Source organism: Erythrolamprus reginae, chromosome 11 (genome assembly GCF_031021105.1).
Source record: "Erythrolamprus reginae isolate rEryReg1 chromosome 11, rEryReg1.hap1, whole genome shotgun sequence".
In the NCBI taxonomy this organism is placed as follows: Eukaryota; Metazoa; Chordata; class Lepidosauria; order Squamata; family Dipsadidae; genus Erythrolamprus; species Erythrolamprus reginae.
In genome coordinates, this window is record NC_091960.1 from 8,222,757 (window position 1) to 8,366,935 (window position 144,179).

A 144,179-nucleotide genomic window follows, 5' to 3' on the forward strand; every position below is an offset into this window, starting at 1 on the left:
GTAGGGGTAATAGATGGCTCTATAGGTTTTCTGAGCTCCCAGGTTTGGTTGAGGTTTTCTGGGGATGGTGCAATGAAGGAGTTGTGTTCTGATCCTACCTTGCTACAGGGAGTAATGGATTACTAAATCTGCATTTCTAAAAGGTGGTCTCAACTTAGTATCTGCTTGGGGGCAGGGAACTGGGGCTCTGAGTTTCAGTCTCTCTTAAGATTTTTATTTCTCTTTTAGGGGAAATATTTTAAAATATTTCTCAAAAAATTTCATTCTTTTAGAAGAGGGGCAGGTGCTACCTCCCTACACTGAGAATTTCCACTGACTGTGTCACCTTAAGATTGTCGTACTACATAGTTTTGGTACCCAGATTTTTCTCTGCTTTTACCCAGATTGAGCCCTGTTCCTTCCGCTTTAATTACACTACTGTGGAAGAAATTCATATAAAGGTGCTCCAGATTGCTCTTCAGAAGCAAATAAGTGCTCTCGTTAATGCTGGCGCCAGGGAACTATAGTATTGCTAAGAAAATTAAAATTGTGTTATATATTAACACAGTTTTAATTTTCTTCCAACTGCAGCTTCCTTTGTGCCTGCTATAAGGGGATTTTGAGTCAGTTTTACAAAACAGCAACCCAACACGTTCCAGGAGAGGTTTTTTTTTTTGGATATGTCATATTGTATTTTTCTTCTTCGTCGTCAAAGAACTATCAAGGTTCTTCTTTGGGTGCATTTTTGGATATGTTTTGGGCATGTTTTTCCTATCGTAGTAAATGAGGTTATGTATAATTTTAGAAGAGCTGTGAGTGCATGTGTGTGTATGTTTGTACATACACATACAGTTGATATAACAGATAGTGTATATTTTTGTGTGCCTGTGTGTAATATGTATGTACACATATGACGCATATACATAGAATTAAAAAGTATATTTTGGATGTTCAGTAATAGTAAATAGATAGGGAAATTGTATCTCTTTGAGGCGAGGAGAAACCTAACCCTAACGCAAACTCTTGACCTGAGTGACATCAAGTTGGCCATCTTTAAGCCAGTCACATGACCTATAAGCCACCTCCCAGTCACATGATCATCAAGCCACTCCCACTTGGTCACATGGCTGGCAAGGCACACCCACAAAATAAGTCACATCCAGTTTGGTAATAATTTTTTTTTGCAGCCCTTCATTGATGGAAACCCTTCCTCTCAGACCAGAGGTAGGCAAACTTGGCTCTTCTATGACTTGTGGACTTCAACTCCCACAATTCCTAGCCAATCATGCTAGCTCAGGAATTCTGGGAGTTGAAGTCCACATGTCATAGAAGAGCCAACTTTGCCTATCCCTGTCTCCGACCAGCAGTATTTCTCAACCTTGGTCCTTTTTAGCAGAGTGGACTTCAATTCCCAGAATTCCCTACCCAGATGTGCTGTGCTGTGCTGGCGGGGGAATTCTGGGAGTTGAAGTCCACACCGCTTAAAGTGACCAAGGTTGAGAAATACTGATCTTAGAATTGAAGGACGGACTCCCATCTTCAATTTAAATTTTTTTTTTTTTAAAAAACCAGGAAGATAGATCTTTCCTTGTTCTAAAAACACTGTCGTTTCCCCCTGGTATCCAAGAAGGAGATTGTTGAGTATGTATAAAGCAATGTAAATAGTTGAATTTTGTTAGACGCCTCTGATTGGCTAAGACGCTGACAGTTGGGTTTCGGCGGGAAGTTAAAAAGTATAAAAGGAGCATCTGGTGCTGTGTAAAAGCCAGACGCGTTCCTGGCTGAAGTCACTTTCCGAATAGAGCTGAGCTAATAAAGGAACCGTTTAAAGAACGAGCTGTCTCAGACTTTTCACTGGCGACGTCGGACGGTCGAACCTACGATCTCCACCATGGACAACCTGCCTGTCGGAAATGCTCCTGACTTCTTCGACCCAGAGAAGACCACTTGGGACAACTACATATCAAAATTCGACATCTTCCTAGAAGCTGCGGGCATGAAGGACGCCGACAGCGACAGGAAGAGAGCCATTTTCCTGAATTATTGCAGCTCAGAAATATACGATCTTGCCCAGACTCTGACAGACCCGTTGCCGTCAAACTCCGTGACTTGGGACGCCTTGAAGACCAAGCTCGCCGCCCACTTCAAACCTACCAAGCCGGGTAGGGATCTTGAGTGGGTTCCAAGAGAGAAACTGGGCCAGACATCAATGCTGTGCTTTTGATAACAGAACGGAGAGCTTTGGCAGGTCTTTGCAGCCTCAGAATATAAGCAGCTTCGTGGGATCAAAATGGCTTTGGAAAAGCGAGCAACATCTCAATCCAACTGCAGCCAGATCCTTCCCTACCTGCCCACTGTATCCGAGCACTTCCTCTGTAAGATCTACGGTCTCGTTTACATTGTCCGTTGTCCTTGGCTGCAAAGCCAGCTTTAGGGATTTGAACATACCATCCATTCAAGCAGCTCTCTAAAAGAGGCCAGCAAACCAGGTTGCATTACACTGTGCTCTGTTCCAAAAAAACTGCACCGGAAATCTCCAAAACATAATTGTCTAAATTTTGAGGATGCAAAATAGAACATCTTAGAGGACTAAAGGTTGCTGGCTGTTACCTAGACGGCTGAGATTTCCAGCCAAGAATGTTGAAGTTCACATCTCACATTGACGAGATCCATCTGTCGGTTTCTAAGAGAAGAAGGCACAAAATCCATTTCAGGATCCCAGCATCCCATCTCAATGATTATGACCGCCTGGGTGTCATCTTCACAAGTTCCATTTTAGTGGCCATAACCGCCTGGGTGTGTTCTTCACAAGTCCTATTTTGGTGACCAAAACCAGTTGGGTGTCATCTTCTCCAACTCCATTTTAGTGACTGTAAACTTGCGATCTTCACAAGTTTCCATTTCAGCCAACCAACTGGATGTTATCTTCACAAATCTCATTTCAGTGGCCGTACCCAGCTGGGTGTCCTCTTCACAAGTCCCATTTTAGCCATCCGGTCTGGTTGGGTGTGATCTTCTAGACCAGTTCAAACCTGGGTAGCATTTCGCACCATCTTCTTGCCAGGTTGAACAGTCGGCGAAGAGAAAGTACCTTCCTTGATACCGATAGGCTGGGTGGAACCGGGAAAAAGAGAAACAACAGCATCATTAGCAAACTGCTTGGGCTGGAGAGAGAAACCAAACCAAGGGAAAAAAAGGTTCGCCATCACTGGCCTAGGGGAAGAGACTTCTCTGTGGTGGCCCCAGCCCTATTGCATTTTAATCTCGATTTCTAACATGTTTCTGTATTATTATTTTTTCTGTAAGCCGCCCTGAGTCTCAGGAAAAGGGCGGCATGGAAATCAAATGAATGAATGAATGGATGACTGAGTGAATGAGTGAGTGGGTGAACGAATGAAGGAAGGAATTAATTGATGAATGAATGAATGAATGAATAAACAAACAAACAAACAAACAACATTTAAACATTTAAATATGTTAAAGAGTTAAATAAGGTTCAGGAGAGAAGTGTTTTTAATAGGAAAGTGAACACAAGAACAAGGGGGCACCATCTGAGGTTAGTTGGGGGAAAGATCAGAAGCAACGTGAGAAAATATTATTTGACTGAAAGAGTAGTAGATGCCTGGAACAAACTTCCAGCAGACGTGGCTGGTAAATCCACAGTCATTGAAAGGGTTAAATAAGGTTCAGGAGGGAAGTGTTTTTAATAGAAAAGTGAACACAAGAACAAGGGGGCACCATCTGAGGTTAGTTAGGGGAAAGATCAGAAGCAATGTGAGAAAATATTATTTGACTGAAAGAGTAGTAGATGCCTGGAACAAACTTCCAGCAGACGTGGCTGGTAAATCCACAGGAACTGAATTTAAACATGCCTGGGATAAACGTAGACGCATCCTAAGATAAAATACAGGGAATAGCATCAGGGCAGACTAGATGGACCAGGAGGTCTTTTTCTGCCGTCAATCTTCTCTGCTTCTATAAATAAATAAGATGACCTACCAAAGTTGGTGGGCTGAGATTTTTGCGCAGATGCTCCTCGTAGGTGATGGCGTAGATGTCTGATTCTCCTGATGACCATCGTGGATTATCCCAAGAGTCACCGGGCTCAATTTTCTTCCCGTTTGGAAACTAAAACATTGAAAGGAAGCATAGGGACAATGCCTAGAGAGGCTTTGAATATCCAAGTCTCTTTGCACCTAGGAGATTGGATTGACTTCAGTAGGGGGCTGCTGCATGGAAGGTCCTGTACTCAATCCCGGTTGAAAAAACGGAGATGTGCAAACATCTCTGCGTCCTTGTCACGTGCACGCATGTGCCGGCGTGAGATTTGGCTTCGGTGCATGTACAGGAAGCGAAATCTCGCATGTTAAACTTCACCAATTTTTGGTGGGTTTTTTTGCTTCTGTAATGCAGTGTTTGCCAAGCTTGGCAACTTGAAGATATCTGGACTTCAACTCCCAGAATTCCCCAGCCAGCAAATGCTGGCTGGGGAATTCTGGGAGTTGAAGTCCAGATATCTTCAAGTTGCCAAGCTTGGCAAACACTGCCGTAATGTAACAGCCGACTTAACAACTCTTGACAAGAAAAGGTGCAAAAAGGGTCAAAATTCACTGAACGAATGTCTCGCTTAGAAACAAATTTTGGAGTCCATTCTGGTCATAAATCAAGGCCTACTTGTACTGCCACAACCAGCACTAAGGAAACTTTTTAAAATTAGCATATTGGGGGGGTATAAGAAGCCCCCCCTCAAAAGAAACTGAAAATTTGGGTGCATCTTATACTCTGAATGTAGCTTTTTTCTAAACTTTTTTTCCCAGCAACCCAACAAGAGGCTAACAATTTCCTCGCTCTTCCCAGCTTGCAGGCTTGTTTTTATTGCTACTCCCTCTGAAGAAGTATTTTTTTCAGCCCTAACCAGGTGCTAACGGTGCTTGCAGCATTTTTTCATTGTTACTCCAAATAAGTTTTTTTCCAGCCCTAAGACTTTGCAGGCTTGTTTTCATTGCTACTCCCTCTGACAAAATATTTTTTCCAGCCCTAACGAGGTGCTAACGATCTTCCCGGCTTGCAGGATTTTTTCATTGCTACTCCAAATAAGTTTTTTTCCAGCCCTAAGTCTTTGCAGGCTTGTTCTCATTGCTATTTGCTCTGAATAATTTTTTTCCCCAGCCCTAACCAGGGAATAAAATGAGGGAATAAAATAAGGATGCTAGTCAGATGAATACCTGGCAGGTAGTGATAGGCAAACCCAACGGTGCTCGGGTTCGGCAAGTTCGGACGAACTTTACGCAAAATTTGGCCTAACCCAAACCGAACCCAAATCCAAACGGGGCATCCTTCCCATGAAGAGATTCCGGGGGCGAAGCTTTGACGTCACCGGCAGGTTGCTAAGGACGCCAAGGTGATCACTTCCTGGATTCCATGGAATCCAGGAAGTGATCACCTTGGCGTCCTTAGCAACCTGCCGGTGACGTCAAAGCTCTGAACGCCGAACATGACCCTGAACTTTGCCCAAAGTTTGAAAAAATTTCAGGTTCGTGTTCGGCATACCGAACACTGCAAAATTCGGTACGGACTCGAATTGTGTGGGTTCGGTTAGCCCATCACTACTGGTAGGAAGCTTTCCCCCCCCTATTTTCCTGCCCCAAAACTAAGGTGCGTTTTATACTCTGAAAAATATGGTAGGGACTAACTACAGTAATACCTCATCTTACGAACCTAATTGGTTCCCGGGGGAGGTTCGTAAGATGAAAAGTTTGTAAGACTAAACATTGTTTCCCATAGGAAACAATGTAAGATCAATTAATCCGTGCAATGAAAAAAGAACCCGCAAAAAAACGCCCCCGCCTGGCTGTCACCTTTTGAAACAGCCGGGGGACTTCTCAGCATCCTCCTGAACCCGAACGCCAAACCCGAACTTCCGGGTTCGGCATTCAGGAGGATGCCGAGAAGCCCCCTGGCTGTTTTAAAAGGTGACAGCCGGGCGGCGGGGCTTCTCAGCGGCCTCCCGAACCCGAACTTTTGCCAAACTTCCGAACAACCCAAGATACGAACCCGGGGTTCAGAAATTTTTTGCCTCTTCTTATGAACTTTTTCCTTCTTACGAACCCACTGCCGCTGCCGCCGAGAAGCCCCGCCGCCCGGCTGTCATCTTTTGAAACAGCCAGGGGGCTTCTCGGCGGCCTCCCGAATGCCAAACCCGGAAGTTCGGGTTTGGCGTTCGGGTTCAGGAGGACGCTGGGAAGCCCCCCGGCTGTTTCAAAAAGCGACAGCCGGGCGGTGGGGCTTCTCGGCGGCGGCAGCAGCAGGTTCGTAAGAAGGAAAAAGTTCGTAAGAAGAGGCAAAAAATTTCTGAACCCCGGGTTCGTATCTCGGGTTGTTCGTAAGACGAAGGGTTCGTATCATGAGGTACCACTGTAATGACATTGTGGGAATGGGGGTTTTATGTAGGGGTAGTCCTTTTCCTTTTCTTTCCTGGGCAAATATTCACTGCAAACTCTGTACTCGGAGACCCAATTCCCCCTGACTGCTATGATCAACAGTCTCTTTCTGCCGAGCAGTTATAAATGGGAATTTCCCAGTGAGTTTCACCGAGCAACAATCTGCCATATTTTTTTTTCCAGATTGCCCCCAGTCTCTCATTATGCTCCCTTCGCTTTTGATCTCACCTGGCGTGACAGATAGTGGTGTTGATTCTCGGGTGGTGTTGGTGGCGCTTTCTTCTTTGCTACAAGGAGTAAGGCAGACAAAAGGTCACTTGGACTTTGCAGGGAGAACGAGCCGTTTCCTCTTTCAATTTTGGGCACTGGGAATTAAAACCCTCGACTTACAACCAGTTTGTTTAGTGACACTTCGGAACGTTACTTATGGCTGTTTTTACACTTACAACCATTTGCAGCATCTCCGTGATCACCTGATTGAAAGAAATGGAATGGAATGGAATGGAAAGGAAAGGAGGAAGGAAGGAAGGAAGGAAGGAAGGAAGGGAGAGAGGGAGGGAGGGAGGCAAGGGAAGGGAAGGAAAGGAAAGGAGAAAGGAAGGGAAGGGAAGGAGAAAGGAAGGAAGGGAGGGAGGGAGGGGAGGGAGGGAGGGAGGGAGGGAAGGGAGGGAAGGGAAGGAAGGAGGAAGGAAAGGAAAAGGAAATGAAAGGAGAAAGGAATGGAGGGAGGGAGGAAAGGAAAAGGAAAGGAAAGGAGAAAGGATGGGAGGGAGGGAAAGGAAGGAAAGGAGCAAGGAAAGGAAAGAGGGAGGGAGGAAGGAAGGAAAAGGAAAGGAAGGAAAGGGAAGGAAGGAAAAGGAAAGGAAAGGAGAGGAAGAATGAATGAATGAATGAATGAATGAAGGAAGGAAGGAAGGAAGGAAGGAAGGAAGGAGATTCTAATGAGAGTGAGGGAGGGTCTGAATGAAGATTTGCTTTAGCACTTGGCCACCACAAATGCTCCCGGACATGAGTGACATCGAGCTGCCTCCCTGCCACCCATCCAACCCTCAAGTTCCAACCGCAACCATGATGTAGCCCCCTGATATAGAAGGATGATAATGGCCAATGGTTTCCTAACTGATTGAACTCCGATTATCAGTGAATTCAACTTTATTCCTGACTGGCCTGGGGCCCAGCTCACCTTTCCGACGGCAAACCAGACAGACCACCAAGCACAGGAGCACAATGATCAGAAGCAACCCAAAAATGCAGCCAATCACAATCCCAGCAATGGCCCCGCCACTCAGATACGATTCTGAAAGAGAGAGAATCCAGATTTAAACTCACGTGGAGTTTTAAGCGTTGTTATTTTGTAATAGCTTCTAAATTTCATGTTCATGGTGCAAGATTTGAATCCACCTCCGTTCCTGCTGCCTTTCTTAATTTTGGACCTTAATGTTGAACCACTTAGAGCAGTGGCTCTTGACCTTTTCAATGCCGCGACCCCTTAATACAGTTCCTCTTGTTGTGGTGACCCCCAACCATAAGTCTAGCACCAATTCTCCCAACAGAGCTTTAAGCTGATTGGCAGGAGGGTCAGAGGGACACCCCCACTGTCAACGCCTGATTGGTCGGATTGTAAAAATATGTTCCCAGGCGCCAGAATAAAAGCTTTAGTTGTTGTTGTTGTTGTTGTTATTATTATTATTATTATTATTATTATTATTATTATTTATTAGATTTGTATGCCGCCCCTCTCCGAAGACTCAGGGCGGCTAACAACAATAAAAAAGACAATGTAAACAAATCTAATATTAAAAATAATCTTAAAAACCCCAATTTAAAGAACCACTCATACATACAAGCATACCATGTATAAATTCTATAAGCCTAGGGGGAAGGGAAAATTTCAATTCCCCCATGCCTGATGACAGAGGTGGGTTTTAAGGAGTTTGCGAAAGGCAAGGAGGGTGGGGGCAACTCTGATATCTGGGGGGAGCTGGTTCCAGAGGGTTGGGGCCGCCACAGAGAAGGCTCTTCTCCTGGGTCCCGCCAAACGACATTGTTTAGTCGACGGGACCCGGAGAAGTTCCTAACACTATGGGAAATTTGTCTTTTCCCAGGGTCTAGGCAACCCCTGTGAAATGGTCGTTCGACCCCCAAAGGGGTCCCGACCCCTAGGTTGAGAACCACTGACTTAGAGCCACCATTCCAAGAATTGATTCACTCAGAAATATTTCAGATCCAGTAGTCTTGTCCATGTCACGCTTCCTCGAAATCCTAAATCAGTGTTTCTCCATCTGAGCAATTTTAAGGTATCTGGTCTTAAACACCCAAAATCCCCCCCTCCCATTAAGTTGAAGTCCACATATCTTAAAGTTATTAATATTGAGAAACGCTGTGCTAGATTTTCAAAACATTCTAGAAACTGTTAAAAGTAGAAATATTCAGATTTGTTTATCCATTCACGCATTCCACATATTCTTATTTCATTCGTCATTTTTACAAACACCTTTTATTTACATATTATGATACTTTTTTAATCTATCACCTTTTTTTCTAAGTTCAATCCATTGATACCATTGTTCCCATATATTAAAATAATTGGAATCTTTTTGGCCCCATAGTTCTATTGTAAATCTGTCCATTTTGGGACATTCGTAAATTTTATTAATTATTTTACTTTCTACAGTTATTTCTGGGTTTTTCCAAAAGTGTGCAAATACTATCCTGGATAAACAAAAATGGAAATATGTAGAATTGCTCAAAGAATTATTGCATTAATTAATTTAAAGGAAAGATTTGAAAACTAATAAATTTTTATTTATTTTTTTAAATGGAAAGCTGAAATATTCAAATTTGAGCCAGTAGTTTAAGCCAAAGGTCATGCTAAAAGTGAAGTTAGATTCTGAGTTTTTAAATCCATGGTTAGTTTTATAATAGGCCAGAATCCCAGTAAGTTATTTTTTTTCCTAAAGATTTTGTTTTTTGGCGGCACAGAGAAACACAGACCTCCTTCAATCATACTTTGATGATTACTGTAAAAGAGTTTAAAGTACACAGCAAGCATTGTCCTTATACTGAATTGGCTTTATTGGATTTTAGCAACATCATAATGAATCAAAGCTGCGGATTTGTTCAATACTTATCAAAGTTTGCTGAGTTTACTAATGTAACCGCAGTACTGCAATTGTCGTTACTCTCGGTGATGTCATCACATTAAGAAATATATCCTTTCTATTATATATGAATGGGATCATCGTGAAACATAGAAACATAGAAACATAGAAGATTGTCGGCAGATAAAGACCTCATGGTCCATCTAGTCTGCCCTTATACTATTTCCTGTATTTTATCTTAGGATGGATATATGTTTATCCCAGGCATGTTTAAATTCAGTTACTGTGGATTTATCTACCACGTCTGCTGGAAGTTTGTTCCAAGGATCTACTACTCTTTCAGTAAAATAATATTTTCTCACGTTGCTTTTGATCTTTCCCCCAACTAACTTCAGATTGTGTCCCCTTGTTCTTGTGTTTACTTTCCTATTAAAAACACTTCCCTCCTGGACCTTATTTAACCCTTTAACATGTTTAAATGTTTCGATCATGTCCCCCCTTTCCCTTCTGTCCTCCAGACTCTACAGATTGAGTTCATGAAGTCTTTCCTGATACGTTTTATGCTTAAGACCTTCCACCATTCTTGTAGCCCGTCTTTGGACCCATTCAATTTTGTCAATATCTTTTTGTAGCTGAGGTCTCCAGAACTGGACACAGTATTCCAAATGTGGTCTCACCAGCATTCTATATAGCGGGATCATAATCTCCCTCTTCCTGCTTGTTATACCTCTAGCTATGCAGCCAAGCATCCTACTTGCTTTCCCTACCGCCTGACTGCACTGTTCACCCATTTTGAGACTGTCAGAAATCACTACCCCTAAATCCTTTTCTTCTGAAGTTAGCACTTGGCCACCACATAATAAATACAATAACAGCAACAACATCAACAACAACAACAGAGTGGGAAGGGACCTCGGAGGTCTTCTAGTCCAACCCCCTGCTTAGGCAGGAAACCCTACACTACTTCAGAATGATGGTTATCCAACATCTGCTTAAAAACTTCCAGTGTTGGAGCATTCATAACTTCTGGAGGCAAGCTGTTCCACTGATCAACCGTTCTGACTGTCAGGAAATTTTTCCTTAGTTCTAAGTTGCTTCTCTCCTTGTTTAGTTTCCACCCATTGCTTCTTGTCCTACTCTCAAGTGCTTTGGAGAATAGGTGGACTCCTTCTTCTTTGTGGCAACCCCTGAGATACTGGAACACTGCTATCATGTCTCCCCTGTTCCTGCTTTTCATTAAACTAGGTATTGCAATTCCTGCAACTGTTCTTCCTATGTTTTAGCCTCCAATCCCCTAATCATCTTTGTTGCTCTTCTCTGCATTTTTTCTAGAGTTTCAACATCCTCTTTGCATTGTGGCGACCCAAATATAGTACATCCTATTGTGGTTTGGTAATATATTTCCAAAACCACCCACAAAACCTGCGGCTACTAAATCTGAGTTACCTACCTGGGTGGAGGGTGTAAATTTCAGTGGCGTTCCCAGCTTGGGATCCCAGATAAGGCACTATCCGGAACGCATAAGCCGTTTGGGGCTGCAAACCTACGACAGTCGTGGATCGGTTGGTTGCGCCTAGTTTTTCCACCGTACTCCATTCCTCCGCAGAACGCTGTGGCTTTGGACCTTGCATCCATATGACAAAACTGGTCACCGCTGACCCACTCGGGACGGTCCAAGTCAGCAAGGCAGTGCCTGGATGGGGTCCACTTGACAAAGTCCAGTCAGAGATCGAGGGACCTGTGAAAAGAAGCAAACTCCTTGGGTTTTTTTTTTACATAGATATGAAACGTAAGCAATTAGACCTTCCCCAAATTAAAACCTATTGTGTATTGGTTTACAAAATGCATGATGTATTGGGAATGACCTTGGGAGAAGGATGAAGGAATGTTGCCAAGGGAACAGTCGGATAAGAGGCAGCACAGCCCATAACTGTACAGTGTGGTACCTCTACTTACGAACTTAATTCGTTCCGTGACCAGGTCCTTGTGGAAAAGTTTGTAAGAAGAAGCATTTTTTCCAATAGGAATCAATGTAAAAGCAAATAATGCATGCGATTGGGGAAACCACAGGGAGGTTGGAGGTCCTATTTCTTCCCAGGAGATTCCTAGAACAGCCCCACAGAGGTTTCTTCTCACCTTCTCCAGCCCTGTTTCCTCCCAGGAGATTCCTAGAGAGGCCCCATGGAGGCTTTTTCCTGGCTTTTCCGGCCCTGTTTCCTCCCAAGAGATTCCTAGAGAGGCCCCACGGAGGTTTCTCCATACCTTTTCCGGCTTTGTTTCCTCCCAGGAGATTCCTAGAGAGGCTTCTCCTCACCTTTTCCGGCCCTGTTTCCTCCCAGGAGATTCCTAGAGAGGCCCCACGGAGGCTTCTTCCTGCCTTTTCCAGCCCTGTTTCCTCCCAGGAGATACCTAGAGAAGCCCCACGGAGGCTTCTCCCTGCTTTTTCCAGCCCTGTTTCCTCCCAGGAGATTCCTAGAGAGGCTTCTCCCCACCTTTTCTGGCCCTGTTTCCTCCCAGGAGATTCCTAGAGAGGCCCCACAGAGGCTTCTCCCTGCCTTTTCTGGTTACAGTTTCGGAAGCTCAGGTTTGTAAGTGGAAAACGGTTTTTGAGAAGAGGCAAAAAAAATATCTTGAACACCCGGTTCTTATCTAGAAAAGTCCGTAAGTAGAGGCATTTGTAGGTAGAGGTACCGCTCTATCTAGCATTATCTCTCCTTGCATAGGCATAGCTCACCGACAATAGTGAGGTTAGATCGCTGAGATCCCAGTGGATTGGAGCAGATGGCGCTGTAATCTCCCAGATCCTGGGGAGCAGTGAAATTCCAGATGGTGAGATGCATTTTATCAGGACTGAGCTGATAATGGCTTCCGGCAGGAATCAGCGAGCGCTTATCTCTAAACCATTCAATTTCCACAGGATTGAAGGTGCCTTGGCAATGCAGCTGCATAGTCACCAGCCCTCTGGGGTCACTAGATGCCTGGAATGACAATGTCACTCCTGAGGGGGCTTCTGGAGAAAGAGAAGAGAAAGAGACGGGTGGAAAAAGACACAGTCTTCGCAAACTTTGAATTGTGATAGGTGTGGCTGATTTATTGCATCAGCAGCACCTAGCAGGCCAGCTCAAATGTGAAAATGTGAGGAATGGGACGTTGGGTTTGTTTTATGGAAATGTTTGTTTCATGGAATTTTGTATTTTATCATTGCCCTTGCTTCTTTTGCCTTTATTTTCTTCCAAGGTTTTTCAGGCCAACAAATGTGAGGATCTGTCCTTCTGATCTTCATAACTGCAAATTTTTGAATTAGGTCAGGATGAAGGACTAATTATTTCAGATGCATGGGGCATTAAACCTCTAATTTCCTCAAATCAGGGGCTCACTTTTTTTAAAATCTCTGTCTGTCTGTCTGTCTGTCTATCTATCTATATACCTACCTACCTACCTACCTATCTATCCATTATCATCTATCTATCTATCTATCTATCTATCTATCTATCTATCTATCTATCTATCTATCTACCTATCCATTATCATCTATCTATCTATCTATCTATCTATCTATCCATCCATCCATCCATCCATCCATCCATCTATTATCTATCTATCTATCTATCTATCTATCTATCCATCCATCCATCCATCCATTATCATCTATCTATCTATCTATCTATCTATCTATCTATCTATCTATCTATCTATCTATCTATCTATCTATCTATCCTTAAGATTTTCATTAATATTAATTGTTTCTTCGTTGCTTATTTGAACCCTATGACAATCATTAAGTGTTGTACCACTGTGCATGTACCACCATCTTATTTTTGGGTTTTTTGCTGGAACTGGGCATGGATAGTTTAGCGAAAAGGAGGGTCCGAGGGGACATGATAGCAGTATACAGATATTTGAGGGGTTGCCACAGAGAGAAGGGGGTCACACTATTTTCCAGGGCAACAGAGGGCCAGACCAGGAGCAACAGATGGAAACTGACCAAGGAGAGATTCCACCTGGAAATAAGGAAGAACTTTCTGATGGTGACACATCCCTTGACACATTCAAAAGACAATTGCCCTGCCATCTGGTTGGGGTGGTGTAGGGTTTCCTGCTTGAGCAGGGGGTTGGACTTGATGACCTGCAAGGTCCCTTTCAACTCTAATAATAAATAAAATAAAATAAATTCAGTGAGTAGATGTTATGTTCATGGCCCCCAGGCCTGCTGGCAGAGTCAGGTCTTCCGGGCCTTTCAGAAGGCCAGTAGGGTGGGAATATTACGGAAAACAGGAGGCAGTTGGTTCCAAAGGGCCAGGGCAGCCACAGAGAAGGCCCTCCCTTGCAGGCCCGCCAACCTGCTCAGAGGAGGCCAACTCTGTGTGATCTAATTGGTCTCTGAGAAGTACGCAGCAGATACAACCAAGAACCATTTTAGACAGTTCACGACAACTCGGCTGTTTTCTTCATCTCACCTGGAATCATGGTGCAGTTGGCTTGCCCAGTTAAATGATGACCCAGACAAGTGACTTTGGTGCCATTGATCCCAGCAAGCAAGGGGGGCACCAGCAGGCTCTGCAATTCAGAGGCACCAACTTCCGTCGTGGTCACGGGGAGTCCCTGGAGAGTGAGAGTAGGAGGGGGCGAAGCTCCACCCCAGGAGCAGGTGAAAAGTAAGGCAGAATTATTTCGCGCCGAAGTCACGGAACAACGAGGGGCTCCCCAAGGAGCTTCTGGAGAGGAGAAACCAAAAAGAAAGAGAAAAAAGAAAGAAAGAAAGAAAGAATAGGATGAGTAATCATTCATGCACTTTTCTCGACTCAGAATACTGTATAATAATAATAATAATAATAATAATAATAATAATTATTATTATTATTATTATTATTATTATTATTTATTGGATTTGTATGCCACCCCTCTCCGCAAACTCGGGGCGGCTAACAACAATAATAAACACAACATGTACAATCCAATAATAAAAAACAACTAAAAACCCCTATTATAAAACCAAACATACACACAAACATACCATGCATAACTTGTAATGTCCTAGGGGGAAGAGCTATCTCAACTCCCCCATGCCTGGCGGTATAAATGAGTCTTGAGTAGTTTACGAAAGACAGGGAGGGTGGGGGCAGTTCTAATCTCCGGGGGGAGTTGCTTCCAGAGGGCCGGGGCCGCCACAGAGAAGGCTCTTCCCCTGGGGCCCGCCGACCGACATTGTTTAGTCGACGGGACCCGGAGAAGGCCAACTCTGTGGGACCTTATCGGTCGCTGGGATTCGTGCGGTAGCAGGCGGTTCCGGAGGTACTCTGGTCCATTGCCATGTAGGGCTTGGACCTTAAGAACTTAATTCGTTCCGTGATCAGGTTCTTAAGTGGAAAAGTTTGTAGGTAGAAGCAATTTTTTCCCATAGGAATCAATGTAAAAGCAAATAATGCGTGCAAACCTATTAAGAAAGAAATAAAAGCTCGGAATTTGGGTGGGAGGAGGAGGAGGAAGAAGAGGAGGAGGACAGTCACTGCCAAAGGAAGAATCCAAAACTATAAGGCTTTAAAAAAAAATAAGAGGGACTCTGAGGAAGTGGCCGGAGAAAGGAAAATGCTCCCTTCACTCTGGGCTGCCCAGAGTGAAGGGAGTGTTTCTTTTCTCTGGGTGCTGGCAGAGGTTTATTCCCTTTCCAAAGAAAGGAAAATGCTTTGTTCGCTCTGGACTGCCAAAACCTCCTTAAGCACCACTGAAAGGCTCCTCTGGCAGCCCAGAAAAGCCCGAGATGGCTGGGATTAAAAGGGGAATGGCAGGAAACTGGCCAGGCCTTCGTGCCGCTCTCAAATTTCCTGGGAAATTTTTCCGGGCTTGGGTTCTTAAGTAGAAAATGGTTCTTGAGAAGAGGCAAAAAAATTGAACACCCGGCTCTTATCTAGAAAAGTTCTCAAGTAGAGGTACCACTGTATTTTCGTTTCGTTTCTCCGAAGACTCGGGGCAGCTCACAGAATAGATACAAACATAGGCATGTAGCACAAATCTAATAATTTAAAATACAACTAACAACCCTAATGCAATACGCAATCAGAAGGGCGGCATTAAAAAATGGAATAAATAAAAATAAATAAATAAAATATCGCTGGGGCACATGCCGGCGACGTGTGCACGCAAGAGAACGGAAGCTGCATGCACAGTGCATTGTGTGCTACCGGTGCACTGCCCTCTATTGTACTGGTAGCAGCCTTATACTGGTTTTAAAGTTAGAATTTTTAAAAGATTTTTAATTATACTAATCGGATCAATTGTATTATTATGTCTTTTATATATGCTGTGAGCCGCCCCGAGTCCTTGGAGAGGAAACGGATTGTAGTGTTTATTATTATTATTATTATTATTATTATTATTATTATTATTATTAATTAGATTTGTATGCCGCCCCTCTCCGTAGACTCGGGGCGGCTCACAACAACAGTAACACAATATATAACAAATCTAGTGTTCCAAGATGAAAGACAGAGCGAGTTGCAAATGCTAAGTCAGTGTTCTTCAACCAGGGTGCCGCGGCACACTAGTGTGCCGTGGAACATGGTAAGGTGTGCCACAAGAGGGTAGAGAGAAAGAGAAAGAAAGCAAGAGCGAGAGAGAGAGAAAGAAAGAAAGCAAGAGAGAGAGAGATAAAGAAAGAAAGAGAGAGAGAAAAAGAAAGAGAGAGAAAGAGAAAGCCAGAGAGAGAAGGGGGAGAGAGAGAAAGAAAGAAAGCAAGAGAGAGAAAGAAAGCGAGAGTGTGTGAGAGAAAGAAAGCAAGAGAGAAAGAGAGAAATAAGGAGAGAAAGAGAGAAAGAAGGAAAGAGAGAGAAGGAGAGTGAGAGAGAAATGAGAGAAAAAAGGGGAGAAAAAAAGAGAAATGAGAAAATGATTGAGGCAGAGAAGGAGAGGAAAGAGAGAGAAACAAAAGAGAGAGAGAAGTGACTCTTGATTTAAAGCATATGATAAAAAGCACCCAAAGAATAAGAGAGAAAAGAACCCCAGCCCTCACCTGTTTTTGGAAATGGTTCAAGAGTGTGTATACAAACACACAAGGGGGGGGGATAATATGTATAATATATACTGCCTTAGAGTGTCATTTTGCTTGGTGGTGTGCCCCAGGATTTTGTAAATGTAAAAACTGTGCCGCAGCTCAAAAAAGGTTGAAAATCACTGCGCTAAGTTAACCAGGAAGGACCGCGGAGGGCACTTTGGCTGGAATTCTTCACACTCTCCAGCGCAGATTAAAAAGAACAGCTGAGCAGGTTCATTTCTTGAAACTCGCACTTTCTTTCCTGTAACTCAATCGCCACTTAACTTTTCTCTTCCCCAAACCTCGCTCTTACTCACAGTCAGCATTTCCAATCTTTCCTACCGGTCCAACCAACTCAACGTCTTACAGAAAAGTGCAAGGACATTGTTCTTAACAACGGACCGCGTTTAAGTTCCAAAGCACATCCGCAATCACCCCAATTCAAAATCCATTTCAGGATGGTAATTCATAGCAGTGTCATTTTGAGTTCTGGGCAGTGATGGGCTACTACAGGTACGGACAGGTACGTAGTACCAGTAGAAAAATTTTGATTTTTTAATTTTATTCTTTTCCCTTCTGGGCTCTGGGTATGTTTTCCTTATTGCAGTAAATGAGGTTGAATGTGTATAATTTTAGCTGTGCGTGCATGTGTACATACGCATACGGTTTATATAGTAGATAGTGTATATTTTTGTGTGCCTGTGTGTAATATGTATGTACACATATGGCATATAGACATAGAATTAAGTAGTATATTTTGGATGTTCAGTAATAGTAAACAGATAGGGAAATTGTATCTCATTGAGGCGAGGAGAGGCCAGGCACCCTAACCCTAACCCTTGACGTGAATGACATCAAGTTGGCCACCTTTAAGCCAGCCACATGACCTTTAAGCCACCGCCCGGTCACATGGCTGGCAAGCCACACCTACAAAATAAGCCACACCCACAGTGTGATAGTAAAAAAAAATTTGGAGCCCTTCATTGGTTCTGGGCCACTTTTCTGTTCCAATGACAGTAGTATAGTGCAGCTCAGCTGGATCAGAAGTTGGGGGAAAATCTATGAAAATGGTCACTTTGAACAGGGATCCACCTAGTTTGCAATGCTGGACTTAATGTCCATAGGTCTTTGCCACGGTGGCGCAGTGGTTAGAATGCGGTACTGCAGGCTACTTCTGCTGACTCCGGGATGACTGCAAATCTCACCAGGCTCAAGGTTGACTCAGCCTTCCATCCTTTCGAGATGGGTAAAATGGGGACCCAGATTGTTGGGGGGTAATAGGCTGACTCTGTAAACTACTTAGAGAGGGCTGGGCAAAGCACTGGGGCTCAATTGTGGTCGTACCCTGCTTCCCCAAAATAAGACGTACCCCGAAAGTAAGGCATGTCAGAGGTTTTGCAGAATTTGCTAATATAAGGCACCCCCCGAAAATAAGGCGTAGTCAAGTTTACATACAGTATGGTGGAAAAACATACGGTACCATTCAAAGCTGTTCATAGCGGTACCGTAATAACGTGGTGTCCCCTGCTGGCCCCTTCCATCGCTTTGTACCGTCCAGTACAGCAGACACAGTCTGCTGCTGTCTCACCGCCATTACAGTCTCCACTACAGTGTGTAGACTGTAGTTCCTCTGGTGGCCGGAAGCTGCAATAGCGGGAGTATACTGTTGTACCATATAAGTGCCGTCGTTTGTGTGTGTGAGTGCCATACTGACAGGTACCGTACCGTAATCAGTGTACCGTACGGTACACTTTCTTTGGGGGTGTCAGCTTTTCTGCCTGTGAATTTGTCTTATTTGAGAAATATAAGGCACCTCCCGAAAATAAGACGTAGCACAACTTTTGGAGCAAATATTAATATAAGACAGTGTCTTATTTTTGGGGAAACACGGTACATCTGAGGACTATTTGCAAAAGCTTTCCAGAAATATATTTCAGGCTCCCATGCAGGGGTGGGCTACTGCCCGGACCGGGGGGGGGGGGGGGACACACGCAGTGGAGCAGCAAAAATGGAGCTCCACCCCAGAGCATCCAATTTGCACTGAAAGATGTTGGAAGAAAAATGCATAAGCCACGCCAACAGTGTGGTAGTAAAAAATTTGGTAGCCCTTAAAAAGAAGTTCAGACTAACAGACAAACAAAATACGCATTTTTACATATGACCTTGGAACTAGATTAGAAAAAGCAAGAAATATATCGAGATGAAAAACCGCATGAGATGTAAAATTGTATATAAAGCAAAGTAAGCAAAGAAAGAGAGACTAAGATAGCTCAATCTGAGTATTGTATTGGCAGTTCTGTGTTAGCAAAAACGTCAGAAGAGAAGGATTTAGGGGTAGTGATTTCTGACAGTCTCAAAATGGGTGAAGAGTGCAGTCAGGCGGTAGGGAAAGCGAGTAGAATGCTTGGCTGCATAGCTAGAGGTATAACAAGCAGGAAGAGGGAGATTATGATTCCCTTATATAGAGCGCTGGTGAGACCATATTTGGAATACTGTGTTCAGTTCTGGAGACCTCACCTACAAAAAGATATTGAGAAAATTGAACGGGTCCAAAGAATGGTGGAAGGTCTTAAGCATAAAACCTATCAGGAAAGACTTCATGAACTCAATCTGTATAGTCTGGAGGACAGAAGGAAAAGGGGGGGGGGGGAAACATGATAGAAACATTTAAATATGTTAAAGGGTTTAATAAGGTCCATGAGGGAAGTGTTTTTAATAGGAAAGTGAACCCAAGAACAAGAGGACACAATCTGAAGTTAGTTGGGGGAAAGATCAAAAGCAACGTGAGAAAATATTATTTGACTGAAAGAGTAGTAGAGGCTTGGAACAAACTTCCAGCAGATGTGGTTGATAAATCCACAGTCACTGAATTTAAACATGCCGGGGATAAATATAGATCCATTCTAAGATAAAATACAGAAAATAGTACAAGGGCAGACTAGATGGACCATGAGGTCTTTTTCTGCCATCAGTCTTCTATGTTTCTATGTTTCTATGTTTCTAAGTTGCTATGTTTCTATGTTTCTATGTTTCTCTCTACTTTCTGTAAGTACTACTGTTTGTTTTTATGAATTTTCAATCAAAGTTTAAAAAAAAAATTGGTAGCCCTTCACTGCTCCCATGTGCTCTGGGGACACCCACACAACACAACACACGCACAGCAAGGAAGAAAGATGAAGGCAAAGTCAACTAACGGACAACGTTGATATAGCGACTATTACGGATTTGGAGCATTGTCTCTTGATTGACAGCCAGGCAGGTATACAGCCCTCCCTGATTCAGCTGCACTCTGTGGAACTGCAGAACAGGTTTGGAAGGGACCTCGAGGTCCGAATTGTTGGGCCCAATCCAGTAGATCTTGGCTGGCGGGTCGGAGGGTGCCGAACATGTGAGATTGAGAGTGGTGTTCACCAACACAAAACTCCCTGCACTTGATTCTTGCTCAGCGGGCGAGACAGTAATCGTTGGGGTCTCGGGGCCATCTGGGTGAAAATCAAAAGAACATTATTATCATTATCATTATCATTATCATTATCATTATCATTATCATTATCATTATCATTATCATTATCATTATCATTATCATTATCATTATCATCATTATCATCATTATCATCATTATCATCATCATTATCATTATTATCATTATCATTATTATTATCATCATTATTATCATTATTATTATCATTATTATTATCATTATCATTATTATTATCGTTATCGTCATCGTCATTATTATCATTATTATCATTATTATCATTATTATCATTATTATCATTATTATCATTATTATCATTATTATCATTATTATCATTATTATCATTATTATCATTATTATCATTATTATCATTATTATCATTATTATTAATATTATCATTATCATTATTATTATTATTATCATTATTATTATTATCATCATCATTATTATTATTATTATTTATTAAATTTGTATGCCGCCCCTCTCCGCAGACTCGGGGTGGCTTACAGCAGCAATAGAAAACAATATACAATACAAATCTAATATTACAAAGTTAAAAACCCATAATTTACAAAACATGCACACAACATACCATACATAAACTGTATAGGCCTGGGGAAGATGTCTCAGTTCCCCCATGCTTGATGGCAGAGATGGGTTTGAAGAAGTTTACGAAAGGCAAGGAGGGTGGGGGCAATCCTAATCTCTGGGGGGAGCTGGTTCCAGAGGGTCGGGGCCACCACAGAGAAGGCTCTTCCCCTGGGTCCCGCCAGACAACATTGTTTAGTCGACAGGACCCGGAGAAGGCTAACTCTGTGGGACCTGACTGGTCGCTGGGATTCGTGTGGCAGAAGGGGGTCCCGGAGATATTCTGGTCCGATGCCATGAAGGGCTTTATAGGTCGTAACCAACACTTTGAATTGTGACCGGAAACTGATCGGCAACCAATGCAGACTGCGGAGTGTTGGTGTAACATGGGCATACCTAGAGAAGCCTATGATTGCTCTCGCAGCTGCGTTCTGCACGATCTGAAGTTTCCGAACACTCTTCAAAGGTAGCCCCATGTAGAAAGCATTACAGTAGTCGAACCTCGAGGAGATGAGGGCATGAGTGACTGTGAGCAATGAGTCCCGGTCCAGATAGGGCCGCGTTATTGTTATTGTTATCGTTACTGTTATTGTTAATTAGATTTGTATGCCGCCCCTCTCCGAGGACTCGGAGCGGCTCACAACAAAAAGACCCAGTACAAATCCAATATTTAAAAAACAGTTTAAAACCCTTAACATAAAAACAATCATACATCTCATGCAGACCATACATAAAATCGAAACGGCTCAGGGGAATCAATTTCCCCATGCCTGACGGCAGAGGTGAGTTTTGAGAAGTTTGCGAAAGGCAAGGAGGGTGGGGGCAGTCCTAATCTCCGGGGGGAGTTGATTCCAGAGGATCGGGGCCACCACAGAGAAGGCTCTTCCCCTGGGTCCCGCCAGACGACATTGTTTCGTTGACGGGACCCGGAGAAGGCCAACTCTGCAGGACTTAACCGGTCACTGGCAATATCTGTTTGTTTAGATACAACCTATAGGGCTCATCTAGTAGGGCCCTGGTTTAACTTCCTGGCATTGGTCATCGCAGTGTAGATCAGACAGGAAAAAACATTTAAATTCTATTTATGAATCTAAGTCTCCCAAAAGATTAGTTCCATCTGTGACTCAGGAGCTTCTCCATAGATAAATAGTTCTCCGTCAAGTTAAGTAGCTCCACCCATCAATAAGGTCCATGACCTGGGTGTAATGCTATGTGAGAATGACCTTTGGCAGAGTGGGGGAGAAGATATTGCTGTCTAGGGAAGGGGTCAGATAAGAGCTAGCACAATCCAAAGCTATGTAGTAGGTGTGGCGTTTGGCTCGGAAGGGATCCTAATTTCTCTGGGGCAAAGGAGATGGGAGGAAAACTCTGCTTTCAGACTTGAAAAGTTCCATTAGCAGTACAGTGGTACCTCTACCTAAGAACGCCTCTACTTCAGGACTTTTCTAGATAAGAACCGAGTGTTCAAGATTTTTTTGCCTCTACTTAAGAACCATTTAAGAATCCGAGTCTGGAAAAATTTCCCAGGAAATATATACCTTCTCCAGGTCCCATCGACAAAACAACGTCGTCTGGCGGGACCCAGGGGAAGAGCCTTCTCTGTGGCAGCCCCGACCCTCTGGAATCAACTCCCCCGGAGATTAGGACTGCCCCCACCCTCCTTGCCTTTCGCAAACTTCTCAAACTTCTTCAAACTTCTCAAAGGTATAGAAATATCTATACCTTTCTTCTACTCCTATATCTCTTCTTCTATTCTTTCATTGATATGTTCTATTACTATACCTGTCCTATTGTCTCATATATCGTATCTACTATTCTTCTATTCTATTCTTATATTACTCTCATAACATCCTTCTGTTCTCTAATTGATATATTCTCTTCCTAAATTTTCACTTCTATTTGTTCTCTAATATATTTTACTCGAGTATGACCTCGATAGCCTTCATTGTGCATTATTGTGCATTGGACTAACTAACTAACTAACTAACTAACTAACTAACTAACTAACTAACTAACTAACTAACTAACTAACTAACTAACTAACTAAATAACTAAATAAATAAATAAATAAACAAACAAACAAACAAACAAACAAACAAACAAACAAAGAAACAAATAAATAAATTTGAGAGCAGCATGAAGGCCTGGCCAGTTTCCTGCCATTCCCCCTTTAATCCCAGCCATCTGGGCTGCCAGAGGAGCCTTTTGGTGGCACTTAAGGATGCTTTGGCAGTCCAGAGCAAACGAAGCATTTTCCGGCGTCGGCTACAAAGCGAGTGAGAGGAGAGGGGAGCCCTTCAGCATGGGGAGGAAGAGGAAGCAGGTACCAGAAGCAGCAGCCAGTGTATGGGTGGATGTGTGTGGGAGGCAGCCTCACGCCGGTTGTATGGGAGGCGCATGCTCCTCCTCGCCGCCTCAGAGTCCTTCTTTTCTTTTTTTTTAAGCCTTAAAGTTTTGGATTTTTTAAAAATTCACCTCACCTCACCTTCTTCCTTCGGCAGCGACAGTCCTCCTCTTCCTCCTCCTCCCACCCAAATTCCAAGCTTTTACAGTGATCCCCCGGGTATTGCGATCCCGATCATTGCGAAACGGCTATATGGCGATTTTTGAACCCGGAAGTAAAAACACCATCTGCGCATGCGCGCCCTTTTTTCTATGGGCACGCATGCGTAGATGGCGCCCGGCAGATCAGCTGCTGGGCGGCTTCCCTGGGTCTTCCCCCTCTTGCTGGCGGGAGGGCGAGCGGCGGGCATCAGCGAGGAGTTTCCCCACTGCCCACGCAAACTCCTCGCTGCCGCTCGCCCGCCCTTCGCCCGCCCACGCCGTTCGCTCGCCCCGCTTCCCAGCTGAGTCCTGAAGCGAATTGGCTTCAGGACTCAGCTGGGAAGCGGCGTGAGCGAGCGGCGCAAGCAAACGGCTTGTCCGCCGCCTGCCTGCCCGCGCGCCCACGGCTCGCCCACCCTTCGCCCGCCCACGCCGTTCGCTCGCGCCGCTTCCCAGCTGAGTCCTGAAGCGAATTGGCTTCAGGACTCAGCTGGGAAGCGGCGCGAGCGAGCGGCGTGGGCGGGCGAAGGCGCTTCCCAGCTGAGTCCCCTTCCCAGGAACCCCAATCTTCGGCTCCTCGCTAGCGCTGCAGAAGTAAAAACACCATCTGCGCATGCGCAGATGGTGTTTTTACTTCCGCAGCACTACTTCGCGAAAACCCGATCATTGCTAGGGGTCCTGGAACGGAACCCTCGCAATGATCGGGGGATCACTGTATTTCTTTCTTAATAGTTTTGCACGCATTATTTGCTTTTACATTGATTCCTATGGGAAAAATTGCTTCTTCTTACAAACTTTTCTACTTAACAACCTGGTCATGGAACAAATTAATTTTGTAAGTAGAGGTACCACTGTATGTGTGTTGTGGTTGGCTCTGGCCCATCTCCTGCCCCAAGGAATGTGCAGGTGGATGTTGGGGGGGCATCCACATGCCGCAGGCCTGTTTTGCTCCCGATGGAATCTGCCGACGAAGCCTCCTCTGACCAAGGCAGCATGAGTGACAGAGAAGAGGGGAGTTTGGCAGACAGCCCAGGAGGAGATCAATCATCTGTATCATCCTTGGATTCTGAACAAGAATTAATGACACATCCACGCATGCGTAGAGTGATGCATAGGAGACAACAACTGAAGGATTATTACAAGAGAAAATGAGGCCACCTGTGGTTGGGTGGGGCTCCAGTAATTAGGGCTGCTGCTATAAATAGCAGCGTGTGGGTTTGGCCGTTGTGAAAGAGTATCTGATCGCAGTTCTTCAGGAATCGTGTGTTGCTGTTTTCAGGACTTTGTTGAGTTTTTCACGCCTTTGAAACCAAAGCAGAGCAACGTGTGTGTGTGTGTGTGTGTGTGTGTGTCACTTCGTTGGAAGAAGAAGGGGTGTGAAGTTTCTTCATAGCTGCTAGCTAAGTACTTAATGACTGCTTAAGGGAAATTGTACAGACTACCCGGTTGTTTTGGTACGAGTACTCTTTGCAATAGAAAAAGAGTGCTTAGTTTATTTTGAATTTTGTGATAAAGAACATTGTTTTGAATTTTCAAACGTGTGTGTGTCTGAAATTTGTACCCTTGAATTTTCAGGAGGCTCCTACCAGAGAGCCCGGCAGAACAATGTGAATCCACTTCTGAGTGGAACATTAGGAAAAGCCTTTTAATTTTAAATTTGTGCAACTTTGGCTCCCATTCATCAGATTTCTCCAAGCAGAGCTATCGGCCAAGGATTTGCATTCACTATACATTTAACTATACAATTCTGCAGCGCAATCCAACAAACATGTAAAGCTGGTTATGGCAAGGGTGTACTCACAGTAGACTGTAAGGTTGGCCGAAGCAGTGGCGCTACCAAAAGGGTTGGAGACGGTGCAAGTGTAAACGCCAGCATCAGTCCGCACAGGGTTCTTAATTTGCAGGAAGCCAGAGGAACCATCGAGTTGGTGACCATCCTTGGTCCAGGAGACAGAGCCACGGACGGGAGCACAGGTGAAGTCCGCTGGTCCTTTTCCTTCTACCACTTTTTGAGATGATGGGCTCACAGAGATGGTAACCACCTTCTCTAAAAAAACCATAGAAACATAGAAGACTGACGGCAGAAAAAGACCTCCTGGTACATCTAGTCTGCCCTTATACTATTTCCTGCATTTTATCTTAGGGTGGATCTATGTTTATCCCAGGCATGTATAAATTCAGTGGATTTACCCACCACGTCTGCTGGAAGTTGGTTCCAAGCATCTACTACTCTTTCAGTCAAATCATATTTTCTCACGTTGCTTCTGATCTTTCCCCCAACTAACCTCAGATGGTGCCCCCTTGTTCTCGTGTTCATTTTCCTTTTAAAAACACTTCCCCGTGTATGTGCATAGCGCTCACAGCCCTCTCCAGACTTCTGGTAGGCCCATTGGGCTGTTTTCCATCCTTCCCATGCTTCAGGAAAGCCTCCAGAGCCTGTGCATGGTGAAAAATGGACTTCTGGTAGGACCGTTGGGCCATTTTTCTCCAACCTGTCCTCCAGAAGGCTGAAAATCAGCTGGCCAGAGCACACATGCTTGCTGGAGATGACATAGGGCAGTGATTGCGAACCTATGGCACCGGTGCCACAGGGGGCACATGTAGCCATATCTGTGGCACGCGAGCCCTTGCCCTAGCTCAGCTCCAACGTGGATGTGTGTGCCGGCCAGCTGATTTTTGGCTTGCATGGAGGCTCTGGGAGGGTGTTTTGGCTTCCAGTGAGCCTCCAGAGAAAGAAAAAGAATGGGAGTAAGGAAGAGAGAAAGAAAATCAAAATCTAGTTTGAAACTAGCTCAACTATTTAAGTGGCATTTTGATATTGATAGAGTTGCCCTGTTATGAGCTCACTGTTATAGACACACAGTACTGTACAGTATTTTATTTTGAAATTCTCTGAGGCAAAACAGGGTGGGCTTTTTATTTATTTGTTTGTTTGTTTGTTTGTTTGTTTATTTATTTATTATTTCTGTGCCGCCCAGTCCCGAAGGGACTGCCGCTCAGACACTATACTTTTCCGCCCACCCCCAAAAAAATTAGAGGGAACACTGGTGCCAGCTGTTGGGGACTGAAGTTCAACAACTAACAATTATTGGCTCCAAATTTTTGACAGAGCAAACATGAAAAGGAAAGGATAAATAAACCAGAAGAGTTGGCTAGCAAGATCAGGAACTTCCTTTTTTAATAGGGCTGTTGAGATATTAGCAGCACCCAAGAAAGCATCTTCAAAGCAATGGCATAGACCTAGAATAAGGAAAAAATGGCTGATTGCTAATGAAAAAGATGGAGGATGAGGAAGCCCTAGCTTGGAGCTGTATAGAGACGCGTTTCAAATTCAAAGCAATGGCATTAAAACTTGGCGTAACTCACCATAAACTCTAAGCGCGATGTTTCCATTCTGGGCAACACCCCCCAGGGGTAAGATCTCCACTGAATAGATGCCGGAATCCATGAGCTTCAGGTCAGAAATATTGAGGTTGCCATGCAGGGGGTCCACACTGAACTGCGACTGGAAGCCGGGATATACCGTCACTGTGAAATTAGGACGCAGGATTCCTATTGCCAAAATAGTTGCATTCCTTTTCCAGTTGAGAGAAATCGTGACCTCAGCAGAGGGTAAAGAGAATGGAATGGGGAGAGAAACGGAATTCCCAACAAGCGCATCCAAAGGGAATGAAGGGGCTGAAAACAGAGAGAAAAAGTAAGCAGTCAATATATTTTTTCTCTGCAATCGATGGAAACACATGAATCAATACAATGGGCTGGGGTGAATTTATCTGGGCTGCACAAATCTCCGTGGCCACTTGAGGGCAGCAAAGGGTTTTCTGCTACCCTCGTTTGACTCTACCGTTTTAAAGCTGTGGCGGCTCAGTGGTTAGAATGTGACATTGCAGGCTAACTCTACCCGCTGCCTGAAGTTCGATCCTGACCACCTCAGCCTTCATCATTTCGAGGTTGGTAAATTGAGGATCCAGATTGTTGGGGACAAAGAAATTTGTAGAGGGCTGTAAAAGCACAGGTATATACAAGTGAAACTCAAACAATTAGAATATCGTGCAAATGTTCATTTATTTCAATAATGTAACTTAAAAAGTGAAACTTAATATAGGGGAAATATTCATAACATGCAAGGCAAGATAGTTCATGCCGTGATTTGTCATAATTGTGATGATTATGAAAACCCCAAATCCCCCATCTCAGAAAATTAGAATATTACATACGATCAATAAAAAAAGCTCATGAAAACCCCAAATCCCCCATCTCAGAAAATTAGAATATTACATGCGATCAATAAAAAAGTATAAGCATGCATATGTACTCAGTACAGTGTTTCCTCGATTTTCACGGAGCATGCGTTCCGAGACCACGCGCAAAAGTCAAATTTCCGCGAAGTAGAGATGCGGAAGTAAATACAGTACACTATTTTTGGCTATGAACATAGCCTTCCCTTAACACTTTAAGCCCCTAAATTGCAATTTCCCATTCCATTAGCAACCATTTAGATTATTTACCGACCATGTTTATTTATTAAAGATTATTTAAAAAAATATTTAGAATAGAATAGAATAGAATTTTTATTGGCCAAGTGTGATTGGACACACAAGGAATTTGTCTTGGTGCATACGCTCTCAACGTACATAAAATAAAATATACATTTGTCAAGAATCATGTGGTACAACACTTAATGATTGTCATAGGGGTCAAATAAGCAATGAAGAAGCAATATTAATTAATTTATTAAAGGCGGATGAAAGTTTGGCGATGACATATGACATCATCGGGCAGGAAAAACTGTGGTATAGGGGGGGAAAAGCCCGTGAAATATTTTTTAATTCATATTTTTGAAAAACCGTGGTATAGACTTTTCACGAAGTTCGAACCCGCGAAAATCGAGGGAACACTGTACTTAATTTGGGCCCCTTTTGCAGTAATTACTACCTCAATGCATTGTGGAAGGGATGCTATTAGTCTGTGGCACTGCTGAGATGTTATGGAAGACCAGAATACTTCAATAGCTGCCTTCATTGCTCTATGTCATGTCTCTCATCTTTCTCAAAGCACCTCAGCAATGCCACAGACTAATAGCATCCATGCCACACCGCATTGCTGCAAAACAGGCCCAAATGAAGTACAGTGTTCCCTCGATTTTCGCGGGTTCAAACTTTGCAAAAAGTCTATACCACGGTTTTTCAAAAATATTAATTAAAAAATACTTAGTGGGTTTTTTCCCTATACCACAGTTTTCCCCACCTGATGACATCATATGTCATCGCCAAACTTTCGTCTGCCTTTAATAAATATTTTTTAAATAAACTTTAATAAATAAACATGGTGAGTAATAATCTGAATGGTTGCTAAGGGAATGGGAAATTGCAATTTAGGGGTTTAAAGTGTTAAGGGAAGGCTTGTGATACTGTTCGTAGCCAAAAATAGTGTATTTACTTCCGCATCTCTACTTTGCGGAAATTAGACTATCGCGGGCGGTCTTGGAAGGCATCCCCCACGAAAATCGAGGGAACACTGTACAGTGATACCTCGTCTTACAAACGCCTTGTCATACAAACTTGTCAAGATACAAACCCAGGGTGTAAGATTTTTTTGTCTCTTCTTACAAACTATTTTCACCTTACAAACCCATCGCCGCCGCTGGGATGCCCCGCCTCCGGATTTCCATTGCCAGCAAAGCACCCGTTTTTGCTCTGCTGGGATTCCCCTGAGGCTCCCCTCCATGGGAAACCCCACCTCCGGACTTCCCCTGCAGCATCGCAAAAATACAGAAGTCCGGAGGTGGGGTTTTCCATGGAGGGGAGCCTCAGGGAAATCCCAGCAGCGCAAAAACGGGCACTTCGGCTGGCAAAAAGGGTGAATTTTGGGCTTGCACGCATTAATCGCTTTTCCATTGATTCCTATGGGAAACATTGTTTCGTCTTACAAACTTTTCACCTTAAGGACCTCGTCCCGGAACCAATTAAGTTTGTAAGACAAGGTATCACTGTACTGAGTAAATATGCATGCTTATACTTTTCAGAAGTCCAATATTGTTCTATGTATAATGCTTTTTTTATTGATCGCATGTAATATTCTAATTTTCTGAGATGGGGGATTTGGGGTTTTCATGAGCTGTACCCCATAATCATCACAATTATGACAAATAACGGCTTGAGCTATCTTGCCCTGCATGTTATGAATATATCTCATATATTAAGTTTCATCTTTTAAGTTACGTTACTGAAATAAATGAATGTTTGCACGATGTTATTGTGATTTTTTGAGTTTCCCCTGTAAGTCTCAGTGCTATTGATATTCAGACTTTTGCTGCCCAGATATGGAAATAATAATAAAATAATAATAATAATAATAATAATAATAATAATAACAACAACAACAACAACAACCACCAGACATTGTGATTGTGGAGAAAAAGAAAGTATGGATCATCGACATCGCAATCCCAGGAGACAGCAGAATTGAGGAGAAGCAGTTAGAGAAATTAGTGAAATACGAAGATCTAAAAATCGAGCTGCAACGACTCTGGCATAAGCCCGTGAAAGTGGTCCCAGTGGTCCTTGGCACGCTGGGCGCTGTGCCAAAGGATCTCAGCGGACATTTGAAAACCATCGGAATTGACAAAATCTCCATCTGTCAATTGCAAAAGGCCGCTTTACTGGGATAGGCAAACATAATTCGCAGCTACATCACGCAGTCCTAGGTGCTTGGGAAGCGCCCGACTGGTGATGAAATACGAAATCCAGCATAGTGATCTCGTTTGCTGTGTTGTACTGACATAATAATAATAATTTATTAGATTTGTATGCCGCCCCTCTCCGAAGACTCGGGGCGGCGGTAGCCCTTGCAGAGGGGGAAATGACTTGTATGGTATAAAAGGTAACGTCACAATTAAATGGAAATAAAGAGGAGAATTTTGGGTGGATAGGAAGCTAGTCAAAGTGCTTTAGCCCAGCCACATGGCTGTACAGCTCAGTTCTTCCTTGTATTAATCATCTCACCATTATAATATAAAGCCACTCGGGCTTTTCCACCCCTCCTTCAAGCAAACGGCCAGTTATTTACTTTTTAAATAACTTCCTAACAACCATGGAGTTTTTGCAGCGGACATCAAAACATCTTTCCCCCATCTGCCCGTCCCAGCCGTAAATCCAAGCAACGGGCCAATTTAAATAAGCGGCTACCCTCCAGCAATAGCTTCTGTCCGTGGGAATATAAAATAAGTAAATAAACACATCGGTACATAAATTTTCCTAGGTTCCTTCCATTTTCTCCATCGGCTCCCTACACTGACACTCATCCAATTATCTTTGTCCTTCCAACGGGCCATCAAAGAACCATAAAGATTGGTTAAAGACCATGGAAGAGAGATAACTCCCCTGTTCTAAGTTCACACAAATAACACCTTTTTTTTAAAAAAATGGATAATCGACCACACAACTTGACTCTTGTCAAAGGTCTCATTTTTTAAAAAAAACACGGAGAAACATTCAGGCAACATTATCTCAAAATAACAAAGCTTGTGAAGATAGCTTCAAATATTTAAAATTCAAATTTTAAATTCAAACATTTAAAACTCGCTGGATTTGGCATTGTGATTTATTTATTTATTAATCCAAAACATGAAGAAATCTCATATTAAATACTTTAAAAATCTCAACAAAGTAAGTTAAATAAGGTTCAGGAGGGAAGTGTTTTTAATAGGAAAGTGAACACAAGAACAAGGGGGCACCATCTGAGGTTAGTTGGGGGAAAGATCAGAAGCCACGTGAGAAAATATTATTTGACTGAAAGAGGAGTAGATGCTTGGAACAAACTTCCAGCAAACGTGGTTGGTAAATATACAGTAACTGAATTTAAACATGCCTGGGATAAACATAGATCCATCCTAAGATAAAATACAGGAAATAGTATAAGGGCAGACTAGATGGATCATGAGGTCTTTTTCTACCTTCAATCTTCTATGTTTCTGTGTTTCAATACTATTGTGTTCTAAACCCCATATATATTAAATAAACCAATCACCTACATTCATATCATACTTCACTTGTAGGCCGGGGTAGATGTTAAAATTTCAGTGGCCCCAAGCCTGTTGGCAGAAATGTGTTTTTTCAGGGCCTTACAGAAGACTGGGAGGGTGGAGGCAGTACAAATCTCTGGGGGGAGCTGATTCCAGAGGGCCGGGGCCACCACAGAGAAGGACATGGAGAAGGGCAACTGTGGGACCTGACCAGCCGCTGGGATACATCCTTTCCGTTTCCGTTTCTGTTTCTGTTTCCCTATCCTATCCCATCCCATCCCATCCTATCCTGATATAATAATTATGTTAAAAATCCTTACTGCCACCTTCTACCAGAGAAGGAAGACAATGTCGTCTGGCGGGACCTATGGGAAGAGCCTTCTCTGTAGCAGCCCCGGCCCTCTGGAATCAACTCCCTCCAAAGATTTGCATTGCCCCACCCTTCCCACCTTCCGCAAGAATTTAAAGATCTATCTCTTCCGGCAGGCTTAGGGAAATTAAGTCCATCACCTTGCCCCAGCTGCTAAATGAATGCATAGGTTGATTGATTGAATGAATGTGAGTGATTGTTTTTAAAGAAATGGGTTTTTTAGTATGTTTTAATTTTAGATTTGTATGTGAGATGTATTCACTTTTGTTGTGAGCCACCTTGAGTCTGACAAATAGGGCAGCACAGAAATCAATCAATCAATCAATCAATCAATCATTCATTCATTCATTCTTTCATTCTTTCATTCTTTCATTCTTTCATTCTTTCATTCATTCATTCATTCATTCAATCAATCAATCAATCAAACAAACAAACAAACAAACAAACAAACAAACAAACAAACAAACAATACATTTTTGTAAGATCCTAGGCTGAATGTGGCTGGTTTGAGGCTGAGCATAATATGGGAACCCAACTAAAGTGGTCAGACAAAATTATATATTTTTTAAAATAAAAAACAACCCCACACCAAAGGTTTCTTTTTTCCCCACCACTTTTCATCCTCATTTCTGTAGCCTCAGCTTTCTCTTCTAATTAGTTGTAATGAACATTATATAGTCATGAGCACTGATATTAAAACTCAATCCCCAAGCTTGCCAACAGCTGTTTTAAATTTGTATACATTTAAATAAATTAAACTTCCGTTAAATAATTTACTTTTACAAGGCAGGCCCATCACCATGGTGTTTTAGTAGAAAAAGAAAGCTGGAGTCTCTTAGTAGGAAATATCAAGAATTGCCATTTGGATTCTATTCCTCGACAATTTTTTCCCCCTAAGAGATAAGCTCACAAAGAACCCCTCCCCCCCGTCCAAAATCTCTTCATGCATCGAGATAACGTTTGATTGGTTTCCTTTTATGCAGAAGAACAGATAAGCATATACTTACAGTACATTGCAAATGTATGCGGGTGTTAGAATAATGAATTCCTACCCTGGGCCCTACATCTATGTTTTTCAAACTTAGCAACTTTTAAGACATATGCAGTTCAATTCCCAAAATTCCCCAGCTATCATACTGACAAGGGAATTCCGGAAATTGACGTTTACATGTTTAAAGTTACTAAGTTTGGGAAAAACATTGCATTAGATGATGCTTTAGGTATCTTCCGAACCTCACATTTGATGACATGACCTTCGGAGAGGGGTGGCATACAAATCTAATAAATTATTATTATTATTATTATTATTATTATTATTATTATTATTATTACTACTGCTACTATTATTATCATCATCATCATCATCATCATCATCATCATCATCATCATCATTACAGACTTCTGCCTGGTAACTAATTTTAAGGCCAGAGGACTAAGCATTGGAGAGCTTGCTGTAGACTGTTCTCTTGAAAACAGCTTACCTCCATCTTAATTCTTAATTAATTCTTAATTTATTTGTCAGCAAATGCAAGGAAACAGGACACATGGTATGCCCATATTTCATCATCACTCCGCAGTCTGCATTGGTTGCCGATCAGTTTCCGGTCACAATTCAAAGTGTTGGTCATGACCTTTAAAGCCCTTCATGGCATTGGACCAGAATATCTCTGAGACCGCCTCCTGCCGCACGAATCCCAGCGACCGATTAGGTCCCACAGAGTGGGCCTTCTCCGGGTCCCGTCAACTAAACAATGTCGGTTGGCGGGCCCCAGGGGAAGAGCCTTCTCTGTGGCGGCACCGGCCCTCTGGAACCAACTCCCCCCGGAGATTAGGACTGCCCCTACTCTTCCTGCCTTCCGTAAACTCCTTAAAACCCACCTTTGCCATCAGGCATGGGGGAACTGAAACATCTCCCCCTGGGCATGTTTAATTTATGCATGGTATGTCTGTGTGTGTGTCTGTTAGCATATGGGGCTTTTTTAAATATTTAAATATTTTTTAAATTGTCTGTTTACTTATGATTTGTTTTTACATGTTGTGAGCCGCCCCGAGTCTTCGGAGAGGGGCGGCATACAAATCTAAGTAATAAATAAATAAATAAATGAAAAAATGACAGAAATAGCCATGAACACATAGATTAGAGTGAATTACATTTAGTTTGTATCTATTGATAGCCCTAGTGTTATTGCAGTTGAAATTACAAGTACAGTGATACCTTGTCTTACAAACGCCTCGTCATACAAACTTTTTGAGATACAAACCCGGGGTTTAAGATTTTTTTGCCTCTTCTTGCAAACTATTTTCATCTTACAAACCCACCGCCGCCACTGGGATGCCCCGCTTCTGGACTTACGTTGCCAGCAAAGCGCCCATTTTTGCACTGCTGAGATTTCCCTGAGGCTCCCCTCCATGGGAAACCCCACCTCCGGACTTCCGTGTTTTTGTGATGCTGCAGGGGAATCCCAGCAGAGGAATCCCAGTAGTGCAAAAAACGGGTGCTTCGCTGGCAATGGAAGTCCAGAGGTAGGGTTTCCCAGCAAGGGGAGCCTCAGTGAAATCGCAGCATCGCAAAAACACAGAGGTCCGGAGGTGGGGTTTTGCGATGCTGCGATTTCACTGATGCTCCCTTCGCTGGGAAACCCCACCTTCGGACTTCCATTGCCAGCAAAGTGCTCATTTTTGCGATGCTGGGATTCCCCTGCTGGGATTCCCCTGCAGCATCCCCAAAACACAGAATTCCGGAGGTGGGGTTTCCCATGGAGGGGAGCCTCAGGGGAATCCCAGCAGCGCAAAAATGGGCGCTTCAGCTGGCAAAAGGGGTGAATTTTGGGCTTGCACGCATTAATCGCTTTTCCATTGATTCCTATGGGAAACATTGTTTCGTCTTACAAACTTTTCACCTTAAGAATCTTGTCCCGGAACCAATTAAGTTTGTAAGACAAGGTATCACTGTAGTTGTTAACACGTTGGATGTTAAGGTAGATGATCTTGTGCACTAAGCTTAGGTGGGAACGTAGATGGCATAGTACAAGGTTATCCAGGCCTAACATTTCAAGTCTAGTGGAATAAATAATTTTATTAGGAGCGGAGGAGTTGAGTACTGTTCTTGTAAAATACCTCTGGAGTCTGGACCCTCTCTAATGTATTAATGCTCAAAATACAGTGTGGGTTCCAGGCAAAAGAGCAGTATTCAATAATAGGTCTGGCCAAGGTTTTGTATGCCCTAGTTCAGGGGTAGGCAAAGTTGGTTCTTCTATGACTTGTGGACTTCAACGCCCAGAATTCCTGAGCCAATCATGCAAGCTCAGGAATTCTGGGAGTTGAAGTCCACATGTCATAGAAGAGCCAACTTTGCCTACCCCTGCCCTAGTTAGAGGTACAGTGATCCCTCGAGTATCGCGAGGGTTACGTTCCAAGACCCCTCGCGATACTCGATTTTTCGCAATATAGTGGTGCGGAAGTAAAAACACCATCTGCGCATGCGCGCCCTTTTTTCCATGGCCGCGCATGCGCAGATGGTGTTTTTACTTCCGCACCTGGGAAGACCCAGGGAAGGTTCCTTCCGCCGCCCAGCAGCTGATCTGCTCGGCAGCGCCGCAGCAGCGAAGAGCCGAAGATCGGGGTTTCCCCGCCGCCCACGCAAAGGGGAAACCCCGATCTTCGGCTCCTCGCTGCTGCCGCGCCCGCCGCTTGTCCGCCTGCCGCTTGTCCGCCGCCTGCCTGCCCGCCTGCCCGCCGCTTGTCCGCCCGCCGCTTGTCCACCGCTTGTCCGCCCGCCGCTTGTCCACCGCCTGCCTGCCCGCCTGCCCGCCGCTTGTCCGCCCGCCGCTTGTCCGCCGCCTGCCTGCCCGCCTGCCCGACGCTCAGTGCACAAGAGAGGGAAAGTGAGAAAAAGAGGGAGAGCAAGAGGGGGAGAGATAGAGAAAGAGAGAGAAGGAAAGAAAGAAAGAGATGAGAAAGGAAGGAAGAGAGAGAGAGAGGAAGAAAGAGAGAGAGAGAAGAGTGGAGTATTTTTTAATTAATATTTTCTGAAAAATCGCGATATAGCGTTTCGCGAAGATCGAGATCGCGAAACTCGAGGGATCACTGTATAATGTTACTAGAGAGAAATAAGGTTGAAAACATTTAATGCCTTTTTAGCAATGTTGTTACAGTGAGCTCTGGGGCTTAGATTTTTTCAAATGAGAACACCAGGGTCTTTCACGGAGTGTGGTTCATCTTTTAGACTGTTTCCATCTTGACCGAGAACATCTTACAGATCTGTAGCCCTTCATCTAGCACATCATCGCCATCACAGACCATCTTAAACGTGGAATAACAACTCTTGCTAAGCACAATCCCTTCATCTTGCAAACAGCCCAGAATGCAATTAAAAACCAGTGCTTAAACATGGGTTTTGTTAGGTCCAAAGGCCACATAAGAGCATGGCCCTCGCGTGAAAATTCTGGAGGGTCCAGAAGCCATGTGTGGGCAACACTCCATTCTCACACAATCTCTGCATCCTCTGAAAAAAAGTCACATGAGAATGCGACATGCTTTTGAGAAGAGTTGGTGTCAGGTGCTGGTGAACTTTGGTGTGTCACCCAAAATGTGATGGTGTGTCACCTTTGGCATGTGTGTCATAGGTTCACCATTACTGGGCTAGAAAGAACCTTATGTGAAGTTTATTTATTTATTTATTCAATTTTTTTTATGCCGCCTTTTTCCTTAGATTCAGGGCGGCTTACAACATGTTAGGGACTCACTGCTCACAGTCACTCATGCCCTCATCACCTCGAGGCTCGACTACTGTAACGCTCTCTACATGGGGCTACCTTTGAAAAGTGTTCGGAAACTTCAGATCGTGCAGAATGCAGCTGCGAAAGCAGTCATGGGCTTCCCTAGGTATGCCCATGTTACACCAACACTTCGCAGTCTGCATTGGTTGCCGATCAATTTCCGGTCACAATTCAAAGTGTTGGTTATGACCTTTAAAGCCCTTCATGGCATCGGACCAGAATATCTCCGAGACTGCCTCCTGCCGCACGAATCCCAGCGACCGATTAGGTCTCACAGAGTGGGCCTTCTCCGGGTCCCGTCAACTAAACAATGTCAGTTGGCGGGCCCCAGGGGAAGAGCCTTCTCTGTGGCGGCCCCGACTCTCTGGAACCAGCTCCCCCCAGAGATTAGAACTGCCCCTACCCTCCTTGCCTTTCGTAAACTCCTTAAAACCCACCTTTGTCGTCAGGCATGGGGGAACTGAAATATCTCCCCTGGGCCTATACAATTTATGTATGGTATACTTGTATGTATGTCTGCTTAATAATGGGGTTTTTTAAATATCTTAAATTGTAAATTATTAGATTTGTTATAAACTGTTTTTATTGTGTTGTGAGCCGTCCCGAGTCTACGGAGAGGGGCGGCATACAAATCTAATAAACATAAACATAAGCATGTTAGCAATAGCACTTTCTTTAAAAAGAGCCAGCTCTTGCCCCCACAATCTGGGTCCTCATTTTACCCACCTCGGAAGGAGGGAAGGCTGAGTCAACCTGGAGCCGGTGATGAGATTTGAACCGTTGACCTGCAGATCTAGCAGGCAGCTTTAACGGCCTGCAGTACTGCACTCTACCCACTGCGCCACCTCGGCTGAAGTTACATGGCAGGTGCAAAAGTAAAGCCATCCCATCCCATACCTAAGCGCAATGGCGCTTAGATTTATATACCGCTTTGTACTGCTGTATAATCCTCTGTAGATGGTTTACATAATCAACCTATTGCCCCAAATAACCTGGGTCCCTATTTTACCAACCTCGGAAAGATGGAAGGCTGAGTCAACCTTGAACCAGTCAGGATCGAACTCCTGGCAATGGGCAGAGTTCGCCTGCAATACTGCATTCTAACCATGGCGCCACCCCAGCTCTTTTATAGTTGATCATTTGTACTTTTTAGAGTCTTTTATTTTTATTGTCTGCATATTTTGTACTTTTAAAACTATTTTTAACTTTGTAAGTTGCCCAGAATTTGTTTGGGTGGCAAACAAATGTAATTAGTAATTAATTAAATAAACAAAAAATAACTAAACAAAGCTGTCTGCCAAATTAAGTCTCGAGGCAACAAGGTGGAGTGATGCAATTTACAGCTAGGAAGGACCACTTAGAATTAATGGATGGAACCATCTGGATCAAAGGATTGCCGGAAGGCACACCGGAGATCTTTTTACACACCTTGAAGGTGATTGACATACTCCCAAAGCAAACTTTTAGTTTCATTGTCCTAGTTCAATTATTCCCAAATCCTGTATTTTGCTGAAAACACTCCTTCCCAAGTTGGGAAACAGGAATGTTAAGAATGAAACAGGTTTGTTGGCCATTGTAGAATTGTTTTCAGTTTAAGATTGACATTTTGACCTTAAAAACCCCTTCCAAAATGATTTTCTAAAAACAAAATCTTCATTTTGAGCTCAAGTTACTAACCACGCTCAAGAGATCTTGAAATGTTTTGCACAATTCAAATGCTTGGTTTGGTTTTGACTTAATGCGCTGTGGGAACTCAACAAGTTTGTAGCCTATTCAACTAACCATGGCTTAGCGCAATGAGAATGCTAGGAAGACAAAGGATTAAAACTGACACCTGAAGTTGCCTCACAGTGAACTGAATCGCTTTATTTATTGAATGATTTCCCTGCTAAGCCTCTGTGCCAGGAATTCCTCCGCCAACAGGCAATTGAAATGGATCGTTCTATTATTGTGATAGCTATAACATTATAGATATTAGACTAGCTATGACATCTTGTCATTTCGATGCTCCAACCTTTGCATTAGTCTGGCCAAATTCACACCTGTTCTATTAAAACATAACCCATGAAATCAAATCCCTTTAATCTTTTGCCCCAGCATCTCATCTACCTCACTATAATCTGGTGGTTTTAGTAGTCTCGATCTGTTTCCACCTTCTGTGTAACTCCTGTCTGAACTTCTATCTATCTATCTATCTATCTATCTATCTATCTATCTATCTATCTATCTATCTATCTATCTATCCATTATCATCTATCTATCTATCTATCTATCTATCTATCTATCTATCTATCTATCTATCTATCTATCATCTATCTACAGTATCTACCTACCTACCTACTTGTTTGTCTGTCTGTCTGTCTATCTGTCTGTCTGTCTGTCTATCTATCTATCTATCTATCTATCTATCTATCTATCTATCTATCTATCTATCTATCTATCTCATCTATCTATCTCATCTATCTATCTATCTATCTATCTATCTATCTATCTATCTATCTATCTATCTATCTATCTACCTACCTACCTACCTACCTACCTACCTACCTACCTACCTACCTACCTACCTACCTACCTACCTACCTTCCTATCTCATCTATCTATCTATCTATCTATCTATCTATCTATCTATCTATCTATCTATCTATCTATCTATCATCATCTATGTACAGTATCTACCTGTCTGTCTGTCTATCTATCTATCTATCTATCTATCTATCTATCTATCTATCTATCTATCTATCTATCTATCTATCTATCTATCTTTCTATCTATCTATCTATCTATCTATCTATCTATCTATCTATCTATCTACCTACCTACCTACCTACCTACCTACCTACCTACCTATCCTTTTATGCTGCCCGATCGCGAAGGACTCAGGGTAGCTTACAGTGACATAAAAATATAAATACAATATAATAAAAGAAGTAAAAAACTACAACTATAAAACTATAAAACCTCAATTAAAACCCACGGTTTAACAATCCAATCAACATACACACATACCATTCACACAATTTGGCCATGGTAGATGTCAATTCATACAAAGGATATAGGCTGGCTCCATCCGCAGTCTACGGAGAGGGGCGGCATACAAGGCTAATAAATAAATATATGGGTCAGAAGGCCTGCTTGTTTTGAGTCAAGTGTACCAGTGCTTATTGAAACGGATGTCCAAGTGTTGCCTCTATATTGGTTGAGGCAGGCAGGATTCCCTTGGGTACCACTTGTTGGGGGTCAAGGCAAAGGGAGGGTCTTGCCTTCTCTTTCTGCTCAAGATCCCCATGGACAATTGGTGGGCCACTGTGTGACACAGAATGCTGGACTCGGTGGGCTTTGGCCTGATTCAGCATGGCTCTTCTTATGCTCTTATGAGTCCATTGATATGGGTATTGTTTTGAGATTCTTGGAAAATCCTTGGTCAAGTCACATGATTGTCAAGCCACTCCCACCTGGTCACATGGCTGGCAAGCCACTCCCACCTGGTCACATGGCCATCTAGCCACACCCACAAAATAAGCCACAGCCACAGTGTGGTAGTAAAAATTTGGGTAGCCCTTCACTGCCACAGCCCAAGATCTACCTCGAACACGATTATTTATTAGATTTTTATTATTTATTAGATTTGTATGCCGCCCCTCTCCGTAGACTCAAGGCAGCTCACAACAGTGATAAAAACAATACATGGTAACAAATCTAATAATTAAAATCTAAAATAACAGTTTTACATTACAAAAAAAACCCCAATAGATAAAATACATACACACAGTCATATCATGCACAAAGTTACATAGGCAAGGGGGGATGTCTCAGTTCCCCCAAGCCTGACAACAGAGGTGGGTTTTAAGGAGTTTAAGAAAGACAAGGAGGGTGGGGGCAATCCTAATCTCTGGGGGGAGTTGATTCCAGAGGGTCGGAGCCGCCACAGAGAAGGCTCTTCCCCTGGGTCCCGCCAGATGACATTGTTTAGTCGACGGGACCCGGAGAAGACCAACTCTGTGGGACCTAACCGGTCGCTGGGATTCGTGCGGCAGAAGGCGGTCTCGCAGATATCCTGGTCCGGTGCCATGAAGGGCTTTATAGGTGATGACCAACACTTTGAATTGTGACCGGAAATTGATCGGCAACCAATGCAGACTGCGGAGTGTTGGTGTCACATGGGCATATTTAGGAAAGCCCATGATTGCTCTCGCAGCCTCATTCTGCACGATCTGAAGTTTCCGAAAACTTTTCAAAGGTAGTCCCATGTAGAGAGCGTTACAGAAGGCACATGATTGTCAAGCCACTCCCACCTGGTCACATGGCCGGCAAGCCACTCCTACCTGGTCACATGACCATCCAAGCCACACCCGCAAAATAAGCCCAGTAGCTATCAAGATCTTCCTCGAACACGAAGGATGAACATCACGAAGATACTCAACAGGCCTAACATTATTATTTATTTTATTATTTATTCTTTGTCCAATATACAATACATATGGAAGAGAATAGACATTAAGTAATATATATGAAGATAGAAAGTAAAAAAGAAGAGAAGTGGATGGGAGGGAGAGGATATATATGATATAAGAGATAAGGAGAGAATATATATTATATAGATAGATAGATAGATAGATAGATGATAGATAGATAGATAGATAGATAGATAGATAGATAGATAGATAGATAGATAAGGAGAGAATATGCATGATATTTAAGATAAGGGAAGACAATTGGACAGGGGATGATAGGCACATCAGTGCACTTATATACGCCCCTTACTGGCCTCTTAGGAACCTGGAGAGGTCAATGCAGGTTCATAGGGTGGCTTGGTCTTTTTTTCCCTCTTTTCCTGGCGTTTAGCCTACTGAGAATTCAAAACAGCAATCAAACGTAGCAGCAACCTTTTATGCTTCTATCCACATCCGCGTGATGCCATTGTTCCAAGCTTCTTTTTTTTATGGCTTCCTTAACTTAGGGAGCCATAAAGTGAGAAAATTGACACTCTCCCTCCTCCCCGTTTGGCTGAAATTGTGGCCTGCTATGCCACGGAGCCCATCTCCAAAGCGTCCTTCCTCCATCCTCCTCCTGTTTTCTCCTGCAAGTCCATTTATTGCCTGCCTTGCACCGCCAAGGAGAAGCAATGTCTTCCGATTGATTGGCCCACCAGCCTAATCCTGACCCTTCCTCCTTTTTCCATCTCCAGCCTCCTTCGAGCCGCCCGTATAACAAACCCCCGAAGCCAGCAGGGCTTCCAAGCCTGAGCCCCTGTAAATTAAAAGCTGCACAACAGCCTCGGCCCCACGCCAGGGGCTGCATTAGCAGGAGCTGAGTGAGAAAAGCTCGGAGCCAGCAGGGGTGGGAGGGTGGGGTGGAGGGGAGAGACGACAGGAGAAGATGGATGAAAATTGGCTCAGTGGGAGCCCAGCAGCCACCACATGCTGTAATGGATGGGCTGGACCCCTAAGGGGAAAGAGAGAGAGGTAGGGGTGGGAGAAGGCCATAAATCTACCAGGAAAGGGTCGGTGGGGGTCGCGGAGATCCAGGTTCCTCTGTGCTGGGCTCCGGTTGAAGAAGGCATTGATCGAAAGGTGGCTATCTTTTAATTGCAAAGGTTTCTCCCTCCACTCCTTCGTTTCGGGTGACCCAGGGAGAAATCAGCATGGGAACACTTTGGCTAGGATGAAGGAATGGAAGAAGGGGTTTTTTTCTTTTTTTTGGTCCGTCCTGCTGCTGTTAAGCAGCCACCAATTCACTTCTATCCATCATAGAACTCACTTCTATCTACAAGGTGACAGCTGAAGATGGAGACGTTGTGATAAGATTCAGGAGGGAATTGTGTTTTTAATAGGAAAGTGAACCCAAGAACAAGGGGGCACAATCTGAGGTTAGTTGAGGGAAAGATAATAATAATAATAATAATAATAATAATAATAATAATAATAATAATAATAATAATAATAGTAATAATAATAATAATAATAATTATTATTATTATTATTAATTAGATTTGTATGCCGCCCCTTTCCGAAGACTCGGGGCGGCTCACAACAACGATAAAAACAATATTATACTGGCACAAATCTAATATTTAAAAAAAAAACCCTAAAAACCTAAGATCAGAAGCAACGTAAGAAAAAAACCTAAAAACCTAAAAACTTAAGATCAGAAGCAACGTAAGAAAATATTATTTTACTGAAAGAGTCGTAGATGCTTGGAACAAACTTCCAGCAGACGTGCTTGGTAAATCCACCGTCACTGAATTTAAACATGCCTGGGATAAACATAGATCCATCCTAAGCTAAAATACTTAAATAGTATAAGGGCAGACTAGATTATTATTATTTATTATTATTTATTGGATTTGTATGCTGCCCCTCTCCGTAGACTCGGGGCGGCTAACAACAGTAGTACAAAACAGCATGTAAATCCAGCATGTAAATTTGTATGCCGCCCCGAGTCTTCGGAGAGGGGCGGCATACAAATCTAATAAATTATTATTATTATTATTAAATCCAATACTAAAACAGTTAAAAAACCCTTATTTGTAAAACCAAACATACATACAAACAAACATACCATGCATAAATTGTAAAGGCCTAGGGGGAAAGAATATCTCAGTTCCCCCATAGATGGACCATGAGGCCTTTTTCTGGAAAATGGGGGAGTGGGGAGGATCTTATATGCATGCACAGGGGGTGGGGCAGCATGGGGAATCATACACATATGCGCAGGGGGAAGGTGGGCATTGAATTAGGGGTGTGGACACTCGCACGCATGCAAAAACCTGTGCACACAATAACATGTTTTTGGCACCCAAGGAAAATAAAAGGTTTGCCATCACTGATATATAAGTTGACAGCAGCAAGACTATTGTGTATGCAAAAACTGGAAGGATACTTTGATACCTACCGTTGAAAAATGGTGGCAGAAGTTGAGGAAGTTGGCTGAAACTGACTGCATTGTTTAAAGCAGTGTTTCCCAACCTTGACAAGTTGAAGATATTTGGACTTCAACTCCCAGAATTCCCCAACCAGCGAATGCTGGCTGGGGAATTCTGGGAGTTGAAGTCCAGATATCTTCAAGTTGCCAAGGTTTGGGAAACACTGGTTTAAAGAAAAGGACACAATCACTTTTGTTTCCCTGTGGAACCCACTTCTGAACTTCGTGCTTGATGTGGCAAAGAATGAAACTCTGACTTTGGGTCTTACAGATTAGGATCTTTATTGAAATGACTCATTCATACTATTACGGAAAAGCAAAAAGTTGTGATTTCATGCTAATGTCTTATTCTACTGCAACAGATGGAGTTGGAAGTCAATGCTTCTTTTTCTTTTATTTTCCCTACCTTTCCTCACTTTTCTTTCCCCCTTTCCCTCCCTCTCACTGCTCTTCTATATACTTTTGTATTTTATAATATTTTATAACTTTATAAAAATTAAGTTAAATATGGAGCAGGTCATATTCTAAGCTTTGTTAGTGTTAACTTTGGTCAATTCATTTTGTGGATTTCACTCGTTGGATGAGTCAATCTCAAGCTTGCATTTAGCTTAATTCAGTGACCAAGTTAAGGAAGTTGGGTGAAAATAATAATAATAATAATAATAATAATAATAATAATAATAATAATGTCAATACAACACAGCAAATGAGATCACTATACAGCATAGTGATCTCGCTTGCTGTGTTGTATTGACATAATAATAATAATAATAATAATAATAATAATAATGATGATGATGATGATAATAATAATAATAATAATAATAATAATAATAATAATAATAATAATAATAATAATAATAATACTGTGGGACTTCCAACTTCAGACTGACCAAATTCTGAAGCATAACACACCAGACATTGTGATTGTGGAGAAAAAGAAAGTATGGATCATCGACATCGCAATCCCAGGAGACAGCAGAATTGAGGAGAAGCAGCTAGAGAAATTAGTGAAATACGAAGATCTAAAAATCGAGCTGCAACGACTCTGGCATAAGCCAGTGAAAGTGGTCCCAGTGGTACTTGGCACGCTGGGCGCAGTGCCAAAGGATCTCAGCGGACATTTGAAAACCATCGGAATTGAGAAAATCTCCATCTGCCAATTGCAAAAGGCCGCTTTACTGGGATCGGCAAACATAATTCGCCGCTACACCACGCAGTCCTAGGTACTTGGGAAGCGCCCGACTGGTGATGAAATACGAAATCCAGCATAGTGATCTCGTTTGCTGTGTTGTATTGACATAATAATAATAATAATAATAATAATAATAATAATAATAATAATAATAATAATAATAATAATACATGTGATATTGTGATACGAAATCCAACATATAAATCTCATTTGCTGTGTAATGCTGTTTCTCTTTACTTTAGTCAAAATAATAATAATAATAATAATAATAATAATAATAATAATGCCACTGGAGTTTATGAAAAAACTATAATATCCATACTGCTACAAATTGGTGGGACCACAAGCCTGAAAAAGTCACTGAAAATCAGTTGGTCAAGATCTTGTGGGATTATTGCATACCAATGGATAAGGTACCAGTGCATAATACACCAGACGTTATGGTGGTGGAGATAAACAAAGTGACTATCATAGACATCACTATACCAGGGAGTATCAAGGTCGATGAAAAGGAACATGAAAAAATTGCAAAATACCAGGATTTAACAAATGAAATTCAACTATTATGGCACAGACCAGCAGTGGTAGTTCCAATGGTGACTGGAACACTAGGTACTGTCCCAAAAGCACTGGAATTACATTTAAAACAGCTCAAAATCGACGAATTCACCGCCAATCAAATGCAGAAAGCCACACATATACTTTGAAAATATATTATAGAAACATAGAAACATAGAAGTCTGACGGCAGAAAAAGACCTCATGGTCCATCTAGTCTGCCCTTATACTATTTTCTGTGTTTTATCTTAGGATGGATCTATGTTTATCCCAGGCATGTTTAAATTCAGTTACTGTGGATTTATCTACCACGTCTGCTGGAAGTTTGTTCCAAGGATCTACTACTCTTTCAGTAAAATAATATTTTCTCACGTTGCTTTTGATCTTTCCCCCAACTAACCTCAGATTGGGCCTCCTTGTTCTTGTGTTCACTTTCCTATTAAAAACACTTCCCTCCTGGACCTTATTTAACCCTTTAACATATTTAAATGTTTCGATCATGTCCCCCTTTTTCCTTATGACATCCATATATATATACACTGCTCAAAAAAATAAAAAACCCAGAATATAACTTCAAGTAAATCAAACCTCTGTGAAATCCAACTCTCCACTTAGGAAACAACACTGATTGATAATCAATTTCACCTGCTGTTGTGCAAATGGAGTAGTTTTGCAAATGAAATATTCAAGGAGAATATTACATTCATTCAGATCTAGGATGTGTTCTTTGAGTGTTCCCTTTATTTTTCTGAGCAGTATGTGCATATGTATATATGTATACACACACACACACACAAACTATATAATTGTTGGCCTTCTCTGGGTCCCGTCAACTAAACAATATCGTTTGGCGGGACCCAGGGGAAGAGCCTTCTCTGTGGCGGCCCCGACCCTTTGGAACCAACTCCCCCCAGATATCAGAGTTGCCCCCACCCTCCTTGCCTTTCGTAAGCTCCTTAAAACCCACCTCTGTCGTCAGGCATGGGGGAATTGAGACTTTCTTTCCCCCTAGGCTTATAAAATTTATGCATGATATGTCAGTATGGATGATTGGTTTCTAAATTGGGGTTTTAAATTAACTTAAATATTAGATTTGTTTACATTGTGCTATTATTGCTGTGAGCCGCCCCTAGTCTGCGGAGAGTGGCGGCATAGAAATCTGATAGATAGATAGATAGAAAGATAGATAGATAGATAGATAGATAGATAGATAGATAGATAGATAGATAGATAGATAAATAAATAAATAATCACCATGTACAAATAGGTGGCAATATAAATTCCCAAATAAATAAATAAATAAATATGGAGCATGTGAGACTGCACATTCTAAGCTTTGTTGGTGTTAATTTTGGCCAATTCACTTTGTGGCTTTCACTCGTTGGATGAGTCAATCTCAAGCTTGCATTTAGCTTAATCCAGTGACCAAGTTAAGGAAGTTGGGTGAAACTTTGCTCTTCCACACTGACCGCCTGAACAGAGAAAGGCAGAATGCCAGCAACCTCTGGCCAACGCCCAGCAGAGCTCAGAACAGCCCACAGAAACCCAGAGGGCTTATTCCCTAAAATTGTACACTTACAGAGATACACAACACTTATTGACTCAGTTCAAATAATAACAATAATAATGGATCAAAGAGGACAGAGTTAAAACACAGCATTTCAGGCAGCAGCTAAAACCTTTCAAAGCACCACTTTAAACAAGAAGCATTCGGGTCTTTTTCGGAGACAGAACGTCCTAATTTAAAGGGGAAAATAGCAGAACAGTTCATATGTTCTCACTGTTAATATGTTAATGTTAATATGTTAATATGTTCACGACAGTTCATATTCTCACTGTTAACCCACATTCTGTAAAAGACCTTGGAATACTAATATCGAATGACCTAAGTGCTAAAGCCCACTGCAACAATATCGGCAAAAAAGCTTCAAGAGTTGTTAACCTGATCCTACGCAGCTTCTGCTCAGGCAATCTCACTCTACTCACAAGAGCCTACAAAACCTTTGCCAGACCCATCCTAGACTACTGCTCATCTGTCTGGAACCCATGCCACATCTCAGACATCAACACCCTTGAAAATGTCCAAAGATATTTCACCGGAAGAGCCCTTCACCCCTCCACTCAAAACAGAATATCCTACGAAAATAGACTAACAATCCTGGGCCTTGAAAGCCTAGAACTACGGCGCCTAAAACACGATTTGAGTATTGCCCACAAGATCATATGCTGCAAAGTCCTACCGATCAATGACTACTTCAGCTTCAACCGAAACAACACAAGAGCATGCAACAGATTCAAACTTAATACGAACTGCTCCAAACTTGACTGTAAAAAATATGATTTCAACAATGGAGTTATCGAAGCGTGGAACTCATTACCGGACTCAATTGTGTCAACCCCTAACCCCCAACACTTCTCCCTTAGACTCTCCACGATTGACCTCTCCAGGTTCCTAAGAGGCCAGTAAGGGGCGTACATAAGTGCACTGGTGTGCCTTTCGTCCCCTGTCCAATTGTCTTTCCTTTCTTTCTCCTATCTTATATATTCTCTTCCTTTCATATATCCTCTCCTCTAAGTTCACTTTCACTCTCATTTATATTATCGCATGTCTATTTTTCTTCCTATGCATTTGTGCATTGGACAAATGAATAAATAAAATAAAATAAATAAAATATGGGTGAAGCTGAAAAGTCAACAAAAAGTATTTGTTTCCTTCCCCCTCTCCTCCTCCTCCTGTCAAGTTGGACCATTTTTAGATGGGGTGGCTTCCGCAGCAGAGTTCTGATTGCAAAAGCCCACTCTGCTACACAAATACCCCTTATAAGAACAATATTGCAACCTGGATGGTCTTGTGTTGCTGGAGGGGCGTCACATGCCAACTTCTGTTTTTCCAGGCAGGGGTGCGGCAAATCAAAAGGATTTGGTGGTTCCCAACAACCCCATCTTTCTTGGGGCTCTTTGAAATGGGAGGGGTAGGTGTGTGTGTGTGTGTGATGCTTTGCACAGGTGAGTCTTAACCGCAGAAACATAGAAGACTGACGGCAGAAAAAGACCTCATGGTCCATCTAGTCTGCCTTTATACTATTTCCTGTATTTTATCTTACGATGGATCTATGTTTATCCCAGGCATGTTTAAATTCAGTTACTGTGGATTTACCAACCACGTCTGCTGGAAGTTTATTCCAAGCATCTACTACTGTTTCAGTAAAATAATATTTGCAGTAAAAAACAATTGCTTCCAACCTGCCTTCTATTGAGGATCTGTATACTGCATGAGTCAAAAAGAGGGCTGCGAAAATATTTGCTGACCCCTCACATTATTATTATTATTATTATTATTATTATTATTATTATTATTATTATTATTATTATTATTTATTAGACTCCGTAGACTTGGGGCGGCTCACAGCAATGATAAAAACAATATGCAATGACAAATCTAATAGTTAGAATCGAAAATAACAATAATACATTTTAAAAAGTCTAAAAAACAAGGAAACCCAATATATAAAAAAACATACATACAGTCATATTATACACAAAAACCCCTACATAGGCAGGGGGAGATGTTTCAATTCCCCCACGTTTGACGACAGAGGTGGATTTTAAGGAGTTTACGAAAGGCAAGGAGGGTGGGGGCAGTTCTAATCTCTGGAGGGAGCTGACTCCAGAGGGTCGGAGCCGCCACAGAGAAGGCTCTTCCTCTGGGTCCCGCCAAACGACATTGTTTAGTTGACGAGACCCGGAGGAGGTCAACTCTGTGGGACCTAACTGGTCGCTGGGATTCGTGCGGCAGAAGGCGGTCTCGGAGATAACCTGGCCCGGTGCCATGAAGGGCTTTATAGGTGATGATCAATAAATCCTGGACATAAACTGTTTCAACTCCTACCCTCTAAACGTCGCTACAGAGCACTGCACACCAAGACAACTAGACACAAGGACAGTTTTCCCCCCGAATGCCATCACTCTACTAAACAAATAATTCCCTCAACACTGTCAAACTTTTTACTAAATCTGCACTTCTATTTCTACTAGTTCTTTCTCATCCTCCCTATCACCCTTTTCCTCCCACTTAGGACTGTATGACTGTCACTTGTTGCCTGTATCCTAAGATTTTTATTAATATTGATTGTTTCTTCATTGCTTATTTGACCCCTATGACAATCATCAAGTGTTGTACCACATGACAAATCTATATTTTCTTTTATGTACACTGAGAGCCTATGCACCAAAGACAAATTCCTCGTGTGTCCAATCACACTTGGTCATTAAAGAATTCTATTCTATTCCAATAGAAACATAGAAGACTGGCGGCAGAAAAAGACCTCATGATCCATCTAGTCTGCCCTTATACTATTTTCTGTATTTTATCTTAGGATGGATATATGTTTATCCCAGGCATGTTTAAATTCAGTTACTGTGGATTTACCAACCACGTCTGCTGGAAGTTTGTTCCAAGCATCTACTACTCTTTCAGTAAAATAATATTTTCTCACGTTGCTTTTGATCTTTCCCCCAACTAACTTCAGATTGTGTCCCCTTGTTCTTGTGTTCACTTTCCTATTAAAAACACTTCCCTCCTGGACCTTATTTAATCCTTTAACATATTTAAATGTTTTGATCATGTCCCCCCTTTCCCTTCTGTCCTCCAGACTATACATAATGAGTTCATGAAGTCTTTCCTGATACGTTTTATGCTTAAGACCTTCCACCGTTTTTGTAGCCTGTCTTTGGACCCGTTCAATTTTGTCAATATCTTTTTGTAGGTGAGGTCTCCAGAACTGAACACAGTACAGTATTCCAAATGTGGTCTCACCAGCACTCTATATAGCCCCCTTAGGAATTTGACAAGCTCTTCGCTTCTTTCTCAAACGCGGCTCAAGAGTCTGGCAGAAGCCAGCAGGATCACACCAGCTGGTGGAGGAGGTAGGGTAGAGAAGAGAAAAAGAAACCCAGGATCCCCGTTTCCTAAAACTCACCCAGCAGAGAAAGCAGACAGATGGTCAAGCTGGAAGAGAAACGGACGCCCCGATGCCAGCAAGCCATGCCAGCTTGGCTCAAAGGTGTGTGCTTAAGGGGAGGAGGTCGAGGCACGGAAGGGCTCGCAAACCTGAGTGCCAAGGGAAAGGCAGGGCCTCTGTTGGAGATGCCGGAAGGCAGGTGTATATGTGTGTGCGGGGGTGTGTGTCACCCAGGTAGCGGAAGGAAGGAAGGGAGAAAGAGCAACAGCGAACCAAAGGCCCGGGAGGAGATCTAATCCTCCCCTTGGGGCAACTGGCCAGCGGGATAAAAGCAGTTCAGCTATTCAAGTTATGCACCCAGCCAAACCTGTTGAAAAGTCACAACAAGGGCAGGGGAGGTGCCCGTTCAAATGTCAAAAGACGAAGAGGTCTTTAGGAAGATCATGGAATGTGCAGAATTAGATATGATGACGAGACGGTTAAATAACCAAACTGAAACAGAATTTTACAAAACTTGGGAGAAAGTTTACAATTGGTGGAACGTTAAAAAGGATTTTTAAAGAGATTAAAACAAAGTATTAAATAGTTAAATTCACTAGGTTGAATATATTAGTGTTCCCTCGATTTTCGCGGGGGATGCGTTCCGAGACCGCCCGCGAAAGTCGAATTTCCGCGAAGTAGAGATGCGGAAATAAATACACTATTTTTGGCTATGAACAGTGTCACAAGCCTTCCCTTAACACTTTAAACCCCTAAATTACAATTTCCCATTCCCTTAGCAACCATTCAGATTATTACTCACCATGTTTATTTATTAAAGTTTATTAAAAAAAAATATTTATTGAAGGCGGAGGAAAATTTGGCGATGACATATGACGTCATCGGTCAAGCAGTAGTTGTATTAGGGTGGAAAGATAGCAATAAATGGACAATCCAGAATTGGTACTGGTACATGGTGGACCACATTCATTTGGAAATGATGGAAATAAGATTAAATAACTTTGATGAAAATAAATTGGAGAAGCTGATGGCACGATGGAATAAGGTGAAAAATTATAACTTAAGTAGAATTTATGACGACAATGTGAAAAATAAATTCCAATCACTTTTTGTATGTAAAGAAATGTAAACCGGAGCTAAGGAAGAAATTGAAACTTATTGTAAATAATATAACCCCCTAAATGGTGGTGGGGTTTTATTGGTGATGGGCACGTTTTCTTTTATGTATTTTTTGTTTGTTGTTAATTTAGTAAATAAACCAATACAATTTTTTTAAAAAAAGACATATGACGTTATCGGGCAGGAAAAACCGTGGTATGGAGGGAAAACCGCAAAGTATTTTTAAATTAATATTTATGAAAACCCATGGTATAGACGTTTCGCGAAGTTCGAACCCGCGAAAATCGAGGGAACACTGTATATAGTAATATTCTATAGATAAGTTGACTTTTATGATTTTATTAATTTTAATTACAATTATATGATTGTTAAAGTATTTATAAGTTAGGATTTAAATGTTTACTATTATATTTGTGTTATTATTGATTAGATAGAGATATTTCATCAATAAGCTGACCTTTCTGTATTGATCTAAACTGGAATTAGTTTTTTTTTCTCTGTATTAAGATTTCTATACATAGTGGAGCAATTGTAGCTCCTTTACGTGTTAAATGTTGTATGTCTTGTCTTGTCCATTTTAAAAAATCTATTTAAAATATTTAAAAAAACAAAAGTCAGCTGTGGAGCAGTCAATTATTTTTGCAAGCCAAGGGAGGGGAAAGTTTGTTAAGTACATATTGGTGGTTGTACAAAGCTATAACAATGTTTATATACATGATACTAGTAAAAGAGAAACATTAGGGCAGGGGACGGTAGGCGCACTTATGCACGCCCCTTATTGACCGCTTAGGAATCGGGAGAGGTCAACAGTGGAGAATCTAAGGCAGTGTTTCCCAACCTTGGCCACTTAAAGATACAGTATTTGGCATTCGCTGGCTGGGGAATTCTGGGAGTTGAAGTCCAGATATCTTCAAGTGGCCAAGGTTGGGAAACACTGATCTAAGGCAGTTTTTTTCAATTATTTCCTGTTGCACTCCCTCCCCCCCAGGAAGAAGTAAACTTTTTGCATGCTCCTAACTCTCCATCTGGACAACTGTTTGCAAAATTCAGCACATTTTAGCTGAAAGCTCAGTTTATCAGCATGATTGGGGTGCCATCAATGAAGGGCTACCCAAAATTTTACTACCACACTGTGGGCATGGCTTATATAGGACGCCATTCCTTTTTTTTCAACATCTTTCAGTGCAAATTGGGTGCTCTGGGGTGAAGCTCCATTTTTGCTACCCCACTGCGTCCCCACCCCCTATCCGGGCAGCAGCCCACCCCTGGGTGCAATGTGTTTAAGTGACACCTTAATTGGCTTCATGCTGTCCACTGCCAACATTTTTAGACATAGTCAACATACCGGTCTTTCCTAGTCTCCCACCGTAGTCATAGTGAAGCCAAGCGCCAAATATGCTTCATCGTATTTCCTCATCTTAGCTTTTGGGAGACTTACGCTTGTCTCATTATCTCTGTCTCTCTCCTCCTTTCTTTTCATCCCTCTTAAATATTTTTCCACGGTGTCTTTTAAGGGTTTGTTATCTGCACTTCATATCTCTTGCTCTGTCCTGTGTGATATTGTTTGGTGCAAAAAAACCCTACTCCCTGTGGCAAAAAAAAGAATGTCCCCCAGGGTAATGTGCCCCCTCTGGCATTGCTCCACACCTCCCCCCCAGGGGGGCCCACCCCATTATTTGAGAAACACTGGTCTAAGAATAAAGTTTTTGGGGTTAGGTGATTGTTCTGCCGGCATGTCCCAACCGCCCGTAATTACAGGGTAATTAGTCCAAAAAGACACACACCACACGATAGAAGGAAAACCAAAAGTCTTTATCAACAGGAAAGCAGAAAAAACTCCCTTTTTAAATGTCAAAGGGATTTTCTGGTACACACAAGGCACAGGTTAAATGCAGTCCCATTTCTCACCCAGTAACTGGGAAATTGAGTCCAATTCCAAAGTCCAGAAAGTCCACACAGAGTCTTGAACAGGTAAACAGCAAAACCACGATCTTGACGAAACTATGAATCAGATAAACTTCCACGAGGCTAAACTAGCACGCTGCTCTTTTTATCTGTAGCACTAATTACAGCAGCCCCACCCAACCACAGGTGGCCTCACTTATCTCCTGTAGTAATCCTTCAGTTGTTCTCTCCTATGCATCACTCTACGCATGCATGGGTTCATCATAAGTTCTTGTCCAGAATCCAGGGATGATAAGGATGATTGAGCTCCTCCTGGGCTGTCTGCCAAACTCCCCTCTTCCCTGCCACTCATACTTCTTTGTCAGAGGAGCCTTCGTTGGGAGATTCTATCGGGAACAAAACAGGCCTGTGGCATGTGGATGTTTCCCCCACATCCACCTCCCTTGGAGCTGGGCCAGAGCCAACCACAACAGATGATGATACTACAGAGTCCAGTAGTGAGTTCCATGCATCAACTACTCGGTTACTAAAGTCTTTTATTTCCCGCAGTCGAGTTTAGAGCGGTTTACTTTAAGTTTGTATCTATTGTATCTTGTGTGTTGTTGTGGTTGAAGCTGAAGTGGTCATTGACAGGAAGGACATTGCAGCAGATGATTTTATGGCCTATGCTTAGATCAGTGGACCTCATGGCTTTGGAACAGGGTTTCACAAAGGGCACTTGGTTATCCGAACCACACAGCCCTTTGGCCAGTGAAAATGGGATGCATACTCCAGCAGCACCCCTCCCTCAAATAAATATGCAAATGATTGGGGTGGGGTGGGGGCGCAAGGTGGGGCAAACCCTTGCCTTTGTTTCAAGACACCCTTTGTGCTGTCTATAAACCAGGATGACCTTCTGGCCTCCGTAACCGCCAAACGGTCCAACCGTATCTTAATGCCGAACAACAATAGAGTTATCTGCCTGTAGCAGATGCTGATTGACAAGCACAAGAAGGGATTTAACCAGAGCCAGGGCAGTTAAATTCTGGCCAAATTTATGTGGATGATGTGCAAGTATTTGGGGATCACCCAAGCCTTTAAAGATATTCAACCGCTCATGGCACGCTCATCCCTTTCCTAGCGCTTGGCCAGTAACCTCGTGTTCGCACTAGGCAAACCGCAGGAAAATATAAAATCCCAATGGCGAAGGAAGCTTAAGGTATTTTATCACTTGTTCAAAGGCACAAGACTGAAGCTTCTGCTCCCAAGTTACGGATGTCAATCCAAGACAAGATTTAGGGATAGTGATTTCTGACAGGTTCAAAATGGGTGAACAGTGCAGTCAGGCGGTAGGGAAAGCAAGTAGGATGCTTGGCTGCATAGCTAGAGGTATAACAAGCAGGAAGAGGGAGATTGTGATCCTGCTGTATAGAGCAGTGATTTTCAACCTTTTTTGAGCCGCGGCACATTTTTTACATTTACAAAATCCTGGGGCACACCACCAACCGAAATGCCACAAAATGACACTCTAACACAATACATATTATACATATAGAAGAAACATAGAAGACTGACGGCAGAAAAAGACCTCCTGGTCCATCTAGTCTGCCCTTATACTATTTCCTGTATTTTATCTTACAATGGATATATGTTTATCCCAGGCATGTTTAAATTCAGTTACTGTGGATTTACCAACCACATCTGCTGGAAGTTTGTTCCAAGCATCTACTACTCTTTCAGTAAAATAATATTTTCTCATGTTGCCTTTGATCTTTCCCCCAACTAACTTCAGATTGTGTCCCCTTGTTCTTGTGTTCACTTTCCTATTAAAGTTAATATAGTTAATAATATAGTTTCTAAATGTATTTATACTCACTTAGTGTGAAACCTGGGCCTGTTTTGATGAACACAAAAGGGATGTCCTGGCAGGAATGGTAGTTTGGGGACCCATGTTTAATTTCCCCATGGCACACCTGACCATGTCTCACGGCACACTAGTGCGCCGCGGCACACTGGTTGAAAAACACTGGTATAGAGCACTGGTGACACCACATTTGGAGTAATACTGTGTCCAGTTCTGGAGAGCTCACCTACAAAAAGATATTGATAAAATTGAATGGGTCCAAAGACGCGCTACAAAAATGGTGGAAGGTCTTAAGCATAAAGCTTATCAGGAAAGACTTCATGAACTCACTCTGTATAATCTGCAGGACAGAAGGGAAAAGGGGGGACATGATCGAAACATTTAAATATGTTAAAGGGTTAAATAAGGTTCAGGAGAGAGGTGTTTTTAATAGGAAAGTGAACACAAGAACAAGGGGGCACAATCTGAGGTTAGTTGGGGGAAAGATCAGCAGCGTGAGAAAATATTAATTCATTCGACTTTTATGCCGCCCTTCTCCTTAGACTCAGGGTGGCTTACAACATGTTAGCAATAGCATTGTTTTTAACAGAGCTAGGCTATTGCTATTATATTATTATTATTAATATTATTTGACTGAGAGTAGTAGATGCTTGGAACAAGCTTCCAGCAGACGTGGTTGATAAATCCACAGTAAATGAATTTAAACATGCCCGGGATAAACATATATCCACCCTAAGATAAAATACAGGAAATAGTATAAGAGCAGACTGGATGGACCATGAGGTCTTTTTCTGCCGTCAATCTTCTATGTTTCTAATGCTCTTTTGTGAAGGGAAAACGTGCTGGTTTGTTTTAAGGTATGAACCATACATATGTATTCCCCTCTGTCCTAGTCAGAACCGAACTGACTGCACATTAGACGTGCATTGTCAATAAACCTCCTGCTGTTCCCCTCCCTTATGAATATGAGATGGAAGGCAGGCTTTGGACCCAGCCCAACCTCAAAGAGAGCTTCTGAAGGCCCCTTTGATCCAACGAGTCCTGAAAAAGGGCCTTTCACATCCATCTTGGAAAGATGGAGCCATAAACCCCAGTATGCTAATTTTAGGGAGCCAGGAAAAAAAAATCTATAAAGGGTTGTTAGATAATCAAAGTACGTCTTCTTTCTCAGCCTTCGCTTAAGAGCCAGCCTACAAAAACAGAAGGGCATCCGAAGGGCAACAGAAGTGAAATGGGCTTCTAGATATTGACAGCTGTGTCAGTTTTAGGTTATTATTATTTAAAGGCTGAGCCGAGTGTACCTTAGAGACGGATTTGAATAGAGCAGGAACCTGCACAATGTTTAACTACCTTTTTCAGATGCCAGAGTCGTTGGCAAAAAAAAAGATGGAAGGCTATAAGCGGAATACAGTGATACCTCGTCTTACAAACGCCTCATCATACAAACTTTTCAAGATACAAACCCGGGGTTTAAGATTTTTTTGCCTCTTCTTACAAACTATTTTCACCTTACAAACCCACCGCCGCCGCTGGGATGCCCCACCTCCCTACTTCCGTTGCCAGCGAAGCACCCATTTTTGCGCTGCTGGGATTCCCCTGAGGCTCCCCTCCATGGGAAACCCCACCTCCGGACTTCCGTGTTTTTGCGTTGCAGCAGGGGAATCCCAGCAGCGCAAAAACGGGCGCTTCACTGGCAATGGAAGTCCAGAGGTGGGGTTTCCCAGCAAGGGGAGCCTCAGTGAAATCACAGCATCGCAAAACCACAGAGGTCCGGAGGTGGGGTTTCGAGGACTTCGGTGTTTTTGCGATGCTGCGATTTCACTGATGCTCCCTTCGGTAGGAAACCCCACCTCCGGACTTCCGTTGCCAGCGAAGTGCTCGTTTTTGCGCTGCTGGTATTCCCCTGCAGCATTGCAAAAACACAGAAGTCGGGAGGTGGAGTTTCCCATGGAGGGGAGCCTCAGGGAAATCCCAGCAGCACAAAAACGGGTGCTTCGGCTGGCAAAAGGGGTGAATTTTGGGCTTGCACGCATTAATCGCTTTTCCATTGATTCCTATGGGAAACATTGTTTCATCTTACAAACTTTTCACCTTAAGAATTTTGTCCTGGAACCAATTAAAGTTTGTAAGACAAGGTATGACTGTATTTCCCTATATGAGGCTCCTCACGGAGTGCTGTCTTTTTTTTAAAAAAAATGCCTAAAAGCCAACAAGAACTCGGCGCTAGCCCTGAAATCTTGCAAATTCTGCACCCGTTTAATGAAGGAAAGTTAGCCTCCAACTATGCTTTGTAAAAAAAGAAAGAAAAAAGAGGTGAGCTGTTCAGAAACTACATCTACAACCACGGGCCATTAAAAACAAAACTCACACATACACACACAAAAAAAACCCCTTTCTGAATGCCTAGGGCAGATCATTTACTGCAGGAGGATTGAAGCAATTAATTGGGAATGCAAAGAAAACAGCAGAGACATGACATTTGCTCCGAGCACCTTCAACGATCACGTGACATTTATTGCAAACCAGCCCATCATTAGTACAGGAAATAGAATTAAAACTCTCATTTGGCTCTCTCGGGCGGCCAGCTGAGATGGAAGGCAGCATGGTTTGTGATTTCAGAGGGACCCTGGTCCCAACAGGATGGGTGAGATCTCCTGACACTGGAAGACGGGCTCTCTGAAGGCCACAGCCATTCCTAAAGCAGGAGATCCACCTGTAGCAGCATCTCAAGGCAAGGCTGAAAGAGAGAACAAAAGGGATACTTTAGACCTGTTACAACAGAAAGTGGATTCCATCATGAATGAGTCATTAAAATTGGCCTGTGTTGCCAGTTCTAGGGTTTTGCATAGCTCCTAGAGATTGAGATACAGTGATACCTCGTCTTACAAACGCCTCGTCATACAAACTTTTCGAGATACAAACCTGGGGTTTAAGATTTTTTTGCCTCTTCTTACAAACTATTTTCACCTTACAAACCCACCGTCGCCGCTGGGATGCCCCGCATCTGGACTTCAGCGTAGCGCCCGTATTTGCACTGCTGGGATTCCCCTTAGGCTCCCCTCCATGGGAAACCCCACCTCCAGACTTCCATAACCAGCGAAGGGCCCGTTTTTGCACTGCTGGGATTCCCCTTAGGCTCCCCCCCATGGGAAACCCCACCTCCAGACTTCCATTGCCAGCAAAGCACGTTTTTGCGATGCTGGGATTCCCCTGCAGCATCGCAAAAACACAGATGTCCAAAGGTGGGGTTTCCCATGGAGGGGAGCCTCAGGGAAATCCCAGCAGCGCAAAAAACGGGTGGTTTGGCTGGCAAAAGGGGTAAATTTTGGGCTTGCATGCATTAATCACTTTTCCATTGATTCCTATGGGAAACATTGTTTCGTCTTACAAACTTTTCACCTTAAGAACCTTGTCCCGGAACCCATTAAGTTTGTAAGACAAGGTATCACTGTACTTTATAAATTTAAACAAAAGGCAGTGCTCTACCAATTAAGGTTGTTCAGAGCTTTAAAAAAATGAACAATTCTATTCAGACATTTTAGACTAGCAATTAACCAAAGTCAAATATTTTTTTGGCACAACAAACTTGACAACTCATTAAGTGTTTGAGCCACGATGGCACAGTGGTTACGAGTGCAGTACCGCAGGATACTTCTGCTGATTGCTAGCAACCTGCAATTTGGCAGTTCAAATCCTACCAGGCTCAGGGTTGACTCAGCCTCCTGAGGTGGGAAAAATGGGGGCCCAGATTGTCGGGGGGCAATAGGCTGACTGTGAACTGCTTAGGGAGGGCTGTGAAGCGGTATAGAAGTCGAAGTGCTATTGCTATTTGAAAGCCTCAGATAGATGGGGAGGATGGAAAAAATAAACCAAAATGGTGGGGATCAATCAGGCTTGGAAAAACTAATTCCAATAAAGAAAAACTCATTGTGGAAGCTGATTAGCATGAGAAAATGGATCTTTCTAATGGACAAATGCCGAGTCTTTAATCTTTGATGATATAATGGATTTCTTTTTTTCAATAGCTGGCATAAAATATCAATAGCTTGATAAAATGAATCTTTATTTTCATCCCCCCTCCACAACCAAAAAAGAGCAATTACAACCTTTATATAAATTTACGGTACAGGTACGTTAGGAGAAATATTGTCATTTCTTGCTAAATGCTGTGAAAAATCCTGTGGAAGGAGAAGAAACCCAAAGGAACTCCGAAAACGATGGGCTCCAATGATGATAGATCTGGGGAGGGAGGCTTCAACGGATGGGACATATTCTTAAAGAGGATTATAAATGACTGAAGCTTTTAAAAACGTTGATACTACAAAATATCATCCATCAGGGTTGGAGAGATATATTCATTCACTGGCGATATTTTCGAAAGAAATGTCTTCATCTGATCAATAACAGAAACCTAAACACTTAAAATACTGCTGACCATTTCCTTTCCTTGCTAAAATGCCAGCGTGAGGGAATATCACAAAAGAGAGGCCTAGCTCAGGGTAGGATATCGGGTGGGAACTCTCAGGATGTGATGGGAGCAGTGCAGCTCCAAAAAAAGAGGCGAGCATAAGTGCACTAGTGTGCCTTCCGTCCCCTGTCCAATTGTCTCTCCTATATTTTATGTTGTGGTTAGCTCTGGCCCTGCTCCTGCCCCAAGGACTGTGGATGTGGGGGAGACATCCACATGCTGCAGGCCTGTTTTGCCCCCGGTGGAATCTGCTGATGAAGGCTCCTCTGACCAAGAAGACGTGAGTGGCAGGGAGGAGAGTGTGGCAGACAGCTCAGAAGGAGATCAATTATCTCTCTCCTCCTTGGATTCAGAACAAGAGTTAATGATACAGCCATGCATGCGGAGAGCGATGCATAGGCAACAACAACTGAGAGATTATTATCAAAGAAAATGAGGCCACCTGTGGTTGGGTGGGGCTGCGGTAATTAGTGAGGCTGCTATAAAGAGCAGCGTGTGGGTTTGGCCATTGTGGAGGATTATCTGATCGTTGTGTTTCATGACTGCTTTGCTGACTTTGATCTTTGTGTGCTGATTTTTCCCCGCTTTGAAACTAACCCAGAGCAAAGTGTTTTTCACTCTGTGAAAGAAAAAGGACTGTGAATTGCCTCACAGCTGCAAGCTAAGTATCACAGAACTGATAAGGGACTTGTACAAATTAGCAATTTGTTTGGAGACAAGTGCTCTTTGCTATACAAAAAGAGTGCTCTGTTTATTTGCATTTTCGGTATAAAGAACATTGTTTTGAATTTTCAAACGTGTGCGTGTCTGAAATTGTATCTGTGCATTTTTTGGGAGGATTCTACCAGAGAGCTCGACAGAACAATTTTATACTGTATATCTTTTCTCCCATCCATATATCCTTCCTCTACTCTTCATTGATGTCTTCTATTCTCATATCTCTTCTTCTATCCCTTCCCTGATATTTACAACTACACGTTTTTATTCTCCTTAACTTTCAATTTGTATTGGACAAAATAAATAAATAAATTAAATAAATAAAACCAGCATGCATCAAACCGAACTGGAGGCTGCTATGATTTGAATGTTTCCAAGGATCATCTAGCCAGCCACAGCTGGAGACAAGGCTGGGTTTGATGGGTGCTCTAGCCACAGAGCTCCTGCACTCTTTATTTCCATTTTTAATGAGATGAAGGCCCGACAGTAAAAAAGCGAATCCCAGGGATGACTCATCAGCCAATGACCCTTGCTTCTCCCTCTGGGCCCTTGGAAATCTCATGCATAATATCTTAGGCAATGCAGGCTTGTGCGGAGCCTTGATCTGGAGGGCTGGTTTGAAAGGGATTCGAAACTGAGCCGGCCTTCCGATTTAATTGTCAAGTCGAATGCGTTTCAAATTGGTGAGGCAATGCAGGAAGCTTTTATATGTGCACAAAAGGTGGCCCCCACCCCCCGGGAAAAAAAAATCTAATTTGGAAAAAATGAATTGACTCAACTTGACACTTTTTGAACATGAACGGATCAAGCGGACGAATCCAATCCAACCCAGTTCGCCCAGGCTTGAGAGAAAGCAAAAAAAGGAATGAGCTGGCATAACAAAAATGGTTTAGATGCTGGATTTGGATTGAGAGTCCAAATTGAGATAAATTTGGGGAAAATCATTGCTTTGCAGCCCAAACTACATCCCAGAGTTATGGTCTAGGGCAGCGGTCCCCAAACTACGGCCCGCGGGTCGGATGCGGCCCGCTGAGGTCTTTTAACCGGCCCGCGGCAGCACACAAGATTTTACCGATCGATATAATAAGAGAGAGAAAGTGCGAGAGATTCAAAGAGGGAGAGTTAGAAAGAGAGTGAGTGAGAGAAAGAGAGAAGAGAGAGGGACAGAGAGAAAAAAAAGAAAGAGAAAGAGGGAGATAGAAAGGGAGAGAGAAAGGGAGAGGGAGAGATGGAAAAAGAGAGAGAGAGAGAGAAAAATGAGAAAATGATGGAGGGAAAGAACGAGGGAGAGGAAAATGAAACAAATGAGAGAAAAGGAAGAGGGAAGAGAGAAGTGGAGAGGAAGGAGGGAAGGAAGGAAGGAGAAATGGAATTTGTTGATTTAAGTTTAAATTTACATGTTAATAAAAAAGTATAAATTACTTTATTATTTAATTATTAATTACTTAATTACTTATTACTTCTTTATTTTAAATATTGTATTTGTTCCCATTTTGTTTTTTACTTTAAATAAAGTATGTGCAGTGTGCATAGGGTTTTTTTATAGTCTGGCCCTCCAACAGTCTGAGGGACAATGAACTGGCTCCCTGTGTAAAAAGTTTGGGGATCCCTGATCTAGGGAATATAATATGTGTATCTTGAGATCAGGAAGTCCTGGGCAATAACGTTCAGGCCTATCTGACTTCTACACGTGATGATAAATGTGCATGTTTAGGATATCTCAAACACGCTTTACATATTGCTGTATGTTCGCTTCCAGTTTAAACACACTGGATTTCAGCTGCGTGGGTTTTTTTTTTTAAGTCGCTATGAACCTCAATGAGTTCATGGTTTCGATTGTCTGCGGAGCCAAGGAAATCTGATTTTAGTGCTCAAGGGTTTAATAAATCAAAGCAGATTTGCATCTATTTCCTTTTATTTTTGCCGGAAAAATAAACCCAGGCCTTCGGAAGACACTGAAATCAAATGGCAAATATTGGGCAGAAAGGCAAAAATACAAAAAGACAAGTGGGCTACACAATGTCAGGGAGAATAAAGCCGGGATCCAGTGACAACCTTAGTCTTTCCTCCAGGGAGCTGTTACCGAGTGTGAAATCCCCATATTCATCAGTAGAAGCGAGAAATAGGGGCCATTCTCTCAACTGAGACATTAATCTAATAAATGTGTAAGATTCTTTTAAATTATGGGGACAGAATTAATTGAATATTGATACCAGTCTGCCCCAAATATCCACTACTTTAACCCTTCATAGTTCTTCTTTCTTCACTAATATATATATATTATTTATTTATATTATATGTATGTATATATATTTATATATATGACGATCTTGGTATATTCAGGTTTCTTCCCGTGTAGGATTTGGAAATTTCTGGCGATGTTTCGACAAGGTCCCACTCGTCATCTTCAGGCTGGTGTTTCTGTCCTTGTTCTAGGGCGAACACTGCGAGACCTGAGCTGCCTTCCTTCTATAAATACTGGTGGCTGGGTGTGGTTTGATGGCTCAGCAATTGCCTGCTGTGTAGAAACTTCCTGGTGAGTCAGTGGGGTAACATCTGAGGTCGTTGATGTAGCTGAGGTATGCTGATTAGTTAATGGTTGTAGATTAGGCGTGATATCCTGAGTAGTTGGAGCTTGCAGGCTACTTGATTGTTTTGCAATGTGTGTTCGGAGTCTGGTTTCTATGGCTGGGATACGTTTGAGGGCTGGTTTCCAGATGTCTGGTAAGCGGGAGGTATCATCCCGCTTGTTCATATTTTGGGGATGTTTTTCTATCTCGATGGCTTCCATGACGTCGCCAGAAATTTCCAAATCCTACATGGGAAGAAACCCGAATATACCAAAATCCTGGATTTTACTAATTCAGTGTTTTTAATAGGAAAGTGAACTCAAGGACAAGGGGACATAATCTGAAGTTAGTTGGGGGAAAGATCAAAAGCAACATGAGAAAATATTACTTTACTGAAAGAGTAGTAGATGCTTGGAACAAACTTCCAGCAGTCGTGGTTGGTAAATCCACAGTCACTGAATTTAAACATGCCTGGGATAAACACATATCCATCCTAAGATAAAATACAGAAAATAGTATAAGGGCAGATTAGATGGACCATGAGGTCTTTTGCTGCCGTCAGTCTTCTATGTTTCTATAAATGGGCACCGGATGAAGATGACTTAAAAGCAAACAAAATTTGTCATCCTACAAGATCAAAATCTGTCTTAAGAGTCAAAAAGGTTCTCTATTTCTGCAAAATTTATGGTTATTTGCATTTGTGGCCACTTCGACATCCTGCATTCAGGTGATCACATTTTATGATGGCTTTGCTGAAAACCGACATTTGCTTCCGGTAGCAAACAATTAGTTCACTTGATACAAAAAAAGTAACAAAATTGGGGTAGTTTGCGTGACTGACCGAATTTACAAGTGTCGTGGCAGATTCCATAATGGTTGTAGGTTGAGGACTATAGCTGCACTGAGTTTATGCAGCATCAGATTATTCCATACCCTTCCCACCCTTACCAAAATTACCCAAATTGCTCAGATCCTCCCGATCTCCTTCAACTTAGCAACTAGATCTTCCACCGTTTCCACTTTGACTCCAGCCTTGCGCTGAGGAGGATCTTCCACGCTCAGAGTCTTCACTCGAGGCGTAAGATCCACGCCGAGATCAGATGGCTTCACCATCTCCATTTTCTTCTTTTTGGCTTTCTGCAAAAGAAGATGGGAACAGGGAACAATTAACTAACTGCTACTCTAGTTTTGCTGGAGAATTTTGACTCTTCTGGGGTTTTATGATCGGCTGTTCCTGACTTACAACAGTTCATTTAGCGACCGTTCAAAGTTACAAAGGCATTGAAAAAGTTACGACTGCTGCAGCGTCCCCATAGTTCACGTGATCAAAATTCAGATGCTTGGCAACAGGGTTTATATTTATGATGGCTGCAGTGTTCCGGGAGTAGCGATCCTCCCTTTTGCAACTTTCTGATGAGCAAAGTCAACGGGGAAGCCGGATTCGCTTAACAACCGGGTGACCAACTTATGAACTGCAGTGTTTTACTTAGCGACTGTGGCAAGAAAGATCACAAAATGGGGCAAAACTCACTTAGCAAATGTTTCACTTAACAACAGAAATTTCGGGTTCAACTGTGGCAGTACGTCGAGGACTATCTGTATAGCCTCAAGCTCCGGGATGCTTACTCTTGTTCAGGGTAGAAAGCATTGCAAAAGAGAAATCAAGGAGGAGTTAAATTCAAAGGTTATTTCACTTATATTTAATGGTTAAAATTAAATTCTTAAATATAACAATATCATTATTGACTGCAGGAGAATACAGTTCCATGTTTACATCCAGATCTATTGGGAGGAACTTCATGGCCTTCTCCGGGTCCCGTCGACTAAACAATGTCGTTTGGCGGGACCCAGGAGAAGAGCCTTCTCTGTGGCGGCCCCGACCCTCTGGAACCAGCCCCGGAGATCAGAACTGCCCCCACCCTCCTTGCCTTTCGTAAAGCTCTTAAGACCCATCTCTGCCGTCAGGCATGGGGGAACTGAGACATCTCCCCCGCGCCTATACAGTTTATACATGGTATGTTTGTGTGTATGCTTGCTTTTAATAATGGGGTTTTTAGTGTTTTTAAATTATTAGATTTAAAGATTTACAGAGTTGGCCTTCTCCAGGTCCCGTCGACTAAACAATGTCGTCTGGCGGGACCCAGGGGAAGAGCCTTCTCTGTGGGGGCCCCGACCCTCTGGAACCAGCTCCCCCCTGAGATTAGGATTGCCCCCACCCTCCCTGCCTTTCGTAAACTCCTTAAGACCCACCTTTGCCGTCAGGCATGGGGGAACTAAAACACCTCCCCCTTGCCCATGTTGTTTTGTTGATTGATTGAGTGTGTGCCTGTTTTTTATATATACTGTTTTTTATGAGATTATTAATTTAAATTGGAACTGGATGGGTGGGCATTGGATTTGGTATTATGTACTGTACTGTTTTTTATTATTGTTGTGAGCCGCCCCGAGTTTGCGGAGAGGGGCGGCATATAAATCCAATAAACCTAAACCTAAACCTAGATTTGTTACATTGTCTTTGTTATTGTTGTGAGCCGCCCCGAGTCTACAGAGAGGGGTGGCCTACAAATCTAATAAATAATAATAATAATAATAATAATAATAATAATAATAATAATAATAATAATGTCACTATCAAAATGCTCTATGAGCTTCCCAGTGAGTCAAAATTCCACCGCCCTCTTCTCCAAAGCCATGCAGCTCCAAAATTCAATTCAATTCAATTTATTAGATTTGTATGCCGCCCCTCTCCGAAGACTCGGGGCGGATGCCCAGCAAAGCCCTTCTCTTAATCTAAAAGCTGTACACCGGCTGAGATGCTTTGCTGGAGCAGGTCAGGAGCAGCTGAGTTACGAAAGGGGTGTCAGGATCCTACCATGATGTTGGGGAGAGTCGCATAGCGAGGCTCATTCAGTCGTAAGTCGGCAGTCACCACAGCAGGGAGCTTCAGCCGCACCGTCTCGAGACCCCCGTCGATTTCCCGCTCAACCTTCAACCAGTCCCCGTCCAGGCTCACTTCGGAGGCGAAAGTTCCCTGCCGAGGAAAAAGAAGAGCTGCTTCCATTAAAAGCAGGGCAAGGGTGATTTGCCCCAAATGGAAACTCCTTAAAACGGGGCTATTGGGGTGGCACCGTTGCAGTCTTTTCAAAACATAAGAAAACAATTCTAGGTCATATGTGGGGATTACGAGACAATAATCTGTCTACACACAATTGTCCCAGGGGAAGAGCCTTCTCTGTGGCGGCCCCGACTCTCTGGAACCAGCTCCCCCGGGAGATTAGAACTGCCCCCACCCTCCTTGCCTTCCGTAAACTCCTTAAAACTCACCTCTGCCTTCAGGCATGGGGGAATTGAGGCATTCCCCCCTCCCCCGGGCCTATACAATTTATGTATGGTATGTCTGTGTGTATGTCTGGTTTAATAATGGGGTTTTTTTTTAATTTTTTAAATTTATTAGGTTTGTTGTGAATTGTTTTATTATATGTTGTGTGCCGCCCCGAGTCTACGGAGAGGGGCGGCATACAAATCTAATAAATAATAATAATAATAATAATAATAATAATAATAATAATAATTATTATTATTATTATTATTATTATTGAGGTGACTTTACGGAAATGCCATCTGTAAACTCCAGGCAGCAACACCAGCTAAGCCAGGGGTCCCAACCTCCATTCCGCGGGCCAGCACTGGACGACGGCATACTAGGAACTGATTTGATTTGATTTGATTTATTGGATTTGTATGCTGCCCCTCTCCGAAGACTCGGGGCGGCTAACAGCAATAATAGAACAGTATACACAATAATACAATAGTAAAAACAATTAAAAACCCATTAAAATAAAAACCAAACATACATTCAGACATACCATGCATAAAATTGTAAAGGCCTAGGGGGAAAGAGTGTCTCAATTCCCCCATGCCTGATGGCAGAGGTGGGTTTTAAGTAATTTACGAAAGGCAAGGAGGGTGGGGGCAATTCTAATCTCTGGGGGGAGTTGGTTCCAGAGGGTCGGGGCCGCCACAGAGAAGGCTCTTCCCCTGGGTCCCGCCAAGCGGCATTGTTTTGTTGACGGGACCCGGAGAAGACCCACTCTGTGGGACCTAACTGGGCTGTACAAACAAGCAAAGCCCCATCCGCTGGATGCAGGCAGAACATGAAACCACAGTCCCTTTGGTCTGGGGAAAACCTCTCTCCATGGAACTGGTCTCAAAAGGTGGGGACCACATAGTTAGGCAATTACTGTAAGTTTATTTATTTATTTATTGGATTTGTATGCCGTCCCTCTCCGGAGACTCGGGGCAGCTAACAGCAACAATAAAGCAGTGTACAATAGTAGTCTGATGTTAGAAACAATTAAAAACCCATTAATATATATATAAAAAAACATACATACATACATACCATGCATAGAATTGTAAAGGCCTAGGGGGAAGAGGGTCTCAATTCCCCCATGCCTGATGGTAGAGGTGGGTTTTAAGCAGCTTACGAAAGGCAAGGAGGGTGGGGGCAATTCTAATCTTTGGGGGGAGTTGGTTCCAGAGGGCCGGGGCCGCCACAGAGAAGGCTCTTCCCCTGGGTCCCGCCAAGCGACATTCTTTAGTTGACGGGACCCGGAGAAGACCCACTCTATGGGACCTAACTGGTCGCTGGGATTCGTGCGGCAGAAGGCGGTCCCTGAGATAATCTGGTCTGGTGCCATGAAGGGCTTTATAGGTCATAACCAACACTTTGAATTGTGACCAGAAACTGATCGGCAACCAATGCAGACTGCGGAGTGTTGGTGTAACATGGGCATATTTGGGAAAGCCCATGACTGCTCTCGCAGCTGCATTCTGCACGATCTGAAGTTTCCGAACATTTTTCAAAGGTAGCCCCATGTAGAGAGCTTTACAGTAGTCGAGTTTCGAGGTGATGGTAACACAATGCATCCCAGAATTAAAATACCTTAAAGCGGAGTCTGCCAGCCCCTGTGATGTAGCTGCAAGGGCTCCCAGTTAAACGCATTCTGCCAAGCAAAGCAGGCCCTAGCCAAACCGCCCCCCCTCCCAGTAAATCATAGAAAGGCCTGTACACTTCACCTGCCCTCGACTTCACTGTCAAGCAGGCAGAGATCGCCGTGACCATCTCTCTGGAAATGTGACCACAGTGCAAGCATAACATTTGAGCTGGACACTAACAAGGTTTGCTGATAGCCACACAGTAGAAAAAAAAGAGACTCCGTGAAGGATTATCCTTCTGGGAAGAAGAAGAAAACGTGGCCAAAGGACTAACTGCCTTTAAAATAAGGCACAGAGATTTCTATTCCAAACAAAGAGGATTTATATTCTTGAGTTGAGGGGAAGCAGGAGAGATACATTTTTGTACAAATCTATCAGTGCAAACAAGTGGGCAGTGAGTGCACAAACAAAAGTGAAACGTTGGCTGTCTCGAAGGACTGTGTTTTTCTGTCCAAGCCCAATGATTTCAAAAACAATTCCTGCTTTTCCCCACATTCAACTCTAGTTGGTCAATTGGGAGCTGAAAAAAAGAGCAGAATTCCACTAATTGTTGCATTTCATTGCTGGGGTATTTAAGCAGAAGTACACAGCGCAGAGACCATTCTACCCACTTTGCGGGCCTCCTGTGCCCCCCACCCCGTCTTCATTTACTACAAGACAATTTGTTCCAGGACATCAAAGTAACAAACCCACCATTCAACTCTCCATCTGACTGTTTCATTCACTGGAGCAAACGGAATGATTATAATAATAATTTAATAATAATAATTTATTAGATTTGTATGCCGCCCCTCTCCGAAGACTCAGGGCGGCTCACAACAACGATAAAAACAATATTATACTGGCACAAATCTAATATTAAAAAAAACTAAAAACCCTGTCATAATTAAAAACCAAACAGCACATACATACCAAACATAAATTATAATAAGCCTGGGGGAAAGGTGTCTCAAATCCCCCATGCCTGGCGGTATAGGTGGGTCTTAAGTAGTTTACGGAAGACAAGGAGGGTGGGAGCAGTTCTAATCTCCGGGGGGAGTTGATTCCAGAGGGCCAGGGCCGCCACAGAGAAGGCTCTTCCCCTGGGGCCCGCCAGACGACATTGTTTAGTCGACGGGACCCGGAGAAGGCCAACTCTGTGGGACCTTATCGGCCGCTGGGATTCGTGCGGTAGCAGGCGGTTCCGGAGGTACTCTGGTTCAATGCCATGTAGGGCTTTAAAGGTCATGACCAACACTTTGAATTGTGACCGGAAACTGATCGGCAGCCAATGCAGGCCACGGAGTGTTGCAGATACAAATGGAGAGGCTTCCGATTTACCTGAGGCCAGTCAAGAAATGCCGCCGTCATCTGCCCTGTCTGGTTACAGTCATCATCAATGGCCTGAGTTGGAGAGAAAAGGAGAGGGGGGGGGGGGAGAGAGGGAAGGTCACAGGAAGCGTTGCTGGTTTTATAGGTTAATTCAATTCAATTCAATTTATTAAATTTGTATGCCGCCCCTCTCCGAAGACTCGGGGCGGCTCACAACAATAATAAAAACAATATCCCAGCGAAAACAAATCTAATATTTAAAAAGCACATAAAACCCTATCGTATTTAAAAAAGCAAACAACATATACATACCCAAACATAAATATTTTAAAAAAAAGCCTGGGGGAAAGGTGTCCCCCATAATTCTCCTCCCTCCCCACAATAATGGCCAGGCAATACGTACTACAAAGGACGCTGTTACAAGGGGGAAACTTGGCTTGGAAATGTTGACTCAAGACCACAAGAATGCGTATGTACACAAATAAACGCACCTTTCCAATTCAAGGTAGGGCTGGTTTGACTTTCATGCCGCCCTTTCCTTCTGACAAAAGTCAACATGGGGGAATTGAGATCCTCTTTTCCCCTAGGACCTTTACAATTCTATGCATGGTATGTATGTATGTATGTTTGGTTTTTATATGAATGGATTTTTAATCATTTCTAATACCAAATTACTACTGTACACTGTTTTATTGTTGCTGTTAGCCGCCCTGAGTCTCCGGAGAGGGGCGGCATACAAATCAAATCAAAGAATAAATAAAATAAATAAATAAATTAAATTTAAAAAAAAATTAAATAAATAAATAAATAAAACAGCTGCAACGTTAAACCAACTGAGAAATGCTTGTGCTCAGTAATGGCCATAAAAAAACCAGGTTCCCCATTTTTCCAGGCCAGAAAAGCAGCTTCAGTTAATAAGGGGGGAGACCCCAAAAATTGTGCCATATTTTGCCATTCCTTCATCAAACCCTGAATGGCTCTTATAGCCCAGCTTCCCCGCTATCAGGGAGGATGGCATAAGCCTTGCCAGATCAGATTTACTCTTGCATTTTCTTGGAAAGCCATTGGTTTTGCATGGCTCGGCTCTGCCTCTTCTGGGTTTAGGCCTGGTGGGCTTGGCCCTTTTGGCTTCATCGGCCTTTCCTTGCTTGCTTGCCATCTGTCTCAGTTGAGTAATGGAGGCCCGTTGCCGTGGCCATATTTGTTTTATCAGATTGGAAATGCACGTACTCCCTGCTCTGTTGCTATCCAGAGCAAAGTTTCTGCTCTTTTACAATATATGAAATGCTGATTGATTGGGTACAGGGAGTCCTTGACTTATGACTTAATAGGAGGAAGACAAGGAATTTGTCTTTGATGCATATACTCTCAGCATACGTAGAGAAAAATAAAATACATTCATGAAACATCATAAGATGCAACACTTAATGATAGTCATAGGTTACTAATAAGCAATCAAATCGTACTAGGAAACAAATAAAACAATATAAATTGTAAAGATACAAGCAACATGGTTATAGTCATAAGTAGGAAGAGGCAGGGGGTAGGAAAAATGAGAATAATAATAGTAATACAGTCTTAGTAAATAATTTGAGAGTGTTGTGAGAATCGTTGATTAGGAGAGTGTGGGCGTTCGGGAAAAAACTGTCCTTGTGTCTAGTTGTTCTGTAGTGTTGTTTTGAGGGTAGAGGCTGAAACAAATTATGTCCAGGATGTGAGGGGTCAGTAAATATTTTCACAGCCCCTTTTTGACTCATGCAGTATACAGGTCCTCAATGGAAGGCAGGTTCGTAGCAATTTTTTTTTTTAAAATAATCCATTGAAGCCTGTATCTGTCTTGTTTGGTTGCAGTCACTTAGCGATTGTTTAAAGTTCCAGTAGACCTACTTGTGGGTACTTATGATTCATATCTGAAGTTCCAACAACCCTGCGTTTACAGCCGTTTGCAGCCTTCTGCAGTCATGTGACCATGCTCTGCAACGGTTTTGTCCAAAACCAGCATTTACTTCTTTTTAGTGTTGTTAGCCGCCCCGAGTCTGCGGAGAGGGGCGGCATACAAATCAAATCAAATCAAATCAAATCAAATCAAATCAAATCAAAAAAACTGTGCCCATGGTGAGCGACTAGTTTGTTTCATGTCTGTGCAGTTCTTTAATGACCATTATAAAAAAGGTTGTAAAATTGGATCTGTTGTATGACTCATTTTATGACTGTCTGGAATTTTGACCATAATGGGCAGGTTCCATTACTCAAGGACTACCTATGCTTTGGCCTTCTGCCTCCTCCAAAGTGTTAAGGCCTAGAAAGGAAGCCTTGGGTGGAGATTGCCCAAGATTCAGAGCACCATTGATGTCTGCATAGAATATTTATAAGTGATTTATCCCTTACAGCCTTTATATACACTGAGAGCTTACGCACCGAAGACAAATTCCTTGTGTGTCCAATCACACCTGGCCAATAAAGAATTTCAATTTTAATATTTACCTGTGCTAATCGCAGTCCTTCCCTCCCTTTCCTCTCACCTGTTTCCCTAGTAACAGAAGATTGACATTTTCTTTCTTGGCGAGTGCTGCCAGGATCTTTGAAACGTGGAAGGGGGTGAGGGTCTCGTAGTCCTTTGCAGGGATCTCCACATGGACCCCCCGGTCAGCTCCCATTGCAAGGGCCGTGCGGATTGTCTCCTGCGAATGCGAGAAAGATGGGGGGAAAAGCAGGGCTCTAAATGTAGTTGTTTCCCCAGTGTTTCTAATACCCTGGTTTTGTTCTAGTCCAGGGGTCGGCAACCTTAAACACTCAAAGAGCCATTTGGACCCGTTTTCCCCAGAAAAGGAAACACTGGGAGCCACAAAAGCCTTCCCATGCCTGACTATTTCCTGAGCGGCCACAGAATTTAGCATATGTAGCTGGATTAAACTTTTTGTTTTCTTCTGAAATGTTTCTTTTCTTGGATTTATCCAGTTAGCTTACTGGGGGTCAAACAGCTCAATAAATCATGTGCTACCGGGCTTCATACATTGGCGGTTGTGACACATATTTTAAGCCACAGAGCCACAGCAGAGGGATGAAAGAGCCACATGTGGCTCCAGAGCCACGGGTTGTTGACCCCTGTTCTAGAGCCTAGAGCAGGGGTCTCCAGTTTTGGCAACTTTAAGCCTGGCTGACTTCAATTCCCAGAATTCTACCACATAAGAGTTTGGCAGTTGCTCCAACACTGGAAGGCTTTTGGGAAGAGACTGGACAGCCATCTCTCAGAAATAGTGCAGGTCAGGGGTTGGACTAAATGACCCCGACGGACCTTCCCAACTCTGTTACTGTTCATTTTCATAACTCAGCCCTCATCCAAAGACAAAATAGGATGCTTTTATTGCAGATGACAGTGGATAGAGAAAGATAAGTAAAGAGAGATAACCATCACAGTGTAACTGCATTGCACTCCTAAGATGCAAAATGTGATAAATCAGTTTTGCAAACCTGACAATTTTAAGAGGTATGAAATTTAAATCCAAGAATTCCCCAGACAGCATGCTTTCCCCAGCAAATTTTGAGCTGGGGAATTCTGGGAGTTGAAATCCACACATCTCCAAGATGTCAAATTTGAAAAAAAAAACCCATTGTTTTTAACTCAATTCTATAAAGCAGTGCCCAGATTCCAGAGTTGATCTGCCTCATATCCTTATTTATTATTATTTCTTGGATTTGTATGCCGCCCCTCTCCGCAGACTCGGGGCGGCTAACAACAATGATAAAAAACAGCATGTAACAATCAAATTAATAAAACAACTAAAAATCCTTATAGTAAAACCTAACATACACACAAACATACCATGCATAACTTGTAATGGCCTAGGGGGAAAGAATATCTTAACTCCCCCATGCTTGGCGATAAAGGTGGGTCTTGAGTAATTAGCGAAAGACAAGGAGGGTGGGGGGCCATTCTAATCTCTGGGGGGAGTTGATTCCAGAGGGCCGAGGCCGCCACAGAGAAGGCTCTTCCCCTGGGGCCCGCCAAACGACATTGTTTGGTCGACGGGACCCAGAGAAGGCCAACTCTGTGGGACCTTATCGGCCGCTGGGATTCGTGCGGTAGAAGGCGGTTCTGGATGTATCCCGGCCCAATGCCATGTAGGGCTTTAAAGGTCATTACCAACACTTTGAATTGTGACCGGAAACCGATCGGCAGCCAGTGCAGGCCAGGGAGTGTTGCAGAAACATGGGCGAATCTAGGAAGCCCCACGATGGCTCTCGCGGCCGCATCCTTCCTAACAAGAATCCTGGAATTCAAAGCAACCTATATGAAACTACCTTGTTTCACCTTCACAACCCTACTTGCAGGCAGCCCAGGCTGAAAATACAACAGCCCAATGAATGTGGTGGTTAAACTGGAATTCAGGTCTCTCGTGTGCCTTTAACTGGGCTTACTTTCAAACTCGCTTATTAGGATGAGCTACAACACCAGCTCTGTTGCATTTTTACTCAGAGCATCCTTTGAAAATCTGTATGCCCATCTTCCGCTCTGAAACGGCAATTCCACTGTGGCAGGTAACACATCAACAAAATGAGGGGAAAGAGTGTCAGAAACTATACAGCAGGAACCTGTGAATGTTCGCGCTGGAGAACAGCCCCATCGTTTTGCCCAAGGTGCAAAGCATTTATAAGATAAGCCGCCACCGCAGTGGTCCCCATTCACAAATCAGATCTATTCACTTCACTAGCTACAGAGATAGCCAACATAAAAGGAACAATGCTATCCTAAAGACGCTTGAAAGCCAAGGCTGAGATTTAATGCGGGCATGTGTCTCCCTCCAAGCACACCTATTCCCCGTATCTTGTCATTTGGTAGGAAATGTTGTCCATATGGAATATTTATCTTTACGCTGAGCTGAAAGACAATGGATGTGATGTTTTAATGATGTACGAGGCTAGCATGAATGAGCCGGAGATTGCTTTCCCAACGTTGTTGTTGATAGCAACCGTTAGAACGTCTGGGGGAGGAAGGGGATGCTTCCCCACTGGGAACACAGCCAAGGTGCAAGACACATCCGTTATCAGATGCACAGGAGCTGCTGAGCTAGCAGATGTAAAGGCAACCCGGTGCCAGGCAGAGCCTTATACTAGCAGAGAAAATAACTAGTAACAGACGGGAAAGGCAGCCTTGGAGATATCTCTCCCCCCAATCCAACCCACAATCTCTGAGACTAAGGGATTATCAGCAGCAGGCTGACTCTTGAAGAAAGGCAGGGCAGCCAAAGATAAATAAATAAATAATATTTTTGTATAAAAAAAAAAAGAAAAAGAAAGAGACTACAAGAGCAACCCAGCAAGTGAAGGTCATGAGGAAGTGGGAGCAGCAGTGCAGAAAATAACCGATGACGGGCGGAGCTGTCAGGAAGCCTCATTGACAGAAAATAGAATAGAGCCAGGTCTGGGGAAGGGAGGGGCAGGGGAGGAAGGAGGCCTGGCTGAATCAGGTACTGGCATAAGCTGAAGTTGAAAACACCAGAGACAATATTAAAAAAAATATATACAGTGATACCTCATCTTACAAACGCCTCGTCATACAAACTTTTCGAGATACAAACCCGGGGTTTAAGATTTTTTTGCCTCTTCTTACAAACTATTTTCACCTTACAAACCCACCGCCGCCGCTGGGATGCCCCACCTCTGGACTTTCATTGCCAGCGAAGCACCCGTTTTTGCGCTGCTGGGATTTCCCTGAGGCTCCCCTCCATGGGGAACCCCGCCTCCAGACTTCCGTTGACAGCGAAGCACTTGTTTTTGCAATGCTGGGATCCCCTGCAGCATCGCAAAAACACAAAGTCCAGAGGTGGGGTTTCCCATGGAGGGGAGCCTCAGGTGAATCCCAGCATCGCAAAAACGGGCGCTTCGGCTGGCAAAAGGGGTGAATTTTGGCCTTGCACGCATTAATCGCTTTTCCATTGATTCCTATGGGAAACATTGTTTCGTCTTACAAACTTTTCACCTTAAGAACCTCGTCCCGGAACCAATTAAGTTTGTAAGACAAGGTATCACTGTATTGGGACCTCCGGAAAAGAGTAGGAAATGATCTAACTTTGGCATCACACCTGAGTCCAAGAATGCTACTACATCTTTGACTGCAGACGGTCTATGTTCCAAGTTACACATTTTCTAATTTTTTTAAAAAATTGATACATAGACACACACGCACCTCAAGGCAGAGAATATACCTAATACTCCTTCCTCTTTTCCGCCCCCTTGCCCCCCAAACAATGTGACCTGAGTTGGGCTGAGAGGGCTCCAAAGTCACCTAGCAAGCTTCCGTGGCTAAGACGGGACTACAATTTCCAATCGCCTGGTTTCTAATTGGATGCTTTAGCCACTAGATTAAACTGGCATTTGGCTTAATCCTAGAAGATAAGGGAGCAGAACATATGTTCCTTTGCTCAATTGACCGCTGGAAACATTTCAGTAGAGGGAAATAAGCCTTTGTCGAATTATCATAAAGAACCAAGAAGAATGTTCTCTTATTTGGGACTGAAATGCAGTATTAAATTTGCATGTGTAAGTCCTTGTAAGGGATAATTCATTCCTGGAGCCATTTTCTATCCTCTGAACTGCCATTTGCTATTAATTTCATTCCCATATAGCTATTTTTACGATTGGTTTTGGCTTGTTAAATATCATGATTATTGTATTTTGGGGTTTTTTTTAAACCTGTTTACTTGCTTTGATCAGTTTTTGGCAAGCACAATATATTCTAATCAGAATCCCTTACCCTCCAAAGCTTGTTTTATGGCCTTCTGTGCTCCAGAAAGCCCCACTAAATACATGTGAAAACCCAGTTCGAATCGCAACTGTTCCATCCACCCCACCTTGAACAAGCTTCAAGCTACACTTCCGCATTGCTTTGGTCATTGTTTCTGTATTTGAAGAGAAAGAAGTTATGTCACTGATGCCTCCTACACAATGCACCCAAGTACATCACCAAGTTCTCTCGTGTGCAGCTGGTGCCCCCTGGTGGCCACCAGACCCTTTTTTTGCTCACCCAATTTTATCCTTTCTCCCTTGGTATTCAGCCATTCATTCATTCACTACATTCTCTCGACTCCATCCACTCAAGAACTTTTCGTGAAAGGAAGGAATCAGAGCTCTCGTTTCTGACAGAAAAGGGTGAAATGAATTGGAAAGAAGAATATTTAGTGTATGCAGTAGATTAGGCTAGAAATCAGGAAACTGGGAGTTCTAGTCCCACCTAAAGTATTGGGGGGGGGGGTTATGGCTGGATGACTGGTCCAGTCAACTAAGCCCAACGCAACAAAGAGTCTTGATGTTGTGGGGAAAATAGGAGGAGGATGAAGTATTAAGTACACCTTGCATTTTTAGTTACTTATTAAGTAAATAAACCTGGGATAAAAATGTAGCAAGGTAAATAAAGAAGTTATAATAACTTCCAATATCAGAAAGGTTTGACAAAGTAAGCCAAGCCTGGCCCTTTGAGATAAATTTTATTTTATAGAATTAAAAGTTAAAGGAGCTCCAGGGTCAACTGCCTACTATTACAAGACTCCAGACTACTGCAAATACAGTGTTCCCTCGATTTTCGCAGGGGATGCGTTCCGAGACCGCCCGCGAAAGTCGAATTTCCGCAAAGTAGAGATGCGGAAGTAAATACACTATTTTAGGCTAGGGACAGTATCACAAGCCTTCCCTTCACACTTTAAACCCCTAAATTACAATTTCCCATTCCCTTAGCAACCATTTAGATTATTACTCACCATGTTTATTTATTAAAGTTTATTTAAAAAAATATTTATTAAAGGCGGGCAAAAGTTTGGCGAGGACGTACGACGTCACCAGGCGGGAGAAACCGTGGTATGGGGAAAAAACAGCGAAGTATTTTTTTAATTAATATTTTTGAAAAACCGTGGTATAGACTTTTCGCGAAGTTCGAACCCGCGAAAATCAAGGGGACACTGTACAATTAAAAGGTAGTTATTTGGATACATCCAGTGAAAGTTACTTTGCCCACTTGCTAGGTAGATCATTCCGTTGTTGGTTTGTGAAAACTGAACGAATCAATCAGAATAGATCTGGAAGAGACCCTGGTGGTCTTCTAGCACAGCACCCTGCTCAACAGGAGACCCTATACCCGAGGTCTTCAAACTAGGCAACTTTTAAACTTGTGGACTTCAACTCCCAGAATTCTCCAGCCAGTTACGCTAGCTGGAAAATTCTGGGAGTTGAAGTCCACAAGTTTTAAAATGGCCAAGTTTGGGGACCCCAGCCCTATACCATTTCAGACGGCTGTCTGATCTCTTCCTAAAACCTTCCAGTGATGGAGCACTCACAACTTCTGAAGGCAAAGCTGTTCCACTGGTTAACTGTCCTCACTGTTAGGAAGTTTCTACTTTATTCCAGGTTGCTTCTCTCCTTGATTAGTTTCCACCCATTGTGTATTTATTTATTTGACTTCTTTGCTGCCCAATCCCGAAGTTTCTTGCCTTGCCTTCTGATGCTTTGGAAAATAAGTTATTCTTAGTGGCAGCCCCTATCATGTCACCCCTGGTCCTTCATTTCTCTTGACTGGCCAGACCCAATTCCTGCAATTGTTCTTCATATGTTTTTATTCTGAGGCCCTTAATCATCTTAGTTGCTTAATCATCTTTGCACTTTTTCAAAAGTCTCAATACATACATACATACATACATACATACATACATACATACATACATACATACGTCACATGTTTTTTTGCTGAATTTGAAAATTAAGGGAGATCTATTTCGGCCTTATTTTGGCCTCATCAGCTAGCCATACTCACTGGGACTTGAACCTGCAACCTTTGCCTTGTAAGGCAGAGAATTATCCTCTAGGCTACAGTATCCAATCCCTTCAGCTCTGCACCAGGGAAGGGTTACATATTTTTGTGTCGAATATATGTTTTTAATGTCGGATCACCCTGGTATATTGAAGGAACATCACAGTTCCTTTTTGCCTCTAGGCCCAACCCAGGGCCATTTCAAGGCAGTTGATTTATTTATAGCCGACAAACTATATTTTTGTATGTATCACATGTTTTTTTTGCTGAATTTTTAAAATTAAGGGAGACTAGGATGGCACCATTTCGGCCTTGTTTTGGCCTCATCAGCTAGCCACACCCTTAGTGGGATTTGATCCGGCAGCTTCTGCCTTGTAGGGCAGAGAATTAACCTCTAGGCCACCAGATCTGATCCCTTTCAGCTCTGACACGACATAAAAAACATATAGCCCCTCCCTGGTACAGAGCTGAAAGGGATCAGATCTGGTGGCCTAGAGGTTAATTCTCTGCCTTACAAGGCAGAAGCTGCCGGATCAAATCCCAGTAAGGGTGTGGCTAGCTGATGAGGCGAAAACAAGGCCGAAATGGTGCCATCCTAGTCTCCCTTAATTTTAAAAATTCAGCAAAAAAAATCCATTATTCTGTACCCTGGCATTTACAACAACAGAGAATTGGTTGTGCTTTCTTAGGTAGCTGAGGAATAAGACATCATTTCTTAGGCTAAACATGGGGTTGTTCCAGATGCCTAGTTCCCAGTGCTCTGATCATCCTCATTGTTCTTCTCTGCACCCGTTTCACTTTGCCTGAAGAAGTCCTTAAAAAGTCAGATGCCCAGAAATTGGACAGTCTGATACAGTGGAGCTATTATTTCTGGTACTTTGGGAATTTTTTAATGCTGCATCCTAACTTGCCTTTCTGCATTTACGTCACGCTGCTGACTCATGTTCAGCTTGTCATGATTCCAAGTAATGTAGACTACTGCTGAGTCATGTTCCCTAGCAGATTCCTATGCATTTGATTGTCTTTCAGTTCCTAATTTCAATCTACTGTTTTTAGCCTGCTTCTTGAAACTATTATATATGCTTGATTATTAACATGCCAAGTGCTTTATCCTATTCAATTCCTTCTTGACCTGAAACGCAGCAGTATAAGGGACCCCGAGAAAACAAATGTCTTAGCAAGAAGATTTGTGAAAAATGGACTTAGATCCACCCATCTGGCTAAAGAAGCCTTCTTGCCCCAAGATATTTATCCGAATGACGTGACATGGAAATATTTTGCTTTCTCTTTTATCCCAGCCATAAACAAAAATTTTGGAAAAAGCATATGAGAGAACGATACACTTCTGGATAAAGATGGCTTCAAAACCTCTGATTATTGACCACAACATTCATAGGGTCAGTTCTTTTAACATACAGGATGATCAGAATTTGAACTGAACACCCAATACTATGCAAATAAATACAGATGGACAATGCTGAAAGGAACTACAGCAGTTCCAGCGCATGGGAATTAGTTTTTAGATAGTATGAGATGGGCTAAGCCGCAGCTTAATACCAAACTAGAACATACACATTTTTCACATTGGCAAATATGACAGACCAAATTACAGGCAATTACTCTTTGAAAACCTCAGATTGGTACTATTTTTCCTTCTTCCCAAGGGAAAAGCATGCTTACCTGGCACTGCTGTGGGCCACAGCTTACAGCAATTATCTCTGAGACAAGTTTTTTCTCCTTGAGACGGACAGCCTCTTCTACAGCGATCTCACAGAAAGGATTCATTGAGTGCTTGACCCCATCGGTCACCACCCCTGAATTGTCTGGTTTTACCCGTACCTGCAAAGGAGACAATCTATTAAGAAAGTATCTCAGGGACCACACAAATGTATGGAGATGTATGGAGTTCAGCTTCCTGAATCGCCCAGGCTGGTTAGGGAATGCTGGGAGTTGAGTTGAGTTCCATATATCTTAAAGCTGCTGAGGTTGAGAAATACTGATATAGGAGAATGAGATTTGGGAACTTAACACAAGCTTTCTTCCCATGTTGACTGTATGACTGTAACTTGTTGCTTATATCCTAAGATTTTTATTAATATTGCTTCTTCATTGCTTATTTGACCCCTATGATAATCATTAAGTGTCATACCACATGATTCTTGACAAATGTATATTTTATTTTATATGCACTGAGAGCATATGCACCAAGACAAATTCCTTGTGTGTCCAATCACACTTGGCCAATAAAATTCTATTCTATTCTATTCTTTGTCTGGCCCAAAGAAACCACACATTTTACCAGCTGAAGAATCAGAAATTTCAATTTCACCAGATCTCTGATCATCTAAGCATGTACAATCAATGCATAGCACCTTGAAGATTTGAGTTAAATTAACCGAGAATAAACGTCTTAGGCAAGACTCTTTTTCCATCTGTGTCATGTGTCAGTTTGCTAGAAACACACGGTTCTGCGGTAACCTCAGAGCTGATTCATTTTATTGTATTATTTTTAGTTTACAGGTCAAAGCTGTAAAATTTCCATAGAGATGCACGACAATACATTTTACAGAAATAAAATAAAAAGTATATTTTTAAAAATAGCAACAAATGGTAGATGGGTAAAGTTGAAATTGACAATAAGACTTATATGCAGCCTGTCAGCATTACAAATAGCATCTGAGAAATAAATCCGAGTCCAAAGCTTTGCCTTCTTCAAAGTTCCAACATAGCACCTCCAAGCATTCTGGCTTCGGCCTGACACAGCCATTCTTTAAATTATGCATTTATTTCAGATTATTGCTTTTCTCTCCCACATGATTATCCTTGAGCAGGCATGAAAATTATGGTAAATTACACCAAGATGCACACGAAACACCATGCCTGTCAGCCTAGCCCATCTTCTCCTTGTTATCCACTGTGCTGTGATACACCATAGAAACATAGAAGTCTGACGGCAGAAAAAGACCTCATGGTCCATCTAGTCTGCCCTTATACTATTTCCTGTATTTTATCTTAGGATGGATATATGTTTATCCCAGGCATGTTTAAATTCAGTTACTGTGGATTTATCTACCACGTCTGCTGGAAGTTTGTTCCAAGGATCTACTACTCTTTCAGTAAAATAATATTTTCTCATGTTGCTTTTGATCTTCCCCCCAAGTAACTTCCCTAACTCCCCCCTAACCATCCCTAAGCAAGAGCCACAATGGATTACTATGAGATGTGGCACATTAAAAAAACAAAATTAGTCACAAAGGTGTAATAATTAGAGGACTAGGACCAGATATTTTTCATTCACGGCCACCAAAGGTTTCTCCTGGGTAACTTTGAGCCATTTCTATATTTAAGAATAACCTAGCCCACAGTGGATGTTGTGGCAGACAGCACTTGCAAGCCAGAGTATATCCTGTAGTGCTTAATAGTGCAGAACTGTGACCTGTCCTGAAGTCTCACCTGGTGATTGAAGGCTAATCACCACAACCTATTCCACAGGACTCTTTGTGGCTGGGACATGAACAGAAACAGAGACTACCACATATTCTCAAGAGAGAGAGCAAGGTACATAAGTAGTCCTCGATTTACAACAGTTCATTTAGCGATCACTCAAAAGTTACAACAGCACTGAAAAAGCTTACAACAGTTACCACATCTCCATGGTCATGTGATTAAAATTCAAATTTAGCTCAGATTTATGACCGTTGCTGTGTCCCCCGGAGTCATACTGATTCCCCCTTTGCAACCTCGCAACAAGCAAAGTCAGATTCACTTAACAACCAGGTTACTAACTTAACAACTGCAATGATTTCACTTAATTACTCAGATAATAAAAGCGGTCCAACAGGGCAAGCTTAGCAAGCAAGACACACTTAGCAACATAAATTTGAGGCTCCATTATGGTTGTTAAGTGGAGGACTACCTATAAAAGTCTAGTCGGGAAGGGACAGCAGGAAAGAATCTCTTCTAACTCTTCATCAGACTAGCAGAAAATAAAATAAAAATAATTATTGGCAAGAAACAAGGTTTTGTTTTGTTTTTTAAATCTTCCCGAACCCTATTTTCCGAGGCTCCAAAGCCAGCCTTCCCCCCACCCGCAGTTAGAACTACAGATCCCAGGATTCCTAGCGAGCAGAGGCAAGAGGGAGTCCCCGGCAGATGACGTCATCGTACTCTGGGTGGTTTGATGGCTAAACCACCAGGAGACAACCCCTCCCCCAACCCCTACGGACAACTCCGATAGAAAAGCGCAGCAAACAGGTTTCTTCATTGTTGCTTAAAAAGCAACACGAAAGTAGGGCTGACTAGGAGGGAGATTTTATGCTGCCTGTGAGGAACCAATTCAAGAGAAGCGGCTTGTGGGGAATGAGACAGGTCTTAAATAACCACAGACACGAAACTACGGTGTACAGTTTCGAAATTTACGGTCCGGGAGGAGGAGAACCCGAAAAGCCCGGCGAGCTCGCACCTTAACGGCATAGTCAATGACCCGCTTCACTCCCACCATTGCCCTCAGCCCGGCCGCCGCCATCTTGCTGCCCTTTGCAGACAGCGGCTCCGCCCACATTTGCGCACGCATCTCTTTCTCGCTTTCTCTGCCCGCCCCCTCTATGGGCTCAGCCAATCCGAGAAAGCGGATCAATATCCTGACCTCCAGTGCAAGACGTTTGGGAGGTCAGCCTCCAGGTAAGCAACTTCAGGGGAGGGGAACACCGGGAGAAGGTCGAGAGGATGATTGGCGTTAAGGATGAGCCAATCCTAGCGGGTTTCTGCGCGTGGTGGAGGGCGGGAAGAGAGGACGGTAATCACCCTCTTGGCTAATCATTCTACGCTTCGGGAAGAGGGCAGCCAATAGGAGATGCGGCTTCTCCCCGCGTTTTCTTGAGGTGAAGGAGACTTTGTCCCAGAATAGGGGCGAAGCCTTCCGCGAGGCAGGTTGCTGGCGCACCCGCTCCGTATCGGGGCGTGTATTTTTGGCACGGGTGCCCTCCCTTCGTAGAGTTTCTTTGACGCTCTGGTGACTTTTTAGGACCATCTCCCAGTGCAAACCTCTTAACTCGCGTCAGCCCAAGCACGTCTGAATGCGTTACCACCAGACTCTCTCTACCTGAGGGCAAGAAACGCCTCTCTGCTTCCTCGCGTTACGACTGTCTTTATTACCTCCCCCCCCCTAAGCAGAAATAACAATGTAACCGGGGGGGGGGTGTTCAGAAAATGTTCTGAGAGAGCTGCAGAGCCCACTGGAGATGGCATTCAGATGAAGGACCTTCACACCCCGGCTGGACTACATCACCCATCATCCTTAGCCACGGGAATCCTCTTTTTTTTCCCCTTTTGGTAAAAAAAAAAATCTGAATAAATGTCAACCAAGTGCATGAAACGAATTTATTGTAGGTTAGGTGAAAGGAAGGATGAGCAAAGACGAAAATGGGAAGAGAGAGAAAGAAAGGAAGGTAAGAAAGAAGGAAAGAAAGAAAGAAAGATTGCAAAACCAAGAAAAAGAGAAAGGAAGGAAGGAAGAAGGAAAAAAAGAAAGAAAGATTGCAAAACCAAAAAGGAAAGAAAGAAAGAAGGAAAAAAAGAAAGAGAAAGATTGCAAAACCAAGAAAGAAAGAGAAAGGAAAGAAGGAAGAAGGAAAAAAAGAAAGAAAGATTGCAAAACCAAAAAGGAAAGAAAGAAAGAAGGAAAAAAAGAAAGAGAAAGATTGCAAAACCAAGAAAGAAAGGAAGGAAGAAGGAAAAAAAGAAAGAAAGATTGCAAAACCAAAAAGGAAAGAAAGAAAAAAAGAAGGAAAGAAAGAAAGAAAGGGCAAAACCTGGACAGACAGACTACATCTCTCTTTTGCTGTTGTGGCAGCAGCCAGGTTTGCACCCTCATGTCTTCATCCGCCCTGGTTACCCTGAAGATCAGAAATAGTAAACTTGGAACATCACCTGACATGAGGATATCGCAGCATTTCCCAGAAGGAACGAAATAGTCTTTGCTCCAAACAAACACTGTGTCTGATTAGACATTTGCTAATCGGCTGCCATTCCCATTGTGCTTGGTGCCTGGCTTTTATTCCTACTTTTCCCATTCCTGCTTTTATTCCTACTTCCGTTTCTGGCTGTCCTGTCCTTTCTTCTTGGAGGGGTCCTCTGCCCAGGGTGTAAATACTTCGGTAGTGGTCAGAGCCTCTGCAGTTACCTCCTCTTCCCATCGTTTCGCTACAAAGTGGCTAACCCCTAAAGAGTTTTTTAAAAAAAAAACAACAACAACCAACCCTTAGTTTTCAGAAAGATGCTGTGTCTTGATTGATTGGATTTATCTGCCGCCCATTCCAATTGGACTCATATTTATCAGCCAAAAAGGAGGATGCTCCTTGAACTGAACTCAATACTTCGAGATTTCATGGAGGTTTTCTTGGCAAATTATTATTAGATTTTTTTTAAATCCTACCTTTATACTTCATCAATTTAAGCTAGCAAACCATAGTCCTCTTTATATTCAAGTTATGGCCACATACCTGATATTTCTGCAGTTTTTATTTTTCTCACAAGGACAACCCTGATAGGAGAGTTGGACTAAGAGAGAGAGATTGGCTTAAAATCACCCAGGTGGTTTTCATGCCTAAGGGAGGCCTAGAATTCACCATCCCATGGTTTCTAGGTCAGCGCCTTAATCCTTTTACCAATAACTTCCATTTGCCATTAACTTCTTTCAGAGAATTCTCATCAACTCCCCAGTTTAACGTAAGGTTCTGAGAGCTCTTGGTCTCCCATCCAAGTAGTAACAGTACAATCCAACTTGGCTTGTTTTCTTGAGATCAGCCAAACTCGGCTAAGGTGCTGATATCAACTGAAGGCCTTCATAGTTGGATTAATGTTATGGAAACACAAATAAAAAGGAATTGAATGGTTGCTACCCTTCAAGAGCTGTACTGCTTAATTTCTTGTGCCGTACTCAAAAGAGTACTGAAACCTGAAGAGGGCCAAGTTATGGGTACTCCAACACTGGAGGTTTTTAAAAAGAGATTGGGCAACCATTGTTTGAAATGGCATAGGGGGTCTCCTACTTGAGCAGTGGAGTTGGACTGAAAGAGTTCTCTTCCAACCCTGTTACTCTGCTTTTCATACCTGCCATGGCAGCTACCACAATAGATAACCATCCTGGGACCATTGACCAGGAGAGGAAGGTATTGGGCTCATCAGTTGCAAATCTCATGAAGTTGAACAGTCCAAGTCCTCCTATGCAGCCTAAAATGCAAAAAGGGATGGAGGTCAAAGGATGTGGTCTGTAAAAGGTGGACTCCAACGTGGTTAGTTTATCATCCGGTAGTCAGGTTTTTGAACTTTTTCAATTGTATGGCCACAATAATCATTCTTGCCAAAACTGGGCATCAAAAGGGGAAACCACAGGAGTGTAGCCTGGGATAAATGTTTGTAGTTCAACTTTTTGGCCAGCTAATACCATTTTCGGTTTTGGGTCTCCCACCAACACTCCATTATAATTATATGTTATAATTATAAATTATAAACATTATAATTATATGTCTTGCTGATACAGTTCTACAGAGGAATCATTGAGTGTCATCTGCACCTCTATAACTGTCTGGTTTGGTGCTGCAACCCAACAGGACCGACACAGACTTCAGAGGATAATCAGAACTGCAGAAAAAACAATTGCTGCCAACCTGCCTTCCATTGAGGACCTGTATACTGCACGAGTCAAAAAGAGGGCGGGGAAAATATTTACTGACCCCTCACATCCTGGACACAAATTGTTTCAACTCCTACCCTCAAAACGTCGCTACAGAGCACTGCACACTAAGACAACTAGACACAAGAACAGTTTTTTTCCGAACGCCATCACTCTACTAAACAAATAATTCCCTCAACACTGTCAGACTTTCTACTAAATCTGCACTTCTATTCTACTAGTTTTTCTCATCATTGCTTTCACCCATTTCCTCCCATGTTGACTGTATGACTGTAACTTGCTGCTTATATCCTAAGATTTTTATTAATATTGCTTCTTCATTGCTTATTTGACCCCTATGACAATCATTAAGTGTTGTACCATATGATTCTTGACAAATGTATACAGTATTTTATTTTATGTACGCTGAGAACATATGCACCAAGACAAATTCCTTGTGTGTCCAATCACACTTGGCCAATAAAAATTCTATTCTATTCTATTCTACTCTGTTTACAGTGTTTTCCCTTAACACTTGGGCACAAGCGGGGAGGTCATTTTCTTTCTTTCACACTTATTTTTTTCCCACTGCTTTTTTGAACAGCTGCAAATATCCACGATTTCTAATTGTTTGGCTCTGCTAAACCCAAACCAGACATCACCAATGTGATTGAGTGTTGCAGTGTAGCATACATGTTAGAGTAGGATTATTATATATATCTGGACCTCTAGCATAAAATGCTCTGCTTACCCTGATTCTATTATAGCCAGGATAGGACGGTATTAAATTAAGTCTGCATTTCTGGTGAATTTGCAACAGGAAGACAACTGACCATAAAAGGGTTCAATAAACATCTCGCTGATAAACAAGTATACATCACTCCATACGATCAAAGGGGGAAATTTACATTGCCTGAAGCAAAACAGGATGAGACTGTGATAAAAGACTTTGACCACGGTAAACAGGAGATTGGTTGTGATAAAGCAGGAGGCTTCAGAGAAATTAGGTGTGAGAAACATTTGCTCAAAGGAAATTATTCAAGGAAATTGGTTTGTGATATCTGGGGAAAGGAAGGACTCAAAGATATAACATGTTTGAAGTTATGTTATTGGATGTTTGTATATCACTTGACGTGTACATGTAATTATCCCCATTTGCATATGATCCCAAATAATACTGTGTCACATCACCCAGAGAGAAAATGTGTCCAAGTCTTCTTTCTAGGATTGGCGCTCGTGAGTGACCCCCTCTTGGCTGGGTTGCTCTAAGTCCCTCTGAAGACATTGTCCTCCTCAGGGACTTTGCAGCACCTCAATTGAAGATGTGACTTCAGCTTAGTGGGATCCATCTATGACTCTGTTGTACCACATTTGAAAGGATGGAATTGAGTCTTCAGGTTCTGGTTTTGTGCAGTACTGTCTTTCCTCCTTTGAGACTGGAGCTAGTTTAAGAGCAGTTCCATCTTTCTGCAACATTTGGGAAATGAAACCCAGTGCTTGCTGTTGTGTTTCTTACCTGAAAAGAAACTCAGAGTGATGGCTAAGTCAGAGTCAGAGAGCTTCTGCGACGTCTCGGTGGAAGCAAGCGAACGTGTGCCATAGATCACGGCACCATAGGAAGCTGCAGCAGAGATCAGCATTAAAATGATGGAGATTATAATATAGACTAGGAGAAAAAGAAAGAAAGAGGGAGCAAATTGTGAAAAGTCAATCTAGAACCGCCTTCTAGAATCGCCACAGGCAGCCTGCAGCTTTCAATCTGATTAACAGAATAGCAGAGTTGGGAGGAACCAGGAGGTCTTCTAGTCCAGCCCCCTGCTTAAGGAGACCCAATATTATTCCAGACAAATGGTTGTCTTTTCTTAAAAACCTGCAGTGACGGAGCACCCACAACCTTTGTTCCTTTATCTTATAACCTGAGCATCAGTTTACTTCCTGGTGCCTGCAGAAACAGTGCGGATTTCAAGCTCAAAGAGAAATCTTATTTGGAAGCTTTTAGGAAATACTGGATGATTCTTGCTGCTCTTTTGAAAGCTTCCCAGAAGAGACTATATATGGTGAAGACTTTCAATCCTGGGCCTAGAAAGTTGAGAACTAAGACGCCTTAAACAAGATCTAAGTATTGCCCACAAGATCATATGCTGCAACGTCCTGCCTGTCGGCGACTACTTCAGCTTCAACCACAACAACACAAGAGCACACAACAGATTTAAACTTAATATTAACCGCTCCAAACTTGACTGTAAAAAACATGACTTCAGTAACCGAGGTGTCGAAGCGTGGAACTCATTACCGGACTCTGTAGTGTCATCCCCAAACCCCCAACACTTTACCCTTAGATTATCTACGGTTGACCTCTCCAGATTCCTAAGAGGTCGGTAAGGGACGAGTACAAGTGCACTAGAGTGCCTTCCGTCCCCTGTCCTATTGCTCTCCTATATCTTCTATTCCTTTCTTCTATTCCTATATCTCTTCTTCTATTCTTTCATTGATATGTTCTATTACTTTATCTTCTTTTCTATTATTTCTTAGATATATATTTACTATGATTATCTCCTCTATAACCTTCATCATGTATTTTACTATGTGTATATAGATATATACCCACTAAAACCCTCATTGTGTATTGGACAAAATAAATGAATGAATAAATAAATAAACAAACAAACTGGAGGGGATCAGGTTCCCCCACAGGGCATGCTGATGATGAAATGTAGTTTGGCAAATCGTAATGCCGGAGCTGTGATTTGTGCATTTATTTCCGAGATCAGGAAGACATAAAGATGGGGGATTATGTCAGGATGTCCCTATATCTCTGTTGCTTGGAAGTAATCAGTTTGATGCTAACGCCTGTGGTTTAAAAATAGGGACCTACAAAACAGTCACGAGCGAAAGTTGCAGAATGAATTCAATTCAATTCAATTTATTGGATTTATATGCCGCCCCTCTCCGAAAACTCCTAATGCTTCCTTGAATGTAACAACCAGCAGATGGAGATAAAGTCTCGTGGAAAAGTAGGGAAGACTATAAATATTGTACGAACTGATTATCAGCAACGTTATGATTTTAAGGACAAACTTACTATATTTCTGGTTCATCTTTTCTAATAAAAATATTGGCGACCCCACCACCACCCACCCTGTTTATGCCACCAGCCAACCAAAGAGCTGATTGACATACGGTTACATATAGGTGTACAGTGTTCCCTCGGTTTTCGCGGGTTCGAACTTCGCGGATAGCCTACACCACGGTTTTTCAAAAAATATTAATTAAAAAATACTTCACGGATTTTTTTCTATACCACAGTTTTTCCCGCCCAATGACATCATGCATCATCGCCAAACTAATAATTTTTGCAACTAAATAACAATAATAATAATTATTGTTAATAAATAATTATGTTTATAAATATCAGAATCACCAAGTGCCTTATTCAATGGTGAGTACCAGTAATAATGGTGTGTAAATGGTTGTTAAGGGAATGGGAAATGGTAATTTAGGGGTTTAAAGTGTTAAGGGAAGGTTTGTGATACTGTCCATAGCCAAAAATTGTGTATTTACTTCCGCATCTCTACTTCGCGGAAATTCGACTTTCGCGGGCCGTCTCGGAACGCATCCCCTGCGGAAATTGAGGGAACACTGTATTCCTTAAAACAATTGCAAGATTGGCCCAGAGATTTAACAGATGGGCATGCGAGTGGCATTGTAGGTAGTAGTTGGCACCTTCTGCCTACCTGTTCAATAGGTCTATTTTGAAAACTCATGGTACCCATTGATGTTCTTCAGAGCTCATCCAAGGAAGAAAGAAATATGTCTTGTTTAGAAAATAAGGATGGGGCCATGCAATCAGATCACCTTCCATATTACGTCAGTGTTCTAGCTGTTTTCTTTATGAGAACCTGGCAGTCTTGGATATCCGTATTATAAATGCAGTGTGTCTAATGATAGAGGAACCAGAAACTGCAGACTATAAACATGGGGTGAAGGTTGGGGCAACTGTGCCTCTATATCCGAATCTGTCAACATGTTGAAAAAGCAGTGACTGCATAATTTTTTGTTTAAAAATTATTGTTCTGAGAAGGAGGAAACATGGATGATCTGTTTCCACTTCTGATATCATTGAACAAGGCAAGCATCTACCTTTAGCCCATGCTTCTCACAGCCATCTTTGACTGCTTCTAATTCCTGATTTTTACTGATATACTTATTTATTGTTATCCTTTGCCATCTTTTCTCTAAATCTACGGAGAGGGGCGGCATACAAATCCAATGAATGAATGAATGAATGAATGAATGTTGGTGAGTGTCCTTGGAGAGGGGACAAGTCTCATTATATCTCCAAAACAATAATTCTCAGAGTGGATTGGAAAAGATTGACTGAAGTTGCCCAGTAAACTCCATTGTTACAGAAAACATTAGCCTGGATTTCTCTGCTTCAGGTCCAACGATTTTACTGTTATTACAAGCAATCCTCAGTCTTCAATAATTCAATTAACAATCATTCAAAATGACAAGAGTATTGAAAAAGGTGGCTGTCATACAATTCCCACGGTCACATAGTCAAAATTTGGACACTTGGCAATTGACATATATTTATAACAGCTTCATTATTATTATTATTATTATTATTATTATTATTATTATTATTATTATTAATTGGATTTGTATGCCGCCCCTCTCCGGAGACTCGGGGCGGCTAACAACAGTGATAAAAAACAGCATGTAACAATCCAATACTAAACAACTAAAAAAACCCTTATTTATAAAACCAAACATACATACAAACATACAATGCGTAAATTGTAAGGCATAGGGGGAAAGAATATCTCAGTTCCCCCATGCCTGATGGCAGAGGCGAGTTTTAAGAAGTTTACGAAAGGCAAGGAGGGTGGGGACAATTCTAATCTCTGGGGGGAGTTGGTTCCAAAGGGCCAGGGCTGCCACAGAGAAGGCTCTTCCCCTGGGTCCCGCCAAACAACATTGTTTAGTTGATGGGACCCGGAGAAGGCCAACTCTGTGGGACCTAACTGGTCGCTGGGATTCGTGCAGCAGAAGGGGGTCCCTGAGATAATCTGGTCCGGTGCCATGAAGGGCTTTATAGGTCATAACCAACACTTTGAATTGTGACTGGAAACTGATCGGCAACCAATGCAGACTGCGGAGTGTTGGTGTAACATGGGCATATTTGGGAAAGCCCATGACTGCTCTCGCAGCTGCATTCTGCACGATCTGAAGTTTCCGAACACTCTTCAAAGGTAGCCCCATGTAGAGAGCATTACAGTAGTCGAGCCTCGAGGTGATGAGGGCATGAGTGACTGTGAGCAGTGACTCCCGGTCCAAATAGGGCCGCAACTGGTGCACCAGGCGAACCTGGGCAAACGCCCCCCTCGCCACAGCTGAAAGATGTTTCTCTAATGTGAGCTGTGGATCGAGGAGGACGCCCAAGTTGCAGACCCTCTCCGAGGGAGCCAATAATTTTCCCCCCCAGGGAGAGAGAGAATTGTCCTTGGGAGACAAAACCCACAGCCACTCCATCTTATCAAGGTTGAGCTTGAGTCTGTTGACACCCATCCAGACCCCAACCGCCTCCAGGCACCAGCACATCACTTCCACAGCTTTCATGCTGCCCACTGTCAACATTGTCAGACAAAGTAAACATACCGGTCTTTCCTTGTCTCCCACCATAGTCACAGTGAAGCCAAGCGCTACATATGCCTAGTCATATTTCCTCATCTTAGCTTTAAGGAGACTTATGTTTGTCTCATTTTCTCCATCTCTTTCTTTTCATCCCTGTCAAATATTTTTTCACAGTGGCTCTTAAGGGTTTGTTATATGCACTTCATATCTCTTACTGTGTGCTATTGCTTGGGGCAAACCCCCCCCCCCCTACTCCTTGCGGCAAAAGAAAACATGTTCTCCAGGACCCGTAACCCCCCTGGCATTACTCTGCACCCCCCCTCGGGGCGCCGCCCCACTATTTGAGAAACACTGCTCTAAGGCAAGCTGGCATCTCTGACTTTCCCATGGATGAGTGAAATAATAATGGCATACGGAGTAGTCCAGAGAGGAGAAAGGGGCAGAGGGAACACCATGAACAGGGCCTGCTCAAACAGTAGTGGCGCAACCGGACTTCTTTAGGTTCTGAAGGTTCTATTGTCCTTACATGGTATTTTTTTCAGAAGGGAACATTTCCCTAGCTGGCAGTCTGCCCATAATCCCCGGAAGACGAAGATGCCGTTGACGAATCTTTTGACCCAGTATTCCGTGCAGATGGCTTCCATCAGTAGACAAGCAGCTATGCAAGAGAAGATGATCCCACCCAGGCGGGCCCACTCATAGGACTTCAAGTTCTTGAACCACACAAGGACGGGCCACTTGGGAAGGGACTCCGTGTAGCGGTCCATTGTGAGAGATCAATGGGAGGATCAAGACCGGATGCGCTCTCTTCTGAATCTCAGGCGGTAGTTCCTTGTGGGTGAAGCGTATAGAACCCACATCTCTCCCCCCCCTCAAGAACAACTATGTCTTTTAGGTTACAAAGTTTTCACTCGGAACCACTCTTGAGAAAGGTACCGTAGTAAAGCAGGACAAGGTTTCCATGGTAACCCCAATGTTCTGGAAGTTCTGAAGAAGCTTGGTTGGCATGTTCCTTCCATTGGATGTATGCCCAGCATGGGCATCTATGGCTAATGGCTCCTTTGCTGGAGTGATATCCCCATTGCTCTGTGGCATTGTAAGCTTACACCTTTGGGATGTGCACGTAATATTCATTCATTCATTCATTCATTCATTCATTCATTCATTCGATTTTTATACCGCTCTTCTCCTTAGACTCAGGGCGGCTTACAACATGTTAGCAATAGCACTTTTTAACAGAGCCAGCCTATTGCCACCACAATCCGGGCCCTCATTTTTTTTAATAAGTTTTTTAATTAAATTTTATCACAACAAACAAACAAAAAACTTTAAAAAAAAGTGCCCAACACCAATAACCCCTCCACCATTTAGGGGGTTCAGTTATTTACAATAATTTTCAATTTCTTCCTTGGCTCCGGTTTACATTTCTTTACATACAAAGAGTGATTGGAGTTTATTTTTCACATTGTCGTCATATATTCTATGTAAAATATAATCTTTCACCTTATTCCATCGTGCCATCAGCTTCTCCAATTTATTTTCATCACAGTTAATTAATCTTGATTCCGTAATTTCAAAGTGAATGTGGTCCACCATGTACCGGTACCAATTTTGGATTGTACATTTATTGCTGTCCTTCCACCCTAATACCACTACTGCTTGTGCACTTTCCAAGGCTGCCCTCATTTTACTCACCTCGGAAGGATGGAAGGCTGAGTCAACCTTGAGCCGGTGGTGAGATCTGAACCGCTGACCTACAGATCTACAGTCCGCTTCAGTGGCCTGCAGTACAGCACTCTACCTGCTGCGCCGCCCCGGCTCTTAATATAAAGACCGCCTCTTTCCAGAAACCTCCCAGAGACCAATAAGTATACACAGAGTTGGCCTCCTACAGGTCCCGTTGACTAAGCAATGCAGGTTGGCGTGACCGTGGGGGAGGGCCTTCTCTGTGGCTGCCCCGGCTCTATGGAACAAACTACCCCCTGACATCTGTACTGCTCCCACCCTACTGGCCTTCTGTAAGGCCACGAAGACCTGGCTTTGCCTGGGAGGGCCATGAATTGTACATCTTTCATAGCCAAACTGTATCAATGGTGTGTATGCATGGGATTATGCCTCTTTTATAATAAATGGGTTTTATTATGGGGTTTATTTTTTAGATATTATAGTCAACGTCTTTTTATTGCTTTGTACCTTTTTAATGTTGTAATATTGTTTTGTAAGCCGCTCTGGGTCCTTCGGGATTGGATGGCACAGAAGTCGAATGAATAAATAAATAACTTATATGTATCAGTGTGGTATGTTTTCCCTATATGCGGTGCAGCTCTTATCTGATGGATCTGACGAATATTAGAAAAGATTAGAATCTGCGCAGAAATGACCAAACTAACTATGGAACTTAGAAATAACAAAGATTCTGTCTTTTATAATTGCTGGGACTCTTTTTACTGCTGGATAGAAAAAAAGGGGGGGGGAGAGAAGAAAATTTGATTAATTAACAATTGAGATTGTATACAAAAATAACAGTCTGGTGTTTATTCTATTTTTAGTAAAAGAATGAAATATGATATTTACCGAAACCAAACCTATCTATTTATAATTTTTCTGCTACTTCATACTCAACGTTATCTTTTATTTATGTACAATGTAATTATTTAACTATGCTATATCAGGATATTGAGAATATTCATAGCACAACTTACTATCATAGATCTGCCGTTCACCCGCCCAACCTTTTAAATGTATTTTCCGTTGTTATTGTACATTGTATATTGTCTATTGATGTTTATATGTTGTTATGTCTTTGTATATAGTCTTGTAAATAAAAAAAATAAAATAAAATAAATTGTACATCTTTCATAGCCAAACTGTATCAATGGTGTGTATGCATGGGATTATGCCTCTTTTATAATAAATGGGTTTTATTATGGGGTTTAGTTTATAGATATTATAGTCAACTTCTTTTTATTGCTTTGTACCTTTTTAATGTTGTAATATTGTTTTGTAAGCCGCTCTGGGTCCTTCGGGATTGGACGGCATAGAAGTGAAATAAATAAATAAATAACTTAAATGCATCAGTGTGCTATGTTTTCCCTATATGCGGTGCTGCTCTTATCTGATGGATTTGTTTGATCCCCCCAGGGGATACCATGGAAACCCACTAAAATGACCAAAAAACTCTGCAGCTCTAGATTAGCAGAAGAGAGAGTTGTTTCTTCTGCAGCACAATGCATTTTTGTGGAATTGCTTTATCACCTACAGACGGATTGCTGTATTAGCTGCATATACTTGCCCTGGTAATGATTGAATCAAAAGAGAAGCATCTGCTATTCCTACATTTATTCACAAAGAAATCTCGCACAATTCATTGTTGCTTATTTACTCCCATGGATTCAAAAGGAGAATTCTAAATCTCTAAAGGAAACTCTTACATCCTATTCACACTAATTTTTGCGGTGGGTTGTCCAATGGATAAAAATAAAAGGCAGAACGTGAAGAGGGGCATTATTTAATTTAAGATACCTGGACAATACCCCACTTATGCAGCCTGAACACGGTTATTGTAATCATCCATTAAAAAACAAGCACAAAGACCAGAATACATCGGAATGGAATAGTTTGCAAATGAAATGATTGGACACTTCTTGAAAAGTAAGTGAACAGAGGATGGCGATTCCAGAAGAAAAGAACCAGTGAAGTAATCCTGATTTTGAAACAATAAAAATGATTCACATGGTACAATGAGTAATGTTTCTCAATGGTAACAATTTTAAGAGTTCAATCCCCAGAATTCCCGAGAACAGAGGTCTTCAAACTTGGCAACTTCTAAGACTTGTGGACTTCAACTCCCAGAATTCTAGGAGTTGAAATCCATAAGTGTTAACGTTGCTGGATTTGGGGAGCCCTGCCCTAGAATATAGGCAGAGTTTCACCACCCTTCCTGTTGTGGTTAGCTCTGACCCAGCTCCTGCCCCAAGGACTGTGGATGTGGGGGAGACATCCACATGCTGCAGGCCTGTTTTGCCCCTGGTGGAATCTGATGATGAAGGCTCCTCTGACCAAGAAGACATGAGTGATAGGGAGGAGGAGAGTGTGGCAGACAGCTTAGAAGGAGATCAATTATCTAGCTCCTCCTTGGATTCAGAACAAGAGTTACTGATACAGCCACGCCTGCGGAGAGCGATGCCTAGGCAACAACAACTGAGAGATTATTATCAAAGAAAATGAGGCCACCTGTGGTTGGGTGGGGCTGTGGTAATTAGTGAGGCTGCTATAAAGAGCAGCCTGTGGGTTTGGCCATTGTGGAGGATTATCTGATTGTTGTGTTTCGTGGCTGCTTTACTGACTTTGACCTTTTGTGTGCTGATTTTCCCCCGCTTTGAAACTAAACCAGAGCAAAGTGTATTTCACTTTGTGAAAGAAGAGACTGTGAATTACCTCACAGCTGCAAGCTAAGTATCTCAGAACTGATAAGGGACTTGTACAAATTACCAGTTTGTTTGGAGACGAGTGCTCTTTGGTATACCAAAAGAGGGCTTGGTTTAAGTGACTTTTCATTATAAAGAACATTGTTTTGAATTTTCAAACGTGTGTGTGTCTGAAATTTGTACCTGTGAATTTTTGGGAGGAGTCTACCAGAGAGCCCGACAGAACAGACTTCAATTCCCAGCATTCCCTAGCCAGCATCTACATGTTGGAAGTCCATACATTTCAATGTGACTGAAGTCAGGAAACATTGCTACAGGTGATATTCAAAGCCTTACTTGGCAAGCCACCTAATTATCAAAATTATTCCTAGTTACTGAAATCTCTACAAAATACAAGATAATAGTTTTCGAAAGTGAGCAAAAAAAAAAAGTATAGCTGAGCAATGCTCTGGAGATGCATTGTTATAGGAGAAGCAGGGCAAGGCACCCTATTTATTGAGAGAAAGCTTCCATGCAATTGTGCTGTCTCTCTTGTTGACTTAGACGTTCATATTCTTTCATAGCTGGAAGATGGAGCGTTCAAGGAGGCAACGTGGTTGAAAATGCCTGAAAGGTGAGAAAACAAGAGCAAGTAAAGAAGATGCTCAAACCAACCTTTGATCACCGAGACATAATTGGTTTGGAAGGTTGTGTTGAGTTGCATGTGTACGTGTAAATATAATAACCTGCTATCTTATAAATGTATTGTTCTTTCCACTGAATGCAAAATAAGATTAAGGGACCGCCTTCTGCTGCACGAATCCCAGCGACCAGTTAGGTCCCACAGAGTGGGTCTTCTCCGGGTCCCGTCAACTAAACAATGCCGCTTGGCGGGACCCAGCGGAAGAGCCTTCTCTGTGGCGGCCCAGGCCCTCTGGAACGAACTCCCCCCAGAGATTAGAATTGCCCCCACACTCCTTGCCTTTCGTAAGCTACTTAAAACCCACCTCTGCCGCCAGGCATGGGGGAATTGAGATACTCTTTCCCCCTAGGTCTTTACAATTTTATGCATGGTATGTCTGTATGTATGTTTGGTTTTTATAATAACGGGTTTTTAATTGTTTTTAGTATTGGATTATTATTATATGCTGTCTTATTATTGCTGTTAGCCGACCCGAGTCTCCGGAGGGGGGCGGCATACAAGTCCAATGAATAATAATAATAATAATAATAATAATAATAATAATAATAATAATAATAATAATTTAGACTTATATACCGCTTCACAGCCCTTTATATAGCCCTCTCTAAGTGATTTACAGAGTCGGCATATTGCCCCCAACAATCGGGGTCCCCATTTTACAAACCTTGGAAGGATAGAAGGTTGTCAACCTTGAACCGGGTGAGATTTGAACTGCCAAATAGCAGGCAACCTGCAGTCCTACACTCTAACCACTATGCCACCTTTTTTCAAAGGGTTTTTTTTTTAAAATGGCAGGAAAATGCAATTCTTTTAAAGGGAAATGCTTCTGGTTTTATGTAAATGCCGTGGTATCTTGATTGCCTTTCTAAGGCAGGAATCCGTTGGGTTAATGCAAAAGGGACATTTCCTATGGGAGCTCAAGCCAACTAAATGTTTAAAAATATCCCCAGTTCCAGGGGTGGGTTCTGGATTATTTTGCTGCCTTCCATATTTCAAAACCAGCCTTCTCCACCCTCACCAAATTAGTAGAAAAATGGTCTTTTTTAGAAACTGGTCCCTAGTGTGAAAAGGTATTGCTATACAGGGTTTATTTTTTAAAATCTTTGCATTATTTTATGACTCTGAATATTTTTATATGGGAACCATCCAGAATTGCAGGAGGTTGGGCAGTATAAATAGCAAACCAGTGCTGCTCAAATGTGTCAGTTTTTAAGTTGTGCAGGCTTCAACAACCAGAATTCCCCACCTAGCATAGAAACATAGAAGACTGACGGCAGAAAAAGACCTCATGGTCCATCTAGTCTGCCCTTATACTATTTCCTGTATTTTATCTTAGGATGGATATATATTTATCCCAGGCATGTTTAAATTCAGTTACTGTGGATTTACCAACCACGTCTGCTGGAAGTTTGTTCCAAGGATCTACTACTCTTTCAGTCAAATAATATTTTCTCATGTTGCTTTTGATCTTTCCCCCAACTAACTTCAGATTGTGTCCCCTTGTTCTTGTGTTCACTTTCCTATTAAAAACACTTCCGTCCTGGACCTTTTTTAACCCTTTAACATATTTAAATGTTTCGATCATGTCCCCCCTTTTCCTTCTGTCCTCCAGACTATACAAATTTATTTATTTATTTATTTATTTATTTATTTCATTCATTCATTCATTCATTCATTCATTTATTTATTTATTAGATTTGTATGCTGCCCCTCTGCGCAAACTCTGGGCGGCTCACAACAAAACAAAACAATTCATGACAAATCTAATAAGTATAATTTAAAATATTTAAAAAACCCCATTTACTAAGCAAACATACATACAAACATACCATGCATAAATTGTATATGCCCGGGGGAGATGTCTCAGTTCCCCCATGCCTGACGACAAAGGTGGGTTTTAAGGAGCTTACGGAAGGCAAGGAGAGTAGGGGCAGTTCTAATCTCTGGGGGGAGCTGGTTCCAGAGAGTCGGGGCTGCCACAGAGAAGGCTCTTCCCCTGGGGCCCGCCAACCGACATTGTTTAGTTGACGGGACCCGGAGAAGGCCCACTCTTTGGGACCTAATCGGTCGCTGGGATTGAGTTCATTAAGTCTTTCCTGATACGTTTTATGCTTAAGACCTTCCACCATTCTTGTAGCCCGTCTTTGGACCCGTTCAATTTTGTCAATATCTTTTTGTAGATAGTGAGGTCTCCAGAACTGCACACAGTATTCCAAATGGGGTCTCACCAGCGCTCTATATAGCGGGATCATAATCTCCCTCTCAGCATGCTGAGAATGGAAGTTCACACATCTTAGTGGCCGCATTCGAGCAGAACTGGTCTACGGATTAAAGTGGTGGAGTTTTGGAAAACACTGCTGTAAACTCACCAGCCAAGAGAAACAAGGGGAAAGTGATCCATCCCGAGTAGAAAGACCATGCAAAGGAGACCTGGAGTTCGGGTGAGGTTTTCTCCTTCCATGTTTCAGCCGTGTACACAGCTAGGGCTATTAGAGTGAAGAGTCCTTTCAAAAAAGCAGAAAAGACGATCAGTGGTGGTTAACGCAACTCTGCTGGTTCACCAGTGCAGGGGTAGGCAAAGTTGGCTCTTCTATGACTTGTGGACTTCAATTCCCAGAATTCATTAGTCAATCATGTTAGCTCAGGAATTCTGGGAGTTGAAGTCCACATGTCATGAAAGAGCCAACTTTGCCTAACCCTGCACCAGTAAGGTTTTCATTCCCCCCCCTTTGGTTTGCACATACCGTATTTTTCAGAGTATAAGATGCACCTTTTTCCTCCCTAAAAAAGGCTGAAAATTTGGGTGCTTCTTATTACTTTGAATGTAGCTTTTTGGAAGCACATTGTTTTTGAACTTTCAAGTGTGTGTGTGTCTGAAATTTGTACCCTTGAACTTTCGGGAGACTCTTACCATAGAGCCCGGCAGAACAGGCAAGAAACCCTACATTACTTCAGACAGATGGTTATCCAACATCATGTTTAAAACTTCCAGGGTTGGAGCATTCACAACTTCTGGAGGCAAGCTGTTCCCCTGATTAATTGTTCTAAACAGTTTCCAGTGATTAATTTGTAAAACTAGTTTCACCTTTACCAGGTAGGGATCTCAAAGAAGATACAAATTGCTTCTGGCGGTTAATATATGGAGCCATGATATATGCTTGGTTACCCGAGGCTTCAACTATGCACTGATCATCTGAGGACACAGTTGAAACCTTATTAACAAAAACATTTGAACCTCCCCAGAATCCTCCCAAGGAGACGCTATCTTGCATTGCACCTACCAGCCACGTAGGCAGCCACGGAAGCAATCAAGGGCTTGGCTAGGATGCCACACAGGGAAGGCATGAAAGCAGCAATCAGGAAGAGGTGTAATGCCAGGGCTGCTAGAGAAGCCATAATCAGAAACACACGGGCAGCTATGATGTAGCCTGCAAGCAAAGTTATAGAGACAAAAGATTATGTCTATTTTCAATCCTTATTGCAGTAATATTTATTTATTTATTTATTTATTTATTTATTTGTTTGTTTGTTTGTTTGTTTGTTTGTTTATTTATTTATTTATTTATTTATTTATTTATTTATTTATTTATTTATTTATTTATTTATTTATTTATTTATTTATTTATTTATTTATAAGTACCTCTACTTACGAACTTAATTTGTTCTGTGGACAGGTTCTCAAGTAGGAAAGTTTGTAAGAAGAAGCAATTTTTTCCCATAGGAATCAATGTAAAAGTAAATAATGTGTGCGATTGGGGAAACCACAGGGAGGGTGTTTCCTCCCAGGAGATTCCTAGTGAGGCCTCACGGAGGCTTCTCCCCACCTTTTCCAGCCCCGTCTCCTCGCAGGTGATTCCTACAGAGGCCCCACAGAGGCTTCTCCCCACCTTTCCCGGACCTGCTTCCTCCCAGAAGATTCCTAGAGAGGCCCCACGGAGGCTTCTCGCTGCCTTTTCCGGTTACAGTTTCAGAGGCTCGGGTTTATAAGTGGAAAATGATTCTTGAGAAGAGGAAAAAAAATCTTGAACACCCAGTTCTTATCTAGAAAAGTTCGTAAGTGGAGGTGCACTTAGAAACACAAAATGAAGGCCTACCTGCCATAAATCTTACCAAAGGCATCCTTTACGGCAAAGCATTGGCTTTGGATTAATCCAGGGTTTATGCAGTATTGCCATAGTCCACTGTGGGACGTGCCAGCTGGAGCAAAAGATACTTTCCAATAGTCGGTGCTGAGCGCCATCAAAAGTAGGCTGATGCTCAAGGAGGCCATCAGAACGCTGAAGATACGGCAGCACAGCATCCTGATGCAAAGACAAAAGTGTTGCAAGAGTCACTTTGCTTGGTACCCAACTTTTAAAAGAAACCCGGGGCGGGTGGGGGGAGGGAGAAGATGAAATGGAGACAATTAATCCCCAGGGGACGAACATGGAAGAGCATTAGAAGACCTATATGGTGAATGTGTGTTTCATTATTGTTCTATTAGTGCAGAAGAGTAAGGTGAGGTCACTGGAATAGATGGGATTAAGAGAATTCTTGAAGGTTTTGCTTTCCCCTGGTGATACAGTGGTTATTTATCTATCTATCTATCTATCTATCTATCTATCTATCTATCTATCTATCTATCTATCTATCTATCTACCTATCTATCTATCTGTTCTGTCTGGGTCCCCCCAGACACCAACACCAACCAAAAAGAGTATCCAGACACACTGGTTAAAAGCAAAGGCAGTTTATATAATTCAAAGCAAACACAGGTAACAAAAACTGTTCTTACAGACAGGAACACTATGAAGCTTCACAGAGGTTTCACGAAGGCCAGGCAATAAAACAGGATTCTTGCTGGCAAAAACAACACTGGAGATAATAAAACCCATGCCTCCCCCAAGTCTTTCAGACTTCTAGGCCACAAACCAAGATCAGAGACGCCAAGAATCGAAGCAAGGTCACAGGACTCCCAGTTGATAACTCTCCACAAGACTGTAAGGGCGGGCCTGCCTTTTCAACCCTGCTGAGGAGAACCACACCCAAACCCAGCTGTTGCCAATTCAGGGATGGAAATACCTTTCTAATTGGCCCCTTCTTTGAGCTGCACGTCTCTGCCTCATGTCTACTATAGCCTGTGCGTCTTCATCCAATGAATCCAGGCTACTAGCTGGGGAGAGGCCCCCCCGGGGGTCTCAGGCTGCTCTCCCTCCTCCTCTTCCTGACGTTCCTCTCCCCCGTCTGCCTGGTCCTCCCCCTCCTGGTCACTGTCCTCCTCCTCTGGGCATGGATCCGGCAGAGCTCCAGCCGGTCCCTGAGGAGCCTCAGGCTGAATCACAACACTATCTATCTATCTATCTATCTATCTATCTATCTATCCATCCATCCATCCATCCATCCATCCATTTATTGGATTTATATGCCGCCCCTCTCCGAAGACTCGGGGCGGCTAACAGCAATCATAAAACAGCGTACAATAATAATCCAATACTAAAAATGATTAAAAACCCATTAATATAAAAAAAACCAAACATACATACAGACATACCATGCATAAAATTGTAAAGGCCTAGGGGGAAAGGGAATCTCAATTCCCCCATGCCTGGCGGCCGAGGTGGGTTTTAAGTAGCTTACGAAAGGCAAGGAGGGTGGGGGCAATTCTAATCTCTGGGGGGAGTTGGTTCCAGGGGGCCGGGGCCGCCACAGAGCAGGCTCTTCCCCTGGGTCCCGCCAAGCGGCATTGTTTAGTTGACGGGACCCGGAGAAGACCCACTCTGTGGTTAGAATGCAATATTGCGGGCAAACTCTGCCCACAGGCTGGACTTTGATCCTGACCAGCTCAAGGTTGACTCAGCCTTCCATCCTTCTGAGGTTGATAAAATATGGACCCAGATTGTTGGAAATGATATGCAATTGTGAACTGCCCAGAAAGTGCTGTAAAACACGATATAAGCCTTAAATGCTATTGTAATTATTGTTTGATTTTTAAGGACAAGTTCACACAACTTCTTATATTAGATCCAGAGGAAGTTGGCTATAACCCTCAGACAGTCCCAGGACCGGTTGCATCTAAATTCCTTCCTTGGTTAGACTAATTATCCAAACAGTTGGTTGGTAAACTTGCAAGATAGAAAAAAATAAAAGAAAACTCTATAAAGTCTGCAGAGAGTGGGGGCATATAAATGCGATAGATAGATAGATAGATAGATAGATAGATAGATAGATAGATAGATAGATAGATAGAAAGAAAGATAGATAGATAGATAGATAGATAGATAGAAAGATAGATAGATAGATAGATAGATAGATAGAAAGATAGATAGATAGATAGATAGATAGATAGATAGATAGATAGATAGATAGTAGGTAGGTAGGTATGTAGATGATAGAGCAAAAAATAAAAGCTAACCTTCTTCCAAAAGTAGCAGAAAAGGTTTGAGTAGTAAAACCTTTCAAATTCTGATTATCCTGGCATTATTTCTGATGACATCACTAGAATGTCGGGCAAGCTGACTCACTATTGTAAGAGAGGGAGAGAGAGGGGGAGAAAAAGAGAGGGAGGCAGGGAGAGAGAGAAATTATGCTTTTATCCCTCATCTGTATAGCTTGCATGGTGAAACAGAATTTTTAAAAAGAGACCATACTGCTGAAAAATCACTATTTCCCTTGCAAATCCAGAGGCTTGATTCAAAAAAATATGACTTCAGCAAATGAGTTGTTGAAGCGTGGAACTCATTACCAGACTCCGTAGTGTCATCCCCAAACCCCCAACACTTTACCCTTAGATTATCCACGGTTGACCTATCCAGATTCCTAAGAGGTCAGTAAGGGGCGAGTACAAGTGCACTAGAGTGCCTTCCGTCCCCTGTCCTATTGCTCTCCTATATCTCCTATACCTTTCTTCTATTGCTATATCTCTTCTTCTATTCTTTCATTGATATGTTCTATTACTATATCTTCTTTTCTATTCTTTCATAGATATATTTTACTATCATTAGGCTGAAGTTGTAAGCTTCGTGCTGCTGTAGATATAGTTTGCTTGCAAACTAAGTTGCAAACAAACTATATTTACAGCAGCACGAAGCTTACAACTTCAGCCTGATATATAGTTTGTTTGCAAACTAAGTTGCAAACAAACTATATTTACAGCAGCACGAAGCTTACAACTTCAGCCTGATATATAGTTTGTTTGCAAACTAAGTTGCAAACAAACTATATTTACAGCAGCACGAAGCTTACAACTCCAGCCTGATGATGGTGAATGTGATTTCACCGAAACGTCGCACAGACACTCAAAATATTACACGGGGCAAAACCCGAACTCAGAACAATCTACATACATATACCCGTGAAAATCTACGAAAACAAACAAATATATATATATATATATATATATATATATATATATATATATATATATATATATATATATTTATTTGCTAGCTGATGAGGCCAAAATAAGGCCGAAATAGATCTATCCTAGTCTCCCTTAATTTTCAAATTCAGCTTAAACATGTGACATATATATATATATATATACACACACACACACACTAAAACCCTCATTGTGTATTGGACAAAATAAATAAATAAATAAAAATAAACAAATAAATATATAACCACCCTGAATTTGAAGATGGCATGAAATGGGAATGAGTAGAAAATTCAAGCAGTATAAAGCTGATTGTCATTTTTCTTCCATCTCTGTGCCATGCTACAGTATCACTTTTGCCTTCCCTGGATGCCCTGTTGTGTTTCTTCCAGATAGGACATGAATAAGATCTTTGGAAACAATCATTTCCCTCTTCATTTATAACCAGAATAAAAGAGTTGGATGGGACCTTTGGAGGATTTCTCATCATAGAAGTTAATATATGTTGCAATCACAATTCCTCTTTTCTTTCACAGTACGGTGTTTGAGACAACAATTAGACATTAGAATTCACTTCCCCAGGGAGCATCTTATAGAACTGCCACCAAGGTGCCACTTTTCAGGAGTGGGTTTTTAAAAAGATCTGCAGCAGAGCAATGCGTAAATGCAACCACATTCTCACTTCAAAAGCTGGTGAGATATGAGTTGAATCTAGTGGTTACCTGCAGCTTTTTGCACAGTCAACCATGGACTTCACTTCAAGCCACTTCCTGCACCCTTTATACTCATTTGAATGACTCAGTGACCTCAGCAAAAACTCAGAGGGGGGAATGGGTGGGTTTAGAAACAGTGGTCCCCAAAGTGGGGGATCAATTTGATTTCTAATGGGAGGAACTGGAAACTTGTTTAAACCAAATAAATGGCCTTTTAAACTACCTCCGTGTGAGTAGGAGTTCACTTTTTGAATAGTAAGAATTATATGTCACTGGGGGAGGGGGGGTCATCGTGATTTTAGAGGTGCTTAGGTGGGGAGTGGCCAAAAAAAGTTGGGGAACCACTGGTTTACAAGAAGGGGAGGGATGGTCTTTCGTCCAAAACCCCATGTTATTTTTTAAAAGACATGTAAAGATCTATAGTAGGGTTTCTTAAACTCCTACCCTCAAAATGTCGCTACAGAGCACTGCACACCAAGACAACTAGACACAAGAACAGTTTTTTCCCCCGAATGCCATCACTGTGCTAAACAAATAATTCCCTCAACACTGTCAAACTATTTACTAAGCCTGCACTACTATTACTACTGGGTTTTTTTCCTCATCATTCCTATCACCCATCTTCTCCCACTTATGACTATATGACTGTAACTTGTTGCTTGTATCCTTAAGTTTATTTATTAATATTGTTTCTTCATTGCTTATTTCACCCTTATGACAATCGTTAAGTGTTGTACCTCATGATTCTTGACAAATGTATATTTTCCAAGGGGACACAATCTGAAGTTAGTTGAGGGAAAGATCAAAAACAACATGAGGAAATATTATTTCACTGAAAGAGTAGTAGATCCTTGGAACAAACTTCCAGCAGACGTGGTTGGTAAATCCACAGTAACTGAATTTAAACATGCCTGGGATAAACATATATCCATCCTAAGATAAAATACAGGAAATAGTATAAGGGCAGACTAGATGGATCATGAGGTCTTTTTCTGCCGTCAGTCTTCTATAATGTTTCTACTATAATGTTTCTATGTTTCTATGTTTCTTTTATGTACACAAATTCCTTGTGCGTCCAATCACACTTGGCCAATGAAGAACTCTATTCTATTCTATTCTACTCTACTCTACTCTACTCTATCCTGTTCTTTGGGTTCTCCTTAACTTTGGAAATGGGAGAAATCATCTTGCTTCAGATTTTAATTATTTCAGCTCAATTTTTCTCTGCAATTTGAGCCAAGGAAGTGGACCAATAAACTGGATGTGATCCCTGGCATGAGCTTAAAAACTGCTTTAAAACTTCCAGTGTTGGGGCATTCACAACTTCTGGAGGCAAGCCGTTCCACTGATCAACCATTCTGGCTGTCAAGAAATTTCTCCTTAGTTCTAAGTTGCTTTTCTCCTTGTTTAGTTTCCACCCATTGTTTCTTGTTCTACCCTCAGGTGCTTTGGAGAATAGGTTGACTCCCTCTTCCTTGTGGCAACCCTTGAGATATTGGAACACTGCTATCATGTCTCCCCTGGTCCTTCTTTTCATTCAACTAGCCATGCCCAGTTCCTGCAACTGTCCTTCATATGTTTTAGCCTCCAGTCCCCTAATCCTCTTTGTTGCTCTTCTCTGCACTCTGTGGCAACTCCTGAAATATTGGAACACTGCTATCATGTCTCCCCTGGTTCTTCTTTTCATTAAATTAGCCATGCCCAGTTCCTGCAACTGTCCTTCATATGTTTTAGCCTCCAGTCCCCTGATCATCTTTGTCGCTCTTCTCTGCACTTTTTCTAGAGTCTCAACATCCTTTTTGCATCCTGGCGACCAAAACTAAATGCAAATATTCCAAGTGTGGCCTTACCAAGGCCTTATAAAGTGATATTAACACTTCACGTGATCTTGATTCTATCCCTCTGTTAATGCAGCCTAGAACTGTGTTGGCTTTTTCGGCAGCTGCTGCACACAACTGGCTCATATTTAAACGGTTCTCCACTAGGACTCCAAGATCCCTTTCACAGTTACTACTGTTGAGCAAGGTACCACATATACTGTACCTGTCTATTTTGTTCTTCTTGGGAACGATAGAAACTGTATCTTTAGCCATCTTTAGCTGAAAATGCTAACTCAAAGAATCCCCAAAGAAAAGTTTGACTTCCTCATTTGTAAGGAATTTAAATGAAGACTCAAATAGGAGTTTGGTTTTGTAGGGCTTGTTCCTAGGATCACCACAACAGCCGTTAGGGGCCAAAATAAGCTGTTTCCAAGGGGAAACCCACCCTTCAAAAATATAAACCCGCTGAAAAGGATCTTGTGTGCTGCAAAACTAGAATATTCATTCTTCTTAGAGCTGCAGTATTATGGAAGAGAGAGGTTTCTCCTGACTGTTACTTATTATTATTATTATTATTATTATTATTATTATTATTATTATTATTATTATTATTATTATTATACATTTGTATGCCGCCCCTCTCCGTAGACTCGGGGCGGCTTACAGCCATGATAAAAACAATATATAATGACAAATCTAATAGTTAGAATCTAAAATAACAATAATACAATTAAAAAGTCTAAAAAACAAGAAACCCCAATATATGAAAACATGCATACAGTCATATCATACACAAAAAACTACATAGGCAGGGGGAGATGTTTCACTTCCCCCCACGCTTGACAACAGAGGTGGGTTTTAAGGAGTTTACGAAAGGCAAGGAGGGTGGGGGCAGTTCTAATCTCTGGAGGGAGCTGATTCCAGAGGGTCGGAGCTGCCACAGAGAACGCTCTTCCCCTGGGTCCCGACAAATGACATTGTTTAGTCGACGGGACCCGGAGGAGACCAATTCTGTGGGACCTAACCGGTCGCTGGGATTCGTGCGGTAGAAGGCGGTCTCGTAGATACCCTGGTCCAGTGTCATGAAGGGCTTTATAGGTGATGACCAACACTTTGAATTGTGACTGGAAACTGATTGGCAACCAATGCAGACTGCGGAGTGTTGGAGTAACATGGACATATTTGGGAAATCCCAACTTGTCCTCTGCAGTTGAATGGAGTTCAGCAGAAGCATTTATCTATCTATCTATCTATCTATCTATCTATCTATCTATCTATCTATCTATCTATCTATCTATCTATCTATCTTATCTATTTATTTATTTATTTTGTCCAATACACAATGAGGGTTTTAGTGGGTATATAACGATATACACATAGTAAAATACATGATGAAGGTTATAGAGGAGATACTCATAGTAAAATATATCTAAGAAATAATAGAAAAGAAGATAAAGTAATAGAACATATCAATGAAAGAATAGAAGAAGAAATATAGGAATAGAAGAAAGGTATTGTCAGTCATTTCCGAAGGATGCTTTTAACTTTCAGATTATTCCCTTGTTCTCAAGTTTTCTTTCTTTCTTTTTTTCTGGGCCACTCTGAGTAAAATGAGAGGAAATCAGGAGTATTTCCATCCTTACCTGAATCTTCTTCCTGGAACGATGATGATCTGAAGAACCTGAAGGAGAATAAGGGCTGGAGGGAGAAAGTTTGGAAAGAGGACCTTCCAAATGCTGTAGGTGTAAAGAGCTAACTGAGATAACGTCCTGCCTGGAAGCTTTAATGTCTCAACGGTATTAAAGCTCACTTCTATCTTTTAAAAAAATCTTCGCCCACCCACTTCCTTTTCCCCCGTTCACACTTCTGTTCGGGTCTGGTTCTCTTCTTCACACTTAGTTTCTGAGTGAATGATGTGGTCGCGGCTGCACTTATTCTCACTCCCATCTCGCTTTTGCCTTTTGAGGCCGTGGCCAACATGAAGTCAGGAGCAACTTGGCTACTTGTTTTTCCTCAAGATCAAGGTTTCTCAACTTTAGCAACTTGAAGATGAGTGGATTTCAACTCCCAGAATTTGATAGATAATAGACAGACAGATGATAGATGATACATTAAAAGATAGATAGACAGACAGACAGACAGACAGACAGACAGATAGATACTGTAGACCAGCGGTCCCCAAACTATGGCCCGCGGGCCACAGGCGGCCCGCTGAGGCCATTTATCCGGCCCGCGGGTGAGTGACACAACACAGTGTTCCATCTAATTTTTTATGAATAAAATGCGGTATTTTGTTAGTAACTAATATCAATCATCAAAAAAGTTGCAAAAGGTTTTTTTTTCTAATTTTGTCATCCAGTTACATTCATTTTCTTTTAATTAAATTCCCTCCTTAACGTTCCTTCAAAAAGTACACCAATTATATTTTTAACTTATTAACCATTATGCCAAAGTGCTTCCTTCTTTCTTTATACATTTTTCTATAAACCAAGAAAACCTACAATCAGATGTTAACAAAAAATAAATAAAAACAAAACATAAACATATATGAATTTCAGACTTCTTCCCCCCCTCTAAATAGTACATTCCCATTTTGTTTTTTAACTTTAAAATAAGGTATGTGCAGTGTGCATAGGGATTTGTTCATAGTTTTTTTTTAATAGTCTGGCCCTCCAACAGTCCGAGGGATAGTGAACTGGCCCCCTGTTTAAAACGTTTGGGGACCCCTGCTGTAGATAGATGATTGATAGATAGATAGATAGATAGATAGATAGATAGATAGATAGATAGATAGATGGATGGATGGATGGATGGATGGATGGATGGATGGATGGATGGATGGTTGGTTGGTTGGTTGGTTGGGTGGATGGATGGATGGATGGGAGAGATAGATAGATAGATAGATAGATAGATAGATAGATAGATAGATAGATAGACAGACAGACAGACAGACAGACAGACAGACAGACAGACAGACAGACAGACAGACAGACAGACAGATTAATAGCTAACTAGCTGGATATGTAGGTAGTTAGGTAGGTAGTTAGGTAGGTAGGCAGGCAGGCAGACAGCCAGGCAGGCAGACAGACAGATGATAGATGATAGATTAATAGCTAGCTAGCTGGATAGGTAGTTAGGTAGGTAGGTAGGTAGGTAGGCAGGCAGGCAAGCAGACAGACAGAAAGACAGATAGACAGATAGACAGATAGACAGATAGACAGATGAGATAGACAGATGAGATAGACAGATGAGATAGACAGATAGATAGATAGATAGATAGATAGATAGATAGATAGATAGATAGAGTGATAGAGTGATATATCGATGGATGGATGGATGGATGTATTGATGGATGGATGGGATAGATACGGTTAATAGATATGATAGATACGATAGACAGACAGACGCAATTTGGAAATACATGTTTTATATTGGGAATACAGAATATTGACTACAAGCAATTCAACATAGGTTTGATAATAAACAGGAATATTCAAATATTTAATAAACAGGAAATCCCAATCACACATAAACACACACACACTTCAGGCAGTCTATTTTGCAATTTCCGAATCTCGGGGGATTTCTTTGAAGCGATCCCCCTCAGGCCCTTGAGAGCTGCACTATGCTTTCCCTCTCTCCCTCCTCCCAAAACAGAGACTCGGAGGTGCTGGAGGTCCACATGGAGGAGGTGACAGACTCTCTGCTTTCTTTGTCGGACAAAACAGTTCCATGCATCAACATATGTTGGTGGGCCACAAGCCCTAGAAAACCTGCAGGTGGATATAAAAAAATATTTTATTTTAATATTTTTACTGGATTTTTTGAAACAAAAACAAACACATACAAAAAACAGACACATCATACAATACATACAAGCAGTTTATGGAAACTTGTGCATTTTGAATTAATGTTGTTTTTACAGGGCCTTTTCTGCATTGTCCTCTTTTATTTTGTTTGTCTTTTTCATTTCTGTTTTTTTCTCCATCCAATTGTATAATTTTCCCCATATGGTATAATAGTCATTTCCCTGTTTATTTTGCAATTCCATTGTCATTTTACTCATTTTTGTGCATTCTAGTATCTTCCAGATTATTATTTGTTCTGTTGGTATATTTTCTTTTTTCCAATTTTGTGCAAAGCTCAATCTTGCCGCTTTAAGTATATGAATTATAAGATATAAATTATGTTTACAAGTTAGTCCATCAGCTCGCTTGGTGTTGTGATTCAGTCTGAGGCTCCTCAGGGAACGGCTGGAACTCTGCCGGCTCCATGCTCAGAGGGGGAGGGGGAGGAACAGGAGGAGGACCAGGCAGACGGGGAAGAGGAATGTCAGGACGAGGAGGAGGGAGAACAGCCTGAGACCCCCGGGGGGGAGCTCTCCCCAGCGAGTAGCCTGGAATCATTAGATGAGAACGCACAAGCCATCATAGATATGAGGCAGAGAAGGGCAGCACAACGAAGGGGACAATTAGCCAGGTATTTCCATCCCTAATAGGCAACAGCTGGGTTTGGGTGTGGTTCTCCTCAGAAAGGTTGAAAAGGCAGGCCCGCCCTTCCTGTATTGTGGAGAGTTATCTTTTGGGAGTCCTGTGACCTTGCTTCGATCCTTGGCGTCTCTGATTCTGGATTGTGGCCTCGAAGGCTGAAAACTTGGGGGAGGCGTGGGTGTTATTATTTACAGTGGTGTGTGTGCCAGCAAGAAGCCTGTTGTATTGTCTGGCCGTCGTGACTCTTCTGTGAAGCTTCATAGCATTCCAGTTTGTAAGAACAGTTTTTGTTATCTGTGTTTGTTTTCAAAGATATAAAATGACTTTGCTTTTTATCAGCGTGTCTGGCTACTCTTTTTAGTTGGTGTTGGCATCTGGGGGAACCCAGACAGAACACTTAGTGACCACTCAAAGTTACAAAGGCACTGGAAAAAATTGACTTAGAACCGTTTTTCACACCTAGGAGGATCGTTGCAGCCTCTCCGTAGCCACTTGACCCTTGACAACTAACTCACATTTATGACCCTTGGCAGCGTCCCCCGGGGTGATGTGACCCCCTTTGGTGACCGTCTGACAAGCCAAGTCACTGGGGAAGCCAGATTTACTTAACAAACACGTGACTCCCTTAAAGCCCCTGCAGTGATTCACTTAACAACCGGGACAAGAAATGTCATAAAATGGGGCAAAACTCGCTTAACCGTTGCCTCACTTAACCACAGACATTTGAAGCTCAATTGTGGTAAGTCAGGGACCACTTGTATTCAACTCTTGGTGCAAAGGGAAAGAATATTATTTTTTTCTCATGTTGATTTTATTAAAGGAGTTTTTTAACAAGATAAAAGCAATGCAAATACAGTGGTACCTCTAGCTAAGAACACCTCTACTTACGAACTTTTCTACATAAGAACCGGGTGTTCAAGACTTTGCCCCTTCTCCCCACCTTTTCCGGCCCTGTTTCCTCCCAGGAGTTTCCCAGAGAGGCCCCACGGAGGCTTCTCCCTGCCTTTTCCATTTACAGTTTCGGAGGCTCGGTTTTGTAAGTGGAAAATGGTTCTTGAGAGGAGGCAAAATCTTGAACACCCGGTTCTTATCTAGAAAAATTCATAAGTAGAGGCGTTCTTAGGTAGAGGTACACTGTACAGCTACTACGGGAGGTGTAATGGTATGTGAGAATGACCTTGGGCGATAGGAGAAAGAGCCTTGCAGCCTAGACAAAATGTCTATGGAGATTCTCAGTCTTCCAGGTCATGGTTGTCCCAAAGGGGCTTTTTCAAGAGCAACTGGACTTTCTGGTTCTTGTTTGAAGACATTTCGCTTCTCATTCAAGAAGCTTCTTCAGAGCTTAAGACAAAAGCAAAGGAAATCACAGTCCAAAAGAAGAGTGGGGTGGAGAAGCCATTGAAAACCACCCTCTTGAAGCATAAAAACAATGCATTATTATTATTAATAATAATAATAATAATAATAATAATAATAATAATAATAATAATAATAATACAACTACCATTTACCAGTGGCAAAGAACTGGTGGGATCATAAGCTCAAAAAAGTGGTCGAAAATGAGCAAGCAAAACTACTGTGGGACTTCCGACTTCAGACTGACCAAATTCTGAAGCATAACACACCAGACATTGTGATCATGGAGAAAAAGAAAGTATGGATCATCGACTTCGCAATCCCAGGAGACAGCAGAATTGAGGAGAAGCAGCTAGAGAAATTATTGAAATACGAAGATCTAAAAATCGAGCTGCAACGACTCTGGCAGTGAAAGTGGTCCCAGTGGTCCTTGGCACGCTGGGCGCAGTGCCAAAGGATCTCAGTGGACATTTGAAAACCATCGGAATTGACAAAATCTCCATCTGTCAATTGCAAAAGGCCGCCTTACTGGGATCGGCAAACATAATTCGCCGCTACATCACTCAGTCCTAGGTGCTTGGGAAGCGCCTGACTGATGATAAAATACGAAATCCAGCATAGTGATCTCGTTTGCTGTGTTGTATTGACATAATAATAATAATAACAATAATAATAATAATAATATTCCGTCTCACCGCTTAAAATAAAGAAGGGACAAGTGGTCCAGGCCAGATAGAAAGCCCATTGATAGGTGGTGTTAAACGTCCTACTGATGCCGTGTGTCGAGATCCGGATGGTGTAAATGCTTAGGCCGAGAAACACCATGGCAGCTGTGGAGGCACAGGAAGACGATCAACTAGATTCCTTCGAGACATTTTTTGGGACTCTACATGGGGCTACCTTTGAAAAGTGTTCGGAAACTTCAGATCGTGCAGAATGCAGCTGCGAGAGCAGTCATGGGCTTTTCCAAATATGACCATGTTACACCAACACTCTGCAGTCTACATTGGTTGCCGATCAGTTTCCGGTCACAATTCAAAGTGTTGGTTATGACCTATAAAGCCCTTCATGGCACCGGACCAGGGACCGCCCTCTGCTGCATGAATCCCAGCGACCAGTTAGGTCCCACAGAGTGGGTCTTCTCTGGGTCCTGTCTCTTGGTGGGACCTAGGGGAAGAACCTTCTCTGTGGCGGTCCCGGCCCTCTGGAACCAACTCCCCCCAGAGATTAGAATTGCCCCCACCCTCCTTGCCTTTCGTAAGCTACTTAGAACCCACCTCTGCCGCCAGGCATGGGGGAATTGAGATACTCTTTCCCCCTAGGCCTTTACAATTTTATGCATGGTATGTCTGTATGTATATTTGGTTTTTTATTATAATGGGTTTTAATTGTTTTTAGTATTGGATTATTGTTATACGCTGTCTTATTATTGCTGTTAGCCGCCCCGAATCTCCAGAGAGGGGTGGCATACAAATCCAATAAATAAATAAATATATTTTAACACAAGATTATCTGAGTAACCTTCTGACCTCAATGGGATTGGTCCAAGGGTGAAATGCTTCCGGTTTGTGCATGGATATCGGTGCGCCAGAAGTTGGGAAACAGGCCATTTCCGGCCTCCAGAGGGTCTCCGGGAGGCGAGAGAAGCTGTTTTCACCCTCCTCGGGCATTGAATTATGGGTGTAGGAACTCACGCGCGCATGATAGTACACGTGCACGCTCTTTCAACACCCGAGGAAAAAAAGGTTCACCATCACTGCCCTAAGCCATGTAGGGCTTTAAAGGTAATAACCAACACCTTGAATTGCACCCGGAGACCAATTGGGAACTAGTGCACGTTTCTTCAACATTCCGTGGCTTGCATTGGCTGCCGATCAGTTTCCGGTCACAATTCAAAGTGTTGGTCATGACCTTTAAAGCCCTACGTGGCAATGGACCAGATTACCTCAGGAACCACCTGCTACCGCACGAATCCCAGCGACCGATCAAGGTCCCACAGAGTTGGCTTTCTCCGGGTCCCGTCGACTAAACAATGTTGTTTGGCGGGCCCCAGAGGAAGAGCCTTCTCTGTGGTGGCCCCGGCCCTCTGGAACCAACTCCCCCCGGAGATTAGAACTGCCCCCACCCTCCCTGTCTTTCATAAACTACTCAAGACTCATTTATACTGCCAGGCTTGGGAGAGCTCAGATAGCTCTCCCCCCGAGGCCATTACAAGTTATGCATGGTATGTTTGTGTGTATGTTTGGTTTTATAATAGGGGTTTTTAGTTGTTTTTTATTATTGGATTGTACATGTTGTGTTTATTATTGTTGTTAGCTGCCCCGAGTCTGCGGAGAGGTGCGGCATACAAATCCAATAAATAATAATAATAATAATAATAATAATAATAATAATAATAATTATTATTATTATTATTATTATTATTATTATTATTATTATTATTATTATTATAATTATTGTTGTTGTTGTTGTTGTTGTTGTTGTTATTATTATTATTATTATTATTATTATTATTATTATTATTATTATTATTATTGCAACTCATGGAGTGTTGGTGTAATGTGGGTGTACCTAGTTGCACCCACAACAGCTCATGCACTGAATTCTAGATCACCTGTAGTCTCTGAACGCTCTTCAGGGCTAGCTCCATGTACCGCATGTTGCAAGTAAATACTGAATTTTTCAGAGTATAAGACACACCTTTTTCCTCCATAAAAGAGGTTGAAAATTCAGGTGTGTCTGATACTCTGAATGTAGCTTTTGTTGAAGTTTTTTCCCCCCAGCCCTAACTAAGTGCTAATGATCTTCTCACTCTTACCTTGCAGGTTCTTTCATTGTTACTCTTTGCAAAGAATGTTTTCCAAGTCCTAAATCTTTGCAGGTTTTTTTTTCATTGCTCTAACTTACTCCAAATGTTTCTTTCCAACCCTAACCAGGTGCTAATAATTTTCCCAGCTCTTACGGGCTTGCAAGCTCTTTCATTGTTACTCTCTCCAAATAAGGTTTCTTTAAAGCCCTCACTAGGGCTAGAATAATGTGCTGAAGCTGACCAGACTAAGGACGCTAGCCAGATGAATATCTCGTTAAGCAGTTTCTTTCCCCTATTTATCTCCCCAAAAACTAAGGTGCGTCTTATACTCCAAAAATATGTTAAGTAAGTAATTTTTTAGTAGTTGAATGCCCGTCAAAACCATCAATTTTTACCTGCGATGAAAGATGTCACAGCAGGCACCAGATACCGGTATGTGGCAGAAATGGCGGAATAGCGATAAGTGATGCTCATAAATGATGCCCCAACAAATCCACAGAAAACGGCCACTATCAGGAGTGTCTTGGCACCGTTGACATTGGCTATGGTAGTAATGACAAGAAAATAGAAAGTCGCTGGTTAGAAGCTTTGAGAGGAAACCCCACCCCTGGACTTCTGTGTTTTTGTGATGCTGCGATTTCACTGAGGCTCCCCTCGCTGGGAAACCCCACCTCCGGACTTCCGTTGCCAGCGAAGCACCTGTTTTTGCGCTGCTGGGATTCCCCTGCAGCATCGCAAAAACACGGAAGTCCGGAGGTGGGGTTTCCTATGGAGGGGAGCCTCAGGGGAATCCCAGCAGCACAAAAACAGAAGTCCGGAGGCGGGGCATCCCATTGGCGGCAGCTTGGGTTTGTAAGGTGAAAATAGTTTGGAAGAAGAGGCAAAAAAAATCTTAAACCTCTGGTTTGTATCTCGAAAAGTTTGTATGATGAGGGGTTTGTAAGACGAGGTATCACTGTATTAGTATTAGTATTAGTACTAGTATTAGTATTATTGTATTGTATTATTGTGCTGTATTATTGTGCTGTATTATTGTGCTGTATTATTGTGCTGTATTATTGTGCTGTGTTATTGTGTTATTGTGTTATTGTGTTATTGTGTTATTGTATTATTGCATTATTGCATTATTGCATTATTGCATTATTGTATTATTGTATTATTGTATTATTATTGTTTTAGGTTTTTTATTGTTGTAAGCCCCCCCAAGTTGTACGGGATTGGGTGGCATTGAAGTCGAATAAATTCAATTAATATATTTCCAATGCTTAAAAAATAAATTAAATTGATATATTTCCAATTATTCTTTGAGGAATCCACCTGCCTGTGGAGTTATTGCTTGCAATGGAACTATTACTTGGAACCCTGACATCTACAGTATATTTTGAAGCAAGGCAATTTAGAGATGTATGGTGAAGAGACGTATTGTAGAAGAGCTTTAGAAGGTATGTTAGAAAATCCCAACAAGGTTACATAGCCACTTTGACCTAAACTTGGAAGCGTTCTGGAGAAAGGGAACCCCTTTAAAGCCCTTCATGGCATCGGACCAGAATATCTCCGAGACCACCTCCTGCCGCACGAATCCCAGCGACCGATTAGGTCCCACAGAGTGGGCCTTCTCCGGGTCCCGTCAACTAAACAATGCCGGTTGGCGGGTCCCAGGGGAAGAGCCTTCTCTGTGGCGGCACCGGCTCTCTGGAACCAACTCCCCCCGGAGATTAGAACTGCCCCTACTCTTCCTGCCTTCCGAAAACTCCTTAAGACCCACCTTTGCCGTCAGGCATGGGGAAACTAAACATCTCCCCTGGGCACGTTAAATTTATATATGGTATGTTTGTGTGTGTGTTTGCTATTACATGGGGTTTTCTTAAATCGTTAAATATTTTAATTAATTGGATTGTTGTGACTGTTTTACTTGTTGTGAGCCGCCCCGAGTCTTCGGAGAGGGGCGGCATACAAGTCCAACTAATAAATAAATAAATAATAAACCCCGCCTTCCCCCCAATTCTGGGGAGCAAAGGTTGTGGACTCTCTTAGAAGTCTGACGGCAGAAAAAGACCTCATGGTCCATCTAGTCTGCCCTTATACTATTTTCTGTATTTTGTCTTAGGATGGATCTACGTTTATCCCAGGCATGTTTAAATTCAGTTACTGTGGATTTATCTACCACGTCTGCTGGAAGTTTGTTCCAAGGATCTACTACTCTTTCAGTAAAATAATATTTTCTCACGTTGCTTTTGATCTTTCCCCCAACTAACTTCAGATTGTGTCCCCTTGTTCTTGTGTTCACTTTCCTATTAAAAACACTTACCTCCTGGACCTTATTTAACCCTTTAACATATTTAAATGTTCCGATCATGTCCCCCCTTTTCCTTCTGTCCTCCAGACTATACAGATTGAGTTCATGAAGTCTTTCCTGATAATGTAATATTTTTAAATAGAAACATAGAAGACTGACGGCAGAAAAAGACCTCATGGTCCATCTAGTCTGCCCTTATACTATTTTCTGTATTTTATCTTAGGATGGATCTACGTTTATCCCAGGCATGTTTAAATTCAGTTACTGTGGATTTATCTACCACGTCTGCTGGAAGTTTGTTCCAAGGATCTACTACTCTTTCAGTAAAATAATATTTTCTCATGTTGCTTTTGATCTTTCCCCCAACTAACTTCAGATTGTTTCCCCTTGTTCTTGTGTTCACTTTCCTATTAAAAACACTTCCCTTACGTGCAGAATCAGCAAAGCCAGTGCACACCAACTTTAAACAGACTTTCCAAAGGCCACTGTAGTAGATGTGCACTTCGGTGTCCACTTTGACCCATTGATGGTTCACGACGACAAAAACGAGAGTGAACAGAGTGCCGAGGGTGAACCCGGTAGCCATTCTCTCACTCCACGACATATTGAGGAGAGTTGAGGCTTTTCTTCATGCAGAAGTCTTCAGAGAAGCTCTTCAGGTCCAAACCACATAAATGGAGAAATGACGAGTCCCCGAACAGACAGTGGGTTAGATTCTGCCCTTTATTCCTTGGAATGATGAAGAAAGCACCATTCTGCACAAGTAAACATCAGAGCCTTCATACACGCACCATTCCAGGTTCCATTCCTGGCTTATTAGTTTATTTATTTATTTATCTATTTATTTATTTGTTGGACTTCTATGCCGCCCCTCTCCATGGACTCGGGGCGGCTTGCGACGACTTCAGCTTCAACCACAACAACACAAGAGCACACAACAGATTCAAACTTAATATTCATGGCTCCAAACTTGACTGTAAAAAATCCAACTTCAGTAACCAAGTTGTCGAAGCATGGAACTCATTACCGGACTCCATAGTGTCATCCCCAAACCCCCAACACTTTACCCTTCAATTATCCACGATTGACCTCTCCAGATTCCTAAGAGGTCAGTTAGGGGCGTGCATAAGTGCACTAGATTGCCTTCCGTCCCCTGTCCTATTGCTCTCCTATATCTCCTGTACCTTTCTTCTATTCCTATATCTCTTCTTCTATTCTTTCATTGATATATTTTATTCCTATATCTTCTCTTCTATTCTTTCTTAGATATATTTTACTATGAGTATATCCTCTATAACCTTCATTATGTATTTTACTATGTGTATACCCACTAAAACCCTCATTGTGTATTGGACAAAACCAATCAATCAATAAAAATAAATATAAATGAATAAATTTCAAAAAGAGATACAATATAAAACATTTCTAAGCCAATTAACAGAATAATTACTTTAAAAAATTGTCTTAAAACTAGTCACTTAAAAATGAACAATCACATCCATACTGTCACATTCAATACATTCACTGGGCAAAGCTTGGGGTATAGTGACCCTAAGCCTGCCAACATAGGTGCGTTTTCAAGTTCTTACGAGTTTGGGGGTAGTTGATTTCAGAGGGCCGGGGCCCCCACAGAGAAGGCTCTTCCCCTAGGACCTGGCAAACGACATTGTTTGGTTGATGGAACCTGGAGAAGGCCAACTCTGTGGGACCTGACCAGGCGCTGGGATTCATGCGGCAGAAGGTGGTTCCGCAGGTAATCTGGTCCTATGCCATGTAAGGCTTTATTGGTCATAACCAACACTTTGAATTGGGTCCGGAAACCAATTGGTAGCCAATGCAGTCCGTGGACTGGGCATATCTTGGTAGACCCATAATAGCTCGCGCGGCTACATTTTGCACAATTTGTCGTTTCCATGGCTGCCATTGGACATTCCATCAAATCAGTGTTTCTCAATTATTTTCTATTATGGAACACCCCCCCCCACCCACCCAAGAGGAAATAAACATTTTACGCGCCCAGTAAAGGTCTACCCAAATTTTTACTACCACATTGTCGCCATGGCGTATGCATTTTCTTTCAATGTCTTTCAGTGCAAATTGGGTGCTCTGGGGCGGAGCTCCATTTTCACTACCCCACTGCATTCCCCCCCCCTCCAGGCAGTAGCCCCCCCTGCATGTGCCCCCCCAACAAACTCTCCACCGGGATGACTGTTTGCAATATTCACATGTTTTTGCTGAAAAAACTCAAGCAGCTTATTGGCATGATTGGGGTGTAATGTGTTTAAGTTATACAGTGGAACCCCGACATAAGAGCTGCTCTACTTAAGAGCAACTCGAGATAAGAGCTGGGAGGGGAGAGATATTTTTGTTCTACTTACAAGCCCAAATTCGAGATACAAGCGCCAAGGAGCTGTCTCCTGAAGCCAAACGCTAACTTCCGCGTTCGGCTTCAGGAGACAGCTGCGAAGCGGCGCGCGTGTTTTAAAAGGTTGCAGCCGGCCTGGGGGGCTCGGGGGGATGCTTGCAGCTTTCTTTCTTGCTCTTTTTCTTTCTCTCTTTTACCTTCCCTTCCTCTATTTCTTCTTTTCTTTCTCCTTCCCACCTTCTTCCCTCCCTCCCTCCCTTCACTCATTCCTCTCTTACTCTCCCCTTTCATAAGTTTCCTTGCTTCCTTCCTCTGTTCCTGTCCCTTCCCTCTTTCCTTCCTTCCTTCACACCCTCCGTCCATTCATTCACCCATTCCTCTCTTGATCGCTTAAAGCCGGTCCCTGGTGCAAAAAGGGTTGGGGACCTCTGTCCTACAGGATTGGGTGGCAGAGAAGTTGAACATATGTAAATTTAAAAGTTTAAGAAAGTTTACAAGTTAAGTGAAAGAAACTTCATTATTCATTTATATGTACATGTACATTTCTTCATTAAAAACATGTCTTTCTGCATAATTTAGACTAACTTTGTGAGTTTTTTGAGGGCTGGAACCAATTAAAATTATTTACATTAATTCCTATGGGGAAAAGTCGTTCGAGATAAGAGCTGCTCGACTTAAGAGCCCAGGTCCGGAACGAATTAAACTCGTATCTCGAGGTACCACTGTACCTTAATTTTATTTGTTTGTTTGTTTGTTTGTTTACTTGCTTGCTTGCTTATTTTTTGTTATTTGATTTTTATGCCACCCGGATTGTGGGGGCAATATGCTGGCTCTATTAAAAAGTGCTATTGCTAACATGTTGTAAGCCACCCTCAGTTTAAGGAGAAGGGTGACATAAAAATTGATTGAATGAATGAATGAATGAATGAATGAATGAATGAATGAATAAGTAACATCTCTTTGAGGCGAGGAGAGGCCAGGCACCTCTTATGCACACCACCATAAGGGGCGTGGATAAGTGCACCAGCGTGCCTTCTGTTCCCTGTCCTAATGTTTCTCTTTTACTAGTATCATGTATATAAATATTATATCTTTGTATACCACCAATACATACTTGACAAAACAAACAAGCAAATAAATAAATAAATAAAATAAACCCTAACCCAAACCCTTGACGTGAGTGACGTCAAGTTGGCCACCTTTAAGCCAGTCACATGACCTTTAAGCCACCCCCCGCAACATATAATCATCAAGCCACTCCCACCTGGTCACATGGCCAGCAAGCCACACCCACAAAATAAGCCACACCCACAGTGTAGTAGCAAAAATTCTGCAACCCTTCACTAAAGCAAACACTTTTTCCTTGCCTAGAAAAAAGCGCTGGCAAAGGAATGCCAAAACGTGAGATACTAAAATTGTGTGAAGTATGAATCAGTCAATCAAAAATATCAGTGCTGCATTTGGATACCTTGCATTTTCATTTATTAGTGTGTGTGTGTAGGGAGGGGTTTTTATTTTAGAAAGAAAGTACAAAAGTTTAGAATTCTTCAGTGTGAATTTACTGCAGCAAAACAAAATCGGAAAACACTGCGTTTTGTTTATTTTAAAAAATATTTCTTTCCCCCTCCCTCACTTTATCTCTTCCATTCCCTTTTCCTTTGCCCCATTGTCTTTATTTCCATTTCTACTTTATATTACTGCAGTTCCGGGTGTCCACGTCTTAGTGAATCTTATGTCGTCTCATTCGAACTCTTCGTTTTCTGGATGTAAATACTTTGGGTGGAGTCTTTCTCGAGTGCTGTCAGCATAAAAAGGAGTCCTGGGAGGAAATGGAGAAAGCTCAAGCTGTTAGTATAAGAGGAGTACCATCATTCTGCAGCTATGTTGTGTTTCAATATGTACACAGTCTCCTGCAACGCCCTACCGGTCAATGACTACTTCAGCTTCAACCGCAACAACGCAAGAGTACGCAACAGATTCAAACTTAATATTAACTGCTCCAAACTTGACTGTAAAAAATATGACTTTAAACAATCGAGTTGTCGAAGCATGGAACTCATTACCGGACTCAATAGTGTCAACATTTCCCCCAACATTTCTCCCTTAGACTATCCACGATTGACCTCTCCAGGTTCCTAAGAGGTCAGTAAGGGGCGTACATCAGTGCACTAGTGTGCCTTTCGTCCCCTGTCCAATTGTCTTTCCTTTATCTCATATATCATATATATTTTCTTCCTTTCATATACAGTGATACCTTGTCTTACAAACTTAATTGGTTCTGGGACGAGGTTCTTAAGGTGAAAAGTTTGTAAGATGAAACAATGTTTCCCATAGGAATCAATGGAAAAGCGATTAATGCGTGCAAGGCCAAAATTCACCCCTTTTGCCAGCTGAAGCGCCAGTTTTGCGCTGCTGGGATTCCCCTGAGGTTCCCCTCCATGGGAAACCCCACCTCTGGACGTCTGTGTTTTTGTGATGCTGCAGGAGAATCCCGGTAGGGGAATCCCAGCATCGCAAAAACGAGCGCTTCGCTGGCAACGGAAGTCTGGAGGTGGGGTTTCCCAGCGAAGGGAGCATCAGTGAAATTGCAGCATCGCAAAAACACTGAAGTCCTCAAAACCCCACCTCCGGACCTCTGTGTTTTTCCGATGCTGCGATTTCACTGAGGCTCCTCTCGCTGGGAAACCCCGCCTCCGGACTTCCATTGCCAGCAAAGCACCCATTTTTGCACTGCTAGGATTCCCCTGCTGGGATTCCCCTGCAGCATCACAAAAACACGGAAGTTCGGAGGTGGGGTTTCCCATGGAGGGGAGCCTCAGGGGAATCCCAGTAGTGCAAAAACGGGTGCTTCGCTGGCAACTGAAGTCTGGAGGCGGGGAATCCCAGTGGCGGTGGTGGGTTTGTAAGGTGAAAATAGTTTGTAAGAAGAGGCAAAAAAATCTTAATCCCCAGGTTTGTATCTCGAAAAGTTTGTATGACGAGGCGTTTGTAAGATGAGGTATCACTGTATCTTCTCCTCTATTTTTACATATTATCTTTATATATTTTACTTCATGTCTATTCTCTTCCATATGTATTGTGTATTGGACAAATGAATAAATAAAATAAATAAAAATAAATAAAATAAAATATTCCTCCCTTAGAAACATAGAAACATAGAAACATAGAAGTCTGACGGCAGAAAAAGACCTCATGGTCCATCTAGTCTGCCCTTATACTATTTTCTGTATTTTATCTTAGGATGGATATATGTTTATCCCAGGCATGTTTAAATTCAGTTCCTGTGGATTTATCTACAACGTCTGCTGGAAGTTTGTTCCAAGCATCTACTACTCTTTCAGTAAAATAATATTTTCTCATGTGGCTTTTGATCTTTCCCCCAACTAACTTCAGATTGTGTCCCCTTGTTCTTGTGTTCACTTTCCTTTTAAAAACACTTCCCTCCTGGACCTTATTTAACCCTTTAATATATTTAAATGTTTTGATCATGTCCCCCCTTACTTCTGGCATGACTAAACTCCCAGAACATTTGAGAATGTATAACCTTGGTGAGCTTCATGTTGCTACTAGCCAGAATGCTAAATTGCACTTGCCCGCACGGCTCGTGAGTGTTTGCAGGGCCAGTGCAATTTTGCTTCCGCACCTGTGGAGGTAGCAAAATTGTGCATGGAGCCACAGGTGCGCCCATGTTTTGGTGAGGGTTCAAGCCACTCCCACCTGGTCACATGGCCGGCAAGCCACTCCTATCCAGTCACCTGACCATTAAGCCACACCCACAAAATAAGCCACACCCACAGTGTGGCAGTAAAAATTTTGGCTGCCCATTACTGCATATATCCTAATCTTTCCATATACAGTGATCCCTTGAGTTTCGGGTTCTCGATCTTCGCGAAACGCTATATCGCGATTTTTCCACCCGATGACGTCACTCTCTTCCTTCCTTTCTCATCTTTCTTTCTCTCTCTCTTTCTCTATCTTGCTTCTTCCTCTCTCACACTCTCTTCCTCCCTCTCTCATCTCTTTCTTTCCTTCTCTCTCTTTCTCTATCTCTCCCCCTCTTGCTGGCTGGCGGCGGGCGGCGGGCAGCAGCAGCGAGGAGCCGCACGCAAAGGGGAAACCCCGATTCGGCTCCTCGCTGCTGCTGCGCTACTGAGCAGATCAGCTGCTGGGCGGCCGAAGTAACCTTCCCTGGGTCTTCCTGGCCGCCCACGCAAAGGGGAAACCCCGGCTCCTCGCTGATGCCCGCCGCTCGCCCGCCCGCCAGCAAGAGGGGGAAGACCCAGGGAAGGTTCCTTCAGCCGCCCAGCAGCTGATCTGCTCGGTAGCGCAGCAGCAGCGAGGAGCCGAATTGGGATTTCCCCTTTGCGTGGGCGGCGGGGAACGCAAACTCCACCATCTATGCATGCGCGGCCATAGAAAAAAAGGGCACGCATGCGCAGATGGTGTTTTTACTTCTGCAACCCTACATCGCGAAAAATCGATTATCGCGAGGGGTCTTGGAACGGAACCCTCGCGATAATAGAGGGATCACTGTATTCTTTCTGCAGCCTTCAGCTGTTACAGAGTTGGGTGTCAACTCACCATTCAGTAGAAAAAGGAAGCTAGCAAAACAACCCATGACAAAGCACCAGGAGATGTAAATTGGTGCAGGAGTTTCTGGAGCTGGGTGACCAAGAAGTTCTTTGAAATGTAGGGACAGACCATACAACACCATCGTGGTCAGTGATATGATTCCTGGAGATGGAGGGAGGGAAAAGAATTTGCAAGTACAATCTTAGAACTTCTAAGAGGTTTATAAGCAGCTTCTTCCTTGCCTGAAAGGCAAAAATGTCTACCCCACCAATTCTCTAAGAAAACTCAGAAGAGGAAAAAGTGAGGGTGTTCTTTTTTTAAAAAAAATAAAAATTGAACATTTTCAAAATTAAAAACACAAAACAAATGTTCTGTGCATGGCCCTTGGAGCAAACCCACTGACTCAAAAGTCCCTTATTGCATGGTAAAATCACACTCTTTATTGATAAAAAAAGCAAACATAGCAAAAAACATGTTTGGAATGTCAAGGAAAAGGGAGTTATTTCTCTCTCCAGGTTGAAGCATCAACAAAGTCTGGGAAAGGCACCAAATTCTGCCTAAATGGCATTCCTTAGATCAGTGTTTCCCAACCTTGGCAACTTGAAGATATCTGGACTTTAACTCCCAGAATTCCCCAGCCAGCATTTGCTGGCTGGGGAATTCTGGGAGTTGAAGTCCAAATATCTTCAAGCTGCCAAGGTTGGGAAACACTGGTGTAGACACCTTCTCAGGCATGTTGGCTGGTGAAATTCTGGGAGTTGTTAAGTCTCGGACCAGAATATCTCCGGGACCGCCTTCTGCCACACGAATCCCAGAGACCGGTTAGGTCCCACAGAGTTGGCCTTCTCCAGGTCCCATCGACTAAACAATATCATTTGGCGGGACCCAGGAGAAGAGCCTTCTCTGTGGCGGCCCCGACCCTCTGGAACCAGCTCCCCCCAGATATCAGAGTTGCCCCCACCCTCCTTGCCTTTTGCAAGCTCCTTAAAACCCACCTCTGTCGTCAGGCATGGGGGAATTGAAATTTCCCCCCCCCCCCCGTTTCCTCTAGGCTTATAGAATTTATACATGGTATGCTTGTTTGTATGATTGGTCTCTTAAATTGGTTTTCTTTTAGATAATAAATAAATAAATAAATAAATAAATGAATGAATGAATGAATGAATGAATGAATGAATGAATGAATAAATAAATAAATAAATAACTACATAAGTAAGTAAGTAAGTAAGTAAGTAAGTTAGTAAGTAAGTAAGTAAGTAAGTAAGTAAGTAAGTAAGTAAGTAAGTAAGTAAGTAAATAAATAAATAAATAAATAAGTCTACCCAACTTAAAAGTCACCAACAGCGAGAAGCACTGCTCTAGTGTAAAAAACCCAAAGGAGGAAGGTGGATACCACTCCTAGATGGTTTGTAGGATGGACAAAAGTCATCATAAATGGCATGGAGTCATCTCTACCTGTAAAAAGGTTGGTGAAGAGAGGCCAGTTGGAATGCTTCAAGCTGGACTTGGTAAAAAACATGCAAGCGACTGCTATTAATCCAGAGATTGTGCTGAGTGACATTAAACTTCTGGTCAACTGAATGATTTCTGGGGATTAAAAGAAGGGCAAATGTTGAAAACATCAAATACTAGGAATATCATGTCTTAGGATGGTTCAGTAGAATGAGGGACGTTGGGTTTTTCAACCCATCTGAATGCATAGCCGGCAAAACTAATCCTAAAAAACTGCAAGTTTTGACTCTCACACTACTATAGTCTTCATCTGTCTTTGAACAATGAAGCCCATTTGTGCCTACGTGCACCATTGTGCCTACCGTCCCCTGTCCTACTGTCCTATTGTCTATTGATTGACAAATAAATAAAATAAAGAAAATTTCAATCTCTCCATCTTTCCAAAATAGGTTAATTGGAGGAAAAAGGTTTTCCCTTTCGATTTCTTACTTATTCTTTCACGTACGAAGAATTCAACCATGCAGCTCAATAAACACAGAGACAGATATATTGTTCCCAGCCTCACTGTGACAGTTCTAAACTATAGAGAGAACACTTTCTTTCCTAAATACAATGTTTAAAAACTCCTAACCCCCTCTCCCATGGCAATCATTAAGTGTTGTACCGCATGATTCTTGACTTTTCTTTTTTGTACACTGAGAGCATCTGCACCAAAGACAAATTCCTTGTGTGTCCAATGTATCTTTTCTTTTATGTACACTGAGAGCATCTGCACCAAAGACAAATTCCTTGTGTGTCCAATGTATCTTTTCTTTTATGTACACCGAGAGCATCTGCACCAAAGACAAATTCCTTGTGTGTCCAATGTATCTTTTCTTTTATGTACACTGAGAGCATCTGCACCAAAGACAAATTCCTTGTGTGTCCAATCATACTTGGCCAATAAAGAATTCTATTCTATTCTATTCTATTCCATTCTATTCCATTCTATTCTTTTCTTTTCTATTTTCTTTTATGTACACTGAGAGCATTTGCACCAAAGACAAATTCCTTGTGTGTCCAATCATACTTGGCCAATAAAGAATTCTATTCTATTCTATTCTATTCTATTCTATTCTATTCTTCTATTATTCTCTTCTCTTCTCTTCTCTTCTCTTCTCTTCCCTTCCCTTCCCTTCCATTCCATTCCATTCCATTCTATTCTATTCTATTCTTTTTGCTTCTGCGCATGCGCAGAAGTAAAACATGGGCAAAAATTGCTGAAATCTCACGCGAGCGTCTTCTCGCGAGATTTCACTTGCTCCCATTGGGGACATGCAGTTATGTGCGTATCCCGAAAATCGCTCCTGGAGCGTAGCCCCTGACAGTTCCAGTAGAAGGCCATCCCTGGTTCTAATCCACGCTTCCACTTCCTCCCGTCCCCCTCGAAACTGAACTTCCCACGGAGAAGGCAAGGAGAAGGAAGATGGGAACAATCCTTACTTGCTTTCGACACGAATTTCTCGCAGACGTGGTTCGTGCAAATGTTCCAGAGGCCCACGTTGGTGGGAACGTTAGACTGGGCGACGGTAAGCCAGAATGGAGAGAGTAATGTGGTGAACAAAAGAAACAAACCCGTGCAGGAAAAGATCCTGATGAAAAACTGATATCGGAATAAGTAGGTCATACTTCCACTATCCCGGAGGTCTTTGGTAAACAAAAGGGGAGGAAACACTTGTTTATTTCATCATGGCATCTGTTGGTTTTTTAAAAAAACTTTTATTTATTGCATTTTACAAGAATTAAATAAAAGAAAGTGTATACACCACAATATCTTTTTTTTAAAAACAGATCTTACCCATCTTACTAGACACAAGAACAGTTTTTCCCCGAACGCCATCACTCTACTAAACAAATAATTCCCTCAACACTGTCAAACTTTCTGCGGAGAGGGACGGCATACAAATCTAAATAATAAATAAATAAATAAATAAATAAATCTGCACTTCTATTCTACTAGTTTTTCTCATCATTCCTATTACCCATTTCCTCCCATGTTGACTGTATGACTGTAACTTGTTGCTTATATCCTAAGATTTTTATTAATATTGCTTCTTCATTGCGTATTTGACCCCTATGACAATCATTAAGTGTGGTACCACATGATTCTTGACAAATGTATATTTTATTTTATGTACGCTGAGAGCATATGCACCAAGACAAATTCCTTGTGTGTCCAATCACACTTGGCCAATAAAAATTCTATTCTATTCTATTCTATTCTATTTCATCTTTTCCTTAGACAGTGGTACCTCTACCTAAGAACGCCTCTATTTAAGAACTTTTCTAGATAAGAACCGGGTGTTCAAGATTTCTTTGCCTTTTCTCAAGAACCATTTTCTACTTAAGAATCCGAACCTGGAAAAATTTCCCAGGAAATTTGACAGCGGCACGAAGGCCTGGCCAGTTTCCGGCCATTCCCCCTGGGTTTCTCTCTCTGGCGCAGTGTATGGGAGGCAGTCTTGTGCCTCAGAGTCCTTTTTTTTTTAAGCCTTAAAGTTTTGGATTTTTTTGATTCCCCTCAACTTGCCTTCTTCCTTCGGCAGCGACTGTCCCCCTCCTCCTCTTCTTCCTCCTCCGCCTCCCACCCAAATTCCGAGCTTTTATTTCTTTCCTAATTGGTTTGTATGCATTATTTGCTTTTACATTGATTCCTATGGAAAAAATTGCTTCTACTTACAAACTTTTCTACTTAAGAACCAGGTCACAGCAACGAATTAAGTTCTTAAGTAGAGCTACCATTGTATTTCCATTTTTCCATTTTTACATTCTCTTTCTGTATCAATTCTATATTTTAATTTATTTATTTATTTATTGGATTTGTATGCCACCCCTCTCCGTAGACTCGGGGCGGCTAACAACAGTAATAAAAACAGCATATAACAATCCAATACTAAAACAGTTAAAAACCCTTATTATAAAACCAAACATACATAGAAACATAGAAACATAGAAGACTGACGGCAGAAAAAGACCTCCTGGTCCATCTAGTCTGCCCTTATACTATTTCCTGTATTTTATCTTACAATGGATATATGTTTATCCCAGGCATGTTTAAATTCGGGTACTGTGGATTTACCGACCACGTCTGCTGGAAGTTTGTTCCAAGGATCTACTACTCTTTCAGTAAAATAATATTTTCTCATGTTGCCCTTGATCTTTCCCCCAACTAACCTCAGATTGTGTCCCCTTGTTCTTGTGTTCACTTTCCTATTAAAAACACTTCCCTCCTGAACCCTATTTAACCCTTTGACATATTTAAATGTTTCGATCATGTCCCCCCTTTTCCTTCTGTCTTCCAGACTATACAGATTAAGTTCATTTAGTCTTGCCTGATACGTTTTATACTTAAGACCTTCCACCATTCTTGTAGCCCGTCTTTGGACCCGTTCAATTTTGTCAATATCTTTTTGTAGGTGAGGTCTCCAGAACTGAACACAGTACTCCAAATGTGGTCTCACCAGCGCTCTGTACAAGGGGATTACAATCTCCCTCTTCCTGCTTGTTATACCTCTAGCTATGCAGCCAAGCATCCTACTTGCCTTTCCTACCGCCTGACCACACTGCTCACCCATTTTGAGACTGTCAGAAATCACTACCCCTAAATCCTTCTCTTCTGAAGTTTTTGCTAACACAGAACTGCCAATGCAATACTCAGATTGAGGATTCCTTTTCCTCAAGTGCATTATTTTACATTTGGAAACATTAAACTGCAGTTTCCATTGCTTTGACCATTTATCTAGTAAAGCTAAATCATTTACCATATTACATACATACATACAGACATACCATGCATAAAATTGTAAAGGCCTAGGGGGAAAGAGTATCTCAGTTCCCCCATCCCTTTTACTTTTCTATGTCAATCAGTTTGTCAACCTTTGGAAATTGTTCTTTACATTATATATATTTGTCTATCTTTGTATGCCATTACACATTGTATCATTTTTACATATTTCTATTTTCTATCCAATTGTACCATAGGTTCCAGATATTATAATATTCCAAATCATTTATTCCTTTAAATTCCATGGTCATTTTGTCCCTTTTAGTGCACTTATAAATTTTATCAATTATGTTATTTTCTGTTGGTATCCATTTATTTTTCCAAAGTTGGGCATATGATATTCTCGAAGCAGATATTTCTCTCTATGGGCACAATGACAATATAATCTGCTAAACAAAACTCTGTGTTGGCATCAGAAAGGGCAGCCAGCCATTAAACTGCTAGCTGCATTAAGTTGCCCCAATTCCCTCCCCTAAGGGTTTATGTGGTCATTAAACTATGATCAGAGAAGGGCTACAAATATTTTTACTACCACACTGTGGATGTGGCTTAATTTGTGGGTGTGGCTTGCCAGCCATGTGACCAGGTGGGAGTGGCTTGGCAATCATGTGACCAGGGTAGGTTAAAGGTCATGTGACTGGCTTAAAGGTGGCCAATTTGACATCACTCATGTCAAGGATTTGGGTTAGGGTTAGGGTGCCTGGCCTCTCCTCGCCTCAAAGAGGTACAAAATCCCTATCTATTTACTATTACTGAACATCCAAAATATACTATTTAATTCTATATCTATATGCCATATGTGTACATCCATATTACACACAGGTCCACAAAAATATACATTGTCTACTATATAAACTGTATGTGTATGTACGCACACAAACGTACGCACAGCTCTTCTAAAATTATACACATTCAACCTCACTTACTACGATAGGAAAAACACACCAGAAAGGGAAAAAAAACCACATTTTTTTTTTGTCTGCATTCAAAAAATTCAAAACCTTTATCACTTACTTCTCCGATGAATATGCATCAATGAATGCTGGAAAGCAAAAACCTTGGTTAGAAAACAGAACTGGGGAAGGTATTGCTCAATTTCAAATTCCAATGGGTTTTTAAAACAAACAAACAAACAAACAAACAAACAAACAAACACATCCTTCCATATCTTCAAATGTTTTAAATCATTCAAGAAATCAGAATGAGAATAATAAAAGTCAGCACTGATTAACACAATGATTTCATTGTCTTAAATCTGTGAGTTGTTTTCCATTAACCTTTGGCCTCTGGACCCAAAAAATAACCACAATTTTTGTCTATCATGTCAACTTTTTAAGCTACAGGCCCACAATCAATAAAATAAAATAAAAAGAATGCAGAAATTATTATACTAAACTGGAATCCAGGTCATTGGGAAAGACTCAATAGATGGATGGAAATGTCAAATCTAATCTGGACATCTGGCTGACCATGCAACAAAACATAGTAATAATATTGCTGAATACAGAATTCAAAACTATTCAGCAATGTATGAAAAGAGGAAAAGTGAAGCCTCCCTTGAAAGTGCAAAGTACCGAAACTGCCTAATAGAGAAATAAAAGTGTATTATGGAGATAAGCATATCAGCCAACAATTCCACATTTAGATGCCACCTTATTCAAAGTCAGAGTCCAATTAATTATGGAGCAGTACCATTGAGACGGTAGCAGAATCACATAGTTCTGTTCAGAGAAGGATAAGAGCACTTTTCTTCCATACTACGTGGTTCTTTCCTAAAAAAGAAAGAAAGAAACCAACAAAAAGTGGTTATATGACCATCCTGGAGATCTTTTATGGAGAGGACCTGGTGGCCCTTCTGTAGAGAATAGAACCAAAAAAATTCAGGGAGACACACACACAGAGACACCGAGAGAGAGACAGAGAGGGAGAGGCAGAGAGAGACAGAGAGAGAGAGAGAGAGAGAGAGAGAGACAGAGACACAGAGAGAGAGAGAGACAGACAGACAGACAGAGACAGAGACATAGAGAGAGACAGAGACATAGAGAGAGACAGAGACAGGGAGAAACAGAGACAGGGAGAAACAGAGACAGGGAGAAACAGAGATAGATAATAGATAGACAGACACACACAGAGAGACAGAGACAGACACACACAGAGAGATAGAGAAACGGAGAGAGAGAGAGAGACATACAGAGAGAAACAGAGAGAGAGAGACAGACAGAGAGACAGAGGTAGAAAAACAGAGATATACAGATAAACAAAGACACAGAGACAGAAATAGATAATAGACAGACAGGCAGACACACAGAAACACAGACAGACAGAGAGACAGAGACAGACAGAGAGACAGAGACATGGGGACAGATAGAGGCAGAAAAACAGAGAGACAGAGAAACAGAGACAGAGCTAGATAATAGACAGACAGAGAGAAACACACACAGAGACACACAGACAGAGAGACAGAGACAGACACACACACACACACACACACACACACAGAGACAAAGAAACTGAGATAGAGAGATACAGAGACATTCAGAAAGAAACAGAGACAGACAGAGACGCACTCAGAGAGAGATACAGAGGCAGAGACAAGCAGAGAGAGACAGACAGACAGAGACACATACAGAGAGACAGAGAGACAGAGACAGACAGATAGAGAGAGGCAAAGAGGCAGAGAGACAGAGGCAGAGAAAGAGAGATATATATATATACCTCTGGCCCTCAGCTCCTTGGGTAGGAAACAGTGAGAAAAAACCAAGGGTTAGGGTCGACCATCAAAAAGATATATTCCAAAAAGCAGAAGGAGGCGGCTCCGGATCCCCCCTTCCTTGCTCTTCCTTCCTGCAGAGAAGAAGATTCTCTGACAGTTGGAGGCTGTGACTCTCTGGAGCCATGGAACAATTGTGATGTTTTGGTCCAGACTGTGACATGAAAGCAAGCCAGCCAATAGATGCGGAGAAGAAACCGAGCAAGGGCTGCCCATGGTTTTTTTTTGAGTTTTGAGCTCAGTGGCTGAGTGGTGGGGAGAGAGGGCTTGTGTTTGCTTCATCTGAGATGCCTCCAAAGGGACAGCAGTCTGAGAGGCGTCATATTTGCACCAACTGCTGGTCCTACATTGTAAGTCCAACCAAAGAAAATGCCACACTGGATCTGTTACAGAGGTCGGTACCCGAGCAGCCCCCAAATTACCTGGGAATCTCACATCGCAGGGGGTTGGGTGGAGGTAGACCTAACCAGTGAAGGGCTACCAAGATTTTTACTACCACGCTGTGGGTGTGGCTCATGCAGGATGCGTGGAAGCAAAAATACCGGCGAAAATTGCCGAAATCTCACCCACGCACATGGCCTCGGAGGGTGCCCCGCTAGCACCGAAGATGAGCAGCCTTCCACTGAGCTCAGCAGTTCAAATCTCACCACCGTCTCGAGGTTTGACTCAGCCTTCCACCCTTGGATAAAATAAGGACCCAGGGGCAATATGCTGATTCTGTAATCCGCTTAGAGAGGGCTGTAAAAGCATTATGAAGCAGTATATAAGTCTAAGTGCTATTGCTATTGCTAATGCTAGGCATGAAAGTCACCCTCCCCTTCCACCTTTAGCAATTCTGGGTTACCAAATATTTAATTAAAAATTTAATTAAAAATTTAATTTAAAATTTAATTTAAAATTTAATTTCAAATTTAATTTAATTTAATTTAATTTAATTTAATTTAATTTAATTTAATTTAATTTAATTTAATTTAATTTAATTTAATTTAATTTAATTTAATTTAATTTAATTTAATTTAATTTAATTTAATTTAATTTAATTTAATTTAATTTAATTTAATTTAATTTAATTTAATTTAATTTAATTTAATTTAATTTAATTTAATTTAATTTAATTTAATTTAATTTAATTTAATTTAATTTAATTTAATTTAATTTAATTTAATTTAATTTAATTTAATTTAATTTAATTTAATTATTTTATTTAATTTAATTTAATTATTTAATTTAATTTAATTTAATTTAATTTAATTTAATTTAATTTAATTTAATTTAATTTAATTTAATTTAATTTAATTTAATTTAATTTAATTTAATTTAATTTAATTTAATTTAATTTAATTTAATTTAATTTAATTTAATTTAATTTAATTTTTTAATTATTTAATTTTTTATTTTGTCCAATGCACAATAATACACAATGAAGATTATAGAGGATATACTCGAGTAAAATATATTAGAATAGAAGTGAAAATATAGGAATAAAATATATCAATAAGAGAATAGAAGAAAAGATATAGGGATTTTATTTTATTTTATTTTATTTTATTTTATTTTATTTATTTATTTATTTATTTATTTATTTATTTATTTATTTATTTATTTATTTATTTATTTATTTATTTATTTATTTATTTATTTAATCATTCATTCATTCATTCATTCATTCATTTATTTATTTATTGGTTCAATTTGTATGCTGCCCAACTCCCTAAGGACTCTATTGATATCTACTATGAGGGGGATTATTCTTTGGTAAATGATATACCGCTTCACACTGCTTTACAGCCAGGGGTGAGCTGCTGCCCGGAAGGCAGGGGGAGGGGGGAAACTCAGTGTAGTAGTGAAAATGGAGCTCCACCCCAGAGCACCCAATTTGCACTGAAAGGTGTTGAAAGAAAACGCAGGGCGTCATGCATAAGTCACACCCACAGTGCGGTAGTAAAAATTTGGGTAGCCCTTCACTATTTACAGCCCTCTGTTTGCAGAGAGTCCGCATATTGCCCCCAAACAATCTGGGTCCTCATTTTACCGAACTTGGAAGGGTGGAAGGCTAAGTCAACCTTGAGCCTACTGAGATTCGATCTGCCCAACTGCTGGCAGCCGGTGATCAGCAATAGTCGCTTGCAGTACTGCCCTCTAACCACTGCGCCACTGAAGCTCACGATGTTCCTGGAAGGCATCTCATGCAGAGATATATGTCTAGGAACACCCCTCCAGGTGCAGTGGCCTTGGCCCTCGGGGAAAGGAATGTTATTTTGACTACAGTGATACCCTGTCTTACAAACGCCTCGTCATACAAACTTTTCGAGATATAAACCTGGGGTTTAAGATTTTTTTGCCTCTTCTTATAAACTATTTTCACCTTACAAACCCACTGCCACCGTTGGGATGCCCTGCCTCCGGACTTCCATTGCCAGCAAAGCTCCTGTTTTAGCGCTGCTGGGATTCCCCTGAGGCTCCCCTCCATGGGAAACCCCACCTCCAAACTTCTGTGCTTCTGCGATGCTGCAGGGGAATCCCATCAGGGGGATCCCAGCATCGCAAAAACAAGTGTTTTGCTGGCAACGGAAGTCTGGAGGTGGGGTTTCCCAGCGAGGGGAGTCTCAGTGAAATCGCAGCACCACAAAAACACAGAGGTCCGGAGGTGGGGTTTCGAGGACTTCGGTGTTTTTTTGCGGTGTTGCAATTTCACTGATGCTCCCTTCGCTGGGAAACCCCACCTCAGGACTTCCGTTGCCAATGAAGCGCTCATTGTTGCGATGCTGGGATTCCCCTGCAGCATCGTAAAATCACAGAAGTCCGGAGGTGGGGTTTCCCATGGAGGGGAGCCTCAGGGGAATCCCAGCAGCGCAAAAACAGACACTTCGGCTGGCAAAAGGGGTGAATGTTGGGCTTGCACGCATTAATTGCTTTTCCATTGATTCCTAAGCAATGTCGGTTGGCGGGCCCCAGGGGAAGAGCCTTCTCTGTGGCGGCACCGGCCCTCTGGAACCAACTCCCCCCGGAGATTAGGACTGCCCCTACTCTTCCTGCCTTCCGAAAACTCCTTAAAACCCACCTTTGCCGTCAGGCATGGGGGAACTGAAACATCTTCCCCTGGGCATGTTTAATTTATATATGGTATGCCTGAGTGTATGTCTGTTAGTATATGGGGTCTTTTTTAAATGGTTAAATATTTTAAATCTATTTAGATTATTTATGATTTGTTTTCCACGTGTTGTGAGCCGCCCCGAGTCTTCGGAGAGGGGCGGCATACAAATCTAAGTAATAAATAAATAAATAAATCTTACAAACTTTTCACCTTAAGAACCTCGTCCCGGAACCAATTAAGTTTGTAAGACAAGGTATCACTGTATATGTCCCCCTTCACACAATCCTCCCTCCCAGCTTCTCACAGCACTAAACGTTGCAGTCTTGAAGATCCAAAGGCCCACGTTGGTTTCCAGGCCTGAACACCAGGTTCTTTCTACAGGTCCACTCCAAGATCTGGTGGTCACCTTTCTACCGAAACACGTTCTGCCTGTTGTGCTGTCTCAACTTCATGCTCCTTTTAATTATCATGTCCACTCCCATATGGCTTCAGCAACATTTCAAGGAAGACTATATCGTGGTTGGGATATGGAGCTTTTGCGACGAGTCGGTCTGTAAAGATCTTTCTCTTTCCGAGGATGGTAAGTAAGGCAGCGGTGTTCTTCCTGTCTGCTGGAATAGTTTATTTATTTATTTTTATTGATTGGTTGATTTTGTCCAACAGACAATGAGGGTTTTAGTGGGCATACACATAGTAAAATACATGATGAAGGTTATAGAGGAGATACTCATAGTAAAATATATCTAAGAAAGAATAGAAGAGAAGTTATAGGAATAGAACATATCAATGAATATTATTTTACTGAAAGAGTAGTAGATCCTTGGAACAAACTTCCAGCAGACGTGGTTGGTAAATCCACAGTAACTGAATTTAAACATGCCTGGGATAGACATACTGTATATCCAATGTAAGATAAAATACAGGAAATAGTATAAGGGCAGACTAGATGGACCATGAGATCTTTTTCTGCCGTCAGTCTTCTGTGTTTCTTTTTTTTTTTTTAATATATAGTCTGTATATAATGTATAGTCTGGAGGACAGAAGGAAAAGGGGGGACATGATCAAAACATGAATTTGTTAAAGGGTTAAATAAGGTTCAGGAGGGAAGTGTTTTTAATGGGAAAGTGAACACAAGAACAAGGGGACACAATCTGAAGTTAGTTGGGGCAAAGATCAAAAGCAACATGAGAAAATATTATTTCACTGAAAGAGTAGTAGATCCTTGGAACAAACTTCCAGCAGACGTGGCTGGTAAATCCACAGTAACTGAATTTAAACATGCCTGGGATAAACATATATCCATCCTAAGATAAAACACAGGAAATAGTATAAGGGCAGACTAGATGGACCACGAGGTCTTTTTCTGCCGTCAGTCTTCTATGTTTCTATGTTTCTAATGAAAGAATAGAAGAAGAGATATAGGAATAGAAGAAAGGTATAGGAGATATAGGAGAGCAATAGGACAGGGGACGGAAGGCACTCTAGTGCACTTGTACTCGCCCCTTACTGACCTCTTAGGAATCTGGCTAGGTCAACCGTGGATAATCCAGGGGTAAAGTGTTGGAGGTTTGGGGATGACACTACGGAGTCCGGTAATGAGTTCCACGCTTCGACAACTCAGTTACTGAAGTCATATTTTTTAGAGTCAAGTTTGGAGCGGTAAATATTAAGTTTAAATCTGTTGTGTGCTCTTGTGTTGTTGTGGTTGAAGCTGAAGTAGTCGCCGACAGGTTTCCACCTAAAGTGGCGTTAAACATACAGGCAATCCTTCACTTACAACAGTTCGTTTAGTGACTGTTCAAAGGTAGGACAATATTGAAAGAAGTTAGTTACGACCAGGCGGAAGTTGCTGCTACCGTCGCTACCGGTGCATTGAGCATACAGCTCTGAGTTTTCAGCATGTGCGTGCATGCAGTGAAGGGCTACCCAAATATTTACTACCACACTGCATCCGCGCAAGATTTTGCTTCTGTGCATGTGCAAAATCTCACAGGGGGACACACACATGAAATTTCAGCAATTTTTCTCTTTCTGCTCAAGATCCCCATGGACAATTGGTGGGCCAATGTGTGACACAGAATGCTGGACTCTATGGGCTTTGGCCTGATTCAGCAGGGCTCTTCTTACGTTCTTATGATTACAATAACACTCTGTACAATACAATGGCATCCTATCACCAAACGTGGCTGTTTTAAAACTTGTGGACTTCAACTCTTAAAATTCTTGCTGAGGAATTAAAGTCCACAAGTCTTAAAGTGGTGATTTGAAAACCCCTGCCTATAGTTTACCGTATGCCATACCAGGAAGTTGTCAGAGGTGGATGTGTGGTTGGGCAGTAGGAAAAGCAAGTAGGATACTTGGCTGCATAGCTAAAGCAGGAAGAGGGAGACTGTGATCCCCTTATATAGAGCGCTGGTGAGACCACATTTGGAATACTGTGTTCAGTTCTGGAGACCTCACCTACAAAAAGATATTGACAAAATTGAACGGGTCCAAAGACGGGCTACAAGAATGGTGGAAGGTCTTAAGCATAAAACGTATCAGGAAAGACTTCATGAACTCAATCTGTAGAGTCTGGAGGACAGAAGGAAAAGGGGGGACATGATCGAAACATTTAAATAGGTTAAAGGGTTCAATAAGGTCCAGGAGGGAAGTGTTTTTAATAGGAAAGTGAACACAAGAACAAGGGGACACAATCTGAAGTTAGTTGGGGGAAAGATCAAAAGCAACGTGAGAAAATATTATTTTACTGAAAGAGTAGTAGATCCTTGGAACAAACTTCCAGCAGACGTGGTTGGTAAATCCACAGTAACTGAATTTAAACATGCCTGGGATAAACATATATCCACTGTAGGATAAAGTACAGGAAATAGTATAAGGGCAGACTAGATGGACCACGAGGTCTTTTTCTGCCGTCAGACTTCTATGTTTCTATGAGGATGAGAATCATAGAATTGTAATCCTGGGTTTTAGTCCAGCATTGATGCAGGAGGAGGGGGGCAAGTTGGCCAATATATTTAACTGGGAGTTTTTAAAGTGAAAGGTGTCATTTAAAAAAAAAAAAACAACTTCAGAATTCTTCAGCTGTCATAGGTGAAAATTCCGATAAGATTGGACAAAGCAGAAATGGATTAATTAAGCATTTCGGTTTTCAAATGTAAACCATCTAAGCTTCGTCGTACCAAGAGTTTATACTGCATGTTCTAAATCCCAGGTTTAAATGTAGAGGCTGATGTTTAGTGAATTAATCAAATTAATCGATTAATTGATTAATATTTTATTGTAATTGTAGGTATATCCACAGTATACCAATGAATTAATATAATGAAAATTTAAGACAAGGACTTTACCAGAGACTGGGAGTGGTGGTCAAAAAAGTCAAGAGGGCAACTATACCTTTGTGGTTAAATGTGCCATCTTGACTTTTTCTCCTGTTTTTAGTCGGGTGGGCACCACTCAAAAAAGTTATGCTTCTACTAAGGAACTTTGTTAGTATTACCCCTCCCTTCCTCCATAATCTGCTATGGTTCACATTAAATGTCTCTTCTTCTTCTTCTTCTTCTTCTTCTTCTTCTTCTTCTTCTTCTTCTTCTTCTTCTTCTTCTTCTTCTTCTATTTCTTCTTCTTCTTCTTCTTCTTCTTCTTCTTCTTCTTCTTCTTCTTCTTCTTCTTCTTCTCCTCCTCCTTCTCCTTCTCCTCCTTCTCCTTCTCCTTCTCCTTCTTCTTCCACTTGGACAAACAAATTCCTCTAGCCCATCTGGATACTATCCGATTCTTTTCGATTTTGTCCTTCGTCTTCACCTTACTGGCCTTTATCTCATCACGAGACTTTATATCTCGCCTCGTGGTTACCAACATCATCGACGACTTGATCTGCTCAGCATCAAACTTCTGTGCAGGTATGGTGGAAGCCAAGTTGCTATTCTCTGAGGGGGGAATCAACTGAGGAAGATCTTAGAAATCACAAATCCTGCAGCTCCCCAAAACATTAATTTATTAATCAAGTTTTTACAGCCATCAATCTCACCAAAATCATCTCTGGCCAAGTGCGTAGCCATCGGATAATTAAAAAAATATAAGAGGGATCAATAGAGTAGAGTAGAATAGAATAGAATAGAACAGAATAGAATAGGTTTGTAAGGTGAAAAGTTTGTAAGATGAAACAGTGTTTCCCTTAGGAATTAATGGAAAAGCGATTAATGGGTGCAAGCCCAAAACTCACCCCTTTTGCCAGCCGAAGCGCCCGTTTTTGTGCTGCTGGGATTCCCCTGAGGCTCCCCTCCATGAGAAACCCCACCTCCGGACTTCCATGTTTTTGTGATGGTGCAGGGGAATCCCAGCAGGGGAATCTCAGCAGTGCAAAAACGGGTGCTTTGCTGGCAACAGAAGTCCGGAGGTGGGATTTCCAGCAAGGGGAGCCTCAGCGAAATTGCAGCATCGCAAAAACATGGAAGTCCTCAAAACTCCACCTCCAGACTTCCGTGTTTTTGTGATGCTGCAATTTCGCTGAGTCTCCCCTTGCTGGGAAACCCCACCTCCGGACTTCCGTTGCCAGCGAAGTGCCCGTTTTTTGCACTGCTGGGATTCCCCTGCAGCATTGCAAAACCACAGAAGCCCAGAGGTGGTGTTTCCCATGGAGGGGAGCCTCAGGGGAATCACAGCAGTGCAAAAACGGGCACTTTGCTGGCAACAGAAGTCCGGAGGCGGGGCATCCCAGTGGCGGCGGCTTGGGTTTATAAGGTTAAAATAGTTTGGAAGAAGAGGCAAAAAAATCTTAAGCCCCGGGTTTGTGTCTCTAAAAGTTTGTATAATGAGGGGTTTGTAAGATGAGGTATCACTGTATTAACAGAGGGATAGAATCAAGACGATGTGAAGTATTAATACCACTATACAATGCCTTGGTAAGGCCACACTTGGGATATTGCTTCTAGTTTTGGTTGCCACGATGTAAAAAGGATGTTGAGACTCTAGAAAAAGTGCAGAGAAGAGCCACAAAGATGATTAGGGGACTGGAGGCTAAAACATATGAAGAACGGTTGCAGGAACTGGGTAAGTTTAGTTTAATGAAAAGAAGGACCAGGGGAGACATTGTAGCCATCTTCCAATATCTCAGGAGTTGCCACAAAAAAGAGGAAGTCAAGCTATTCTCCAGAGTAGAACAAGAAGCAATGGGTGGAAACTAATCAGGGAGAGAAGCAACTTAAAACCAAGGAGAAATTTCCTGACAGTTAGAACAATGAATCATTGGGACAGCTTGCCTCCAGAAGTTGTGAATGCTCCAACACTGGAAGTTTTTAAGAAGATGTTGGATAGCCATTTGTCTGAAGTGGTGTAGGGTTTCCTGCCTAAGCAGGGGGTTGGACTAGAAGACCTCAAAGGTCCCTTCCAACTCTGTTATTCTGTTCTGTTCTAAAATGTGAAAACAGAAGAGAGAGGGGTGGGGGGAAGAGATAGAAGAAATTCTGTGCTAACCCAGCTTGGACTGGACAAGCTATGTTGCTACCAAGTTTTATTTTGTGATATGATGGAAAACTGTTTTGAAGATCAGGTAGTTATACGGAGCCTTAACTCCTTTTCTCCCTCCATCGCTTTAGGAATCTTCCTGCTGAGTTTGATACTGATTATACACTTCCGGCTTAAAACTGTGCTCGACAAAATCGGAAGCCATACCATACCTTGGTGGGGTTTCACTGGGAGTTGCCTAATTTGTGCCTTCTGTTTTGTCTTAGGTGAGTGTATCCTAGGGGAACCATGACAAGTTTTATACCCAAATATATTTGACGCTTCATGCTGTTTCCTCCTCCCCTTTAACACATTAAAACAGCGGTCCCCAAACTACGGCCCGGGGGCCGGATGCGGCCCACTGAGGCAAATTATCCGGCCCGCGGCAGCCCACAAGATTTTATCAATAGATATAATAAACTCCCGAATCTCCTGTCAACTCACCGCGGTCTGCTGCTGAGCGAGGAGGCGGTACAGAGGCAAGGGGTGGGGATGATTGGAGGGAGAGAGAGAGGGGGGGGGAGAGAGAGGGAGAGAGAGAAAGAGGGAGAGAGAGAGTGGGAGAGAGAGAGAAAGAGGGAGAGAGAGAGGGAGAGAGAGAAAGAGGGAGAGATACAAAGAGGGAGAGAGAAAGAGAATGAGTGAGAGAAAGAAAGAGAGAGAGGGACAGAGAAAGAAAGAGAGAGAAAGGGAGAGATAGAGAGGAAGAGAGAAAGGGGGATAGAGGGAAAGAGAGAGAGAGAGAGAAATGAGAAAATGATGGAGAGAAAACGAGGGAGAGGAAAATGAAACAAATGAGAGAGAAGGAAGAAAAGAGGTAAGAGAGAAATGGAGAGGAAGGAGAAATGGAGGGAGTTTGTGGATTTAAGTTTAAATTACTTTATTACTTAATTATTTAATTACTTCTTTATTTTAAATATTGTATTTGTTCCCATTTTGTTTTTTACTTTAAATAAAATTTGTGCAGTGTGCATAGGGATTTGTTTTTTTTATAGTCCGGCCCTCCAACAGCCTGAGGGACAGTGAACTGGACCCTGTGCAAAAAGTTTAGGGACCCCCGCATTAAAAGAACCCACAATGGTTCTGGGAAATCTGCGTCTCCACTAGATAATGAGTTTAGCTGAGCTCATTGTTAGCTGAAACTAAATTAATCACGTCAAAACCGCAAACTGAGGGAGATCCTTTGCCCAAATTTCCTCAAACGCCCAATACGTTACCCAGACTCAATCCACATATCAAAGGATAAGGTCTCCAAACACAAATAGAGCTCCTTAAATTTATTTATTTATTTATTGGATTTGTATGCCGCCCCTCTCCGGAGACTCGGAGCGGCTAGCAGCAACAATAAAACAGTGTACAATAGTAATCTAATACTAAATACGATTAAAAACCCATTAATATAAAAACCAAACATACATACATACATACCATGCATAGAATTGTAAAGGCCTAGGGGGAAAGAGGATCTCAATTCCCCCATGCCTGACGGTGGAGGTGGGTTTTAAGTAGCTTATGAAAGGCAAGGAGGGTGGGGGCAATTGTAATCTCTGGGGGGAGTTGGTTCCAGAGGGCCAGGGCCGCCACAGAGAAGACTCTTCCCCTGGGTCCCCCCAAGCGGCATTGTTTAGTTGACGGGACCCGGAGAAGATCCACTCTGTGGGACCTAACTGGTCGCTGGGATTCGTGCAGCAGAAATCCATGCTCTCAAGAATAAACATCATAGACATACCTACACACATCCAACCTATGCACACATGGCCCTCAAGTGTCACCTTAGAACAGAGGTGCCAAACTCAAGGTGCAGAGGCTGGATCTGGCCCGCGGGGTACTTAGATCTGGCCCGTGAGATCACCCTGGAAACAGTGAGGGACCAACCCATGGTGCCTCTGCCAGTTAAAATGGAGCTTGGGAGGGCTGCAGATGGCCCTCCCAAGCACTGTTTTTGCTGGCAGAAGGTTGCAGAAGACTATTGCAGCCAAAAATGTAGGTTGGAAGGCCATTTTCACTGGCAAAGCACTCAGACCACCACCAGACATGAGTGACATTAAGCTGGCCACACCCACTTTGGCCACACCCCTCCAAGGTCAAACACAACCCTGATCAGGAGATGACTCTTGGATCAATCCACGCTATAGACCAGGGGTCCCCAAACCTTTTACACAGGGGGCCAGTTCACTGTCCCTCGGACTGTTGGAGGGCTGGACTATAAAAAAAACTATGAACAAAGTTTGAGTTTGAGTTTGAGTTTGTTGACACCCATCCAGGCCCCAACAGCCTCCAGGCACCAGCACATCACTTCCACTGCTTCGCTGACTGGACATGGGTTGGAGATGTATAGCTGGGTATCATCGGCTCCTCTAGCAGCCCCGAAAAAGCCTGAGATGGCCGGGATTAAAGGGGGAATGGCAGGAAATTGGCCGGGCCTTCGTGCCGCTCTCAAATTTCCTGGGAAATTTTTCCAGGCTCAGGCCCTTAAGTAGAAAATGGTTCTTAAGAAGAGGCGAAAAAATCTTGCGCACCCGGTTCTTATCCAGGAAAGTTCTTAAAGTAGAGGCGTTCTTAAATAGAGGAACCACTGTATTTGCTTTTAGGCTTCTGTCTTCACAGCTGTTTGGATCTCATTTTTTAAAAAATTCTGACCCCGTTTTCCTCTCTTTTGCCCTCTGTACCTGTGTAGGGACACTCAGTCTACTGAGATATAAGGTCTTGGTGTTGAAGCGTTTGAGCAAAGCCTCCTCCAAAAAGATATTGAGTGCGGACAGAGTAGAAGAAAGGACAGGCACTCAATCAGCAGTACATCCGAGTTGAACAATTCCATAAATGACGGTTGGGCATTCCAAAATGTAAAGCCCTTTCTCATTCCCCCACCCTCCGCAAATTCCTTTGCCGCCTTTGTTTCTTCAATGCATTATGAAAAATAAACGTTTTATTCTTGACAAAACTTCAGATCCTTGGCAATTGGGATTTGAAGGTGCAAGTGAGTGTTTTTATTTGCAGGCGATGGAAAACTCTGAATTGTTTTAAGCACTTTTTCAAAAAAAAAATATCGATAAGCCCTAATGGCAGGGTGGTTTCATAACTATTTTCTGAAGCCATGAACGACCATGTGGAAACCACGGTAAACTTTGCCAAGGCCAAAGGAGCCACGTTTGAATTTCATGGAGATAGTTGATAGTTGTAGTTATAGTCTATTAGATTTGTATGCCGCCCCTCTCCGAAGACTCGGGCCGGCTCACAGTATAACAGTAATACAATACATTACAAATCCAATCATAAAAATTAAATCCATTTAAGAAAGCATTAATAACATAATAAAATCCCTAACTATGCAATCATACACATTCGACCTAACCTATCATACATTAAGGCCAAAAACATAATAAAAAAGGGGGGGAGAAAGGTGGTAATAAATAATAAATAATAAATAATAAATAATAAATAATAAGTAATAATAAGTAATAAGTAATAAGTAATAAGTAATAAGTAATAAGTAATAAGTAATAAGTAATAAGTAATAAGTAATAAGTAATAAGTAATAAGTAATAAGTAATAAGTAATAAGTAATAAGTAATAAGTAATAAGTAATAAGTAATAAGTAATAAGTAATAAGTAATAAGTAATAAGTAATAAATAATAAATAATAAATAATAAA

The 144,179-nt window shown here is 42.2% G+C and overlaps 4 protein-coding genes across 7 annotated transcripts; all 4 read right to left on the reverse strand.

The window, feature by feature from the left end:
• Nucleotides 1-1,528: 1,528 nt before the first annotated feature.
• Nucleotides 1,529-50,185, reverse strand: VSIG10L (V-set and immunoglobulin domain containing 10 like). 2 transcript variants are annotated; one of them, XM_070764085.1, is made up of 11 exons: nt 49,984-50,185; nt 26,524-26,835; nt 24,959-25,204; nt 19,742-20,029; nt 13,978-14,235; nt 12,255-12,530; nt 10,971-11,258; nt 7,603-7,716; nt 6,648-6,706; nt 3,979-4,107; nt 1,529-3,089 (listed from the first exon to the last, which is right to left on the reverse strand). In XM_070764085.1, the coding sequence occupies exons 1-11, from the start codon at nt 50,048-50,050 to the stop codon at nt 3,006-3,008; spliced, it is 2,121 nt and encodes a 706-aa protein (XP_070620186.1). In that variant the 5' UTR covers nt 50,051-50,185; the 3' UTR covers nt 1,529-3,005. The 2 variants fall into 2 exon arrangements, with proteins under 2 accessions (XP_070620186.1, XP_070620185.1); XM_070764084.1 differs by lacking the exon at nt 49,984-50,185 and having other exon boundaries at nt 24,959-25,199; nt 26,524-26,638.
• A 7,125-nt stretch (nt 50,186-57,310) lies between these two features.
• On the reverse strand, nt 57,311-82,336 carry ETFB (electron transfer flavoprotein subunit beta). Of its 3 annotated transcripts, none has more exons than XM_070765016.1 (7): nt 82,156-82,336; nt 79,374-79,532; nt 71,419-71,577; nt 68,906-68,968; nt 65,460-65,618; nt 63,545-63,724; nt 57,311-57,569 (listed from the first exon to the last, which is right to left on the reverse strand). In XM_070765016.1, exons 1-6 carry the CDS (start codon nt 82,264-82,266, stop codon nt 63,554-63,556), a joined length of 822 nt encoding a protein of 273 aa, XP_070621117.1. In that variant the 5' UTR covers nt 82,267-82,336; the 3' UTR covers nt 57,311-57,569; nt 63,545-63,553. The 3 variants fall into 3 exon arrangements, with proteins under 3 accessions (XP_070621117.1, XP_070621118.1, XP_070621119.1); XM_070765017.1 differs by having other exon boundaries at nt 63,536-63,724; nt 82,156-82,264; XM_070765018.1 differs by lacking the exon at nt 71,419-71,577 and having other exon boundaries at nt 82,156-82,264.
• Nucleotides 82,337-84,595: 2,259 nt separating this feature from the next.
• Nucleotides 84,596-91,769, reverse strand: LOC139174335 (claudin domain-containing protein 2-like). The gene is made up of 4 exons (XM_070764631.1): nt 91,529-91,769; nt 86,882-86,986; nt 84,804-84,923; nt 84,596-84,648 (listed from the first exon to the last, which is right to left on the reverse strand). The coding sequence occupies exons 1-4, from the start codon at nt 91,767-91,769 to the stop codon at nt 84,596-84,598; spliced, it is 519 nt and encodes a 172-aa protein (XP_070620732.1).
• A 2,726-nt stretch (nt 91,770-94,495) lies between these two features.
• On the reverse strand, nt 94,496-107,787 carry LOC139173972 (protein NKG7-like). Its single transcript, XM_070763948.1, has 5 exons — nt 107,642-107,787; nt 100,222-100,412; nt 99,393-99,539; nt 98,481-98,615; nt 94,496-96,035 (listed from the first exon to the last, which is right to left on the reverse strand). Exons 2-5 carry the CDS (start codon nt 100,409-100,411, stop codon nt 95,977-95,979), a joined length of 531 nt encoding a protein of 176 aa, XP_070620049.1. The 5' UTR covers nt 100,412; nt 107,642-107,787; the 3' UTR covers nt 94,496-95,976.
• Between the last annotated feature and the right edge of the window lie 36,392 nt (nt 107,788-144,179).

Coding starts and splice junctions, on each gene's coding strand:
- VSIG10L (XM_070764085.1), bottom strand. CDS start 50,050: ATGGCTTGCTGGCATCGGGGCGTCCGTTTCTCTTCCAGCTTGACCATC. Junction 11,259..12,254: donor ATCTAACCTCACTATTGTCG/GTGAGCTATGCC, acceptor TTCTTTTCACAG/GTCCCTCGATCTCTGACTGG. Junction 3,090..3,978: donor ATCTCAGCCCACCAACTTTG/GTAGGTCATCTT, acceptor GGTTCCACCCAG/CCTATCGGTATCAAGGAAGG.
- ETFB (XM_070765016.1), bottom strand. CDS start 82,266: ATGCGTGCGCAAATGTGGGCGGAGCCGCTGTCTGCAAAGGGCAGCAAG. Junction 79,533..82,155: donor TCATTGACTATGCCGTTAAG/GTGCGAGCTCGC, acceptor TCTCCTTTGCAG/GTACGGGTAAAACCAGACAA. Junction 71,578..79,373: donor GTGGCCCACAGCAGTGCCAG/GTAAGCATGCTT, acceptor TCGCATTCGCAG/GAGACAATCCGCACGGCCCT.
- LOC139174335 (XM_070764631.1), bottom strand. CDS start 91,769: ATGGACCGCTACACGGAGTCCCTTCCCAAGTGGCCCGTCCTTGTGTGG. Junction 86,987..91,528: donor CCTTCTGAAAAAAATACCAT/GTAAGGACAATA, acceptor TCTCTGCTGCAG/CTTCCTATGGTGCCGTGATC. Junction 84,924..86,881: donor CACTCTGAGTTTCTTTTCAG/GTAAGAAACACA, acceptor TTTGCATTTTAG/GCTGCATAGGAGGACTTGGA.
- LOC139173972 (XM_070763948.1), bottom strand. CDS start 100,411: ATGCTGTGCTGCCGTATCTTCAGCGTTCTGATGGCCTCCTTGAGCATC. Junction 98,616..99,392: donor CGTGGCTGCCTACGTGGCTG/GTAGGTGCAATG, acceptor CTTTTTTGAAAG/GACTCTTCACTCTAATAGCC. Junction 96,036..98,480: donor CCCCTTGTTTCTCTTGGCTG/GTGAGTTTACAG, acceptor CTCACCTTTCAG/GCATTTTCAACCACGTTGCC.